Source organism: Dermacentor silvarum, chromosome 2 (genome assembly GCF_013339745.2).
Source record: "Dermacentor silvarum isolate Dsil-2018 chromosome 2, BIME_Dsil_1.4, whole genome shotgun sequence".
Classification (NCBI taxonomy): Eukaryota; Metazoa; Arthropoda; class Arachnida; order Ixodida; family Ixodidae; genus Dermacentor; species Dermacentor silvarum.
The window spans coordinates 178,190,747-178,315,949 of NC_051155.1; the positions used below are offsets into that span (position 1 = coordinate 178,190,747).

Consider the following 125,203-nt stretch of genomic DNA (forward strand, 5'->3'; position numbering starts at 1 on the left):
ATACCCTTCTTTAATTTTGGGTGCAGAATATTTGTTGCCGCTCTGAAGGCAGTTAAATTACACATTATCGTACTGATTTCTGCATTATTCCTCTATTATTCTACCCATATGGTGCTGTCGCGACTGCCGCATGGCCCAAGTGCATATCACGATTTCTGCGATCGTAGATTTGTTCTTGCCTGGATCGTCCGTCTTTCTATGCGTAAAGTTTACTATCTATGACTGCACAACAAGTTTAATTGTCTTTTTTGACGCATAATATACGTGACGTTTGCTTAAATACGTAGAATTATTGGAGACTTATACGTATATTTAAATATCTTGTTGCGAGGTTTTGGATATACATACAAGCAGTGCGCTTTGTTTCCAGCGGCACTTTTTTGCCCTTTATCAAGCTTTATCTTCGCATTTTTATACTCCATTCTATCTTCGCATTTCTAAATGTATTGCAGAACTCCTGCTTTTTATACGTACTCACTGTTGCGACTATAATCTCAGTGTAATTACAATACTACACGATCGGCAACCTCCTGCGCAATCCATTTCAACGAAGGGCAGGAGCAGCTGTTGCACGTGTACAAAAATACAAACAAGGTTCTTGAATGACAAAGATTCATCAAAATAATTGTCCTCAACTTGTTCTTTTCATGGCCTTTACGTTTTTCATATCAGCTGCATGCACTGCTTTGCTGGTTTCGAACTGATATAGTTCTGAAGTTCGTGTCATATTTTCTTTACTTATTAAATAGACCAAAAATACGCGGAAGCATGGACATCGGTTATTTCTGCCGCAGTTTTTGGGACATACGAATATATTCTTTTATAAAAAGATACATATTTTACTTGACAGTGCGTAGCGTTTAATAATTCCTTTGCAGCATCTAATATACAATGACATTGGCACTGATAATGCAGTTATTATTCCCGTATTGGATCCCTCTACAAAGTCTATAAGGAGGAGGCCGCGCTGCAAGGTGAGCCCCCCCCGAACAAAATTTCTGGCTATGCCACTGTGTTCTGGGGATGTTTCCGAACTACGGTCCATGATCGAGCCGTGCTGGGTTGATGGAGCTGACTGGCTGGTCAGTCGAGAGGACCCGGGCCTGTCCCTCAACCTGGGCTTCGCCGAGCATTGCTAAACGCTAATCTGCACCCGGCCTTACCGACGTCTCCCGGAGAACGCAGCCCCATCCCGTTCATCAACCGTGCTGGTCGCGACAACACAGATTGGCGTGGCAGACAGCATCGACAAGGGGCTCTGCGGTTCGTCCTCAGCCGCGTCCTCACCAACCGCCCCGTTGTCGGGCCAACGCAACTCCCTGGGTGAATCCGTGGGTACACAATTACGGTAACTTTATTGCTTACCGTGTCGTTGACAGACAGAACATTACAATACTTATAGTTACTCTATAACTTTGATCGCATCCTGCTGATTCGTTCACACATGCTACAACGATGTTGTCGCCCAAGTGCTCCTGTGTTGTAAATATTGATTATTCCCTTTCTTGAGAGTTTAGTGTGTAAAGATTGCATGTTGTGTTCAAACAGATTGCATTTTGTGCCTGTTATTTGCACCAAGGTTACCCTTGCGTGCGCGATATTCTAAGAAAAACCTGTTATTACAGCTTGATGCCACAACTGCGAGGCAGGCAATAAACGAAAGAGCTATCGGGCATTTCTGCAGAGAACGCGATGAGCTGCTTCAGTAGGGCGGTTATGTGATGTACTTACATACGCATGGCATCTACCCCTTCCTTTCTCATCGTGATTCACTTTCCTTCCTTTTTCCCCAGTGCAGAGTAGCAGGCCAAAGCCGCACCAGATCAGGCCAACCTGTTTTCCCATAAATAAACTCTCTATCATAATGCACCTTATATTGTGTAACCGAAGCAGTTAGGAGCATGAAGCCAGACATGTAAGTCATGTGCTACTGACAACTGCTTCACGTCACCTCATCCATCATCCATTTTCATGAATTTCTTGACTGCATTAAAACAAGAACCATGATTCATTATGTGATTACACCCTGGTACTACGTACGTTCTCACCTCCCATCAAAGGTTCTAAAAATTGAAAATTCTATTCAGGTGAAACATGACCATGAATATCTCCATATTATTTTCAGAGTTGCCTACAGAGAAACATACTTTCAGCTGCGGAAACACAGGTGTTCCCCCACCTCCATTTTCTTTGTCAATGCATTCTGTCTTGTAAATGAACAGCCAACAGTGAAACTACAACACTTAGTTCTAGTGAGCACTTGAGGGGCAGTGGTCATTGGTGTCAACAGCCAATATGCACATTGGCTCACCAAGATGCTCACTAGCACATTGAAACAACATATAACTCCTCGTCTCTACCCATAAAAATACTGGTGGGCAAACATTCAAATACGAATCGAATGCTATTTCACACTTAACTATTCATATTCAAAAATTAATTATTCCGTATTTTGTAGTATCAAAACTAAGCAAATATTTCACATCTGACTGTTAAAGTAAGGTTACTGTTCTATGTCTGCGAAATACAGTAACGCAAATCATCAGAAGTGAAATAACAACAAAAGTTCTTGAAGCAATGTAGAAACAATATGGAAAATGCAAGCTTTTTTTTTGTTTGGGTGGCAGAAGCCTATGAAAGCCTGTGATTTTTGCTTGTAGTATGTAATTTAGTATTTCTTGCACTCTAGTCTTGTGGTAGCAGTCTTAACTTCTCATTTTTCACAACTTCTGATCTTTTTTCACCAACCATTTACCTATATAGCGTTATTGGAGAGCTAGTTATACAGCAGATCCATTCGTTCTTGGAAAGCTTGTTTGCAATTCAGGCTATAAAGATGTTGAGAGGCTATTAATGCTACAATTTTCATCACAATTAGTGATTGTGTTTAAAACTGGTCCTCATTGTCAGTGACAGTTGTCTATTTCACTAGTCAGTACACAATCATTGTATGAAATTATACCAACATATATTCCTGCTGTAAATGTAAGCATCTATGTTTCACTATTTGATACGTACTATTCGTATTCGATTCAAGTTCGAAAAAGTTTATATTTGCTCACCTTAGAAAAAAAACCTTTAGCGGCCTGCTGCATTGCAGTAACAGCTTGCAATCTCTCAAGACATAATGTGTGTTCTGGTCATACTAATAGTTTTTGCATACAATGGATATCTTCGATTTGATGTCTCAGACTGTCCAGAATTGCGGGAGACGCTGCTTTCAGCCAATGTGTGTTGATGTACGTAGCTTCACGGGCAGTCCTAGGCCATCCAAGATGACAAATTGAAGAAGGCCAATATCATGGGAGTCGCAGGATGAAGGTACTGCAGAAAAGCTGCTTATGGTCATTGGTTCCGTTTATGCTTGCATACACTGACAACACTTACATGTGAATACACATCACACTACAGCAGACTCACATGTTGTCAGTTGTGTGAGGTGGCAAGCATATGACAGAGACCTGATGACTTGTTCCATCCCATAGGCCTGGGTGAGCTTCACTGTACCTTCCAAAGACCTGTGCCAAACCCTCTAGTTGCTCCTGGTGCACCATGTCCACCACAACCAGAGTACGTACCTCCACAAACAAAGACTACTCCACTGAATAAAGTTCTTCATCTTCGTGAGTGCATGCAACACGTGACACGCACTTCACGTTACTGGAGGGTACTCATTGTGGCATAGACACCTGCATAGAAGTTCGATGTTTTCTCTGCTTCTAAAAGCTTGTCCGAGCATGTGCACAGGTCGTGCTACTTTGAACTTAGAGAGAGAGAGGCACAAGCACAGCTAAGCTGGCTCGCAGTGTTGTACACGTTCCTCTAAAACAGGAATGAAAGCTCGTTCCTCGTTCCTTCCCAATATTGAAACGAGTTCCTGTTACACTTCAAACATTGGAACGTGTCGTTACATTACCATTAAATTCAATATTTTTAATTCAAATACAGTGTCGGATAATCCTAAGGCAAAATAAAGTGAGCAATTTAAAACTCACATCGAACTACGTATATTATATGAATTTAAACATCACCGGCAGCATATTATCTGGAGATAAAAAATTAGAATCGACCCTAATCCTTGACTTAGGTGTCTGCTAGTGGCACTCGCACCTCGGCGTTGGTGTACCCTGGTGTAGGGCGGGAAACCAAACTCGCAGGAGCGAGCAAACGGGACTGGCAGGAAACCGCCACGTACAGAGGAGCGGGCGAGGGAGTGAAGGAGGGCGCCGTCCCCCTAGCGGACGGCGCACGAAGCGCACCTTATGCGCCCTCCACCTCTGACTTGAGCGCATGTAACAAGCGAGCGACAGAGCAGGTGCGCGCCTGGAGAATAAAAACGAGAGAGGAGGGAGTGACACCACCCGTCCACTCTGTTGGGCAGGCATTCACTCTGTGTCAGGTGGTGTGTAGCTCTAATTGGCTCCTTTTTATTTTAATTAGTAACGAGTGGTTACCCGTGGTTTAAGTGGGACGTCATTTCTGGTCTTGGAGCTTCACGTGTACCTTTACTGATGCGGTGGGTATCTAAAGTGTGCGATTGTGTGCTTTGGTGTACGGAAATTATACTTTCCTCAATTGTTTCTAATTACTCCTGACACTTGATTAGCTATTTACTGTACTAAACCTGTGCTCTGATGTCAAATCTATCAACAACAACAAGCAGAACCAACGATATCTACCTGTCTTTATTTTTTATGATTTATTTTTAATTTCGTCCCACCTCTGTGACAAACCGGAAGTCGGTCCCCAACTGGAAAATGCTGCGCAATAAACAAGAGTGTCACTCAGTGCTCGTTCCATTAAAAAAATAAATCCAAAGAAACTCTCCTAGACGAATTTTTTCAGGGAGTGAGTGAGTGAAATAACTTTATTGAGGTCCAGAGAAGACGCAGGGGACACCCCGCGCCACCCGGCTAGTCCCACGTAGGGACCGGCAAGCCGAGCTTGACGGCCCGATCGCGGGCACTCTGGACGGCCAGGGTTTGGTCGTTGAGTTCGGAGCTGCCCAAAAGCGCAGCCCACCTATCCTCGCTGAAGGCGGAGCCGATGGCTTCACACTCCCACAACACATGGTTAAATGTTGCCGTTAGTCCACAGGCAGGGCAGTCCGCACTGGGATACCTTTCAGGGTATATAGCGTGAAGAACCGCAAGGTTAGGATACGCACGAGCTTGTAAAAGTCGAAGGGTCACCGCCCGCGCCCTGCATAAGGCAGGGTGCGGGAGGGGGAATACCCGTCTTGACAGATAATAATGCTTAGTGATTTCATTATACGTCATCAATGGTTCCCCGCGGGGTTGGGGGACTGCGGAGGCGGCGCGGTCAGTGAGTCCTCGCGCGGCCTCGTGCGCGCTCTCGTTAGGGTTAGAGGGAGAGCCTTCAATCGACCCCAAGTGAGCGGGAAACCAAATGAGAGAATGCGGAGAGATACTTTTCAAGCTTTGGAGAATGCGAAGGGCCTGAGGGGAGACCATCCCGGTTTGGTAGGCCTTAATGGCCGCCTTAGAATCGCTATATATTACCTCTCTGCGACCATCGAGCACAGCCAGCGCGATTGCAACCTGTTCGGCTACAAATGGCTTCGAAGTGCATACTGTAGCGCAGCAAGTGATCTTGGAATTAGAGTCGACGATGGAGACGGCGAACGCCTCTTGTTGGACATAGGCCGCGGCATCCACGAAGCTTGCCTCAATGTGGTTGTTACGTACATGTTCGAGTAGAGCTCTACCCCTGGCCCGACGTCTGCCGACGTTGTGTGCGGGGTGCATATTGCGGGGAATGGGCGCGATGTGTAGTTGAGATCTGATGTCGCTGGGCATGCGCACGGCGTCGGGGCAATGGTCGACAGGGTAGAGGTCCATCTCATCGAGTATCTTGCGGCCCGCCGGGGTGCCTGATAGCCTGAGCAGCTGTGAACGCTCTTGCGCCTCTATTATTTCTTCGAGCGTGTTGTGCACTCCGAGCTTTAAGAGGTATTCGGTGTGAGTGCTCACAGGTAAGCCGAGGGCAAGCTTGAAGACCTTTCTGATGAGGGAATTTAACTTGTTCCTCTCTGCAACATGCCAATTATGCATGGCTGCCGAGTATGAAAGGTGGCAGAGCACAAAAGCATGTATAATGCGGATGAGATTGTCCTCTTTGATTCCCCGGTGCCTGTTGGCGATCCTCCGGATGAGGCCGAGAGCACTCTCCGTCTTGGCGATGATCCTTCTGAGTGCGGCACCATTGGCACCGTTAGACTCGATATACATCCCCAATATTCGGAGCGAGTCCACTCTGGGCACCGGGGACCCGTCACCAGTGAAAAGCCGTATTTCGCTTTCGGACGCTGGTTTCCAATCACGATGGCCACCACCTCTGGGTCTTTTCTTGTAGAGAAGTAGCTCAGACTTGGATGGAGAACATCTGAGCCCAGTGGGGCGTAGGAAGCGCTCGGTTGCATCGAGGGAGCACCAGACATACTCCAGACATGTCTAACTGCAACTTTGGTGCTCGTCTATTACAAGTGCAACACATATGGCACTCTGCGACAGGCCGGCATGGAGGTAAGAAACTACAGGAGGGAGCGTCCGTGATAATCTTAAAGCCTAGTCATAAAAAAATATATAATGGAGAACTCACGAAAAAAATTGACCATAGTCACGTGACAGACAAGCGGTAGTTCTTTGCGCCTCAGCGGTTGCCCATCCACCCTGCATGATGTGCTGCGTACGTGCGTGCATCTGTTCAATGCCATGGAACGTTTACAGAAGGAACGCCATTCCCTCTGCCGTTCCTTCGTAAACCTAACGAGTTATCATTACAGTTCCACCGATCCTTAACAGAACGGTGGCGTTCCTCCCAAAAGGAACTAGTTCCAGGAACGCTGTTCTGTACAACACTGCTGGCTTGTCAGTGGACCCCTGAAGCATTATGCCAGTGCCGACAGAGGCGGGCTGAATACTTCATCGGTAGCATCATGTCACAGGGGCTCCCTGTAGTCTGGCCAGGCACCTGCCCGATCACTTGTATAACTGGGTGGCATGCTGGATTGAGGACTGAACCTGGCCACCTACTCAATAGCTATACATACAGAATATGATGCTCTACAAAGCTGCTGTTTTGTGTGTGTTGGAACAACAGACATCCCTGTAGACTGCATGAAGGCAGAGAACTTTATAGCTAGCGAGCAATATGAGGCAACGTTACAGTCAAGGAATACCTAAAAGTGTGAATAGAGAAAATCACAAGAAAAGAAAGAAACTGAGCAGAAAAATTTTGATAATGGCTCTAAAAGTGAAAGCTTCTCGGTAGATCTGCCAAGATATGCTGCTGGGACTCTTATTAGCTTGCTCTCCTGGTTAATGCTATGAGGCGTGTGGGTGCTGTGATATATGGACATGTCAGAGTGGACACAGCAGGTAGTCCTCAGCCTCACCATGCAACGAAACAAAAGGCACACTGATGTACTCGCTTTCCCTGCACCTATGTTTATACCACCAGATATGTGGCCAGTGTCTGATGAAGTATCGCCCATGCTGCAACGTGCTTTTTTTAAATCATAAGTTCATACGCCAGTGCTCCAGCACAGAAATTAAGAGAGTAAGGCTGTGTGTGGTGTACATAGAACGCCAGTTTTCCATTCTCTTCTACCACTCAAAGTGGGCCATATATAGCACATACTACAGTGCAGACCGGTTATAACGTAAGTCGCCGGAGTCGCGAATATCCGCACTATCAGCGGTACCGCACTATAACCAAAGCAACAATTTTCAAGGCCCGCACATATGCAAAACATGTGCACCGAGTCGCCACGCATATGCGACAGTCAAGAAATGCGGCTAGAACGTTTGCATTCAATTTACAGTCGAATCTCATTAATTCAAACCAAATCATGTGGCGGCGCCTCCGACCGGCATTGCTCCGGCACCACCATAGAGTAAAATCTTAGGAGAGACCCCTCAATGTCGCGTGTGAACAAAACAAAACAAAACAAAAACGCGGTGGCAATTTCACCCTCTCTCAAATGGCAAGGTCTCCGATTCTGCGTTGCGCCGGAACATGCGTGTATGTGCCGACGTTTCAGCCACGCTACCGTAGCCACGCGTAGAAAATGGCAGTGAACCCTTCTTTCTCCTTTGTGCTTCCTCTACATTCTAGTAACGTGTTGACCTTGCACGATGCGGCTACGGCGCAGAGGTAAGCAGCGGCGCTGTCCCAGGTCGGCCAACGAAACTTCCCACGCCGGCAAACGCCCGCTCCGCGATAACGGCAGAAAACGAAACTTCAGGGAGCTGGCGTCGAGCCGGCTGCGGCGGTGGCGGGCGCGCACGGTGACAGTCGAATGTGAAGGAGCTACGAGGGAGGGCGAGGGGAGCCACCGAAGCGGCGGATTTGCTGAGGCGAAATCCGCTTCCCTGCCGCCCTCCTTCCTCACATTCCACGGTCTCCGCGTGCGCCCTTCGCCATGATGTGCCGGCGCCGCCACTCCCTGAAGTTTCGTTTACTGCCGTTATCGTGAAGCGAGCGTCGGCCAGCGTTGGCAGTTTCGTGACCCTCGCTCGCTATGCGCGCCGTGATATTTCACAACTCGCACTCAAGATTCTGGTTTCAGCCTCACTGGTTATTTGTTTGCACCATGTGCCCTTCTCCTCCACTTTGTCTCTCTTTCTTCCTCGAGCACTCCTTGGGACGCCCGTTTGAGGGGAGCGTTCGCCGTCTCCGCTGACTTCCGTACTCCCAGGCAGCCGCATTATAACCGGCATTTTGTTTCCCGCAACTGCACTATAAGCGATACGTGTATACATGAAGTGCTATGGGAAAATTAACGGGAGTCTGAAAAGACCGCACTATATCCGGTCCTGCACTATAAGCGGTTACATAATAAGTGGTCTATACTGTATATACAACTGCGACACGATGGCACCACCATGGGTGCGCTCGGAATGTCCATATGATGGCTATTACAATAAAAAAAAGCTGGATGTTTGTCTCTGTCGTCAGTTCAGTTTGTGTAGATATTGATACATGCATATTGCGTGTTTCCACATACATGAACCAACTTGCCCAGCAACAAGACCTTGGCAACGCTTGGCAGCTTTGCAGCAGGACATTGCTTTGCTAGTGTGCACTGAATTGCGTGCCAAGGTCAGACTCAGATGCTTTCTGACAAATTCGTCTCGCAACTCTGATAACCCCCAAAACCTCGGTGGCTTCCCATGTCAGTGATGGATGAAGGGAGAAGGTTTCAATGTTTGACCGTCTGCGGACCTTGGGTGTGAATACCACACTTCCAAAACTTCATAAAATCAGATATTACAAAATTGACATTTAAAGATAAAAACAATAATTTATTACAAGCGCTCAATTTACGCAAACAGTCAGTGACACTTGCATAAGCAGAAACATCCAGAAGTTGCTCATTTGACCTTCATCTAAAAGCACGCAGGGAAGCCATTGATCAGCTGTTAAGTAAGACTTAGCAGGGCGGAGGCAGATGTCAATGACTGCGGCACATCACGTGCGGTTGGTCTGGGGCTTCTTTCGATGTTCCTTGACACAATTCATCGTGCAAAATTTGTTTGCACTGTATTCAAACGGAACTTTTCCAGTGATGTCAGTGCCACACATAAAGCAACGTCTGGAAAGAGAGAAAACAGGACGAGATGATGTAAAACAGATAAATCCAATAATGTAGCTGTTCATAACATTGCCGTATAATATAATGTTGCCCATACAGTTGCCCATATAATGTTGCCCATAAATCACGCCCGATAAAAATTTTTCAAAAGTCCCTTCCGAAGTCTGTTAGCCTACAATGTGCTAAATTTAGAATGTTGCAAATTGCTTCTCACGCCATGGTGAATGATCTGAACAATTTCAGCTGCTGCGTGAACCCTGGCGGAACCAGGGATCACGCCGGCAGAGTAGCCGCGCCGATGCTTTGGTTGCATTCCTGTTGCCAGGGCAACCTACATCATTTTGTCTTGACACCACCCCTTGACCTTGGCCATGGACTTGGTTGTTACAATCTCTCTCTTTCTCTTAAAAAAGTCTTCTTTTGCAAAAACAATTGCACAAAGCACCTGTTGCTTTGCCTTGCAGCAGGCAGCAAAAATTCACACCAGGGATTGCGTACGTGTGGCATCTGTGTGTTATACTGATATTTACAAGAATCTATCTTTCTGCAATTCTCTGGCAATGTCATTTGACTAAGGATCAAGCATAGGCATTTGGCTATTCCGAATTTGTGTTTCTCGCTTCATTTACATCAGGGGGTAATTTAACATACTTACAAACGACTGATTGTAGCAGCTGCCTGGATATATATATATATATATATATATACACACACACACTATATACTATATATATATATACACACACACATATATATATATACATATATGTTTTGTTTATGCCCATTTATACATGCCTACATTCGCTTTAACGTTTAACATAAACAGTCCATACCCGGCACTCAAAAAAATAAAATGCAGGTAAATAAGCTGCAGAACGTGTTATATTACTTATTATACTTGGGTGTGCTTTTATAAGACACATACACAAAGCCGGCGAGACACCTAAGGATGGCCCCTGCTCTCCCGTGCCATATATCCCAGAAAGTGCGCAACATTAGTAAGTCTTCTCTTATACTTGGAGGTCATTTCATATAGTACCTCTCATATTCTTCCACCGTTGCTGCAGCTATCTGAATCGCCAATTACGGCAATCCCAAGATGGCGGCGCTTGTGTCAATGAAAAGCTGTGCTCGCATGATCACCGGTGTGATAGCACCTTTCCTCGAAGCGCATTTTTCTTCCCAATTTCAAAGAGAACACACTAAAAAAAGTGCAAGTTTGTGCAATTCTGCTGTGTATTTCTTCCAAATATCTTGCCCTGCGATAAACGAAGGTCTTAGGACTGTGGAAAAAAAAAATGGGAAAATTGGGAAGTTTGAGCAAGGTGGCTATTTCGTTACCGTGTCCCTAATTATTTGCCTGATCTTAGTTTCTGGGTGGTACGAATTTTGGGTGATATACATTTTTCCGCCGTCCCAAGAGCTTCGTATCATCGAGATTCTACGGCTAGTAGGCCTTCAAGCCGAACTTTAATGTGCCTATAGGCAGATTTGGAACAATGGCGTCTGCCAAACGCGCGCACGCATAAGCACAAACACACACACATTGCATAGTGAAGAGGTAAAATGATGTTTTCAGGCTTAAAACATGAAGCAAATTGGTTGAAAAAGCTTTAGAAGGGTTTTTGATGGAGTGAAGTTTGAAAATAAGCTATCAAAAAAAAAAAAAGACAGAGCAAAGTAAACACCTTTTTGGGCAAAATAATAAAACACTTAAGACGTTAATAAAAACATTTTTATCATCATCACCATGTATGTAATGAAATGGTACTCTTTGAACATTGTGTTTACAATGCAAACTGACACACCTTACACATCATTTCATCTACATTATTTATGTCAACCTGAGCTACTGGAAAATATTCACTCCAACAATTTCATGTGCATAGCCATGTCACAGTTGAATTTTACAACTATCTTAAACTTTTTGGGGGTTTCGAGCGTGCTTGCGCAATGATGTATTTTGTTTCTGATCAGTGTCGACTATTATAGGCGTGGTTTTCTGCGAATAAACTTTAGTTTGAAGTTAGCGCTCGTCCTGTCTGGTCTTCCTTCCTTGTGTCCTCGTTTTTTTCGCGCTTTATGTCTAGCATGAATTCTCACAAACTCGCCCCAATTTCAGCTCTTACAGAAAAACAATGTAGACAATAGTTTAAGCACTTAGTTATACAAATCTCAATCATCTATTGCAAAAGTGAAGCTTGAGAGCAGTATAAAGAAACAATAAGTATTGTCAACAAGAAATTGAAAATTGCAAAAAAAATGGGAAGTATTCGCAATGAGCTCAGCTCATCCATGGAAATTTTTTTCACAAATGTTCAGCCGAACCCAGCTCGTTCATGGCACAGAAAGGGTTAATAATTCGACCACACATTATACATAAAGCAGCCAATATGCAACCCAAGTAGCTTGAAATGCAAAATACACTTAGTTGCTGTGGAAGGGTCCTTGAGTAACTCGTGAGCAAATCATGCAGTCTATGACAGTGAAGAGCTTGAGAACCATTGCCATAAGCAACATATACAGTTATGAACTGACTGTATTTATTGTATTTGCTGTGATACGTAGTTGCTACAAACCGGCATTGTAAGTTATTTATATGTAAATGTTTTTGGCATTTTCCCGTTCAAAACAAAAAACTTGCAAGCCTGACTGCAATGAATGTGTGCAGTATGTGAAGCATCAAAGCTCAGATGAGAAATCAGGAACCCCTGTAATTATATGGCATTCTTAAAAAATATGCTTACATGAGTACAACAGGGGCTCCATTAGTTTCCAGAATTTGCCTTGCAAACCTGCGCTCAGCAGCCAGTGCCCTCTGAAAAAACATGAGAGAGGGGTAATGCACAATAATTACACACTTCTACAAAACAAGCGAAAAAGATTGAGAATTAATACACATCACACAAAAAGCTGCTGGCTTATGTCTAAATTTGACGCAGTAAAGCTTCTTTGAAATTTGCCCCCAACTTTGAAAACTTACAAGCTGCCCCTAAGCACATTATATTGCTAGTTGGGATTTTCACATGTTGTATAGCTAGGAGGAAACTTGTGAGCAGGAATATCACTGCTTCTTCGAACGGAAAGCAGGCAGTTAAAACACTTAACACTTGACAAAAGCTCTTTCATACAGCATGCCAGGGAGATTATACTCGCGGACAACTGTATGTGGCAAAGAAGGGAAAGCTATTGAGACGGAGCTTCTGCACATGTGCTGCTACATCAGGTATCCTGGCAGCGTTTGACAGCACTTTCGGTTTCTTGGAACAGATACTGAACCAACGTAGCTTCCATGTATGATGGTTTCGTATTTGCTCAAACGCAGATGAGAAAAGCAGAAAAATAAGACAAATTTTATGTTCAGTGGTGTGTCTTGCCTTGTTTTGCTGTTGAATATAAGATAGTATTCATGTTTTCTCTTCTCCAGCTGCTCAAACTAACGCGGATGAGAATGTGGGACTATTTGCAGGAGCGCTCTCACTTTTGTAAGATAGTTTTCGCAGCTTTCCCTTCATTGCCATAAGAAGTTGCCTGCAACTATATGAACATCACATCTGTGCTGTAGGAGTTTGGTTAGGATTGGTCTCTCCACTTTCTTATAAGCAGTTGTTGGTACAAAGTTAAGTTGTTGCCACATTAACTATAAGAAAAGAAGACAAGTTTTTTTTATTCATGACAAGCCTTTGTGGTGACAAATGTGGTGACAAATGTGGCATCATAATCAGACATGTGAGCAATCAAACAAACAAAATAAAGAGCTACAGTTGAAAACTGGCTGCTTGTGCACTGAACAAACGATATGCAAAACCTGCAAGTGCGCTTCTCCACACACTTTCTTTGACGCTACCAAGAAGTATCACATGCGGGTCAGTGACATTATTCCCGCCACCAACCGTTCCCCGCCCCGCCTAAAGTTTCAGAACATGTTCCTCAGCTTTAACACTGTTACCAGTAGGAGCGCGGTCACCTTGGTTAAGGAAAGTTAGCTCTGTGGGGGCAGGCACCAATCGTCACTGCTGACTCTCAAGCTCTATCCATTCAGCACGTGCTGAAATGAACAGTCCACTTAGTAGACATTTACAGAACAACCCTCCCCCTGTATTGAGCATTATATGAACTAACAACATTGTGATGGTTAGGCGCCAGGACAAGAGATCATGGGTAACACTTCTATGACCAGCTTTTTCAATGCAGAAGCCCTGTACAGGAGGAGTAGTGGTGCTTCGCAAATAAGGTATGCTGTATGTTGCAAGATCACCTACCCAACCTCAACTATGCAGAGTAGAGGGTAAGCACGTGCTATGTGAGGAAGAGTACCGGTGGAGTGGACAGGGTGTTGGAGTGCCACTGGTTCTTTGGAGGAGGAGGAGAAATAATAAAAGTGAGCAGGGCATTGGAGTGCTGCTGATTGGTTCGAACGCCACATCCATCGCACCCCAAGAAAGCCTGGTCTGATGCGGATGCTGCAGCAGCGTTGGAAGTGATGCAATGTTATAGCCTTAACGGCTTGTCGTATTAAAATTCTGATGGACCAGCTGGCCAATGTTGCAGACCAATGCTGCCATGTGGTTTATGCACCAAGGACTCATCGTGCAATCGAGACTCTCGAGCTGCAGGCGGCACATTTGGCACATAAGTAAACATGTAGCCTCCAGATACCACTGCGAAATACAGTCAACGACCGATTTTCCGGACATGCCCGATAATGCGGATGCCTTGGTAGCACCGCCACGTACCCCATAGAGTCAATGTATAAGAATATCTGAAATTTTGGATGCGACAAATCTTTACCGTACAATTTTCCGGACTTTTTGCCATGACCGCAGGTCTGGAACAGCATTAATCGAAGCCACCGCCACCGCCATTTCGATTATCTCGCCGTCTCGAACCGGTGCTCTCACCCGCAGATCTGCTGGAAGCCGTTGCCACCCCCGCAGCAACGCTAGGCCTAGCTACTCCGACGTTCACTACCAAGCTTCTTGCTGCTTGGTGCAGTGTTTCTCATTGAAGCAATTTGCCGCTGTTAGCAATGCTGACTCTGCCTCTGTAATCCCCGCCAAATGCCTCGAAGCTCGGAAAGCACGGCGCGTTGCGTAAAGCTGGTTCCCGAAAGTCAGCTTCACCTCAATACAGTTGTGTTATGCGGTGAAGAATATGAGTGGGGAGGGGCAATTGTCACGGTACACGGTATGTATTCCTTAAGTATACATGCGTGCACCTGCCGTCTCCTATCACAGTACGAGCACCAATACGCCCAATAAATGTACTAGCAGGCCTTTAGAGCTGTTTCGGACATGCCTGTGGCAATTTGAGACCTCGGAGGTAGTAAAAGGCATGCATTCATTTTTTCGGACTGCCCGATTTTTTGGACGTTTTCGCGGCATCTAGAGAGTCCGAAAAATTGGACGTTGACTACTAACTGAGCGCCCGGGAATTCGGATGTCATAGGGGTGTGTTGCACACTGTGTCTGCATACGCCTCATTCAGTCTAACACTTCTCGGAAGTGTCAGACATTTTGTCGTAATGCTTTTAGTCATTTCTTTGACACCCTTCTATCAATACTGCAGTGTAAATATTTTTACATTAAGCAACAATGACGCCAACCACAGCAGAAAATGAAAGAAAGACATTCTGGCTCCCCTGACAGGAGCCTTGCTCGCAATCTATGGGAATAATATTTCGTTGTTTGCTAATGTGCCAACATTTTTTACATAAAATTAGAAAGTTAAACCTGGCCACTTGCTCTGAGCCAAAGCTTCATCACCAAAAGCGGAGAAAGATGGTTGGCAGTTTGGCAACTGTATTTAATGAATAGACTATTTTTACACTTATCAATCTAATTTGTTATTCATTACTGGCAGAGATAAGCAGTAAAATAAATAATTTTAAATAATAAAACAGGCTATTGCCATGGAAGAAACATTTTGAAGTAACAGTGGAATATCTACGATCATATGCCGCTTTCCTTTACGAACTGGTATACCAGACAGCCATGTAAACTGATAGCCTATACATATACCAGTAGAAATCCAGTTTCACTACAAACAAGTATTAAATTTGTTAGAAACAGTTAAAAACAACGCATCATTATATGTTTGCAGAACTATGTGCCTACACACTTGTGTCATATAGAGCCAACAGGCAATGAAGCCAAGGAAAGCATGGGGTAATTAGCTGTGGTTAAAATTGAAATGTAGAAAATAATGAAGAGAAATGAAAGTGGACGAAAAGATAACTTGTCGCTGGTGGGGACCAAAGGTAATCATGGCCCCATCAAGGTTGACCATAGTGCATTTGCTGATGTGCTTGATAATTTTGCTGATGTCCCAGTTCATGAGTGCATCTCACAAATCCTTGCCTCAAGTCGTATTCCTATGTCGGTCCATTATCGTACCTTTTCTCTGTCACTTAGGGACAGAAATCTTTTCTTCTCCAGCTCCTCCTGTTGTCTCTGAACTTCAGCAGCTTTTCGTTCCTGTGAAAAAAAACCAAAAAAAAACTGTGATGTTTTGTGGAATGCCCATGATCGTATCGCACACCAATATCTGAACACGTGCTTCTTGTGAACCACTTTTATGCACATGCTTAGCTACCACTGCTTTACACTTGGCATCTTTGCTTAGTGTGAACATGTTGTGAGGAGCCATGATGAAAGCTGTGCCCATGATAAAAGCTATAGTGCTGTGAAAAGTAAATTCTTTCACACATGATTATCACAGAGCATGGCACCAGATAAGTTTGTGGAACCATCAGTTGGGCGATTCTAGAGGCATTGGCATGCGACATAGGCAGTTTTTAGCATTGCCAGTAGGTAGGCCAAGTCAATAAAGTTCTATAAGTCATAGTCCAGTACTACAAAGACCCAGCTTTCACAAATATCTAAATTTAATTTGCAGAATAGTTGGCTTGTAAAGACTATGCTAACTAAAGAAACTCCATGTGCTCAATTCAAAAGCTCCAGTTTACACACTTAAACTATTCCGGCACATATATTCGTGGTACACGTTGTGCATGAACCTAAGAGAGACATTCGTCAAAAAAAAAAGAAAAATGTACAGCCCCTGACACCATGCAACAACCCAAACAACTCAGTAAAGCGAGACAGAACCTTCAGCTTTTCTCTGTGGAGCTTCCGCTTCTCCTTTTGCTTTTCAGAGCGTTCCTTTTCCATTTCCTCAGTTAAAGCATCTGGTATCTGCACAAAATACAAAAAATCAGTTTTGAAAAACTGAGGCACTGTCCTTAAGCATTAAAACACAAAGAAAATTGTACTTTCGCTCTCATGGGAGGTACAGTGAATGACTGAGGTAACCCACAGTCCATGAAGTGCAGCGTGTCCCTTGTACTGTTTTACAGCGTAAGCTGTTATGGGCTCATTCCAATAGCCGTTTCGGTTCGCGATGATGCTGCCGCCGGCATTTAGCCGCCTTAACCGCTGTCGCTGGAAATGCGAAAAAAAGTACGCGTTTCCCGCCAGGATCGAACCCCTGCCCGCTGCGTGGGAGCCAGATACTCTACCACTGAGCCATGCAAGTGCTTGCTATCGGCCAGCGGAAATGCCCTATAAAGCAAGCGCGCAGGGGCAGACTACCCGAGCCTCCGCCAGTATAGTGGCGCTATCTAGGTAAGGTGCTTGAAAACGCAGCGCACGCAGGCACAGACGACAATATGCGATTTAGACGAGGAGCGCAATTAATGCGCTCCCGAGCCTCCGCCAGTATGGTGGCGCCATCTTCTAGTTAAGGTGCCTGCAAACGCGGCGTGCCCGACATGTAAGCTGCAGCTGTAAGGCTTGATCGGGCTCAGCATATTGCTGTGCAGAGAGCACTACAAGCAGCAGCTCGCCGTCGACGCCGGGCGGACAGTTCAGATCGTTCTCGTCAAAACGAGGCAAACAGACTGCCGCGAAGACCCTGTTGTGTGTGGTGCCCAAATTGGAGCTACTCTTGAGCCGCTCCACCAGTTTATGTTGTGACTGTGCTGCGTGTGCCGCGCAGGCCTGTGATTTTTTTAGCACTTCGTTGCCGGTGGGCACTGTCCCCATGTTTGCAATGTGTCCTTTCTAACTGTAGTACTATGTTTCAATCAATCAACATATGAGTACTGTATACTGTCCTACCAGGTTTACAAGCAAGGCATGCTTTTTTTTTGTTCTTTTAAAAGCCCATTACCATTTTATGTCCAACCAGGTTGCCCAGAGAACTGTAATAGAATCTGATTGAAAAATGCACAATGTTCGTGTCTTAACAATTACTGCAGGATATGGCAGTTTTAACTAGTCCGTGCTATTAATAGATCGGTAACCAATGTCCTTACTGAAGGATGTTACACAGTCACCACAAAGCATACCACGCTCACAATAAGTATTACACTCGAAGACAATCCTACTGATTGCCAACTAGCCTACACACAACACTATAAGAAACCCTCATTATTACTTTTTACAATGGCCACCATCTATGTGTGATATGCAATGCCAATAAGAAGGAACAAAGAGAAAAGAACTCCACAAGGACCACGTGCGGAAGGAGTCCCTCAACATCAAATCAAATCAAACTGATATTACAGGGTTTAACGTCTCAAAACTACACACAGGATATGAGAGATGCCGTAGTGGATGGCTCCGGATTAATATCAGCTGCCTGAGGTTCCGTAAACTGCACCTAAATCTAGGCACACGGGTGTTTGTGTATTTTTCCCTTATCAAAATGCAGCCGGGAATTGAACCCATGACCTCATGCTCAGCAGCAGAAAGCCATATTCACTGAGCCACCACAGCGGGATCCTCTGAACGTTAGTATAAAAATACAAAGACAACCAACATTTAGAAAACCTACCTGAGCAGCAACGTAGTCATATTTCTCTGGGTGCAAACCTTTGAAGCGCCTGAATTCATTTCTTGTCTGCTTGTCTGAGCAAACTGCATAGGGTGTCAGGCCTTTAGCATTTCTGTAAGATGCAGAACAACAATGTATTTTACTGTATATTCGCATGTACTAGTATTTGTGTCTTTTCTGTGCCCATGATAGTTGCCATGACCACTCGCATGATAGTTGCTAGGTTGAATCTTTTTACTATTTTCTAATGGGATGCCATGCTTTTTATCAATGAACAACTAAGTATAATTCTGAGAAGACGCAGTCAAAAATCTATGATTTCACTGGGAGCTAGCATTGTAGCAATTCAAGCTGGCATTGCCACCCGTGTACCTCTGCTCACAACAAGACTATTGTGTACCTGTGACAGCAGAACAGTATTGGCAATCAATCTCAACTTGATTTGGCTTCCCTTTGGCTTCCTTCAAGTTTCCACCAAACCCAAATCTGAGGCTTGTTTTAAGCTGACAATGTCGAGCAGTCTGTAATTGTGCTAGGCCCTACAGCGTTAATGAGCAAGAACTGCAAAACAGAAAAGGACTTACTTAACAGCAGGATCAGCGCCTGCTTCCAAGAGGCAATGGATGAGCTTTACAGCTGAAAGCTTGGCGCAGTAGTGAAGAAGTGTCGAGTCTGAAAAATCGACAGGTCCATTGAGTAGACAGTGCTCCAATCCATGGTTACGCACAACCTTGCAACACGTTGCTAGCGACGGAGATTCGACCGAATTGCAGCGTTCGAGTCTGGCTGGCGCTTCCCATTCTACAGACTTCTCAACGACAGGGGTCGCATCTGGGTCAGAGCCAATTGGGCTCAGCAGACAGTACTGCCCCACAGCTGAAGGCACAATGGAGTCTTCTACAGCTGCAGATGACGCCTGCCCTGGCATCACAGTCTCCACACATTCCTGAGCAGCATTTTCACACTCCTTTGTGCCACTTCCAGAAATGGCTTCCAGGATGGAAATCAGAGCTTCCTTGTTGGCAGCCTTGCAGGCATTAAACAGAGCCGTCTTGAGTGCCCTGAACTCTCGAGGCACTGGATATCAAAAGAAAGATAGGATGCTAAATTTAAGAAATTTATCCCAAAAGAGAGCTTATGCAGCCTTAAAGAAACACTAAAAAGAACCACTAAAATTAGTTTAGACGGATAAAATACTACATTGAAAATCTATCTTCGTTAATTTCATGGTAAGAGGTTGATTACCAGAAAAGAAATTTAAAGTCAAGGTTCCATTTTCTGAATTACATGCCAAATCTGCAGTGCTAGCAGGTTAGTGTGATGTCACAAATTTCAAAGTTTCTTTTTTTTTCTTAATTGAGGCACTGTGGTTAAGCAAAAGTTCTCAAAACTTGATATCTTCAGTCTTTAGCTCCTTTAGAACACAGTGTAGTCCATCCTCACCGATTCAAATATTAACTGGCCTGAGCAGTTGGAGCACACAAGAAAAAGAACTTAAATATGCACATATCAGGCAGCAAAGAGGAGCCAACGAATATTCAGAGTTGGCGGGGTTTGCCCGAAATACTGAATAATCGGAATAATTGGTGAGGGCTATATGCGAATTTCACCTTGAGGTGTAACATCACGGCAACACAAATATCTCCTTATAATGTAACTTCCCGGCAGCGTCGCATGCACTGCCATAAAGCCACACCATAAGGCAAAATTTGCACTGCCGCGGAGTCATACGTCAAGGTGAAATTTACAAATAACCCACACCCCATTTTTAATATTAAATCATTTGAATTCTTGGAGTGGGTTATGCGCACAAAAATATAGTACTGCCTCATGTGGCAAGGTTAATTATTAGTTGCTACAATTTGCGCTGGCATCTAAAATCTGGATCGCCAGAAATATGGTACAACTGCTGCCATACTGAAACAGTACTAACTGAATTTATCAGCCTTGCAAATGAGGCGGGAAGTGACAGGCTAAGGATTCTAGAAAAATGCCTTACCATATATTCGAATAAATACAGTACTATGGCCTCCTTAGAAAATATTCAGAACGTTTCGCAACCTCTCCCAGATTGCTGTCAGTATAAAAGAATGAAATTGCAGCCATGAGCTCCTCACCTGGCTTCTCGGCATGTTCTGCATCTCTGTTGCCTTTTTTCTTTATGCGCTTTTTCTTGCGTGGCTTTCTAGTTCCGGCAAATTCTCTCAGGTCACTGAAGTCCACAACTTCTTCAGAAACTTCCCAATTCACAGTGGCATCAGAGTCAGAACCTGAGTCATCGTCTGTCTTATCTTCTGTAAACTGGAGGGTCCCTAACCAAGGGCAGGAATGTAAAAAACAAGTCAGTAAAATGACAGTCGGCACATATCTGCAACCTCACAAGATCACACAATGAATCAATGCTACAGATATAAATGTATTTTAACCCCTTCTGTGCCTTGAACAAGCCAGATTTGTCCACGCGTTTCTGGTAAAAAGGGTGAAGGACGAGTTCAGCCTTTTGACGGTACTTTTCATTTTCTATCAATGCTTTGGACGAGCCTGGTTTTGTCTCAGGCCTTTGTCATGCTTTTGATATATGGCAGCACATATTCCATGGGGGAGCACAAGCAAATGCGAATTTAATCTTTCTGAGAAAGCAAAATGTATTGGCAACTAGTGTCTTTAAAATTAGTTGGGCATTTTTGGTCAGAATTCAGGAGAATAGTGTGGCACTGAAGGGGTTAATACACCTCCGCCCCTAAAAAAAAAATAAAAAGAATAAGGAAAGAAAAGCATGCCAGTAGAAAGTGAGGCAAGAGCAGAATAAGCAAGCCATCAAAAAGAAAGCAAAGGCTCCTATAACAAGAAACAGAGAGAGATAGAGAAAGAGAGAGAATGAACTTAAATGACAAGTATGGCTCAGTAGGGGGGGATCATGAATGAAAGAAATAAAAAAGAACACGCTCACAACCCCCCGATCAAGCTGGCCTTGTGCAAGAACTCCCATATAGCGTTTACAGAGAAACACTTCTAGTGGTATTCAGTAGTTCTAAAGAAATTCATGTTTAAAGGGAGGCACTGAAGCAAAAACTGGATAGTATGTTCATGGCAACAGCAGAAGAAGCAACACTAGTATCATACAAAAAATTGATTACACTAAATAAAAAGTGGTTATAGTAAAACAAATATGCGAACACTTCCCTTACACATGAGACATCTTATGTTTATGTTCCAAGCATCATCACATAATAAAAACGGACTGTCAGGTGGTGCAAGGCTAAGGGTAGCAAACCATGAAACATTTTTTCACAATGAAGAGACCTGTAAAGTGCCCTTATGCTTAACTTCATGAATGACTGAAGGCATGACACTGTATTGTGAGACACAAAGACAAGATCAAATATAAGGGGGTCCTCCAAGCAGGAAACCTGATCCAGATACCCAAAGAATGCTATTTTCCAAAGCACGGCATTAAGTGAAAGAATTTTTATTTTTACAAATAAACAAAAGAAAAGGAACACAAGAAAGCAAAGGTAAAAGCCAAATGGACAGCTAGGTTCTTACCAACAAGCTTGCTTTTCAGTTTTGGTGAGTCACATGGCGCAACAGGCAGCAACGAATCACGAGGAGCCTCAGAAAGAGAAATGTTCTCAAGCTTGAAGCTGACATCATCGCCTGCAGAAGCAGTACTGGTTGGAGCCTTAGCATCTGGTCCCACTTCCACAGTTTTTCCAGGTTTCTTGGCGCCAACATTTATCTTTGGTGACACCGGAATGCGTCCCTTGAGCTGCTCTTCGCTGCCTGTGCAAAGAAACAATTTTGCAACGACATTGGGAACCCTCCTCCAACACATATTGAAGCGGGGCACTTGAACACTCAGAAAGGCATCAAGCTGTTTGAAAGGGGGCATTCTTCACTTCATGTGCAAGGGTGGTCTCCCCTGAGCTTACATAGTTCCATGTACTTAAACCGTTACGTGCTTATTAGACTACTAAGTATAGGTGTCACACACCTCAAGAAGTCTTTGCAAGCTAAATATTAAAAAAAAAGAAATTAAAACAAATCCAACAGACATTTTAGAATCAATGCTTAAGCGAAGCTTTCATGAAAAATTCATGAAATCCTATGTAATGAAAGAAATTGGTTCAATGTTGGTGTGCCTAAATGTCATATTAATATGCATTTCCATTCTTTTGTACCAACCACAAGCACAGACTGGAACCGCCTCCTCGCCGGCTTCGCCTCCATCACCAATGAAAAGTTTAAAGGGGCCCTGAACCACCTCTCGGGCTTGGTGAAATAACATAGTTCGCAGGTAGCATACGCTGCTGTGAAAATCTCAGCCAAGTTTTGCTGTTGTACGCGGTGCGTGGAGCTCGCAAGCAGAGCGCGAAGTCACCTTTCTCTCAAACGCCCTCGTTTCAACAGAGCCATGATCCTCACTCTCTTCTGTGTGCTTTATTGTGCAATAAAGCACATTCCAATATGCGGCTGCTATTCGTCGTGCGGTCGGTTACGCTGCAGCCGCCGTGGGGTGCTGCCACGAGTCCACTGGCTAAGCGCACTGCGGCTCTCTGGGGACAACTGCGTTTGGCTTACGTTTAGTGCGGCGTAGGCACCAAAATCGGAAGTTTTAACTGCGCGCCACGGTGACATTTTGAAGGCGGAGTGTTGTGGCCCCGCCCAACTTCGCCGTAGCCTTCGCAGTGCAAGGCATTGAAGAAGGAAGGGGGAGCACAGCTGAGGCTGTGTTTGATGGCCAATAACTCCACTTCTGCTGAACGCATTGAAGTACTTTTTGCGGCAAGGTATGTCTGAAATAGCCTATTTTCACCTTAAATGTCTTTCTCCACTTCCATAAAAAGTGGTTCAGGGCCCCTTTAAGCGTACCATTTCCACTCACATGATGCAATTACATCCTATTACCCCCTCCTCTCTGTAATATTATTAACTCTAAGAGTAAATAAATGAAATGCGGCAATTGTGGTTTTGTCAATGCATTCACGTGTTTATGCACCTGGTTATGCAGTCATTACACCACGGGAATATGTGTCATTACGGCATTATGTCACGGGTAAGATATGTACTATAAGTATGGAAATCATAATCATCATGAAGACATGGCGACCATCCTAAACAGCTAGTTTGCATTGGCTCAATATGTACTGCCCGCTTCTTGGCCAATCCCCCTATGTGGGTATTTGCCATAGTATCGAACTCACCATCATGATCAGCATGCTACCAGGAGCTGCATAAGCCTCCCAACTGCACCACCAGATGGTCTATCACCGGTTGTGGGTATTTGCCATAGTATGGAAATCATAATCATCATGACTATGCAGCGATCATTTGACAGAGCTAGTTGGTGTTGGCCGTTATGTACCGGCCGATTCTTGGTCACTCCCCCATTTTGGGTATGTGCCATAGCATAGAAATCATAATCCTCATCAATACGTGGCAATCATTCCAAAGAGCTAGTTCGGGTTGTCAAGATATGTACTGCCTGTTTCTTGGCCAATCACCTATTGTGGGTATGTGTGACAGTATAAGATTATCATCATGGTCAACACATGGCAACCATCAGAAAGAGGTTAGTTGGTGTTGGCATGATAGAAGTACACATGTGATTGTTGCCTAATTTATCCGGGCACCAGAAGCCCAACCAAGTTTTTCAGTGAATGATAGAACTTGGTCAATGTTCGGTTTGTTTGAGCAGAAAAAGGCAAGATCTGCAAAAGCCAGTACTGTGAGTTCGTTGCCCAAAATGTTAAAACCATGAGTGTCACTGCACTTTAGAATGCTTATAGACAATAGATCTAAATAAAGGGTAAATTGTTAAAAAAGCTCAGGTCTTTGGTTTGGTTTATGGGGATGTACACTGACTCGCTATACTGGTATAAAATGGACAAGCTTACCACCTAAATACCTTTGCGTTCCGTTTGATGCATACAAGCTTAGTGCACATTTCTGGCGAGAATGTGTATGAGCACTCCAACGCCATGTGGATACTTTTACTCTACACTGCCTTTCTATATTTGGTAAGACAGCAGCTTGTAACTTGTTCTCTAGCTACAAAAATATTTTATGCACTGCAGATACTTCCCTGTACGGGGAAAACATTCAACATTTTCACAGAATATTTGCTACTTTTGTGTGGTCTCCTACTTATGAGCCTATGAGGCAAGATATCTTTAGACCCCTATGCGCTGGCAAGACTTGGTCTGGTGCATCTATTTGTGCACCAGATTGTTTGTCATTCCCTCTTTTTTCGTAACATTTCACACCCAATACTACGATCATTCATACAAGTTAATAAATCAATGTTTCACCCAACCTGGTAGTTTCATCCCAATATTCTGAGTGTCCTTGTTTGTGGGGTTTTATGCATGAAGTATATTTCAATGTGCAATTACTCTTGGTTCGGTATTCAACTGAATATCTCTACAAAGTGTTGAAAAAACAACTTTATAAAAATTTAATATCAATAGATTTTAACACCTCCCCTTTACCATTCCACATTCTCTAGTCTGCCGGGCATGATGTACTTCAGTGAGTTCGCAAGATGCCTTTATCCTCATGCACAAAAACATTTTGCTTTAAATTACACAATGAAACACTACCTGTGAAAACTTGGTTGCACAAAAAAAAGGCCTTTTTGCATTGACTGTGAATTGTCGTCTTTGCGATGCAACCGAAACTATAGAGCATTGCTTCACAAGTTGTAAAGACACAATATTGTGTTGGGATGTGTTTCAAAGGACTCTTAAGAAAGACTTCATTTTGAATAAGCATACCATCTGATACTTGATAGCACCCCACGAAGAACAGATGCCATTTGATATGTTTCTCCTAATTGGATTACATAGCTTACGGAAGGCATGCATGTTGGAGCGAAGGACTGAACCCGTTGTTTCATCGAAATTTAACTATGACAATGACAGGAAACTTATCAAGAGGTGGTACCAATCCGGTTGAAACTGTTTGTTATCACTCGACTGGTACCACCTCTTGCCTTGACATGTATGACCTAACAGAGTTTCAACCGTATTGGTACCACCTCTTGATAAGTTACCTGTGGTTGGACATGTATGACCTAAAAGAGTTTTAACCGGATTGGTACCACCTCTTAATAAATTGCTTGTCATTTACACTTTAAGTTCAAAACAACTTGTTTTTCTGTGGTGCATGGCGCGCACACTGTGATTTATAGGTTTTTTCTAGGTCATCAATATGTGATGTGTTCGCTAGTGCTTGAACATTTCTCGCATATACAGTCGAACCCGTTTATAACGAACTCGATAGTCCCGCGAAAAGTGGTAATTATATAAGTAGATCGTTATATATGGACTCGCCCTTAAAAATGCTTGAAAATTAACAGCACTGAAGGTGGCGTCAGTAGTTACAATTCGGCGGCACTTCGATCCGAAAACCATATTTTCAGAGTCATTCTTGTTTCCGGTGCATTCCTGCGCATATAGCTGCAAACTTCTGTCATTAGAAACGTCCATCTAAAGAACAAAATGTGGCGTCATGTAGCTCTTTTAAAACGGCGCCCGGTTCCAACCACCTGTCGTTTCAAAACTACAAGCGCAGCCGGCATTTTTTTATTTGAGAGCTTGCGATATATTTTACTACCAGCGGAACATGACTGTATTCTGCACACGAGAGCAAAGCGTTCTTGTTGGCCGGAAGCGTGAACTTTGGAAACTACTGTGGCACGATTGTGCAAAGGTCTCGGACATCATGGTATTAGCATTACGACTGCGTATCAGCCCCACAAGAGCCATAAAATTACGTTATCTATGTTGCTTCGCACGAAAAAAAAAAAAAAAAAAGCGATGTTCGAAAGTTAAAACGTCACCGCAAATCGTTATCAGCAATCGGCAAATGTCGTTTTGCACGAGAAAGAATGCGATGTTCGAAAGGTAAAATGTCACCGCTAACCTTATCAGCAACAGCAACACGTAAATGAAGCGCTGCTGAACCATGACCTCGTGATAACCAGCGTAGTAACCGCCGACCCTTTGGAACATTGTGTGCCGGCAGCGAGTGGTGCAACGTTCTTGCCGACTCAGGCTGTATCGACAGGAACGCTTGAGAGGTCGTTGTTCCCATGGTGGAAAGACATCGATGATCATTCAAAATCGTTAAAACAGGCATAATGCACATCGTGCCACACGAAAAATTGCACAAAAACGAGAGTGACGCCTTCGTGGCATCTGATATCGCACTGCTGCACACCCCTTGCCATGCTGTTTATGCTGTACGTGGCATGCCTCCGCCCTGGAGGCGCACCTTCAAAACGCGTGACCTTCTTTGCGGCTTCTGAAATCCGTGCGAGGCGGTCGCTCGCTCATGTTGAAGGCCATATCATCGTCGCGGTTGGACTAGAGTGGGGCGCGCATTGCCGTGCGCCCAGTTTGGTCGCGCTTCGTGCCTTGGCGCTTCGCGTGTGCCCTCTTTTTACCGTGACCGGGTTTGAAGCATTCGTTCTATAAGTACGGTGATTTCAAAAAGGTTCGTTATATCTGGAAGCAGTTTCCATAGGGAGGGCCTGAACATTGTAAATGCACTGAAAGCGGTCGTTATAACCGATGGATCGTTATATCTGGGCTCGTTATAAGTGGGTTCGACTGTAGTATTATACATGATGCAATAAATACCATGTAAGAAAAAAAAAAGATTGTGGCCTAACAGTCAGAGCATTGGGTTGCGGTGCTGGGGAGCCAAGGTTTGAATCCCGCCGCCAGACACCCAGACAACCAACTTTTTTTACTTTTTTTAAAAATTTTTTTAATGGTTGTGAACACCCCTAGCCCACCGTCTCGCCGGCAACAGAGGGGTGGATGGGAGATACGAGAGAAGACGAAGGTGTGCCGTGTAGGGTGCGAGGCACAAAGGGAGGTGTGACGAAGCAGCTCGCTTCTTTCTTTTTTTTCCTGGATTTCGCGTTCCTTTTCTTCTCAGCGCAGACACCCAGTAGCCAGATATTATTGTTATAGCCAATAATGCAGCATCGGTACATAGTAAGCTGCTTATAATTACTGTAGAACACACACAAAAGTTCACAGTACAGCAGCTGCTCATTGTAACATCTGTGCATTGTTAAAACCAGTAATGCTATAAGTGGGTTCAACTGTACTTCTTTCTAATTAAAATGTTTTAATGTTTGTCCCCTTTGTTTTTTTCGTGCAGCCCGGTTATAACAATGGGATTTTCTTGGCACTTGAATATTGTTATAAGCGGATTCGAATGTAAATGAAACATTGTACTAATATTTCAGTGAGCCTTGCTCAAAGACCATGTATGACATTCAAACAACCACAAGGGAAACATAACATATCCGTTGGTGAAAAGGCCTGGGAAGCATATGAAAACTGTGACACACATGAAACATTTTATGCTAATCTACCTGCCCTATTGCACATTATGTTTCCTGCCAACAATAGACTTCTCTTCCATTAATTTGATACTAAACGAAGGTCCCAGCCGGCGCCCATGCATTTCTATGGGCCAAAATGGTCGTTATTTTGATCCTAAAGCTGGCCTTCGCTGAATAACTTGAACTTGACCATTCAGCACGCAAGCGCCTGACCCTTATGGTGACCTCAATAGTGGCAGGGTGTCTCAGCGGAGCTTAAAAGGACAGTGATGCGTTGAACTCATTTGAAAAATCATTTGTCAAAACCCCCTATTTTTGGCCTGCCCTAGGGAGATTTTCAAGCAATGACCGTAGCTCAATATTTCAGCACGCACCTTTTTTTCTTTCAACAAACGAAATCAAAACAGCATTTGCGGCGCTTGTAAGCTCTACTGAATGACATGGATATATTGCGGCAAAGCTGATTTTAAAATACCGTGCAGCGAAGCTGACTTAGGAAACCAACCGCCACTGTGCAACACATATTAGACCCTTGCCCATTTTTCTTGCTGAAAAATCAGGAACACATTAAATTTCTACTTCCTTCAGGAGTTTTTATCTCATTTCTATATTAGTTTTCTACTTTGGACACATAGATAGTGGGTGCTCGTTTTATGCTGGGGGCATGTTACAATAGGACAAATAATGCCAAATGAATCAACTTTAGAGTTTTTTTCTGCATCTTGTTTAATGCGACCTGTTGGATAATTAGATCAATTTCGTTGGTCCCGTTAGGGTCAAATTAACAGAAGTCGACAGTACTAAATGTAATTTCGGCTGTCAGTGTTTTTACTTCAAATGCAAGGAGATGGCTTAGTGGGTCTTCAATCACAAGGCACAGCAGGGTTATACCCCTGACACAAGGGCGAACTTAAGTCCTTTATAGTAAACTCCTTTACATTGCACTGAAAGACTGCTTACGAAAAGGTATTTCGCCGGTGACACACAGTATGGCATGGTCACCTTGATATATTTTCAGTCAGCACCGCAGCAAAAGAGAAGGAGTTGCCTATTTAAACTGAAATGGATAAAAGGAAATTACAGCTGGCCAATGCAAAACACAAAAGACGAGAAAATAAAGCATAAAAAAAAGAGAAAACATAAATCATAAAAGACCTGTGGCAGCAATATAAATTGCATATTCGTTACTGGCAGTGTTTTTTTTTTTTTGATAGTAGTGAAATTAAAATGGTCGTTCAACAACAATGCATGTGGGTGCGGTATACATTGTGGCACATCCATAAAAAAAAATTTTTTTTTTATGGATGTGCCACAAAAATCAATTTATTGTTAATTAGGTTGCGATTTTTAGAGTGAGTTGTATAAGTGTTAGTGTTTCCTCCTTGTGCTTAATTTGAGCGAGTCTGGGTTGAGTGTGATTAAACAATGTTTGCTGTGCTGCCCTGCATCTCCCAACTCCATCTCCCGTAACATCCACACGACTCAGAGATCGGTGACACATGACACTGTTGCATTATAAAGTTGATAAGAAATTATCCTAATGAGCACTGAATGTGCACCTTAGGCAGTCAGCTTAATGAGACAATTATTGACAAGGCTTGCATTACACATGCTATAAACAGAGGATCATTTCGGTCCCAATTCTCTGCCTCTACAGACTCAATGCAAAGCACACTGGAAGCTTAGTCTTGCTGCTTACCAAAGCACTCGACTGTGCACAACATCCGATGGACCCGTAGCACCTCCTTGTATGTAGCCCGATTGGTCGGGAATGGGATTGGCCGCAACCGTGGGTCTGACTTGCGGAAAGGTGGGTTCTTGCCAGAAAAGAGCACTGCCCGGTTTGCACCTGGGGCTCTGTAGAATACAGCTGAGCATTTCTGGAGCTCTTCAGACCAGGACTGCAGCAGATCTTGGATGTCCTGAAGTTTCCAAGTCCCACAGAGTCACAACATTAAAGTTTGGAAGCTTACAGGAGTGTGCAGCCTGGCTACATTGCATCATGGCATGCAAATTTATCAGAAAGGTGCAGATTTTGATGTTGAAGGTAGTGGCAGACCACTTCTTTAGACAGCTAAGTGGGCTGTGATGGCATGAGAGTGCCATTTCTGCCAACAAACCAATGGGGCATCATTTGCACTTAGAAGAAGAGAGAAAGTTTGTTTCAAAAGAATCTTCTGAGACTGGACTTTTTCAATGCACTCAATTGTACAGCACGAGCATTTTTTTTAGACAGACTGAAAACATGTTCCCTTCATTCGTTTCATTTTGAAAGAAGTACAGTTGAATCTACTTACGCCAAAAACAACCTGGGAATATCTTCCGACAATCGCTGTACAGAGCTCGTTTTCTTTAGCAAAAACAAACTTGCAGTATAAACACAGGTCTGGATCCACTTTCATGCCTCTTTCATGCATGCCTTCTTTAGTTTTGTCCAAATTTGATTTGATATCCTTATTCAGAGCCCGATTGTTGTTTCCGTGTTTCTTTTTCTGAAAAGCTTACAGTATTGCATTTGAATCTTCAAAGCAGCCAGTTTGTTTCCTTCCCTATTTTTGTAACAGTCAGCAAGTTTGTTTATAAACAACGCTACACAAATATTGCTCAGAGGATTATTTTCAAAATATTCTTTTCCACCAATCCAATTCATTTATTATAATGCATTGCACCAAGGCCCATACCAGTGACAATAAAGGCATAGTGTCACGCAAGCGAAAGAAGCAATGCAGAAAGAATCTAATATGAAAAGAACCACTGCAAGATATGGCCCCAAATCAAGGATATCAAAAGCTCACCTTCACCAATGCCATCTCGTTGTGCCTCCGTAGACTAGCACCAGCGGACTTGGGTTGGCTGCCTTTCTGTTTGCCATCCCTGGCTGACTGGGAGCCACCTTGCTTGGCACGGACGGTGTAAGTGTGGAATGTCTTATGCAGCAGGGATTCTGACCTGAACATGAGAGCAGTACGTACTTTTAGTACTGCAGTCAAATTAGTCTCAACAGATGCCTCCAGCCTGCTTCACAAACAAATATTAAAGTGATGGAGAAGGCAAATGAACATTTTGCAGTGGGTTTTACAAGAAGGCGCACATGACCTAAGGCATGTGCTATCATCAGCAAATGAAACCTAAACGGTAAATTCCAGACCAGAACAGCAAAATTTAAAGATGGTGCCAGTGGTAATGGAGTCATCGAGTGTTAAACTAGAATTTCGACTTGGAATGTGCCATTCTTTTGTAGATATAAATTAACTGCAGCTTTCTAAGCAATTTCATTAATGAAATTCTTGCATTTTCACGTTGACATTTGAATCGACCTGTATGCACTTTATTTCTATAAAACAGTTCACCTACTAAACTCCAGACAGTGTTTACATCTGAATTGTTTACTCTCCATAGCGGAACCTGCAAGTTTCTGGTCTGGTGGACTGCGAAATCGCCATGGCCATTGCATGCCCCACGGTGCCACTAAAGTTCTTTCTCTTTTTCTCTCTCCATAGCTGTCCTTTATCATTTTCTACTTCCTCTCCTTCACCTTGTTGCCGCAGCAGATAAAAAAACACAGACATCCCAATTTTGGTTGTATCTTCTTCTTTTAGATGGCGCTATGACACATTTTGAATTGCAGCCCTGAATTAACCAGATTGGCAATAACAACAATAACTAGTGAGCCATTGTGGCATGCAACAGTACTGCAACAAGAACCTGCTACAAAATAATGGCACAAAGTATTGCAGTACAGAGTTCCTCGAAAATCATGGTTATTATATTTTGAAAAAATACACTTCATAAAATCAAATTCAGTTTAAGGCCATCTACTGATTCCTCAGCATGCTGGGAATACGACCTAATAGGCATGGAGCTAATAGTTGTTGCAGGAATACATGTGATGCGAGTGATCAGAGTGGCTAGCATACAAGCTGTGAGTGTAGACTTCTATAGTAAAGAAGAAAAATGTTTCTGTGAGTTTTGCGTGGTCCTCTCTCTCGCTTGCACCTTGTGAGACTTGTTGCTTCTAAATTAGGAGATGCAAAGAATGTTGTAGGCAAAACGAATGCCACAAAAATCCTTCGACATAAGTTATTTCAGGGCCTGGAAACTTTACCACTGTAAACACTTTACGCTCTATATGTGAAGGCACAACCATGTGCGAGCTCACAAAATACTATTTACTGCTAGTGCACCCTAGTCAGCTTCTTTTCATAATAAATTAAAAATCAATCAATAAATTAATGTTGAAAGCAGTAGAAGGCCCTATTAGCTGCTTAAGAAATATGTTAGTAACATCAATGAATTACCACACAAAAGAAAACCATGGCCTATGTGCAGGTTGCACAATGAGATTTAGCTTACATATTTCAAGCAGATTGCACAGAAAATGCCAAAAGCAGCAAGCTATTAGTTTAATTAAAGCCAGCAGAAAACTAAGAAACACCTCTGCGCAAGCTGTTCTATGTTTGCTATCATGGTACTATTACTATCACTACCACAGAATGACGCTTCGGTCGGGTATGGCCAACACACTTTCAGCCACGATTACCTTCAGCCAGTAGTGGAGCGACTTTCAGTATGCACAACCTACGAACTGTTTCAGTAATGCGGCTGTAGCTAACTGTGCACGGTGAATGCTATGCCAAGTGTCCTCGTCACGTTTTCCCATACCAGTCATAAATGTTTTCAACTTTGGCTTCCGAACACTTTCAGAAGTTTTCATTGACAAAAAGGTTGAAATCAAGTTATGAGAACTACCAGCACAACAAAAGTCTCATTTCAATCTGAATACTGAAATTGAGCTCTCAATACTGCTGCAAAGAAACATCCGCACACAAACTGTCCTGTAAACTAAAGTTAGCAAAAGCAAATCGCTGAGATTTTTCCACGCCACATATGTATTTGCATGGCATGCCCTCCTTTTCAAGACTGCCCTGCCAGCTGGTGAGCTCTCTTATAACTAGCCACAGCTTAAATTGCCACAGCAAGGGAGTGCAGTACCCGTTAAAAACAGCTGCCGCAAAGTGTCCGCCGCCTACCATGAGGACGGCCCACTGCATCTTGTGTGGTACGTCTCCAATTGCTGATATCAGTTGTGCACAGTTGTCAGGTACTGCCTGCGAAGAATAACATCAAGGTGCAAGCATGTTGTTTCAATGCTACCACATTTCTGCACTCAAAGTGCTTTTCTCTAAGCACTAGGAACCTTGAAAAAGGTCAAAAGTCATAGCTTGCAAACAATGCCAATGGGCAAAGGACAAAAGAAAAAATGAGATGGCAGGATGAGCACAAGAAACAAAAACTTGCACTTTATGTAAATGCTGTTGGCTCTTGTTTAAAGGGGCCCTGAACCACCCCTCGGACTTGGTGAAGTAGCATAGTCCGTGGGTAGCATACGCTGCTGTAAATATCTCAGCCAAGTTTTGCTGTCGTACGCGGTGCATGCAGCTTGCAAGCGGAGCGCGAAGTCAGCTTTCTCTCTAATGCTTTCGTTTCAACAGAAGCCATGATCCTCAGTCTTTTCTCTGTGCTTTATTTCATAATAAAGCACATTCCTATACACGGCTGCTATTGGTCACTGCGGTCGGCTACACCGTGGCCGCCGTGAGTCCACTGGTTAAGCGCACTGCGGCTCGCTGAGAACAGCCACATTTGGCTTAGGCTTAGCGCTTCATAGGCACCAAAATCTGAAGTCGTGGCGTCTAAGTTAACGTCTAAAATGAAATTTGAACTGCCCGCCACTGGTCAAATTTCAGAGGCGGAGCGTTGTGGCCCGCCCCACTCCGCCCTAGCCTTCACAGTGCAAGGCATTGAAGAAGGGACAGGAGCACAGCGGAGGTCGTGTTTGATTGCCAATAACTCCGCTTCTGCTGAATGCATTGCAGTACATTTGGTGGCAAAGTATTTCTGAAATAGCCTATTTTCACTTTAAATGTATTTCTTCGCTTCGATAAACAATTGGTTCACGGCCTCTTTAAAACGAACAAGAACACGATTTGAACATCTATTCATTTCATCAAAAGGTTATAATGCAACAGAAATGCCACCTAAAGGGAACTAAAGAGATGCTTCTGAAACTAGTCCAACCTTTGAGGAAGCCTGCTGTACTTGCTACTATGATGCATTAAATTATGCTGTACCTTCATGTACACATAATGCAATCACAATATATTGCAGGTGTTACTCTGAAAATTTGTAAAGTTATTTCGTTCAAAGCAATCCCTTTATTCAATTTGTTGCCTCTGCTGAGCTCCTCCTGAGTAGCAAACAGTGATCATAGCAAATGATGACTGTAGCAGGAACATTATTTACAACTCGTTTCCTTCCATTTGGCTGCAGGATGATGGCGTGAGCTTGCTTCGTGCGCCTTGCGAGATTATCCTGCAGAAGGCTTCCCATTCAGCTTCGTTACTGTTTGGCATCGAGGTGATGCTTCTTTTCCACAGGGAGGCAGTACCACGTGCACTTCGTGCTGTGTGCCGCATGATTTCTGCTGCCGTTATATTTTGGTTCGTTGTGTAGTGATAACCCGCGACTGCTGGTGGCTACAGTAAAGAATGACGTGTATCACGGCTGTCGGTTGGAGGGCGATAACATGTATCATGCAATCTTCTAAAAGCTAGCTGCATGTAGCTGACGACAATCTTCTTGATGCGACCGTTGTCCGTAACAGCACACTTGCTGCCACGCAGCCGACTGTTTTCATAGCGGGGCACAAGTTCAGCCAGAATAAATGGTCTTTATTTTCTATGCAGTGTCTGCTGACTTCATGCGCACGTGCTGTACGTGACATATCTGGTTGAGGTGCTGGGTATGTTTGAGTCTGCTCCAGAAAGCCACAACCAGAGCCCGAATGATGACGAAGAAGAGCGGAGAAGAAACCGCTGAAATAACGAACTGGAGCCAGAGTACGGCCTGCTGCCAGAGAAGACCTGACGGACAGCCGACGCTGCCACTGCTACAATGAACCCAATGAATCAGCCTTCGATGCCAGCAGCCATCCTACTACAACCACCACGAGAGCTCACAACTTTTCATGGCAGGCTGTGCGATGACCCGGAGGACTAAACAGCTTGAACATGTGGCAGAGCACAATGAGTGAAACGATGAAGCAAAGATGCAGCGCGTATGCTTCATCCTAGAAGGGTCCACTGGCATGAAGTTTCAAAACCAAGGGACCACGCTTGTGTCGTGGAACGCCTTCAAGGGTAGCCTCCTTCACACGTTCGCTAGCGTCGTCACAAAAGAAACAGCCGAAATGCTACTGCAAATAAAGCTCAAACATCCAAACGAGAATGTGACCGTATTTGTAGAAGAGATGATGCATCTTTTTAGTCGGGAAGATTCTGCAATGCTGGAGGAGAAAAAGCTAGGCTACCTGCTCAAAGGTGTTAAAGAAGAAATTTTCGCTGAGCTGATGTGAAACCTGCCGAGAAACATTCAAGACTTCCTTACCGAGGCTGCTAACACCGAAAAGATGCTCGAGATGAGGAGGAGACAGTATGGACGCGCCACACAAGTCTGTTCGATTTCTGTCGCCAAATTCGGTGTATTAGACAGCAATAGTCAATTAATTTAATTGAATTCTGGGGTATTACGTTCCAAAACCACTGATATGAGTATGAGGCAAGCCATACTGGGGGACTCCGCGCTAACATTGACCACTTGGGGTTCTTTAACGTGCACCCAATGCACGGTACACAGGTGTTTTTGCATTTCGTCCCCATCGAAATGCAGCCACCGTGGCCGGGATTCGATCCCGGAACCTCGGTCTTAGCAGCGCAACACCAAAGCTGCTACGCCAACACAGCGGGTAGATACCAATAGTCTTTGGGACACCAACCGAGCTATGGTGCAAGAGCATGTCCAAAAATTTTGCGGACGTCGCACCCCCAAGTAGGAGCGCTTAACAATGTCATCAGGCAAGTTCAGTAAATACTTGGTGCAGCCACACTGATCTTGCCGAACCCTGAGCACAGTTGCATCTCACAAGCACCAGAAGTCTTCTCCTATGGCTCGATACTGTGTAATCAAGTGCAGTCGGCTAGGCCACCATATGTGGCCTATCCGGCTAAAGAAATAAAGTTTGCACTTTCTGTGGCACAGCCAGTCCCAATGTAACAGTTACAACACAGGCCACTTGCCAGTTTTCCATGTACAATACACCTGTACAGGGCAAGGACTTGACCATCGCCATTCTTGAGATACACCTTGGCATTCATGCGAGCACTACTGCTCTCAGCCTTGTCAGCATCCGTCTCTTCTCTGGTGAGAAAAGATAAAAAGAGAAGAGAGAGAGAGAAATGCAAGTGAGAAGCTGGTGCAGAATTTTACATGCGGGCTCAAGTATTGCCATTGCTGGAGGCTAACACAACTTGTGCAATCATCAAAATGGAAAGCCTACCGACATGAGAACTACTGTATTTTCATTATCTGTAACTTACAACCACATGCGACTCGCATCCCCATTATAAAAGGGCGATTTAGGCATATACAGTGGAATCTCGTTGATACAATCTTGACAGGAACCGGAAAATAAAATAATAAAATGTATCATCCAATAATCGTGTTATCCGAAATACATTGCTCTTATAATACACTGGCTGGCAAAAAGAGCAAATATGTATTATGCAGAATCGTATCAACGAGATTCCACTATAAACTGCTCAAACCACAGCACACAACTATGCTCAAGTCCTCACACAAGCTTAAGCAAAATTTGGCTTGAGGAACAGGTAACAAATGCAAAAGAATAGAGAGAACTCGATGCTTTTTTTTTTTTTTTTCAAGTGAAATGTGTGATAACGACAATAGTAGTGTGCACTCGATGCACATGGTTTAGTGCCAGCATAATAGCCAGCATAATAAGGCGAATAAAAACAGTAATTAATAGAAGTACTAGTTACCAGTATACAGCAGTACATATCAGTACCATAGCAGTACTATAACAGTATATAACTGTAGCAGTATAAAGTAGAACTTCCTATGTTCTGGAAATAAAAACGAAAAAACCACCAAAGAATGTACTAACCGGGAAACGTACGTTCCATAGTGACAAAAAAATCTGGCAGACTCAACTGTAGTTGATATTATGTAATGCAAAAGGCTGCACTAATCGTTGCAGCATGAGATGTGCGTTGTCATTTTTCCGTTTCGGCAAGCTTACATTTATGCCCCTCGAATTCGGCGTGGGTCAGCAGTTTCTTTGAGTGAGGCATTTTAGCGGGATGTTTTGATGTGCCTACTGGGCTAGAATCCTTGCAGCACGAGACTGCAATGCACGTCAAGCTGGTGGGGCTTGAGTTGTCCGTGTAGCAGTCGAAAACCGAAATGCAATTGAGCGGGTGGGTGATACCGGCCTGCGATGCCACCAGAGCGAAACATGACACTCACTTCGCCTGCAGCATGGAACAGCGGCGACTTTTAGGTTATCACTTATTAATTAAAAACATGCAGTACACAGCGGTACACTTCAAACGGCACTAAGCCCCACGCGCTGTGAAACAGATAGATAAAGATGCTTATCGCAATAGGGTTGGCAGCAATAGCTGTGAATGTGGCATGCGACGACCCGGGAGGAGATTTGCTGGTACCAGAATAAGAATGGTGCGCGCCGGCATTCTCACGTGAGAAAAGCGGGCGAGTATATCAGGGAAGCTGCTGAGGAAGGCAGCTACTTTTGTTGATCGCACGTGCCTCGTGCCTTTTTTTGTTTATATGGGACCCAGCAGCTAGAAAAGTTACCATACGATCGCAGTTTGGCGATGCACTGAACATCGAGGCCTGAATGATAGTGCTTTCCGGGAATATATGGACCGGAAAAAAGAAGCATAACTGTATTGGATTATTTTTTGTGTTCTCGATCGCGAACGATGGCACAGGAAAATTGCACGCAACAGTTGTATCAACTAGGTTCTACTGTATAGCAGCCCTAGCACAACAAAACTAAGAAACATCAATTGAACTGCGTTACCACTAGGGATGCAAAATTTCTGAAATTCTGAGTGGGGAATTTTTTTTTTTAATTTCGGGAAAAAATTTGTTTTTGTTTTTTATAATTTTGGAAATGTTAAGAAAAATTGGAACTCCAGTAAGGATAGCTTATATCATTATTCCAGTAATAAAAAATGATTATATTTTTAAATAATTATAAATACATGTGATAATGACGCAGAAAGCATGAAGACACTGGAATGAACACCTTGTTTTCTTTGAAAGATTGCTAATCTAATACCTGAGGAAAAGGCAAAGTGTGCGAATCAATCTAACTGGACTGTACTCGCATTAAAATCAGTTGCGGCTGCTTTCACATTAAAATTTCATTGTACATATAAGAGTTTTCAAATACATTTATGTAAGCCTATTGCAAAACTTGCGGGAAAAAAAAGTCAATTTCATTCACAACTGGCAGATGGCAAAGGTATCTGCAGCAGCCTAGGAGCTACGTGTAGGTGTCAGTGGCTGATTAGTGCAAAGGCGTTACGTAACCACTAGGGATGCAAAATTTCAGGAAATTCTGAGTATCCCATATTCTGCTATGTTTGAAAGATATGCTACGTTTTCAAAACTAGACTGAAAGCATATAATAAAGAGATTTGAAAAGTGTGCTTCGGTTTTCTTGTCGTTGTTTCTATAATTAAATGCTGCACAACAGAGAATGGCAAGTATAACTATGTGGAAATTTTAATGGTCGTTTTCCACTTTCTTTCTGCTGAAAAAATGGGGAGGGACAGCTTTTTCCCCAACCTTTCCGATTTTTTACCGGGCCTTACATCTCTAGTCACCACCTAACACTGAGCACCTCCTTCCTTTTATAACAACGACCAGCGGACTTAATTGCTTGTGAGACGTGCAAGGCTGGCTCACCCTTCAGTATCAGTTGAGGCAACACTGTTAGTCCTTTGTCTTGGCATACGGTTGGCTTTTGTTGGGCTTCTACCTGGAGCGTCTCCACTTTTTACCCTCCGGCGAGGACTGGACTCTCCCCCGCTCGCAGACTCCGGTGTTTCGTTCGCCTGACGTCGTGTCAGTCCCCGATTCGGAACCAGAAATACTAGAGACTTCCTCTAAAATTGTAAGAACAAACGTTTTTTTTTTCTTTTTTTCTTTTTGATAGGCCAAAGTCAAGTCACTAAAGAGTGAATGCGTACAATCAGCACAAGGCACCACTCCACAGGACTTACTAGAGCTAAAATAATGCTGTCTACAGCTGTGATATATTCCTGAATCAAAGGACATACCTAAGTCAAGATGGGGCCTTAGAAATCCACGTAACTCAAGTGTCTTCTTTTTAATATCTAAGTATTTTATAACCTTTTATTGACAGGCTTCAAATCATTAGTGCCAAACTTATGGGCCTTTGTGCTGCCTGTCTAGAAATTAGTGGTTAGAGAAGACATTCCTCCATCACAAAGAATAACCTTACACAATTACACAATAATTGATTTTGAAACATGATTTTCAGAAGCACAAGAACAAATTACCAATCATGTTCATGAACTCTTGTTCACTGAGAACTCTTGCCCCACATATCTTCTGCTTCAAGTTATATCTGTGCCAGTCTGCCTTGTAGTGTTGTACCTGCAGATAGCAAAAAAAGTTTTATATTAATTTTCATGAATGAGTGTTGGCTACACACCAGAAAAATACTTTTTTTTCTTGCCGAGTTTAGGTTTTGAGTATACAGTAGAACGCCTATTGATAAGTTCTCAAAAGACCACAGAAAAAAAGATGTAACAGCCGAGAAAACGTAACCGTGAGGAAGGCTGCAAATCACCATAGCAACTTAAGAAACTTCCCTGAATGGCTGCCAGTACATTTATTACATCTCTCGGAGCTTTTACTGTGGCTGAGGATGGTGGGTGCCTGTACAATTAAGGGAAACATACAATGTTGCGTAACAGTAGCCCTTTCAACTCTTGATATGCTACACCGTAATATTTTGCATATGCTTCAACACATAACATGGCTTTATTGTGGTGAAGCTCACTAAAAGGAACAGGCGATTATGCAATGCATGTAAGACCTTTACCAGCAGCCAAAATAAATGTATCCCTGCACTCAGTGGATCTGGCCCACTGTGCGTGGCTCCCAGTAGGCTTTAACCGATGCACACTTCTTCGGGTGCTTTGCCAACTGCTCTGTGCATGTTTTCTCCCTATATGCTTATGCAGCACCTGGCCCCTCCTCCCTTGTGCAACTTTCGTCACTTATTGCGAACTTTGGTCACTTGTTGCAAGTTGTGCTTGTTGCAATGTGTTGCTTGTTGTTGCAACCTGTAGGTCGCTTGTTGCAACATACCGGCAGGCTGCACTGCTAGACTTACGTGACCGCTACATGCAAACACAATGCAAGATGTGACATTACATAATGGGTGCATATCAAAAGTAAACATACTACATGGGAGTTAATGGGATTTAGGTTAGGACTGTGAAAACGCAACAGAGTAGTTTAGAAATTGCAATAGCAAGGAACATATCAACGGGGTTGAAAAACGCAACAGAGCAATTTGGGAAAATGCAACAGCAAGGACCGTATCAACGGGGTTGCACTGTATAGAGCTTTTGGCTAAATGTCTTCAGCCAATGCTGAATGATAGACAGCAAGTATCATTTGCTGGATTAGAGCAGGACAGAGAACGAGAAATAAGAAGTTTAGTGCACAACCCACTTTCTTTTGAAAGCACAGCCAGAGGAGAAAGACATATGCAAAATCCCTGGTCGAAGTTGTATCAGACAGGTAATATAGAGAAGATGCAATGTACACATCTGTTTCACATCCGACGAGAACTCTCTGTACAAGTTCCATGCGAAGCCGTAGGTGGCTTGGGGTGAAGCTTGCTTCCTGATGTTGCCCACAGGCAACAAACTTATTGGTGAAAATGTTCTAGCGAAATATTTTCGTTCTTTACATTGAATATGCTTATTCTCTGCATATTTTGCACATTTAGATTAGATTAAAAAATAAACATTTCCTTCTGGCATTTTTGTCTCGTCCTTAAAGGGTTAACCCTTTGTGGTCATGCGCCGGTCCTTCTCTCAAAACATGAAAATATCGGTTTCGTATCGGCCAGATGTCATGAAGCATCCAATGCATGTGCACATGCATCCACACATTTTTTCTTCGTGTTTGTTGTGGTACTTTTCAGGAACTTTATCGACCATTGATAATTGCAGTTCACGACATCTACATACAAGAGCAGCCTTTTTTCTTTCAGCACACTTGAATGAGTTCACATGCCCTTTCCGTGGCAAGAAGCACCGACAATTTTTGTCACGAAGAAAAATATATTCTGCCTTCTGATGACCAGCAAACATTCTTGGATGAACACACTAAAGAAGAAAGTGACGATGATGACTCTACAGAAAACGGTTCTTGCAGTGATAACCATCAACATGATGGTGGCTGGAGGCTGTACACTGTACAAGAGCATCAGGAAAACGGAAAAAATTTCTGAAATAGATCATTTGCTACACTTATGCCCACATAAGTGCTCTTTCTGTACAGTGTCCAAAATGCATGGAAGAGTTCCTGACCAGAATTATCGCAAAGTGGGTAAATGCTCCCAACTGCAAAGAGTTAGGAAAACATGCATTCTTGTTCACAAAAAGAAATGTTAATATCTGTATTGAGCTGTTGTTAATGGTTGCAAATTTTACATAAAAAGAGTGGTATCCACTTTCCAAAAGGCCAAACATATTGTTTCATGTTTGACACTTGCGCAATAGCTTCAAGACTTGGAATACAAAAAGCTGATGCAGCTTCTTTTCTGACTGCTAAGGTTGTACTCTTAGAAGCTACCAGTCCACAATTCATGTTACTTGTCTTATATTCTTTATTCCAAGCTCCACCTGAGCAAATCCAAGAGCAAGGATCAATTCCTGCAATTTGCACAATAAGTATGATGTTTTCTGCTTCAATTCCTTCCTTCTTCATTTTTCTTCCCCTCATTGAATCTGGAAATGCATTGGTAATTCTCCTCAAAATGTGGAATGAGCCATATACAGTAGAACCTCAGTCATACGTTTTGGAAAAAAAAAAAAAAAAAACGCGAGAAAAAACATACTAACTGGGAAAACGTACAATCCAAAGAAACCAAAAAATGTGACAGACTCAATTGTAGTTGATATCTACGTAATGCAAAGCGTTGTGTGAATCGTTGAGGCATGACGCACGAGAAGCCAGTGCGCTTCGAGCTGGTACAGCTCCCGCAGCCCACAATGTGTTTTGTTGTTTTCCTATTGCGCAGTGTTTTACAACCAGCGACGGGAAAACGAAATAAAACCGAGCTGGTGGACAATGCCGCATGCTGCCAGAGCGAAATTTGACACTCACATTGCACCGCCTGCTGCAGGGAACGGAGACGCGTTTGGGTTATTGCCTACTAATGGAACTACACCCCGCGCACTATAAGACAGATAGGTGAAGAAGCTTATTGCAATAGGGTTGGCAGCGATAGCTGCGAATGCGGCATGCAACGAGTATATTTGCTGGTACCAAAATAAGAAATAGTGTGCGTGCTGGCCATAGAGCTTCCCACAATATTGTATGAAACACTATGGTGCCAGCGTTTTCATGCAAGCCGGACGGGCGAGTATTGCGGGAAACCTGATGCGGCTACTGTTCTCCATAGCAAACACCTCATGCCTTTTCTTGTTTACATGGGATCTAGTGGCCAGAAAACATATCGTGCAATCACAGTCTTCAGCAGGGAATGGCGGCGGGTTTTGTTATCGCCTATCAAATACATGCAGTACGCTTCCAACAGCACCATGTGCTGTGACACAGATAAGTGAAGATGCTTATCGCAATAGGGTTGGCAGTGATAGCTGTGACTGTGGCATGCAACAACCCGGGAGGAGATTAGCTGGTACCGAAATAAGAAACTGAGTGTGCTTCAGTGTTTTTCTGTGAGAGGGGCTGGCGAGTATTGCAGTGGAGCTGCCACAGTGGGCAGGCTACTGTTCTCAATTGTGCATTTTCTTGTTCAGATGGGATCTAACAGCCGGAAAACGTATCATACCATGACAGTTCTACGATACACTGAACATTGGTGCCAAAATATTGTTTTACGGCAACATATGAACCAGTAAAAAAATAAGCGTAACTCAATTGGGTTATTTTTTGTGTTCTGAATTGTGAATGTTGGCTCTGGGAATTGTACGCAAGAGGATCGTATCAACGAGGTTCTACTGTAAATTGTCAAGCGATAAAGAAGCATTACTAATAGGAATTAAAAGAAATTCCACTTTTGTGCGCAGCAACAGCACAGTGTTAAACATCAAATTAGTTGTGCACTGCGTTACACTGCACTGAGGTATACCTTTACACAGCATTCCATTGTCTCAAAATACACCAGCAACAAAAAAGTTCCCTTACCTGATCTTCCCGTGACTCAAACTCAGCTCCACAGAGCGAGCAGCACATGACTGTAGACACTTTGAGGTCCTCGCTTTCTGGAACAGCCACATTATCTGCAGAACAGAGGATTGCAAAAGCTTTACAAAAGCTCAATTGGCTACAGTAAGGAAACATTGTTCAAGTTGCCAGAAACCGGTGGGATTTGTAAGTGCAATTCCAAATGCGGCTACTTAACCACAACAAGATATTGCAACCATGAAAACAAAGCATGATTCAAATGAACATCACAACACACAAACTGGATAGAGAGAGAGAAGTTTAATGATACGAAATGCAGAGAGGGTGCAAAGTGCAAAGTCATGTAATGTGGTGTAAAATTTTGGTGGTGAGGTTGCAGAAGCTACGATTGAGAACTATTGGGGGTGCATTCAAAAAGCTATTTATAGATAAGACTTGTCTGTCAGTGACCAACAGTTTAGTAATAGTTTTGCTAGCCAGAGCAATTCACCAGTTTTCATTCTTATGAAGCCCTTTAGCACTGCTCTGTGTTGGGCATGCTGGCAGGTTAACTTGGATAACATTTTAGCATCAGCAGACAAAGACAAAAGGGAGATGTAGATACCACGATGCACTAACTTCAACAGTTTATTCTTCGTAAAATACATTTGTATACCATGCAAAACCGTACCGCTTAGGATCAAAATGTCATACCACTCCTTCCGAAAGAACCGTCTCTTTATCAAGCAGGTTGACAGATGCACTGCTAACACATCTTTCACCATACAGCCTGATAGCTTGTGCCTCTCTAAGTTTATGCATGTAATATACTCTTATGAATTTTCTCATGAATAAACTGTTCAAGTTCGCACATCGTAGTGCCTGCTGGTGCTAAAATGTTATTGAAGTTCACTTTAACCCACAAGTTTTCTAACCCTTTACTGATGAGTGTTGCCTACAGGCAACATACTAGAAAAATTTTTTGTTGTTGTTCAGCTTCAGAGTACGAAGTTTCTGACTAAATATCTTCGGCCAACACTGAATGACAGGCAGCAAGCGTCATTAGTTGGCTTGAAGCAGGAAAAAGAAGTTTGGCTGAGGAAAAAGAAGTTTGGCATGCGACTCGCTTTCTTTTGAAAGCAACGTCAGAGGAGACAGACCGATGCAAGTTATCCGGCTGCAATAGTGTCCCATATGTGATGCAAAGCAAATGAAATATACACCTCTGGTTCACATATGACGAGAGCTGTCTGTACAAATTTCAAACAGTCTTAGGTGGCTTGGGTTGAAGCCCATTTACAGTTTTCTGCCTATGGTTACCCCATATTGGTGAAAATTTTCCCACAAAATATTTTTTTTATTAACTCAATATGCTTATTAAATCCTTAATTATTATTATAAAATCATTATTATGAACTATTATCATAAAATTATCAAATTATAATTAAAGGGTTAATAATTGCATATAATTACACCTTGTTGTTACAAGATTTAACTGTGAGCCTGCCCCTAAAATGACAGCCTACACAAAGTTAGTCTCTTCTTTTGATGACATGTGAATGATGTACACTGAAATTCAGAGCACAAACATTGCAAGACAGTAAAACTTAACCATCATGACACAGAAGCACACAAATGCTTCAAGGCATCCTCATTCACAACTGAGTATCTAGTGAAAGGTGAATTTATACACACATACATCCGCAACACAAAAACATTACTGCTATACGCACCAAATTGCCAAAAAAAGACCTTGTACAGAACAAAACCAGCACAACAAGGCGTGCTTATAGAACTGGCTTCTCTATTCGTCCCTACATTTTGTGTTTGCCACAATTTAAAAAATCAGCTATTACGAACTTGCCCAACTATGTTCTACTTCACTCTGCTGAATTTTATGCATGCACTCTACCTGCAGAGCTCTGTGTTGATAATTACCATGTCTAGAGTCGAGCGATGAATAGAACTCCTGCTCCAGCTGTGGTGTGCAGTTGGCAAGCGAGAGACCAATCAGGTATCGTTCAACCTTGAATGGGTCAGTCAGCTGCCACGTAAAAAAATTTGGATAAGACGTGGCCTCGGCAGTATTTTGGCCAGATGAAGCCGGTTCCATTGATGCTTCAGACATACTGAAAAATAAACAAATGGACAAACAGGAAATTAAATTTGTCAATCAGGTTCTGCAACTGATATTTGTGTATATATTACTGAACTGCAACATCGACAAATGTAATTATATGCTCAACATAATAAAAGTAACAATACATACCACACACAGAATCTCTCTCTCATAGTACATTCAAAAGTACAAAAGCTTGTTAAATGGAAGTGCATAGTAGTACGTAGTATAATGCCAGAATGAAGCAACAACGGGAGGAAAATAACGAGGGTCTCTCACAGTTGATTACTTCAAAGTGAGATGTGCTACTGGGGTGTAGCTGGTTACTAGGTGCAATCTGCCCTCAAAACTAAGCCTCTATGAACGAATCACCTCGGTGACATACATAGCAGCGAATACGGAAAAAGAAGTTTGCCGTCTAGCTCATTTTCTCATGTTCGTGTTTCATTCCAGCATGACTGTACATGTTGTTAGAATGTTTGCTTTTCCTTTAGAGACTGTACAAGACATTTCCAGGTATTTCCAGCTCTTCAAAGAAACAATAAGAAGGGAACAGGACAGGAGGAACTCTGGGTTTCAACAAAATATTTTACTTGTAAAGATCACAGATCATGTGGCAACAGAAAAAGGTAAATGCCTCGGAGTGCATGCCTATTACGAATCACCATGTACCCATATCATGTAGCTGCTGACACAGATAGCTGAATTCTTTATTTGAGTGCGTGATAGATGCGGTGTTGAAACAGCTGACAGCTTCATCATTGTTGTAATGTGTTTTATGCATTAATCTACACTTTCCACTTTTGTACTTTACCCACACTGCCACATGGTCTGTAACTTTCCCTTGTAAAATAATTTTAAGGCCAGCATTTCTCCGGTCCTGTTTCCTTTTTCTTCCAAGCAATGGAAATATTAAAAATGTCATGTCGTAACTTAACCCAACTTTTTGAATTAGGCTACAAGTGTTTCACTTGTATTTACATCTCAGTAAAGAGAAGACAGCACTGTACAATCTGCCCTCGAATGTGATAAAGATTATGCGACTGCTAACAGCAATAACCGACTCCACAACTCCCCCTTAGACCAGCCATGGAAGCCTATACATGCAAACAGTTTTTGGAGTTGACTGCTTTTGTGACTGCTATATTACGAGTTGAAATTTTACTGCCACTGTATTTGAACGAGTAATTACAAGAAATTCATGAGTATTTAGAGAAAATAATTTCAACTGACTTCATTTTGTCTGTACGGGCAAAGCACTGAATTGGGTGCTACTCAATTTCTCCAGGTCTTGCATTGGACATGACATTTTGCTTATTTCATTCAACTGATTAGCTGAGTAAGGTCCTTTGCACCGCTCAATACAGACCTTAAAACGATCTAACAGAATCTACAACACAGACACCGAACGCAGACGGCACGAAATGTCCGAGGGATGTCCGCCTAAGATCCCAACGTCCGAAGCCGAGAGCGGACATACGCTGGACTTACGGTGGTCGTCCCAGTGCGTACTTTGAAAATAACATTCTACATCAGACTTACACTCTATATGTGTACCACCAGCAGTACACAACAAAATCATTATAACAGTTATGATTGAATTTTACGCATACTTAAATACGCAAATACTGTAAACCTAAGGAGCCTTGTTTATGCACAGCTTTGTAGTATTGTCCCTACAGATGCCACAGTGCTCCAAGAACCCAGACAAATGTCAAAACTAACGGCTATTACTTAGCAACACATTGTATTGCACCACATACTGGTGTGCCTACTTCTACTACAATATAGTACAGAGCAAGCAAAATGTCAAAATTACTGTCACCTTACTGTACCCCTCCATGTACACTGATACATGAATAAATGATTGATTGAAAAAGAAAGAAAGCTTTTCCATCCCGCTGCATGTGGGCTGCAACTGTTAGCTGCATGCAATCTCAGCATGTTACCTATGAACATATCTACAGTACTTCATTGACACTCTTGCTCTGGCCAAAGAATTGTGCTCACTATAATTGCCTCTGCTCATAGAAAGGCTGACTTGAAGCCTCTGCAGATGCCTATTTTTCTTAATTCATCGTACTTTCTTCGTTTGTGTTCATGCGCACGTGCGTGGCAAACAGCCTAGCTATAGCTATATTTAATCAAGCTCATTTACCATTTTTCTGCATTTTGGGGCCAAGCACACAAGTACGTACGTGGTACCGGCAAAGTTGGTCTTTATTCTATGGTACCGGCATGAACTACACACAAGACCATTCATTTATTTACAGAACAGTTCATCTTTGTTGATCAGTGCATTCAGCAGGAGACGGTTCGTGTTTTGGCTCCTCTTACCACAAAGGCGTGAAATGAAAAACGGATAGCAACATATTTTCTCTGCCACGAAACAAAATCATGTATGCTTCCAGCTAGGAACGTGACGCGGTTTAGATGGTCCTTCAAAGTTTAGACATACTCAAAAACCAGCACTAAAGTGAAAAAGTACGTGGTATATATGTATGATGAGTATGGAAATATTGGATGCGTTAGTAAAGAATGGCAGCTTCAGAAAGACTAGATCACCGGCTGCCTCTTTGCTTTATTTTAATTCGCTGTTACGCAATGTCTGTAATACTTTTCCTTTTCTTCACTATTCCCCAGGAACGTGCGGTTGCTTATATATGTGGATACCCATTGCGAAAGTCAAGTTACAAAAAGAGGCGTCGTAAACAAATCATCTTCCTTCCGTTCGCAGCTGACAGTCTGAATGAATGAATAACAACTCACATTTTGGCAAACCACGCGCACCCTGCCGAAACGACTCACTCAGAGGCTTCGCTGGCTTTAACCTTGGCTTCGTGGTCTGCTTGCTCTGCAGAATGACAGATGGAGCCAGTTGTGGCTGCTCTCCTGTTCGTGCCAGTTTTGTAGTTCGCGATTTGTGTTTTACTTTCTTTTGGTTCACTTCGAGGTCAGAGATGAAAACAGCTGATAAGCCTCTATCAGCAGAGCGACGTTGTTACGCTGACTAGTGTGATGTGTGTGAGGACGCATCGCCTGTAGGCCAGCCATCAAAGCAGCCACAGCGTTTTGCCGGTTTCTTTAAGCATTCTGCGCTGATTTAACTTTCGTGTTTTACAGATTGTTCAAAGTTAGGCAACATATAAAATAGTTTGCAGTTCACATATTCGGGAACTATATTAACCGAATAATCCTTTCGTGGACGTCCTGATCGTGCAGTAAACCGGCCAGTTAAGACAACAATAACGAAAGAATAATGAGTCTTGTTTGGCTGGCTGTTCTGCGCACGGCTGAAAACACTGCACGCATTGCTCGGCCTAGCCTGTCGGCAGCAGCCGCTTGGAAGCAGTCTGCTGCGATCGCGCGCACAAGCTCCTGGGAGCACGCAGCTCCAGGACTTTGCCGCGCATCGCACATTCATACATTTACTGCCGACATGAATTGGTCGGCGAAACTGCAACGCTTACTGGAGAATTTCGACATCACGCGAATCAGTAAGTCCTGCGTCGATTAATTTCGTCTCATCATGTACGATGGGACGCTTTAGTTACCGTCGTACTATTGTACACTGTAATGTTTATATGCGACCTATGGATGTTCTCTCTTGTTCTTTGATGACTATCTGGGACACGAAATTGAATTAATAACGGTGCCTACACATTTAGAGGTTGCGAGCGTGGCAATAAACGTACGGAAAACGACTGCACGCGATGATCGGTGCGCGAATTCAGTAATGTACGAGGGAAAGCGCGGTGGCGATTTACTGCGCGCTGCGTGGCATCGGACTGGCCTCGAAAGTGTCTGAATTTCTCTACGCCTATTTTCTTCACTGCAGGTTTCTATCATGAGAAGTGCAAGCTGTTTTTTGTCGGCGACCAGCACATGGGTTTCATTCGGCCGAACGATTGGATACATCTTGCCCCTTACAAGGACGCCTTTCAGTACGACATCAAAACGAACCGGGTTTTCTTGAATCCGAGCTGGAAGACGTACGAGGAGCGCAGCACGAAGGCTGCCGAAGTTTTACAAGATTTACGAAAGAAGAAAATCTTCAAAACACTGAACGGGTGGAGGAATGAGGTATGTGTGTTCGCTTGTTTACGTGTAGAATCGCGCTCACCGTCCGCTAATTATAGCTGCGGCGTCCGTTCAGCTGGCACATTACACAATCTCAGTTGGAGCGAAATGCGCGAATATCGCTGCATTGTGTCATCTAACGCAACGACCGATTGTATATATACATATTCTTTTTTAAATTTCTTGTCCTCCCCCATTAGTGCTACGAAGTCAGTGCCAGGTTCGGAGACAAATCTGGAATGAAGATGGAAAGATCCGCAACATGTGAGTGAACAAAATCGTTTGCGTATGTAACAGTAATCTCTATTGCGGATTTTTTTCGTAACGGGACCTATACGTGCTCTCTTGTTTCGTTTTCTCGAAGGCCTATTCGGTCTGAAGCGATATGGAGTACACATAAATGGATACGTGAAGCGACCTGACGGATCTATGAGCGTCTGGTTTCAGCGGAGATCGGCAACGAAGGAAACCTTTCCTAACAAGATCGACAACATGGTAATAATTAATGCATACGTGCGCTCAGTAGTAGTGCATCGATCGCCGACATTTTATTGACTGCTTTTAGGAAATAGTTGTAGAGATGTATATATTTTATATATATTTCGGGATTTTTTCATGTTTCTCTACAATTTTCTCATTGACACTTTTCATGTAATTATAGTATTAGAGAAGTTGATTAATTAATTAAGATAAATTAGGTAATTAGGTGGAATGCAAAAAGTAATCTGAGGATCTCCAAGCGATGGTAAACGTAACCTTGGTTCTGTCCAGCTACGTGACATTTGCATATTTTAAAATCTTGGTGCATGATAGTTGGGACACCCTGTATATGCGCAATATATGTGCCAAGAAATGCTAGTTTCTTGCTCGTAGATCATGCCATAGATAATCCAGCTCTTTTTATGAATTGACCCTATCGGCCCTATTTAATTCTCAGGTGATCCATTTCTGCCACCTCAATAATTTACCTGATCACTTAATTGGGATGCCTGCTGACCACCATGCAATCTTTGAAAACTGGCTTGTAACTGCAATCCCGGCAATGCAGGGAGCAGGTTGTCTACTCGATCCCACCTTCATGTGGCAATAAGTACATAGTAGGCCCTGAGTGACGCTTGCCAACACACCCAAAGTTTGATCTAGTACACACAAATACCCAAAATAGTGGACGGATTGATGGCCATCACCTCAGCGCAATTGGTAGTAGCACAGTTGGAGGAATTTATCATCCCACCTGCTTTATAATCACGCATACAATCCACTGCACACTTGATAAACAATGTGAGGCTTTCTAAATGAAATATATTCTTTTATGGAAACTGATTACCTCTTTATTTGTGTATATGATGAGGGCTGCCTTGCATTTCGTAGTTTTTTTTTTTTTTAAAGAAACTTGTGCCACAATAAGAAAACATCTATGTATGCTTTTCTTTTTATCCTTCTTGGGGGTCGAGTATATGTTTGACTTTACTAAGACCATTCCTCATCAGACAAATTTTGTGCGAACTTGAATAAATTTGATAATTGTATAAGTCTAGGTGTTTGTAGGACTATAAAAACCCACGTGCAATGTTGTGTCTTTCAGGTAACAGGTGGCTTTTGTGTCGGCTATACCCTAACTGAGTGCGTCCGAAAAGAAGCCCAAGAGGAGGCATCGTTGCCAGACCATCTGCTCAGTGCTATCCGGCCAGCGGGGAATGTGTCGTGAGTTTTCTTTCTGTGACCGTGCCTACGTTCATTGAATATAAAAATTGCACCATAGAAAATGTGAGGAGTGGGTGTTTCCATGTTTTTGCTTCAGTTACATAACAGGATATAAGAAAGAAAAACTTAAAGGATAACAACAATATCAATTGCGGTGTTTTGTTTGTTTGTTTCTTTTCTTTTTTTCCTTTCTTCAACCTTGCATAGGAAACATAATTACTTGGGCATGTGCCCTTAATTAAAGCAGTATGCTCCATTGTGCAAAAGTAACAAACCCATTCATGACTATTTGAGCTATGTTTATAGTTAGTGTTGGTCTGCTAAATAACAATTTAAAAAATAAGGAAAAGAAACCTTGCTCATTTGGAGAAAAAAATCTACTACACTTATTAATTTCAAGAGCAAGTAAGATGTAGTGGCAGTAGTCGAGAGGAACCCATGTTTCTGCTTATAAATAAGTTTACACAAGCCACAAGCTTCTCACTGCACAACCTTGATCTCTAGGCACTGCATTTTCGATGCCTCTACAACACCAAGTTGACCTTCTCCGTATTCCTGTGTCTCTTTCTGATTGTGACATTTCTGAGCCTCCCAACATATTGTGAAATCTTGCTCCTCATTATTCCTGTGTTTTGGCGTTGTAAGCGAAGTCTTGCAGCTTGCAGATGAGTGTCGCATTGAGAGCAGATTTTAAGCAATGTGATGTCTGCACACGACGTTTTCTTTCCGCAGCAGCTTATGCAACCTTGACCTCATTCACAAGTGCTTGGAGCGGCATATCCTGGTGTTTGACATACTACCATAGCACACCGCTATTTATAAACTGCGATGTTGAATGTTACACAGTGACACTACCTAGCAGTAATGCTTGTGTTAGAGGTGCTGAAAGTCACACTACAAACACACGGCAGAGTGCAAGAACATCAACCTCCATGCTATGTTTTTACTTTCTTCTATTAGAAAATACCAACGAATACTCTTGTTCATGTAAAAACACTTAAAGCTTTCACAACTCTTAATGCACAGTATGTGGATGTTTTAAATCACATTTGCAACTCTAAATGCTTGTGAATGAGTTTCTTTTATTTTTTTATGTGCCCACAAACTCCATACCTCAGATCAGCTGCTTGTTAATGTCATAAATAGCTATTGCCATTGAAATTAAGTCCAAACTGTGTAGGGTGGGTAAGTGTGTGTTACACACAGGCACATGAAGCCACTTAGACCATGAAGTTTTTTTTAATGAGATTTCCATGTTTGTCAGTTTCTGTTAGCCCTTGGCATTGCTGGACAGAGAAAGATCAGAACTGAGGGATTTGCCTCTTCCTGCCGTTTTATAGTGAAGCTGTGAAGGGAAGTTTCACAGCCACTTTTGTGCAACGAAAGCTGACATGCAACAGCCTGCTTGGTGTCATCCAGCAATGCAACTACCTGCATCAGCTCACTAAATTTTTTGCTTTGAACCTAATCATCCATGATTATAAAACAAATGTTACCATGTGTACACCTCTCTCGAATAGACAACAACTTCTTTGTGCGTAATTTTAGCCACTAGTTCGTGTTATTTGTTTCTCGCGTTGTATTTTCCCGACTCCACATTGGAGGTCCGCTAGGAGCTTGTATGACTGTGGTGGTGGAAACTGACCACATGATCAAGATCAAATGTCAATCGGACGTCAGCAACACAGCCTGCATGAGAGCCCCAAGTGTGTGACCGTATTACCAGGGCATCGGTGAGGATGTGCAGGCAATGTCAGTGGTGAATCATCACGAAAAAGAGCCAGCTAACAGACCCCTAGTAGTATGCTACCGAAGGGCATGAGAACTCGCTTATACATTTTTGCTGTCTTTGGTGTATCAGTTGATCAGAGCGACGTACATCTGCGAGGATTAAAAAAAATGAAATTTCATAACAACATGCTTTTCTCTCAGCAGGAAGTTGCTATTTTGATCCGTTGTTTTGGGTATGCCCAAGACCAGGATAGTAAATGAGGTATAGTGCAAAAGGAGCAAGGAAAAGAAAACTGACACTGCCACTAAGCAAACAATGTTCTCACAGATAAAAAATATGAATGCTAAAAGGCTGCAGATGTGTATTAATTGTAATGCACATGTGCAACTGCTTTAGGTTGCTCTTGTAGCAATTATCTGGTTAGATACGCAATCTAAAACAAATGAATGTGCACTTGGGAGCAATAAGAGAAAGAATGCCGAACTGTATTTTGAGAAACATCTTACTTGTGATGCATGCATTTGAAGCTGATGTGTGATAAGGTGGCAGCAAGCATTTATGTGGTGTTGCACGAGTCTATTGTAAGTGCTGCAAGGGCTTCTGGTGGAATTAGAATACACAGTCAAACCTCGTTATAACAAGCATGGATATAACGAATTATCAGATATAACAAAGGGAATTCTAAAATGTTTCACGCTGACAGCAGCATGTAACGAACATATGCTTATAACAAATATCGTATATTACTAAATTATTTTTGTTAAAGCAGACACTTTCCCATAACTGAATATGATTAACACAGATATCTTTAACTGCACTTACTGCACTTCCCTCTTACAGTTTTGCAGTACAGGCTACCTGATTGAGTTTTAAGGGACTTTCTTGATGACATGGTTGATTATTTGTGCTAGGTTCGTGTACGAGGACGATCGGGGCATATTTCCGGAAACAATCTTTGTCTTCGACCTGGAGCTTCCTGCAGACTTCGAGCCTCACTGCTCGGACAACGAAGTGGACAACTTCTACCTAATGACAATTCCAGAGGTACTTACTAGATCTCTGTTTTGGACAGACATGCACAAAGTGTACAGAAACCAAATTGACCAATCTCACCATGCTCGGAGTGCATGTGCGGCTGCCATACTGGTGCCATCATGCTGATAGTCCTCGCAGGTTTCATACTGTGTTCAGGCTCAATTCTACCTCGTGTTGAGTGTTGATACCAACTACATTGTGGATTTTGCCTATGGTTATTTGAGGGAGAGGGAACTTTGTGCAAGTGTGCCTCCCCAATCTTGTCCTTTCTGTAGAATCTTCATAGCCTCTTGTACTTGCTTTATCCTCACCATCCAAGTCTCCTGGATTACCTGGGAGACTCCCGGATTTAGACCGTTTCTTCCAGTTGACAGGAAAATCTCCGGAAATTGCAGTTGTGTCCCGTTTCTATTCGCGTCCAATGCTTCTCAGGCCGCATTGGCAAAACGAATCTACCCCAATCCAATCCAATTAGAAGTTCATGTAGTTCATCGCGAAAAAAATTGCTAAGAAAGCTATAGGGAAGCCCTATACATGTGCTATTTCTTTAACCGCAGAGCCGCTCCTAACGCTGACAGGGTTGTTGGGTGCCCTAGTGGCCCCAGCCTCATTAAGCTAGCGAGCGAATGCCACGTTCCGCCACTAGCAACACTAGACTCTCCATCGTTCTCCTCAGCATCAGCTGCTCTGGCATTGCGTAGGCTCACAGTCAGTCATGGTTTTAAAAGCAAAGAGCGCTTGCGCAAAAAGTGTCTTCAAGTATTTTAATGTAGTGCTCAGCCAAAGTGACGTTGGTTATTTTGTTGATATACCACAGAGCAATGCAGAGTGCGAGCGGCAATTTAACATCGGGAAAAATACGAGGGCACAGTGCCACTCAGCCATGTGTCGCTCGTCTAAGACGCTGTGAAACGTCATCCTCGCAAAATGTGAAAGAAATTAAAACATTATCTGAAGAATTTTTGAACACCCGCCGTGGTTGCTTAGTGGCTTTGGCATTGCGCTGCTAAGCACGAGTTCGCGGGATCAAATCTCGGCCGCGGTGGCTGCATTTAGTTGGGGGCGAAATGCCCCGTGTGCTGTCCATTGGGTTAAAGAACCCCAGGTGGCTGAAATTAATCCGGAGTTCCCCGCTACGGCCTGCCTCATAATCAGATGGTGGTTGTGGGACGTAAGACCTGAGAATTTAATTAAATTTTAAAGAATTCTTGAAGACAGAATTAGCAACAACGAAATGCTTGCAAAAGCTTGCAAACGTTCATGTGTTCATTTGTATGTCCGTAAATAAAATTGTAAGGAAGTTCTCCTGTCGGTGCTTGACAATATAGACGTCAGGGGATCTCCCGGATTTAGTTTCTTCGAACTTGGCCGGTATGCCAACTGCCCCTGTGTATTAAGGATTACGACATTCTGTCATGATAAGAAAGTTACTTAAAGACAAAAACAACTTTATGTACTGGTCATTATAGCTGTATTTCAAACCACTAATATTGTAACTACCAGTAGTGAAATATTTTGCGCTGGTTAATTAGTAGTGAAATTTGCCGTGGGATCAGTGTGTTGTATATATTTTGGATCATTTAAGTAATCATGTTACTCGAACTAGTACCAAGTGCACTCTGATGGCACATAATGTTAGCTATTGCATAGTCCGCGAGTCTATTGATGTGAATAGCATTTTTCATGTTGTGGTGGCTGTTTCACTGCACAGGTAAAAAACCTTGTTTTGTCTGAAGAGTTCAAGATTACAAGTTGCCCCATCTTGCTGGACTTTTTGGTGAGGCACCACTTCTTGTCACCAGATGACGGTGAGTGAGCCATGCTCTCCATTTTGAGGTGTTAGATGTTCTGGGCTCTTTCAGTGGTGCATTTCTTCATTTGGTAACCATCCACAAAAAAATCCATGCATCTCCACGAAGTGAATCATGACAAGTGGGCGAAGCACTGGGGATCGTTTTTACCGTAAATCACCCGTGACATTGCCCACTCGCGCATGTAGATGAGTGACGACGTGTGTGTACAGTATATACAATGTTTTATTTGTCATAACTCGTATGTTGTGTTGAGTTCTGGATTCCATTTTCCCTTCATTATCACTGCATTGTGGTCCGTGAAATGTAGAGCCAATGGTTCTTCGATTGGATCTAGCCTGAAGTTATGCACGTTCCCCTGGTGGTTGTTGGTTGTTTCCAGTCATACGAAATGCATCGTAGAGCGTATCGAGACGTCACATATTGCACAAGCCAGTCGCTGTCTGTGATGTCTACTTTGAAGTCTCCGACAAGCACGAAGGGGTTGTTCTTCTACTTTGTTTCGTATTCGCGCATGGCTAGATCGGTGTACTTTTCTACGTTGCCTCAGGAGAGATTCGGGGCCAAGTACACTGTCATGACGACGGTTCCGTCGGATAGTTTTATTGCAGCATGTTTGCTGTTGTGAGATTAGCTCAGTATTGGTAGGTCGAGATCTTATTTTTGGAAGTTGGCGGAGTGCTTGAAGTCTGTTTCACCTCCGCCGTGGGTCAGCCTGGTATTGCACTATCTACGGGATCGGCCCACGCAAGAGTACAGACAACGTGGACGGACGGACAAGCCTTGACCCTAAGGTGCTTCGCCCCTAAAATACCTAGTATGCGCCTCGTGCCAGGTTATACCAGAGTAGGCCAGAGTAGGATGTGCCATGACAGAAAAGGAGCACTGGTATGATGAGTGAGCCAAAGCAAGAAGACGTGTTTGGGAAAGCTAATGCTGTTCTAATGCAAAAGTGGGGAAAAAGCAGGCTGGCGAGCAAGCAATTGGCAGCTACGGAATCAATTCTAGGAACACCAGAGGAGAGATGTTGGTAGAATTTGTGGAAAGGAATACGCTCTGAATAATGAATACCTTCTTCAGGAAGCGCCGGAACAGGAAGTGGACCTGGAAAATGCCCTAATGGAAAAAACAAAGAATGAAATATATTTCATACTCTCTGCCGATCCGAGCATAGTGCAGGATGTAGAAGTTTTAGGTAGGGTAAAGTGCAGTGACCATAGGTTAGTGAGGTCTAGGATTTCTCTCAATTTGAAGAGAGAAAGAATAAAGTTAATGAAGAAACAGGCCAACCTAGATGCAGTAAGGGTAAAAGCAGACCAATTCAGGCTGGTGCTCGCAAACAAATATGCAGCTTTAGAACAGGAAGATAAAGACAACATAGAGGTAGTGAATGAAACCATAACTAGGTTGATCTCAGAAGCTGCAATTGAAGTGGGAGGTAAGGCACCAAGACAACCAGTAGGTAAGCTCTCCCAATTAACAAAGGACCTAATAAAAAAATGGCCAAACATAAAAGTGTCAAACTCGAGAGGTCAGATAGGATTAGCTGAAATGTCGAAACTGATCAACAAGAAGAAAGTAAGGGATATCCGAAATTATAACGTGGAAAAGATTGAGGAAGTAGTAAAATATGGACGCAGCATGAAATCAGTGAGAAGAAAACTACGCATAGGACAAGTCAAAATGTATGCACTGAAAGATAAGCAGGGTAATATCATCAGCAATTTCGATGACATACTAAAAGCAGCGGAAGAATTATATACAAACCTGTACAGTGCCCAGAGCAGCCAAGCTAATTTCATTCGAAGTAGTGATTACCAGGATACAGAGGCCCCTTCTATAACTAGCGATGAAGTTAGAAGGGCCTTGAAAGACATGACCAGGGGGAAAGCTGATGGAGAAGATGGAATAACAGTCTATTTAATCAAGGATAGAGGAGATATCATACTTGAAAAGCTTGCGGCCCTTTATACTCAATGCCTCACGACTTCAAGTGTACCAGAAACCTGGAAGAACGCCAACATTATACTCATCCATAAGAAGGGAGGCGTTAAAGAATTAAAGAATAATTGACTCATTAGCTTGCTCTCAGTATTGTATAAAATATTCACCAAGGTAATTTCAAATAGAATCGGGGCAACACTTGACTTGAGCCAACCAAGAGAACAGGCTGGCTTCAGGAAGGGATATTCTACGATGGATCATATACATGTCATCAACCAGGTAATAGAGAAATCTGCGGAGTACAATCAACCTCTCTATATGGCTTTCATAGATTATGAAAAAGCATTTGATTCAGTAGGGATACCAGCTGTCAGAGGCATTCCGTAACCAAGGAGTACAGGATGCGTACGTGAATATATTGGCAAATACCTACAAGGATTGCACAGCAACCTTGGTTCTCCACAAGAAAAGTAGAAAGTTACCTATCAAGAGAGGGGTCAGGCAAGGAGACACAATCTCTCCAATGCTATTCACTGCATGCTTAGAAGTATTCAAGCTCTTAGACTGGGAAGGCTTCGGAGTGAGAATCAATGGCGAATATCTCTGCAACCTTCGGTTTGCAGATGACATTGTCCTATTCAGCAACAATAGGGACGAATTACAGCAAATGATTGAGGACCTTAACCGAGAAAGTGCAAGAGTGGGGTTGAAGATTAATATGCAGAAGACAAAGAATAGCCTGGCAAGGGAACAAGAATTCAGGATCGCCATTCAGCCTCTAGAGTCTGTAAAGGAGTATGTTTATCTAGATGAATTACTCACAGGGGACCCTGATCATGAGAAAGAAATTTGTGGAAGAATAAGATTGGGCTGGGAGTGCAGACGGCACGCATTACCAAATCCTGACTGGGAGATTACCACTGTCGTTGAAAAGAAAAGTGTACAATCATGCATTCTACCAGTGCTATCATATGGGGTAGAAACTTGGAGGTTAACAAAGAAGCTCGAGAACAAGTTAAGGACTGCACAAAGAGCAATAGAACGAAAAATGTTAGGCTTAACGTTAAGAGACAGGAAGAGAGCGGTGTGGATCAGAGAAGAAACGCGGATAGCCGATATTCTAGTTGACATTAAGCGGAAAAAGTGGAGCTGGGCAGGCCATGTAATGCGTAGGATGGATAACCGGTGGACCATTAGAGTTACAGAATGGATAGCAAGAGAAGGGAAGCGCAGTCGAGGACGGCAGAAAACTAGGTGGGGTGATGAAGTTAGGAAATTTGCAGGCGCAAGTTGGAATCAGCTAGCGCAAGACAGGGGTAATTGGAGATCGCAGGGAGAGGCCTTCGTCCTGCAGTGGACGTAAATATAGGCTGATGATGATGATGATGATGATGATGATGCTGTTCTGGGTAGCACTTGAGGCTTTCTTTTCAGTGGCCCTTTCTAGTTTTTTTGTTTTTTTTTTTGTAATTGACAAAATGTCAAGATTTTGTAGGTTTGCTACCCTGCAAGGGTTCAGCGTAACCAAGAATGCCATTGCACAGACTACATTATTACCCATAGATCAGAGTGTTCAAATTAAGGTCAAGGGAAGGGTGAAATTACTGGTCAGTGTCACCTAGCTGAATATCATGCTTACTTGCATTTTCTTTTTTCAGAGTGTTAACCTGAAAGTTGAGATTTTGTCTAGGACGTAACTCTGCCATGCTTGGCCTTTCAAAGTGAAGTAGCTCCTCTATCTTTAAGAGGAAACTTTAGCTTGGGAGCTCCGATCTAGATACATAGCAACAAATAAATTGTTTTTCTCGGCAACCACTGCACTGAATTTGATAAAGTTTGTTGCATTTAGAAGAAAAAGTTAAAATCTAGTGACTGTAACAAGTGGATTTTTGATTTAGGCTGTCAGTTATTTTTGCACAAGTTCTTGCAATATTGCAAAATTTCAAAGAACTCAAGTATCAAGTTTACCGCTGAGTAATTAAAAAAAAAGCTACATCCCAATTTTGTTAAGTGTACCTAATAATGCATCGAAAGCGCAAAAAATTCTATTATGCACTGCTCTGAAACATGCCACTTATTTGTGAGTACATAGTAGTTGTGCAAAATCATCATAAACATCGTAACAATTTCACGAAAGCTGTAAATTTATTATACATCAAATTTGTCCACTTTAGGTGCACATAACAGATGTAGTACTGTAGTAATAATAATAATGATATCCTTTATTTCATGAAAATATTACAAATTAATAAGGTACTGTACTGTACTGTACTGAGTACTGTAATGTACTGTAGTACAAAGTACTGAACTACGACATCTGTTATTTTTGTGTGACATTATAAATTTATAGGCTATATGCTTCTATTTTATTTAAACCTGCCAATTTTCTGCAATTTCTGTAAAAAAATGTAGGTCTAAAATCAAAACTATGGTCTGTAGAGTCACTAGAATTTAACCTTTTTGGGGTCTGGTATCTCACAGGCATACCGACCACCGCGGGTTCGGGCTTAGTGAGCCACAGGGCCGCGCTGTCACCTCATGTAACCTAGCGCGCCGCTGTGCGCATGCTCGGTCCGCAAAAGGGGACACTGAGCGCTGCGTAGGCAAGAAAACAGTATTGGTCTAGCTTAACGGAAATAATTTATTTGCCTCCGGAGACGCCCAGCATTGCACAAATGCCTGGTCCCGGGGTGGCATGGGAATCAAAGTGGCTCCCGTGTCAAGGGCGAAGAATACAGGAAAGGGTGCCACTAGTTCATTGTTGTGGTAAGATGGCTCCCCACAACACGCCGCCTGAGAAAAGTATTCCCATGGCTATGCCGCATACTCTCATGATGACCGATGAGCCAACTCACGAGAGCTAGGGCAATCTTAGGCGGCTTTGTGGAGATGCAGTACAGTGCGACAATCACGGCACTTACGGGCAAAGGTTCACCACAAGACCATCTGATTGTACATGTTCGCTGCACTAGGACTAACCGGGTAGCTGCCTACCAAGCGTGAAAACAAAGTCGATGAAGCCAAGGTCCCACGTTACCAACTTGTTACGGGCCTGTGAACATCTGCGGCGGCGATGAAGCACTCGACGGAAGAGAGCTCGAGTGGAGAGGCTGCCCAGGGGCCACCACTCAGGAGGCCGATGGGCGCATCCCGGTGACGTATGCTCGTGTGGTGGCTCTGCACCAGGAGGGAGAAGCATGGTTTGTGCAGGAAACTAGCTCCAGCTTGTTAGCTGTGTCCGCCACGCTGCCACTGGGGTGGCAGATCCTGGCCCAATACATGAGCTGGGAATTGAGGCTCATGAAGGCACCTCGATCCCCACGGCTTGGACCTCCAATAAGTGCAGCTTGGCATATTATGACTGCGCGCGAGCACTAGCAACACAAGGCTCGCTGTAGGTGCCAGGCACCGCAGGCTAGCTCAAGTCCGAGCAATGCCCAAACAAAGGGTTCTGTTGACAAGACAAAAAACATGTACGTACCCAGTGATGTCCCTGAGAGGTCTCCCTTGCGGGCGCTCTGCCAGTCATGCTACCGCCACAAAACAGTCCTTGGAAGAGGCCACCCCCGACAACCGTTGCGAGTGGAAAGGGAGAGGTGTGATGACAGGATAAGCGAATGCTCACGCAAAGGCACCAGGGTGCACCTGAATCCCTGCAACCTTTTCTGTCAGATGCAACAAATTTTATTCAGATTGGTCCAGCAGTTGCCTCGTAAAAGCATTTCTGTGTTTTACATGTATTTGAATAGGCGGCATCAGAGTTGACCTTGAGCTAAAGGTTCCTCTTAAGAAAGCCCTCCGTTTTCTTCACAGCAGTCAGGAAAAGCAGTGACTATCAGGTCTCAAAGGAGTGAGAAACGGAATCTGCATATCGAGGCCAGGTAGCATTCGTCTTTCATTTTGAAAAGAAATTCAGAAGCAAATCTACGATATAATTGTGTAGGGGCTACTGACCTTTGCAATTGTCTAGTCAGGTGTTTCCTTATGTGACACCTGTCAGCAAGAAAGGTTCAGTGACGTTTCTTGAAAGTGTGTTTGATATGCAAGAGTCATGCATTGTTTCCAATTGAGTATTGAAAGTGTCATTGCTTAGAAAAATGGTACTGAGAGGAGCATCATGATTAGGTGCGACTTGCAGAGAGGGATAGAAGTAAAAACATTCTCATACAGTGTTGAGAAAATGAGGTTGTGACTATTAACATAGTGTTCTGTCAGTTTCCATATGGAGCTCTGTACAAGCAGGCCAACTTCTACAGGCTTGATTTGGATGTTATTTGGACCTTAGCAATAAATTTTTTCCAGTGTGCCTAGAAAAGCAAGGCACTTCATGCAATTCTCATCACAAAACTGTGCCTAGGCTGAATTCTTGACCTTGGATGCTTTGCACTTTATAGAATTTGTCATATGCTCTTGAAGACGCAACGATCCCAGATACAATGAATTATCGGTCATAAAGACCACATTTTTTTGCACTTATGATTTTCCGACTCTACCCTTGAAACTGCATCCAGATATAATGAACATTTTCAGAAGCGCTGTACTGTTACAACAAGCACTTCAAAGCCGGTCGCGGTAGAAGGAGGGCACATTTAGAGTTCCAAAGCACAGAACCACGACTTAACTGGGCACACAGCAGTGCGCCCCCTCGCTCCAGACCAACCGCAACAAAGATATGACCAGCAAGATGAGCGAGCGCCGCGTGCAGATTTCAGAAACCGCGACGACAGTCATGTGCTTTCAAACATACTAGGGTAACCATGCTTTCATGTTTCCAGCGTGCCTCAAGGCGAGGAAGTACAGCGGTGTGGGCTTCTGAGATAGCTGGCGCACGCGTCAGTGCAATCTTGGAGGCCACGACGACGGCACTCTCGTTTCTGCACAGTTCTGCGCATGCACTACTCCTATTTAGACCATTTGGATCAACGACCGCTCACGTCTTGCTATCTTATCTTAGCTGTCAATATTCATGCTGTCTGAGTCGGCGTGAATGCAACTTGATGCGCCACTGCCATGCAAATTTGCAAAGGGGCACCAGTTACTGTGCCGTTATCTCGCGAGAGGCTATGGGAGACTCGATTCGTGATGGTGCTCTACTTTTCAAACTTCCTACTTTTTCTGTCGAAGCGACACAGAAAATGTAACTTCGCGGCTGTTGGTGCACACGTGGCTGATGCTGCAGCTGTAAAAGCCAGACTTTTGCAAAATACCTGCATGCCCTAGTAGCTTGCACTTCCAGCCAACGAGAAGGCTTCATTATTGTATGCAGAAACCACTCATGCCCCTCTGATAGGTAATAAAATATATCACAAGCTCTCGAAGAAAAAATGGTGGCTGCTGCGCTCATAGTTATGAAATGGCGGGTGATTAGAACCTGCCGGGCACCATTTTGAAAGAGCTATGACACCGCATTTCACTCTTGAGATGATGTTTTTGACGGAAACTTGAAAGCTAGATGCGAAAGAAATCCAGGAACAAAAATAATGAAGATACTAAAAATCCGATTTTCGGACCAAAGTGGTGACACGAATTGTAACTGCTGACGCCAGCTTTCAGTGTCGTTAATTTTTTCGCATTTTGAAGGGCGAGCTCACACATAAGAAACTACTGATACAACAACCACTTTTCGCGGAACTATTAAGTTTGTTATAAATGGGTTCAACTGTATAACATACTCCAGTATGACAGGGAATATGTAATCAGCTCCTAAGCATTGATCACTGCTGAATTGTGAACTAATACCTCACCCACTAATATTTGCTTATGTCCTAAAAAACTTTCTGCATTGTACGTACTTTCATAGTTTCACTGCAAGAATACTGAGCAGTGTACTGTTTTTAATCCAAATAGGATGTTCCCTTTTGTATTATTCATCCTCACTGTACTCTGCAGAAGTTGCTGTAAAATGTTCCTAAGGCAATGTGTTGAGCATTGTAAAGCCTGCATGAAAACTGTCATTTGTGTCTATCGGAATAGGTGATGTGCAGTCAAACTTGGTGGATGTTTTCATATCCATAACTTTAATAATATTCTTGAGTATGTCAACCGAAGTTCATAATCTATGGTGTATGATAGTGCATCATGGTGCACTTTTATTTAAGAACATACTGATGTGCTTTAGACGAGCCTTATCTCTAGAACGCATGGATTCCCCTTGCTTTGAGCACATGTATTATATAAATCCAGACTGAAGGAGCATATTAACCTTGTGATTGCCATTTTTCAGAGCCCAACTACTGTCAGCTCATGGACACAGTGCACATGCCACTGCACAACTTCTATCCATCTGCAATGGTGCCTACCGGCGAGTCCAAGCATCGCTTCCATAACAACTCATCTGCAATATAACTTATGCGTAAAACGGTTCCTAAGTTAAAGGGAGAGTCCTATGTACATATATTTATGCATACATGCGCATACACACATATTTATGTATACATTACATCCATACACACAGCTTGTGGTGATGGAAAGAGGTTTTTAAGGGCAAGCTGGCCAACTGCAGGTTTCAGAGATAGACTTACACTCCTGTTGCCTATGTAATATCCACCTTAGGTGAAGTGAGTTTTCTGAAAGGCTCAACTCTAAGGATAGTGTAAAAACTGTGAAGCTGCAAGTCTGACGTACTCCAGTTGATTGCACCCGAAGGGAGCTATGACTCATAAAAATTTTCTTTAGCTGTTGTCATTTGACATGGACACCAGAGGCAGGCACAATTTTAAAATAAAGCTTCTCTAGCCTGTTAGTACTACTCGCCAATGTGATGTGAGGAATGAAAGCACCTGAAAGTTTCAGCAGCGTCTTTGGCATTCCAGTTGCTCAATAATTTGTTGGCGTCTAATCCAAGTGCATTGCATGCTTGTTAAAGTGTGCTTTGCTTTGCAGACACATGCTGAGACTGTAGGACAAAAGGAGGGGGCACATGTGAGTAGCACAAGAACAATGTAGCAGTGGCTTATATTCGTATTATGGTTACTGTCAATGCTTTTAAGGACAGATGTGTAGATGTATGACAAGAAAAAACGAGTGACATAGATACAAGGGGGGGAAAATATGAAGGAAGGTTGAGGACTACATGAACAGTGCAAATGCCAATAACTGTTCAACATCAGTAGCAATATATACATGGTGTTCCATGTAGTTTTGTTCCAAAATGTCTTAATGAGTCTTTGTGGTCTTGTGGCTGATGTAGTTAACTACAAATTTGGAGATTGATATCTCAAAACTGGTGCTAGTCTCAAGATACCTAACAACAGGACAAGCCTTGACCACTCACTGACGTCAATTCTGCAAGTGCTACATGTGTGCCCACTAACTAAAAAGTTAATTAATATCTTACTGGCAATTACTGCACAATTTTTGTGCCTCCCACTGTTATCAATTTTGGCCAACAAATATGAGTAGTTTTTTTTTTTTTTCCCCAATCATTTAAAAAAAAAAATAATTGAAGACCAATGTCACTGAAACACAAGGCAGTGTTTCAGTGACATAGTGCAGGTGTAGCTTTGTTACTTTGATGACACCTTTAGAAGTCTTTGAGGCAACGGCAGTGCATGGAACTCAAAATAAATTGGCCTTATTATTTTACAAGAATGCATGCAAGCGGTAGGAAGGAACATTAACATGAAATTACCAGTACTATGTTACAATAAGCAATCGGGCTGCTGAGCTCGAGGTCGCGGGTTCGATGCTGGCCACGGTGGCTGTATTTCGATGGGGGCGAAATTCAATAACAGCTGTGTACTTAGAATTAAGTGCATGTTAAAGGGTCCCAGGTGTTCAAAATTAATCCAGAGTCTCACATTGTGGCATGCCTCATAATCGGATCATGGTTTTGGCATGTTAAACCCTAGAATTTAATTTTCTTTTTTAAACAAGCAGCAATGCTTTTACAAGTCAGCTGGAGTGTCCAGAGATGGCGCTGCTTCAAGAGATGGTGCTGCTGATTGGGACTAATGGAAAGCTTTGCTTACAAAGGAGCATTGTCATCGCATGTATGCAGCTAGCACTATCGCAGGTGGCCTGCCGGCACTGGGCACCACCTGGCTGCTGTCTAGCCTCTTCTTTCTGGTGTCCTATTGGGAAACTAATGCAGTTCTTGCCAGCTCCACAAGCTGTAGAGTGTTTCAATGTGGAAGTGCCACTTCTGTACCAGGGCTGTTGATATTGGTAATCGGCATAGTCACTTATTTATTGTGATAAATGATCTACTTCTTTATTTTTTAGGGTGGCAAAACTGTTCTCCTTTTAGACAAAGTGTTTTATTGCCTGTGAAAACTGGTTTATCATTCTATTTCATTGTAACGGAAGTAAAACACATTCTGTGAGGGTGGTGATGTACAGACAGCACTAGATCTACAACTTGTAGAGGCCACCATTAATTGAACACAGTTGCTACTAGTACATTGTAAAATGCCTAGATGCTTCGCACCATGTTGGAAACAGGTGATGTGAGCTGAGCGTTCAAAAGATTACAACATCCACCTTCTTGTGTAGGCTATTTTGTGCAGCACCAACCACTGTGGCTCAGCCGCTGTGCCATTCTGCTGTTGTGCACGAAGTTGTGGGTTTGACTCCCAATCGCAGTGACTGCATTCTGGTTGGGGAAGAATGTAAATGTGTTTGTGCGCTTACACTTAGGGTGCACATTAAAAAACCCCAGCTGGTCAGAAACATGAACTACATTCCCCTCTAATTGCACCCCTCATAGCCCAGGTGTTGGTTTAGGGAACTAAACTCGATCAATTGTTACTGTGTTGACAAGTGATCTAGTGACAAGTGTCAGCAACGAATAAATTGTTGCTATGTAAAAAAAGAAATGGGGGGCTCGTCATTAAGGGCACAGCATGGCAAATGTCGCATAGGTGACACTTGTAGTATGACATTTGTGAGAAGTAAAGCAACACTTAAGGTTCGAAATGGGCATGAGGGCAGTTTATTTAACATAATGTTTCCAAAATGTAGGATCAGGATTCCAGTGTTGCACAGTGCCAGATTATAATGTTTTGTGGGCTTTCTTCTGGAGATCTCAGTAATCCAGCATTTTACAATGCTACAGGATGATATTTAACATGCTTTTGTCTAAAAATCTCACAGATCTCACACTGAAGCATTAGGTGATGACAGGTTTCAGTTACTTGAATCCTGTGGTCTGTCATTTCGTGCTGTGTGCAGCAGAATGAAAGATTAGCTTCTGTTTCGTAGCCTACTCGCTCTTTTCAAGTGCTGCCTTATCTTTACATGCCGTAGCGGAGGCATTTTTTTTCTCATGTCATTATCATTTAAGATCATTTTCATGAATTGTTTGACTACGGTGTGAAAGATTGCATCTTTTTCATGGATAAAGCATAGTCTAGTGAATTGCCTAAGGCAATAAGGTATTATTTTTTGTTTGACATCGTTCGTGACTGCAGCTTAAAAATCACGTGGCCTTTTTCTATACATTTTTATGGTAGATAAGTATTCTAAGGTTGTGTATAGGCTTAATTTGTTGCACAGCGTCACATGGCTTCTTTTTCATTTTCTTTAGACATTTATATGGTAGGTAGAAAATTGAAGAATTTCGCAATGTGTTTCATTGTCAGTGATGGGTGAACAGTATTAGGGGAGTGTAGTTAGATTTTCCAGAGCTTTATGAGCACTGCTGGCAAGCTTAGTGTTCTATGCTGTTTGAACTCGACATTTCCGCTCATAGCCACCATGGTGGACTCTCTGCTTAGCACTGAAAAAAAAAAACGTAGTGCCACCTCGGCAATTTGGAAGTTTAAGAAAGCTGTGTGAAATGGGAAGGGCATGTCTGTTTCTCTCATTTTCTTGATCATGATGTGATCAGGGGCCGTGTTTTTGCACAGTCACCTTTTACGATGCTTTGGTCTTGCCTTAAGTGCCCTAAGAAAGCAAAACATTCTGTGGCTAAGCTGACGGTAAACACGCCTGAAAAGCTTTTCATGTTTGCTCCACACCAAAGGACGGCTCATTCTCAGACTAAGTTGTGATTGAAGACAGCAAGTCTTTTCCTCAGATAAAATTGCTCACTAGCGTAGAAGCATGCATGTAAATGATTTTTCAGAAATTGTGAGCACTTTGCAGTAAATACACTGTGCATCAACATAGGAGAATTCATGGGCACTGGAAAGACAGACATTTCGCTGTCTTATAACAACATTGCGCAAGACCGTTCTACGAGTTCTATGATTCAATTCTTGCCAGTGCATTAGATTTAAAAATCATTACAAATGGACATTGGAATGACGCATGATCACCTGCAAATTATTTTGCCATGTAACTTTTTTTTTTTCTTCCTTTTCTTTCCTGTTTCTGCTGATATGTGAGTGCTGAATATGGTACGTCTGAAAATTATATATCCAAAGATATGGCCCCTGGTTTTATTGTCCGTCACACTGTAAATCATAAAAGTGTCCTTGATCATTCACTTATTTTACCGAATTTGATTAGAGAACTTGCGTTTACTTCAGTGTGAAACCCTACTGCATCACTTTTGTGCAAGTGTCTGAACTATAGCACTGGCATGCATTTTAAGTCTACTTGGAGTATCAGAAGACATGAATCTGCTGTCAGCCAGTGGCACACTGATAATCAATAACGTTGGCTGGCATTTGCCAGAAAACTTGCTAGAGAGTAGTGAATTTTTACTACTATCACTTGCACGCTCTATAGTAGCACTTTGTCTTAGCGGTTGGGGCACAATGACTTGTAATGATAGCTGTAACCACAGCCTTATTGTCCCTTTTATATACAGATTTCTGGCTTGTGATGCGGTCAGCTGGTTAGTAGCAGTGTAGGAGCACCATTACTTGCAAAAATGTCTTTTACAGTTCAGCCTAGGACTTAATGGCTATTGACATATGGTGTGAGCATGAGAAAGATGCCAAGAGAGATGACTTGTGCTTAGCTACGTGAAGGTTTAGAAAACGCTAAGACCACAGAGGACAGAGCACAGTAATGTTTCGCCACTTTTTATTAAGGAGGTTTTGAGTGTGGCAGCACTTCCGCATTTACATGTATAATGGGCCTCTCTTTTTTTTTTTTTTTTGGAATTGCCATTCTTAAAAAAATATTTTTATATTTGGGGCATGGTTTCAGGTACACCTCCCTTTTTCCCTTTTTAGTGCTCGATACGGCGAAATTCTACAGGAATGTCGTTCTTTAGCTAGCAAGGCTAGGTTTGCAATTAGTGAGAGCATGATTCAATGAAATGCAGGGGATCCAGATGAGCGCTGTTGTGAGAAAGCTGTCCTGTACCTCAAGGTCTAATAGCTTGATACACTTCAGCGATCAGTGCTGTGTCTCTGAGCAAGCACAACTGCCTTGGCGCATGCACATTTGGCCCCTCTGTGCTGCACATCACACTCCTGTTACAGTACACCATGGTGGGTGATTAGTTGCCGCAATGCGCACCTGTGCAATTTCCAGCATACGTGCAGGTGGCCGTGCGCAGGTATGCTCCAAGGTAACAGGTCATCCATTGTGGTATTCTGAAAGGCCTTATTTCAAGCCCATAGATGTGACTGCATTGCCCATCATTAGGCATTGTCCCTTTCATACAACTATACTAGTATACATTCATATATCTTTTTTTATTTATTTTTTTTAGTGTCAAAAGTTCCTCCTAGCGTTATATATAATTGTGTGTGCATTATTTTCATGCAAATATACAGTACGTATTTGAACTTCAAAAGCGATACATGGGGTTTGTTCTTTCAAAGTGGGGTTTGAGCTTAGCTTATTTTAATGTTTCACTACCATACTGACAGGGTGTTGAAACAGGAGTATCAAAAACTACATGCTTAGTACATCTGACCACTCCAACATTAGGTTTTGTCATATCATTGTCAGTTTCATATGCAAAACTTTTGTTTGGCCAGGCCTCTTGTTTTCAAATAAGCATGTAGCCTCCGTCCTTTGAGAATCTCTGCTGTTTCTGTCCCAAACTTTTTCTGCCGACAGTGTAACTGTTTGTAGTGATAGCTTTCAAGCTGCCCTGAACTTTCTGCGAGTCTTTTTTCAGTTTAACATTGAACAGGCTGTCAGTCAGGAAGAAAGGAAAATATTTCCCTGTCAGAGTTTTGTGTGAGTTGCTGTATTGCATGTGCTATGATCTCTGCACAGGCATTTTGTGAAAGAAATCAAGGAATTCTGCTTTAAAGTTCATTGTACCTGTTGCAGTGGCTCTGTGGCTACAATGTCGTTCAGCACAGGCCATAGGCTTCTTTCCTGGCTGTAGTATCGAGTTGCATTTCAGTGAGGGCAGAATGTAAGAAACATGCTCTTATATAGGCGCTAATTCTGGAACTTAGTTGCTCAAGACAAACCTGGAGTCCTTCATTAAGGCATCGTGCACTCATACTACACATTCTTGGGACATGCAAACTTGCCAGTTATCAATTACTAAAACTCGGTATGTTTTGCTAGGCAAGCACTTTAGAAAAGCATGTGCAAATCGCACGAGGAGCCAAGTGTACTTGCCGAGTCGGGTGCCAACGTTTGGCTACTGATAAAAATGGTGCTGGAGAAGTCGGTGAAAATTATCCGTTCGTATGCCATTACTGCTGGTTCTGTAAATGGCAGTGTGGTGCATATCATTCTATACACCTAAGGCAGACCTTGCATACCTTGCAGTTTCATCTTGAAAGTGGCAAGAATTTATTCAGCATGGAGTCTATAACTTCTTTGTGGGGCATCCATGCAGAATATCTGTGCACAAGTAACTGCAAAGTGGCTGTTCTTGCCGTGGAAAATATGTGTACACTGCTTCTTGGCCCCTTGGCAAGAGGTTTAGTGCATTGTCCCTGTCACGCATGTACCAAAGCAGGTCACTTTAAATGAAAAACCGCATGAAATTGAGGAACAGGTTAACTGCTTACGCCTAACACAGTTGTGTATACGGTAAAATCATTGCAGCGAGTTTTGTCATCATCTAATACCGGTGAATTTCGTGTATATAGCTTTTTGGGAAATTTTTTGTAAATTTAACTGCATTGCATTTGTACAGCTAAGTAAGGTTGTGCAGTAGTGAATTTCGGGAACTTCAGCTTGCTACCATAGTAATGTTTTTTTTTTTTTTTTTTTTATTTTTTTTGCGGCAACATGATTGGTGTGATACCTGCTGAGCAGAATTTTAGCCTTGCAGGTGCCTTGCCATGCATGACATATATGAAATTTGTAAGGGTGAAAGCGAATACAAATTTGTGTTTTGCATGATCATACCCATTTCCTGCTTGTGATTTTATTGTTTCTTAGATACGGGAGCAGAATAGAAACGTGGCACTGTAACAAAATGCTGCCGTTAAGAAGTCTTGTTTGTTCTTGTCACTCTGTGACAACTGATTAGACTGCAATTACACTAAACTTTCAGTGATTGGCCCTACGATATGCCTAACATCCTCATTACATAAGGCACATTTCTCAGGTGCATTTTATGTGTATGCGTCGATTCACGATATAGCCCTTTGTGATTTTATGTTTACTACCACAGCAAACACTAAAGACAAGATTGCTGACCACAAAATTAGTATTAGGGTGGCCAGATGAATCTAAGCCAACGAGCATGTTACCATTTCTCAGAAACCGCCTAAGTCAGCAACGTGGTATGTTCATGTATTGTCCAAAAAGTGCAGAAAGCTTCATCCAAGCAACACTATATGTTAATATAATGGCAGTAGCCTAAAACATTGATGCATGTCTCAGCTCTGCTCATCAAAAACATTGAAGAAAGGTAGTGTTCTTATTGATTAGGGTAAAGGCAGTATTATTTATTGATTAGATAAGAAATTATGAGAATGAGTGTTTTTAGGGTGCTGCAAGCATATTTAATAAGGGGTGCACTAAAATGCTTGTCATTCTGGGTTACCCAAGAAAGTAATAAGTGGAAAGATACAGAGAGATGAGAATATATGTTAAATCCCCATTTTTTAGAAACAAAGGACTGCAAACATGCTAAAAAAGCTGGAACAAATGACTGGATACATCCACAAGGACAAAAACAAATCCACCTATAGCAAGCATAACTGTAACATCCTAATTAGTGTATTAATTTTTCAGCTTTCATGCAGGAGACGTAACATTAATATGGCTACCTTTAATGAAGTGGTAATCTGGAAGCGCATGAAAACACGGACACGAGAAGAAACGAAGACGAAGACAAGCGCTAACTTTCAACAACGAAATTTATTTGCGGGAGCGGTCGTACCTATACACAAAAGCCACGTGCGCAGCGATATCAACACTGAAGATAGGTACATGACAGCAAAAAGACAATCTAAGGCTGTTGCATCAAGAACACTAAGAACCTGAATCATGCACTGCAATTGCAGTCAGCTTTTATGGCATATGCAAATAATCTACCTCTCTCGCCGACAATGAAAGTGACGGTTTGCTGATACATTGGTCAGCGGCCGAGAGGACTTGTTAAGTTTCTATTATCAATCTTACATTCTCACGTTTATCCCTGTATATGATGGCGGTGTCATTTGTTGAAAGTTAGCGCTTGTCTTCGTCTTCGTTTCTTCTCGTGTCAGTGTTTTCATGCGCTTCCAGATTACCATTCCATGATGACAGACCAACAAGCCCACATTGCCACCCTCGTCGAGTACCTTTAATGACCCTCAGAATGTCGCAGCTTAGTTGACATACTACGTTAATTTTGCAGTGCTGGAGGTGTGATCTATTGAAGGGCTAGTACACAAGGAAAACATTTTCATGTGGTCACTTTCACTGCCAATTTTGGAGTGCTGGAGGTGTGATCTAATGAAGGGCTAGTACACAAGGAAAACATTTTCATGTGGTCACTTTCATTTAATTTATTTATTTATATATATATCTCACTTTTTTGAGTGCTGGTTATTTAAGGTTTATGATGAACTGGGCAGAATTCCTGTAACATCACGTCTCATCTGGAAGTCTAACCCTAATGTTTGACTCCATTCAAGTACTCTTAAAGTGTTGAAGCAGGGGCTCCGGAAGTGTATCCTGAGTGGGGTGGAAGGGGGAAGGAGCTGGAGCTCATTTCAGCTATGCAATTTTATTTTGTTGTTATTGTAAAACCGAGGCTTAATCTACTATAATAGTCAGTCTCAGGGCTGTGGGGGTGGGGGGGCAGTTCCACCCTATAACGTAACCTGTGGGGGCGAACGGGAGGGGTGCTCGCGTCCACTGTTTTCCCCTTTCCCCAACCCTTGTTCCGGAGCCATGTTCAAGTACTTGTTTTGGATGGTCATGCTAAGTTGTACCTGACGTTATTGACATCATCATTATAGCAATTTCCTGTGCAGCTTCATTTTGAAATTATTTGTTTTTTGGTGTATTTTATTCAGTGGAGCATGTGGAGAGAAATGCTTAACTTGACTCTAAAATTTGACAGGATTGTCTGGTGGTTTTGAACACGGAATAAAGCAACTTCATCTGATAGTTTGCTTTTGGTCGACCCAGTCTGACCGAATTATTGTATGAATACATCTGACATACAGTCAGTGGAAATGCACTTTCTTGAAATGCCTGTAATGGAAGGGGTGTGTGGCGGTTGTAATGACCCTAACCCCTCAGTGTTTCTGGCCTTATGCCAGGTTTACCACTCAAATTTTAACGTTGATTGAGCTGATTAGGCTTCTTTGACACATTTTGTAGCATTTTACTTTTCTGGTAGCTGTCTAAAAGCACAAGCCGATCATTGAGCCATGTATGATCTCATTTTGTATCTGCCAAGCTGTATGGCATCAAGTTTCATATACAAAAAAAAAAGGAAATTTTGATGGTATGTTGATGTTCGAAAAAAATGTCTGTTGTTTTAGGCTCTGAGAAAGCTTTAAATGTCGGTATGTTTATCTTACTGTCAGATTATCTTTTAAAGCAATGCTGATGACAAAAATAGTGACTTAATCCAGGTTGCGTGAATACCCTTTTAGAAATATCTCTAGGTTAATTTGACGTCAAGAGATGACTTTGTTGCAAAGGAAATTGGGATAGAGGCTACACAAATCCCCGGTGATTCAATCTGCCTGCTACAGCCAGAGCCATTAATGTTGGTGTCTTGCACTGCACTGGTAGTCTCGTTATTAAAATTACCGCCTGTTCCTTTTTGGTGTTGTTGCTATATCTGTAGGCTGCCCACCCATCTTGTGAAATTTTACTTTCTTCGATATTCGTTTACTGTCCCATTGATGCAATTGTCATGAGGGCTTGCTGTGATTATGTACAATTGCATTTTAGTAACTGGCATTCAAAGTGAGTGTTAAAGTTTGCATGGTGCAAAGTTATTCAATAAAGTCTTGCACATTTTGTAAAGAGATCTGGAGAGAAAAACCAATAGCTTTTTCTCTTTTTCGGTTACTTTGTCATAAACTTTACACCATATGAATTATTACTGAATACTTGTAGTGTGCGCGAGAGATAAAGAGGTAAGAGATTGGTGACTGGTATTGATTCTAGTGTAATATTCTGGGGTATTCACTTGATTGTAAGACATTTTCTTTTATCTGTACTTATGTATGTAGTTCACGTACCTGAGAAATTTGAGCGTGGCCTTAGGAAGTACACTAAGTTTTCATTGTCCGGTGAGATTGGCTCAATGCTTGCCTTGATTGTTTTGTGGATTCTCCTTTTCTTTTTTCTTTCACATGACATGAGAATTAGCAACCATGACGTAACAAATTATGCAGCTTATGAGCTAGTCTTCAGTTTTACTTCCATACAGACAGACATTTTAAAATTATTTAGGGTGGCTCTGTTCTATTGCATTGTTATACAGTGAGATCCTGCAACATTACTGGCAAAAGTGGAACTAACATGCTCAGTACTTTGGTTGCTTGGAGGACATGGCCAGTCCATTCCATCTTGTAAATGCTGTGGATGTGGTCATTTGTGCTGCACTACTTTTCGTTGTGTATTTTTCAGCTCATGCTGACTGTTTGCAGAGATTACCAGATAAGTCTCCTTCCTTTTACAGATCCATTTTTTCATGATATAATACAAAAAAGCAGGCCAATACTAATAGGTTGATTGTGCCATTGACAATGATGGTGCTCCAGCTATGTGGTTATGAAACTGTGATTTTTTCCCCTATGTGTTTAGTTTACTTACAGGGTTTGTCTCGAGAAGGCTTGGTTACTTAGTGTGAAATTTGCTGATGGTATGTTGATGCAGTTAGTGATGAACTATGCTTGAGGGTTCCAGTTGCTTGCAGTGAATCGTATACGCAGTGAATACTATGCCTGAATGTTAGAATTTGAATTGAGTTGGAGCACTGGCACAAAGCAGAATCTGGTTGGTTAAAAGTGAAAATTGGTTAGTTTGCACCTTGTCGTGGTTACTGTATTGAACATTTCTGAGAGCAACAGTGCTATTTCTGAGATTGTTCTTTTTGTGAACTGCTGAAGCTTGTGTGGTGCCTGCACTTTTTCTTTTCTCGAGGAGTTGAGAGAGACAGATGTATATGACACATGTATGCAGCATGTGATGTGACATATGTGTGAGAAGAATGTTTTGAACAGCAAATAAAGCAGTCTGCACAGCATGTGTTGCACTACTACACCATGATCTGTTTTTACACATGCAGTTCTCATTGAACCATAGATGGCAGTGATCGAAGCATTTGTACCACAACACTTTCTAACTTGGAAATGGCCCCCAAATCGCATACAAGTGTTACTTCGGTCCTTGTTCAGCCAGTAAAGGGAAATGTTAAGCTAGATCTGTACGGTTCGCTGTTAGAGTACCTGATAGGTTGGTTTATCGTGAGCATACTGGCATATGTTTGGCAAACCAGAAAGGACTAAAAAAATGAGACGAGTTCTGCTGCCAACTTGAAATTCCCATGCCAGTTGCCCGTGATGGCACATATTTTGAGGGTGCCTGCTTAGTACTTAGAGGGTGCCTGCATATATATGTATATACATATACATATCACAGAAAAAAAAGGACTTATATGCAATCGCAATAAGCTCAGGTGCACGAATATTTTCATCAATGAGGACTTTTCGCATGATGTAAGAAGGAAAAGACAATGCCTGTGGAACTGCGCATTGGAAAACAGAGAAAGGAAAGAGAAGGTCGTGCTTCTGTATGATATAATGAAGATAAACGGAGTGATGTATGCATGGGGTGAAGCCACAAACCAATGCTATCGGGTGACTGACAGCCCATCTAATACAGGTGCAAGAACCACTGCTTCCTTAGATTACTGACATGCGCATCCGGGCAAGCTTCGGCTACTGAACGTCAATGCTGTAGCCTTGTTAATAAGGCTGTAGACCTGGAGCACGTTTTATTTGAGCATCACCCAGATATTGTATTTGTAACAGAAACGTGGCTACATGAGGGTGTCCGTGATTGTGAAATATGCCCTCCGGGATATAACGTTATCAGAAATGACTGCAGTAGCAGGGGTAGGGGCGTTACCATCTTTCTGGAATGCAGCCTTAAATACACAGTCCTTTACAAACCGTCCGACATTGAAGCAATATGTTGCAAAATTCTTGGACGCCTCGACTTGATTGTGGGATGCATATATCGCACTCCGGAAAGTACTGCCACCAGTATTGATGCACTGAATAAGAAATTGCATGATTTACGCGTTCAGAACAAAAACGTTATCAATAGCGGGTGATTTCAATGTTCCAGACGTTGAATGGGACGAAATGGAAACAGGTACGTGAGACCGTGATGCAGGCTCAGCAATTATAGATATGTGCTTTTCACATGAACTTGCATAAGGTAGTACGTGACTTTACTAGGGTCTGTGGTAATAGCAAATCTGTTCTTGACCTCTTCTTCTTTAAGTCTTAGCATTGTATCAAGATACTATAGAGTTGACATTCTGCCTGGGATCTCGGATCATTGATTGTAGGATTGTCTTTAAATATAAGTTCCTTTTCATGAGTCCCTAGACTTGTTTCATATTACAGACAGTTTATTGTAGGGAGCCTCCCTAGTTTATTGAAGCTGATGATACTTCAATAATAGATGAACTAGCCTTTTGTTTTGAGAAGATCGAAAAATTAAGTCAAGATGAATCTGTACATATTGATGAGTTGTGGTTAAACTTTAAGAGAACAGTTCACAAATGCATAAGCCGCTATATTCCTCTCTAATGTAAAACAAAACGAATGCACAGCCCATGGATTGCGAGAGAGATTAAACAATTGAAAAGAAAAGTGGCAAGGTGTAGGGCACTTTATAAGCGTACACATGATTCTGCTCTTCATGATGACATGTCAAACCTATAAACAGCTAAAATTAATGATGAAGGAATCCAGGGACAAGTACCGTAAAAGCTCGATGATACGATCACGGCTAATACGAATTTCCGGATGATACGAATTGTTCTGTGGTCCCGGCCGAGCCCCATTACTTTGCAACGTGCTAGAGAACGGTTGTTACGAATCGATTTTCAGCCTGCGTCGGTTGATACGAATAAACGCCGCCCCACCGACGGCCGCGAAAGAGAACAGCGCGCAGTCACGCGCTTTCTCTCCTTCTCTTTTGGTGCGGAGGCGCGGCGCCGGACTCCGCGACTGGCCGCGAAGAGTTAGAAGCGGTGGCGCTTCAAGAAATAAATGCTATTTACGTACATGTGCCTCATGTTCACCTCTGACTCTTTAATTTAGCTACAGTCGAATCTCGTTAATTCGAACACGCTTACTTCGAACATAACCGACAATGCTCTTAGCAGCGCGCCAAATAACGCGGCGGCGCCTCCGACCGGCATTGCTCCGACACCGCCATAGAGCAAAAGCTCAGGAGAGACCCCTCAATGCCGCGCGCGAAGGAACGGGGAAAAAAAAAAAGAACCCACGGCGGAAATTTCCCCCTTTCTCAAATTGCAAGGTCGCCGTTTCTGCATCGCGCCGGAACAAGCGTGTACGTGCCGACTAGAGTGTTCTAGACAACCGTATTCTAGCACACACTAGTGCCGACGTCTCAGCCACGCGGATAAAATGGGAGTGAACCCTTCTCTATTTTCTAGTCACATGTTGACCTTGCACGCTGCGGCAGCAGCGCAGAGGGAAGCAGCGGCGGAGGCACAGTCGGGCCAACGAAACTGCCACGCCCGCAAACGCTCGCTTCCCGACGACGGCAGAAAGCGAAACTTCAGGGGGCGGCTAAAATAAGCTGGCGCCAGCACGGCGGCGGGCGCGCACGGAGATTTGCGCACGGAGTCGAAGGTGAGAGAGCTACGAGGGAGTTGAGAGGGAGGGCGAGGGGAGCCACCGAAGCGGCGGAGTTGACGCGGCCAAATCCGCTTCTCTGCCGCCCTCCTCCCTCACCTTCGACGGTCTCCGCGCGCACCCGTGTGCCGGCGCCGCCCGCTCGCTCCCTGAAGCTTTGTTTTCTGTCGTAAGTATTATGGTGTCACTATGGATACTTTTCTACGCGAATCACCCCAAAAGTTTTGGAGGCAGCTGGCTCCAACTAAGAAGGCAATCATTAAAATAAGCACAGAACAGGGACTTATTGAAGATAAAGGTCATATAGTGGACACTTTCAATAACTTTTTTTCTAGTGTCTTCACCAGTGATTATGGAAAGCAGTCAAAATTTGAGGTACGCCAACAGCTTCCAGTTGCAGAGGAACTGCGGGTAACGTATGAAAGAGTATTAAACTTGCTGCTGAACCTAAATACAAAGAATTCGACTGGTCCTGATGAGATACCAAATTTGTTTTTAAAGAGGTATGCTGAATGGACTGCGAAGTACCTCTTCATTAGCTTCATGAAGCCACTGCGGTCAAGTACACTTCCTGAAGAATGTAAAATGAGTAAAGGTATGCCCGTGTTTAAAAACGGTGACACCATGTCTACTGCCAATTACAGGCCCATTGTGCTAACGTCAGGCTGTTGTAAAGCGTTGGAACATATTGTTTCTAAGCACATTCGGCTGTATTTGTCAGAGAACAAAAGTCTTAGTAATTATCAACATGGGTTTCGCGAGGGCTTGTCAACCTCAACTCAATTACTAGAAAGTGTGCACGATTTCAGTAAAGTTATCGATGGCAAGGAATAAATAGATCTGATCTTTCTCGACTTCAAAAAGGCCTTTGATAAGGTTAATCATAGAAAACTGTTAAATAAGTTAAAGACTATTTTAGGAGATACAGTTGTCAAATAGGTGGAGGACTTTCTTACTGATCACCGACAGTTCGTCAGTATTGATGAAAATAGGTCCAGAGTCTGTGACATAAAATCAGGGGTGCCTCAAGGTTCACTTCTTGGGCCTGTGTTGTTCCTGGTATACATTAACGACCTAATCGAAGAATTGGCCACAGCTACAGCGAGGTTATTAATTTGCAGATGACTGTGTCATATATACAGAAGTGAAATCTATTAGTGACCAGATACTCTAAATAACTTCTTAGGAAAAGTGCACCAATGGTGCGACACGTGGCAGATGTCTCTTAACCCAGCAAAGACAGTATATGTATGACCATTACACACAAACATGAACCTCTGTTGTTCACATACACTCTACAAGGTGAACCACTTCATCGCGTAACAGAGTACAAATACCTCGAAATTTTAATGAGATCTGACTTTTTAATGAGATCTGCTGAAAGTATTGGCTTTGCGTGCGGTGTCCAGCAGCAACATTACTAGACTTCCAGCAGTGCGTGCAGAGGTCGTGCTAAATTGCAAAATAAATGCGGTCATAACTGAAATTCTGGGCTTTAAAAATACAGTTGCATCTTTTCAGAATGAACAGATGCATATTTCGAAATTCAGGTACACATTTTCCCTCTCGTAGGATCTGGAACATGTACAGTGATGATGATGTCAAAAAACAAAGTAAATGCCCCGCTGTTACAGGCAATAGCGCGACTTTTGCTCTCCTAGCTTCCCATTGTTAGGCATTAGAGACAACTTGCTTGTATTTCTGTGGCATAGTGCGTGCATCTACTCACAATGCTCAGTGTACGATCAATTTGCGAAAGCTTTGAATGTGCAAGAGATGTCCAAATCACAAATACATTCGATGTCTTTTGGATGAACCTTGACTGCCACGTACTAGTCGAACATACTATAGATGTAAACTAGACGTCGTTAAATTTCTTGGATATTTGGTCTTTTGTGGTACGTCCAATGGATATTTGTGTTTTGCTGGGGCGCATTTGATAATCGAAAAACGGCCCTCGCTCGTTTCGCTCTTTCCTTCGCTACTCTCCTCATCGGCTGGTCTCCCCTCCTCGCCGAGTGCTTCTCGAAAGGTCATGTGACATACGTCATCGCCAACGCGCTTTTCACAACACTGCCTACTTCCGGTTAAAGCACGACAGCGAACCGGCCGCCAGTGCCGTAGAACGTCTGCCGCACGAGAGGTGTCCAAAGTAGACGGCAGTTCGGCCGGCGTCCCGCCCGCTGCACGATCAATGGGCCAATCGACGACCGCGAAGCTGCGCGCCTCCGCCACCGGCAACGAAAACATCGGCTGCAGCTCAGCTGCAGTGCACGGCTACCGCCGGGAGACGACGGGCTCGGCTGTGCTCGCATCGCAGCCGACGGCGCCGCTAATATCAGCGTAAAAAGGAGCCATCCTGGCGACTCAAACAGTAGTGATCACGAGCGGCTCACGGTAGGGCTTAAGGCGATCGACGTGAACAATGTCACGTCCACGACAACGGAGGTCAGAGGGGGGTGTCAGTGGTTCGATTAGGTAATTCACCGCAGACGTGCGCTGGACAATGCGATAAGGTCCATCGAAGCGGGGAAGAAGTTTTGAAGAGAGCCCAGGAGCATGCGCAGGTATACTGACAGCCAGACGAGGTCGCTGGGAGAGAAGACAGGTTGCTCACAGTGAGCGTCATGGAGCCTTTTCTGGCGCTGTTGCTCAGCGGTGGTGAAGTGGCGCGCTAACTTGCGACACTCCTCGGCATGACGTGCTGCAGTCGAAACGGGCACACACTCAGAAGCACCGGGCTGGTAGGGTAGCAGGGTGTCCATGGTGTGGGATGGGTGACGGCCATAAAGCAAAAAGTAGGGAGAAAATCCAGTGGTAGTCTGGGTTGCAGTGTTGTAGGCGAACGTAACAAATGGTAGGATAAGGTCCCAATCTGTGTGGTCAGATGCGACGTACATGGCCAGCATGTCACCCAAGGTCCGGTTGAAACGTTCCGTGAGTCCATTCGTCTGGGGGTGGTAGGCGGTGGTTGTCCTATGAATAACGTGGCACTGAGCCAGAAGAGCTTCGACAACCTCAGACAAAAAGACGCGCCCTCTGTCGCTGAGAAGTTCACGAAGTGGGCCGTGACGGAGGATGAAACAGCGGAGCAGGAAGGAGGCGACGTCGCGCGCAGTGGCGGAAGGTAGTGCCGCAGTTTCAGCATATCGCGTAAGATGGTCGACAGCGACGATGATCCAGCGGTTACCGGCGGGTGTCATGGGAAGCGGACCATAGAGATCAATGCCCACTCTATCAAATGGTCGGGCGGGACAGGGAAGGGGCTGCAAAGCTCCAGCTGAACGGTAAGACGCAGATTTCCGACGTTGGCAGTCCGTACATGAACGAACGAATTTGCGGACGTATGTAAACATTCCTCGCCAGTAATAGCGCTGACGAAGTCGTTCATATGTTTTGAAGACTCCAGCGTGGGCGCACTGAGGGTCAACGTGAAAGGATGCGCAGATAGTGGAGCGCAGGCTGCGCGGTATGACGAGTAGCCATTTACGGCCGTCAGATGCGTAGTTGCGTCGGTGCAGAAGGTCGTCGCGAATGGTGAAGTGAACAGCTTGGCGGCGGAGTGCGCGAGAGGCTGGCAGCGTGGGCGTCTCAGGAAGTAGGTCGCGGAGGGCCGCTATCCAGGGGTCGTGGCGCTGCTCTGAAGCAATTCTGTCGATGGTGAGAGGCAGCACGATGGGTGTTAGTGTTGACAGGCAACTAAGGTCGGTAGGCAGAGGAGACCGTGACAGAGCATCAGCATCCGAGTGCTTGCGGCCAGAGCGGTAGACGACGTTGATGTCGAACTCTTGAAGTCGAAGAGCCCATCGGGCAAGGCGGCCACATGGGTCTTTCAAATTTGATAGCCAACAAAGGGCGTGATGATCTGTGATGACGTCAAACGGGCGGCCGTACAAGTAAGGGCGGAACTTGCTAAGGGCCCATACGATGGCTAAGCATTCTTTTTCAGTCACAGTATAGTTGGTCTCCGCTTTGGTGAGGGTACGGCTGGCATAAGCAAGAACGTATTCAGGGTGCCCGGGTTTTCGTTGGGCTAGCACGGCGCCGAGACCTATTCCGCTGGCGTCTGTGTGTACCTCCGTCGAAGCTTCAGGATCGAAGTGACGCAGAATAGGAGGTGAAGCGAGAAGACGCCGTAAAGTAGTGAACGCCTCGTCGCAGGCTGGAGACCATGATGACAGGTCGCCGGAGCTACCCAGAAGCTGTGTCAGAGGGCGTATTATAGACGCGAAGTTGCGAATGAAACGTCGAAAGTATGAACATAAGCCGACGAAACTGCGAAGTTCTTTGAGATTTGTCGGCCTAGGAAAGTCAGTAACGGCACGCAATTTCGCGGGATCAGGTTGGACGCCGTGCTTAGACACGACGTGGCCAAGAATGGTTAGCTTTCGAGCGGCAAAGTGGCATTTTTTGAGATTAAGTTGGAGCCCAGCGTTGGTAAGACACGCCAGACACGTATATTTGTTTATTTACACATACTGCAGCCCCGCTGGGGCTATTGCAGGAGTGAAGAAAACATCACATATGAAATGCAGACAAAAATCTGTCAGTGACAATGAAGAACATATTCAGCGTTCAATAGCTTAAGGGAAAAAATTGTGCATATCGGTTCTAGGTTGAAACGTTAAAAGGTTTTAGGCTGTGAGAGCTGCAGGTACGGGAAAGTTCCGCCAACTTTATGTATTTATCTAAGCGGATACAGGACGGCGAGTTCATTAGAATGTGCAGAAACGTTTATCTTAGTTGAACCCGTGACCTCGAGCTCAGCAGCTTAACGGCATAGCCAATGAGTTATCGCGGCGGGTCTTTGGTCTAATTCTTCCGGACCCTGATGCCCTGCAATCGTGCAAGCAGCATCTTATATACAGGATGATCATTCTGAAGTTTTACGTAATTTTCAAAAATCGCCTGTGGCAGGCAGCATAATTCTTGTCCTTGAGCTCGATTATATTCTAAGAGGCGGACATTACTAGAAACCGAAACACTAATTTAACAAATAACATAAATTTAATAATTAACTTCTTAATTACTTTGGGGCACATAATGCAATTTACCCATTGTAGCCGGTGAGCTTGCAAGACGTAGCCACTTGAAATGAATTTCCAGGAGGACAGCAGTTTAGAGATAATTCCTTATGTGTGAGACGAAATACGTACGTGGGCGTTCCAATTACTTTTGTGCTTCTATGCATCAAAGAGCGTTTTGTTAGAAAAGTAAGTGGACCAACAGTGCATTTTTACGTCAAGTTTGAGGGCGCATATATCCAAACTGGCGTCATTCTGTTAATTCATTGTTGCTGAACCAACTGGTTCAGCAACAAGTAATAGTGAGAAATAAAATATTTCTTTGGCATTCTGTGGTTCGGAGTTTAAATTTTCGTATGCCACTAAAGATATTCTTTTTTCTTTTTAAAAACTGCTCGCAAGACACTTTTGAATTCTCGCGACTGTCGGTGGCGGACATCAGAACGACAAGGTCAGTAAGCCCATAACAGCTTTTGCTGGAAAAAAAAAAAAAAAAAAAAAAAAAAAAAAAAAAAAAAAAAAAAAAACAGCAGCGTGAAACTTGCTTCCTCGTACCACTTGATTCGTGGCCTATCTCCCGCAATGGTTACGTGCCATAGCTGAGGGTCATCACGGCTCCTGAATTCCACGGTCCATAGCCACTAGAATTTTTGCTTTGTACTCCAATGTCCCTCTTTAATGTTGAGTGACGCACTTTTGTTGACGGTAGCATAAGTGCGAGAATAGATATAAGCTTTGAGCATTAATTTCCTGTGTGAGTCGCGTCCTAAGTATGCCAATAAAATTTGGATGAGAATGCTTGAGAAGCAGTGCTGTTTAGTTCGTTTTCAGTCGCGAGCGCTATGACTGTAAGCGAAGCGAAATAGTAATGAAGTAGCTTTCACAACTACTTCATGACAAGTACCACGGCGTCATTGAAAACGACACAGACATTTCATTTGATATATATCTCCTCTCTGACGTAAATAATTTTGGGTGCCATTTTCTTCGGAAGATACGAGTAGCTCGTCGTGTCGAACGTGAAGAATTTCAGATCCAGTGTTTCAGTTCACTTCTTTCCGAGGCTTACTCAACAGGATTCCGGTCTTCTTGCAATTCACTCACTAGTTTTCTCTTCCTACTGAATAATATTAGTGTTAGTAGCAGCAGTAACGACAGCAGCAGTAGGTCCCGCACCTTCCGCAGCAGCAGCAGCTTCCGCAGCTTCCGCAGCTGCGGCAGCTTCGATTTTCTGCTTGATCTGCTCTTTTAAACCTTGCATCCTGGTCAGCAGCCCCTCGTACTGGAACTGACCCGTCGCATCGAGAGAGAAAACGTCTTTCATTTGCACGCCTGTCAGATGTAGCTTTCCCTTGACGATTTCCTCGTACCTGCTGTAGGACTCAGAGAAGGACTTGAGGATCTGTTCCCTGAAGGCTGCCGGACAGTCGGGGCTCTCCTTGAGAGCAGCTTCAACCTGGTCGCACACCGCGACCCTGATGGTCTCGTGCCGGATGTAGTCACTGTAGCGGTCGGCTTCACCCGGTACCCGTTCAATGACAAAGCCGGGCTCGTTGTAGTAAGGCTTCTCGGTCATCAGAGACTGCACAGATATCAACACACTCTCGATGCTTTGAGCCGGGCTCCACGGTGGTCCGGTCCAGGTACCAAGGATGCTGAGACAGACCTTGCCGCACGCGTACAGGTTCGGGTTGAAGCGCACTCGGCCAGCATCCGTGGTCATGATTCGAACGCGCGGTGGGCTGATCGGATAGTCAGGTGGGCACTTCATATAGAACTGGAAGAAGCCTCCCTCGTATGGCGTTCCACTGGGACCGACTATCAGGGCGTGAATCCTGGTGACGTCGTCGCCCTCGGGTGCGATGAATAGTCCCGCAGGAGGCTGAGCGTTGAAGTCCGCGATGTCCCTCTTGACCCGCATCAGGCACTGCGGGGATGGCACCTCGTTCTGGTAATTGAGGGGGTTCCAAGATTGCGCCATAATTTAGCGCAGCAGGGCTTATCCAATTTTGAAACGATTTGCGAGCCCAATCGTAAGCGAGCCGAATGAACCACCGCTGTTGTCGTCGTTGTTGCCTCAAACAACAACCTCCGCTCCGGTGAAATATCGGTATGGTATGGTATGCCTTATCTGATGGCGCATACCCACTGCGGGGGATTGGCCAAGATTTGGATGGGATTAGGCAATCTTTTTTAATACTAAAATCGGTAAAGCTAACTGGAGAAAATGAACAAAAATAAAATATTTAAGAATTCAAGAAAATCTATTTGAAGCATTTATAAATTCCTCCACGGCTGAGCAAATATCCCTGTGGCACTTTCCAAGAGAGGAGGCTCCTAAAGAAAGGATGTTTAGAATAGAAAAGCTTAAACCAAGCTGTGTAAATTTTGATTCTAGAATATTTTTCCTTAAAGAAGAAAAACGTCGGCAGAATATGAAAAAAATGATCTATTGTTTCATCTTCTCCACAGAATGGGCACAGAGGGGAGGGCACCAGACCAGCCCTGTGACGATAGAAGTTTAATATTGGTACCCGACAACGTAATCGGGTAAAGATGACTTCAGTTTTTCTGGTGTGAAAGGAATTTTTGGGCCAAGGGAATAGGGGTGAAATATCCGGCTGCTTGCTTCTTTCTTTTTTTTCTTCCGCTCGACTTAGTAGGGTAATTCGTTTTCGAGTAGCACTCAGGAATTGCCGACATTTGCATCGTGAACAAAATGTGTGAAACTATAGGGTTAAACCCGATTTCTCCCCGAAGTTTGCCCTTTCGTAAACAACAATAATAATTTAATAAATGCAGCTATTAAAAACAAAAAGCTGCCCACCTTTTGTGGGCAAGTGGTTAAGCATATCATCTATAAATATTATTAACACATGAATATTGCATATTCTTCGTTTAACACTGGAGCGAAAACCAGCATACAAAAAAAAAAAAAACATAGCAATTAAGTTCAACACCTGCCCGCCTTGAATACATAAACGCTTGTATGGTATCGTGCCACGGGTCAAGGGATGTGACATGTGCGCCGCGTAGTCTCGATACCTGTGTTTACTCTTCATGGCGCCTCCTCGCAAGGTACGAACCGCTGCTGAAGAAGAGGATCGTAGAGCTACGCACGCGGTTACAACCAGGCAACGTCGGGCTCAGTAGCAGGGCCCACGGACGCTGACCGCCTTTTCTCTGGTTCCTGGATCAGTGAACGTGACCATGTTCTAAGTCGGTGTGGTCAAGTATCGGGCGGCGGTATTATACTGTTCGTTTGGAGTTTTCGTTTTTATTTTGAGTTTTACATCGTTTCTTTTTTCACCTTCTAGTTTAGTATGTTGCGAGCCAGTCAGACTAACCTGATGTCTCTCTCTTCTCCCGGTCAAGGGCATTCCCCTTGGCTAGCTTCTCTCCCGGCTCGAGAGTGGCCGATAGACAAATTTTTAAGCAGTGGCAACAGGATTGTCCCTGTGGCTCTAGTACCTACCAATGGGGGATCAATTCAAATGAAAAACCCGAAAGCCATTCAAGTGGAGCTTCGAAAGGCCACCACCCACTTCCAGAAGATCACCGAGGTCCGTCAATTTGGTCGCGGTGGTATTCTGTGCTGCTCATCAGACCAGGAATGTGTTCAAGAACTTCTCAACTGTTCCGAATTTGCATCAATTCCGGTGAGCCCACTTATTCCAGCACACCTTGCATGCTCGAAAGGCTTAGTTCGCGGTGTCGACGCGAGCCTGGACCCATCAGAGGTATTAGACTTATTTTCAGTTGCTGGTGCTGTTTCTGTATACCGATGCAGCCGAATTATCGAGAACAAGAAGTCGCCTACGGAATCGGTCATTGTTACGTTCGCGGGAACAGCCCGTCCATCTGAAATTAAGGCATGGCCCCTAATATACAAAGTAGAGCCACTAACTCCACGACCACTACAGTGCTCGAAATGTTGGCGTTACGGGCACAGCATAAAAGGCTGCAGGTCTGTCACTCGATGCCGACTATGTGGAGAAAATCACGACAGCACAGACTGTAAATCTCAGGAGGAAAAATGTTGTCTGTGTCACGAAGCTCACGCGGCAGACTATTCGAACTGCACGGCGAAGGAGCAAGAATTGAGAATTCTTGAAGTGGTGGAACGCAGGCGATGCTCACGTAGAGAAGCGTTTATTGAGGTTCAAGGAAGAACCCAGTGCTATGCAGGTGTAACAGCTCGTCAACCCGCTGGCTTAGATATTTCTGTATCCAAGGCCATAGCAGAGGCAGTAGAGAAGGCTACAGAAAAGGCCATGGAACGTCTTGCGACAACTATTTTTGAGTCCTTGGCACAAATGCTGTCTAGTCAGCTGGCGCAGCTCATTAACACCACCTCTACCCAGGTTCAAGCATGCCAAGTTTCAAATATTCTAAATCTAGGTCCAAACCAAACATCGTCACCCAACACAGTAACTAACTCTCCTTGCGCAGGACCTTCTACTCGTGTAGAGACGGAACCAGCACCCCTAACAGATGATTATGAAGAATTTCAGGATGTAGACATGGAACTTAAGAGTATGAAACGCACCAGATCTCCTCCCCCCAAAATTTCCCCTAAGTCAAAACGTAAAAAATTTGTAAAAGAGAATCTTTCCAAGAAAGACTTCTTGAAAGAGAGCATTTTAGAGCAGGCGGTCTCCGCCACCGTTCTATCTTCACCATAGGCTCTCTAAACATATTACAGTGGAATTGCCGTTCGATTGCTTCTGCTGCTACAGATTTATCATATATTTCTTCTGAATTTTCCCCAGACATAATTGTATTACAAGAAACCTGGCTCTCAAATGATCAAAAGTTTTTCCTAAAAAATTATCGATTATTTCGTTTGGATCGCCCTTCTAGAGGTGGTGGCATTGCTTTCTTGATTTCAACAAAATTTAGTCACAAGGCCACGATATCGTATCAATGTATGTCTGCTGAATGTGAAATTTTAGCATTAGACATAACACTTCCAGACTGCTCCCCTTTTTCCCTAGTTAATTTATATTTCCCGGCAGGAGTGCAGGATACCCGATGCCTAGACATCGCATTAGCTTCGTGCAAAAAAGACATAATACTCGCTGGTGACTTCAATTCTCATCACGTGTCTTGGGGGTTTAAAACTGACTTGGGTGGAAAACGCCTGTGAGAATGGACTCTTGACAATAACCTTTCTTGTCTAAATTCAAAAGTTGTTACGTTTGTTCGCGGCCATTCTCAATCAGCTCTAGATCTCACTTTTTCCAGCTCATCTTTAACTATATCCTCGTGGAAAACTATAGACTGTGCAACCAACAGCGACCACCTTCCTATTATATTTGAGATTGATTTCCCTGTGATTCCCCTCAGCAGAAAACATATCACATTTGTAAATTATGACAAACTTCAAAAGGAGTTGAAGTCTACGATGCTCTCCCGTATGAATATGCAAAAGGATATTAGGGCTATGAGTCTCTGTGCAGTTTTAAAACGTTCCTTAAAAAGTTCAGCTTTTAATTTAAACTCCGCCACAGGTAAATCTTTTAGCCCTTGGTGGAATTCAGAATGCACGCGGGCTCACCGAAAACGGAAAGCTGCTTGGAAGAAACTTCTCTGTAATCAATGTCCGAAAAATTGGAGTGATTACCAATTCGTTGCTGCATCTTTCAAGCGTACGATAGCTAAAGCCAAACATGAGTATGACGAGAATAAATCAACTTATCTCTCTAATTCTAAAAACAAGAAAGCCCTTTAGATTTTTACGCTCACGAAAGATGATTCCGGTTCCAGCAAATATTGACTCTTTCGTCCTCTCGCCACGCGAATTGTCCGAATTATCGGAAAATATTGGAAAGGGCCTAGAAGATAGGTTTTCTTCAATAGTTCCACCATACCAATTGAAATCACTACCGCTAGAAGAATTTAAGGAAGTTACGTTTCAAGAATTGGCGGCTGTTGTTCGCTCTCTGCCTTCTTCAGCACCAGGACCAGATGGAGTTACCACAGCTGTGATAAAAATTCTGTATGAATTGTCTCCGCACGAAATTTTGAATATGGTAAATTATTCTTTAAAAAATGCCTGGATACCCTCAGAATGGAAAATTGCTAAGGTAATTCCGATACTCAAAAAACATGGAGGTGGATATTATTTAGATAATATTAGACCAATTTCTCTCACATCCAACTTGGTTAAACTAATAGAAAGAATTTTGAATAGCCGAATGACGACATACATAGCTGAAAACTCAATACTTAGCCCCAGTCAAATTGGCTTTATATCAGGGTGCTCGATATGGTGTGCGCACATAGATCTAGAGAGTCGAGTACTACTTGCACGTCGTAGGCGAGAATATTCAGCATTGGTGACTTTAGATCTAGCTAAAGCTTATGATTCAGTGGAACATGGACTTCTGATAAAGCAGCTAGAGATGTACAGGTTTCCGAAATACATCACGGCGTGGATTGCAGAATTTTTAAGGGAAAGAGAATTTTATTGTTTTCAAAGTGGATGTTCATCGTCAAGGTATAGACAAAAGTCCACAAAGATCAGTGTTATCTCCTGTTTTATTTAATATATTTTAAAGCTCCATCCCTTCGCTCCATGACATTCATGTATACGTTTATGCCGATGACATCGCTTTTTTCGCGTCCAATGATGATCTAAATGCACTGTATCAATCGTTACAAAATTACTTATGCATGCTTGAAACCTGGATTGCTAATATACATATGTCTCTGAACGTTAGAAAAGTGCACTCCTTGTCTTTCCTTTAGATGTTCCCATTAATATTTCATTGGTGTATCGTCAAGAGTTCATTCCCCAAGTGAATTGCCTTAAATACCTGGGAATCACGTATGATGGGTCACTAAACTGGAGAAGCCACATTGAAAGAGTTGCGTCTAAGGCAACTCGTGCCGTGGGATGGCTACGTAAGATAAGTCATCAACGATATGGGCTGCGAAGGCATACATTGATTATGATATATAAAATGTATGTCCGACCGATCATGGAATTTGGAAGTGTCTTGTTTTCTGGTAGCCCAGCTTATAAAATTCAACCTCTGATAATATTAGAAAGGGAAGCTCGGCGATTGTGCCTTGGACTCCCTAAGTTTGTTGCCAACACCGTGCTGTATATGGAAGCACGAATGCCAAGCTTAAAAAGCAGATTGAGGATTCTTACAGTCCAAACGTATTTAAGAATTTACGAATCTCCTCAAAGAAGACCAATGTATATTTTTATTAACGAACCAAGTTTATTCTTTAATAGTCATTGGTCGCGATTACACACCCCTCAGATCGTATTCGTACAGGCACTGCTATCACCATTGAATGTACAAATTCAACGCATTCAACCAACAAGTCAATCAAAAATAAGCCTCCAGATAGAATTTGACGATATTTTCCCCTCAAATGCTAAACTAATGCAATACCAATATTTAAATGATCAGTTACAAGATTACCTCTCTCACCTGGAAACAAACAATATCATAGCCACTGATGCTTCACAGTCCGAAGAGAAGGCTGGCGTAGGCATTTTCTCTCCTTCTCTTAATTGGTCCTTCTCTATTCGCCTTCCAGATTACACACCTATTTTCATAGCAGAATTATTGGCCATTGTCCTAGCGCTACGTAAACTTCCTGCAAATCAATCAACAGCTGTCGTAGTTACAGATTCTCTATCGGTATGTGTGTCGCTTTCCACGGAAACGAATGCAGCTCTCCTTAGCTTGTTTCACAATTTAGTCCCTAAAAGTTTACAAAAAATTAACTTGCTGTGGGTTCCTGGACACCGCGGTTTATATCTAAACGAAATGGCAGATTTATTAGCAAGAACGTCTCTAAGTGGGCCTTTGATCCCTGTTTTACCGGACACTTCTTACGTCACTGCATCGAGATACAGAAAATTTTGTTTGCAAAATGATTTAAGCAACTTACCGCTGAAACCATCTACAGACTTTCAGCATCTAGGTTTTTGCTGGAATAAACAGTGGTGCTCTTCTCGGCAGTTGGAAGTTACTTACACCAGACTACGCTGTCGCATCCCGCAATTGAATTTTTATTTACATAGAGCTGGTCTCACGATGTCCCCTCTATGTCAAAACTGTAAGGAAATTGAATCAATAGAACATTACTTTTTATCATGCAGACGATATTCACGCCACAGAAAGTTATTACTGGAAGCTCCACTTTCCAAAATTGGATTAGGTTTAAACATACCAGTATTGTTATCATTGGGGGCTTCAGCACTAGGCTATAGTCACAGAGACGTGTGTTGCGCAGTATTTAATTTCTTAACTGAAACAAAACGATTACCCTGCTAATTATTGTATTTGGATTCTACACATCAGATGCATTCATATCACCTAAATTGATTTCTCCAAATTGTTTTGTTAATATTACTTCCCTCTGATTGTAACAACTCTTCACTTTCACCTTTTTCAGTCAGTCTGACTGCTCGCTCGCGTGCTAATCTGGTTAGTGCGACATCTGTCTTTTTTGTCTTTTACTTGGCATTTCTTGTTTTCTTGTTTTAAAATATGAATTTTCTTTAGCATTCCCACTGCCGCCCGATTCTTGGCCTATCCCCCTTAGTGGGTGCGAGCCATAACGGAGGTGCATCATCATCATCATCATCATCATCATCGTCGTCGGGCTCAGCAGACCACTGTGCAGAGAGCAGCACAAGCCGTAGCTCGCCGTCGACGCCGTGTAGACAGTTCAGATCGTTCTGGTGAAAACGACGCAAAGAGATTTCACCGCGAAGACCCTCTTGTGCGTGCTGCCGAAAATGGAGCCCCTATATGGAGCCGCTCTTCCAGCTTACGCTGTGACTGTGCTGGGTGTGCCTCGCAGGCCTGTGCAGTCTCCTCTCATGGACAATGATTATGAATATTTGCTCAACTGTTGAGACATTTGCACCTGTTACAACGAATTTTGCTGCTAGATTTATAGTACAATATGTTATTTTTCGTAGCTTTATTTCTTCCCAAATGTTTCTGTTATTTTCTAGTCAGCACTAAACGTTTTTCTAATTTCAACTGCCACTTCGCGATACCCCCATAGGGGGCATGAACTAGCTCCGCCATCAGTAAAAGACGATCAAACGCTTCTCGTGACTGTCGCGTAATGAGGACATTTCATTCATTGGTGCCTGGTTACTTGAGAAGTATGCGTTTAATTTGGGTACTTTGCCATAAAGGACTATAATTATAAATGAAATTGCAGAATCTCTAGCCAAAGCACCGCTAAGTGGCCCGATTTTTCCGAATTGTCCTTTGACTGCTCATGTCACTGCTGCTAGATTTCGAAGGAGTATCAATATGAAGGCATTGTCAGGCTCAGCTATAACTAACTCTATGGATTACAGACACCTTCTATACCCTCGGCACAGGGATTTTTGCCGAACACGAAAAACTGAAGTGGCCATCACGAGGCTGCGCTGCTGTATACTTACGTTAAACTTCTACTTACACAGGTCTGGTCTGGTCCCCTCACCATTATGCTCATTCTGTGGCGAAGCGGATACAATAGATCATCTTTTTTTTTTGTGTCTTGTAGGCGTTTTTCTGTAATAAAAAATAATAATGGAAATCCCGCTTCGGAATATTGGCTTAGGTTTATCGGAGCCTGGAATCCTATCTTTTGGAGCCTGTATTATTGGGTTCAGCCACATAAATGCTTGCTTGGCACTCCAAAGTTATCTGATTGAATCTAATCAATTACCATGCTAGGCTGATCGTCCCACTCCCCGCCATAGTTTTCTTTTATTTATTTATTTATTTTTACCTATTATTATTTTCTTTCTTCTTCCCCCCTCTCACAAAATCTTACTTTCTAAGCTCCAGCGCTCAAATAGTTAATTCCCTTCTTTTTATTCACCGAAGACAACCACCTGATTCATGGCCAATCCGCCACTGTGGGTACGTATGCGCCACAACCACTCAGGTCCGCAACAACAAGAACGACAGAAGTCATAAGGGAAATGTTGAGAGGTTAACCACGCTGAGCGCGGTATAGGCTACTCGGCACTGGAAAAGGGGGAAATGGGATTGATTGATACGAAGGAATAGAGAAGTTCACACGCAATCAAGCGTTTATTGATTTTCTTTCTTTTCCCCTCCTCTCACAAAATCTTACTTTCTAAGCTCCAGCGCACAAATCTTTAATTCCCCTTGTTTTTATGCACCGAAGATAACCACCTGATTCAGGGCCAATCCGCCACTGTGGGTATGCGCCACAACCACTCAGGTCAACAACAACAACAACAACAACAACAACAACAACAACAACAACAACAACAACAACAACAACAACAACAACAACAACAACAACAACAACAACAACAACAACAACAACAACAACAACAACAACAACAACAACAACAACAACAACAACAACAACAACAATAGAAGTCAAAAGGGAAAGGCTGAGAGGTTAACTACGCTGAGCTACTCGGCACTGGAAAAGGGGGAAAGGGGATTGAAAGATGAGAAGGAATAGAGAAGTTCACACACAAATAAGTGTTCATCGCTGAGTCAATCACAAGCGGTCATATAGGCTGGTGCATTTCAGTAAACGCAGCAGCGCTTTTTGTTGTTGTTGTTGCTTTAAAACATGGCCCGTACCCACGAGGGTGATTGACCACAATGGATGGATTGAAACGCCCAGCGTACAAGGGGTAAAATCGAACATTCAGAACAAAGTATGTCGCAAATAATTGATAACACAGATTTTGCGAGGGCCCATATATAAACTGAATAAATAGAAATAAAAATAGACTAGAAAACTAAATAAAAAATAAAAAAAGTGTCCCATGGTCGGTACCATAGCAGCGTAATCTTCCGGATGCTTCAGTGAACTTGTGCACAGCAGTAATCATTGAACCACGGCGTGTGCCTAATTGACAGGCCCCAAAATACAAAATGTTTGGTGTTGTTAGTGCTAAACCCAGAATCATGTTTGGAAATATGAGGAAACAGCTTTGGAGGGAAGAAAAGTGGCGGCAAGAAAGAAAGAAATAGTCAATAGTTTCCGGTTCATTACAAAAGGAGCAGAGGTCAGTTATGGATAAACTACATCAATGAAGGTAAACATTTAGGTGGTGAACTCTACGGCGAAAGTTTGATAACGTCACCTCACATTGGCGTGAAAGGCATTTGCTCGTGTTCCACCGAAATTTTAGGGGTCGAAAATCATCTGTTTCAAGTATTCATTACAATTCAGCAATAAAAGGCGTTTAAATCTAGCTCCTGTTTAAAAAGAGAAGTCAGGAAGAACCTGTGAGACCCGATCATTGAGTGATGGCGATGCAAGAAAGTCAGCTGATTCATTTAAAAAGATTCCACTATGTCTGGGGACCCAGACAAAGCGGACTTCAGACAAATTGTCCGGGGCAAGAGTAGAAAATATACTCAACAGGTGTGACAGATTATTAGAAGTTAAATGTGTACAGACTATCTCTAACTACTATAACTTTAGATTTCTGTGGACCCAATTTTCGGATGGCCAGAATAATGGCTAGGAATTCTGCAAAGAATATTGGAGTGTAATCTGCTAGACGGAGAACAAATTACCAGTTAAGCTGATCTGAAAAGATGCCAGCACTGGCCTTCTCTAAATTTTGTGATGCGTCCGTAGAAATAACCAAGTGAGACGGAAATTGACTAAGATGATCTTGAAGAAGAGCTTCAAGTATGCGCGCAGGAAGAATTTTCCGTGTTTTAGAAAAATGTCATCAAAAATCAGTTTTACCTTGAAATAATTATATTTTGGAGAAATCAGGCTCAGTAGACGAACTTTTAGTTTTCATAACAGTGCCTGAACAAAAACAACTTGTGGCTGTCGGTAACGCCGCCAAACCAGTTCTGAAAAATGATTCCGGAGAATTGATAAAAACGGGTTGCAAATGGGAGAAGGATGCATCATAAAGCTTCAGGAAAGTCAGGACAGTAAGTTGCTTAAATCTGGATTCAAGCGGATTAATTCCAGCCTCCAGATAAAGCACATTGTTAGCCACAAAACTTTGCAGCCCAAGGCAGAGACGCAGCGCTTGCCTTTCCAGTAGTATTAAAGGTCTTAGTTTGTATGCTGCACATCCGGAAAAACATTCGGGGTAGCTTGCACTAGTGGCGCAAGGGTAAAGACAGTGGAGCTGATCGGTTCCTAGCTGGTCCTGGCTCTACGAAGTGATGCTAAGTTATATGAAGTAATGCCAAGTGATGCTAAGTTATACGAAGTGTATAAGCATTTCCTCGTGGTCCGTGGCATCGGGGAACGCCTCGCGAAGCACTTGCAGTCCGAGCACACGTAGGGGAAGTGGGGCGAAAGCTATGCACAGTGTGCGGCGTCATCCCGGCGTGTCGCAGCAGACGACACGCTGGGATGACGTCACGGCGCATGCGTAGTAGCACGCAGCTGGTGGGAGCTCGGCCGAGCCGCCGCCAGAGGCGCCTGCTGCAGTCACGGACGCCGCGAGCGTTCGGCGCTAATGCGGGTAAACGGAGAAGCGCGGATGGCGTCGGCAGCACCTCTGCGCGTTGCCTCGTTGATGCTGCTACAATTTCTTTCTCTCTCCCTCTCTCACTCACTCTCTCTCTTTCTCTCTCTCTCTCATTTTCTCTTTCTCTCTCTCGGGCATAGCGCGCGACGCGCGCTCTCTCTCTCTCTCGCTCTCATTTTCTGTTTCTCTCTCCCGAGCATATATAGTGCGCGATGCGCGCACTCTCTTTCGCTCTCATTTTCTCTTTCTCCCGAGCATAGCGCACAACGCTCCGCGAGGTGGTTGCTGGGCAACGCAGTGGCAGGCGGCACACATTACGGCCGGCTTCAACAGCCGAATTCGAGAATTGGGCGGACGTAAAGTTTATAAATCATCAGCAACGTAGCTCTACGCATCCCTGTGTTTTTATTACTGAACCGGTGCAACAATGCCATTGCACGTTCTCCTTTGCTAGAATTTGCTTCGATTTGCTGCTGCCAGTTTAGCTTACCATCATAAGTTATTCCTAAGTACTTCAAAGCTGCAACTTGCGGTATTGGCTCATTTTGATAATGAAGAGAAATAAAAACAGGACTTAATTGACAATGTAAACACAAGCAATGAGTATTTCTTGACATTAAGCGAAAAAGACAGTCCATTCAGCCAGGACTTTAGTTCAGACAAATATGATTGCAAAATGTGGCATAACGTATTGATATCCCGTGATGAGGAGAAAAATGCAATGCCATCAGCATAGAGATAGAGTTGCACGTCTTGATGAACTGGGACAGAAGATAACAAACTATTAAACAAAAAGTGGTGAAAGAACTCATTCCTGTGGTACGCCCCTCGTCTGTTTATTGACCCTTTTCGCGGAGCAGTTTGCTCTAGAAGAACGAGATGGCGCCTTCAGCGGCGCGCCATACGTTGCCTCAGCGAATGCGCACGAATACGAAACCCCTACTGCTTCTGCCCTGCTATTGTGTGATCAGCTGCCGAAAATGCAACTGGGTGTGCGCTAATGCACTGTGCCCAATTCATACTGCAAAATGTGTAACGATAAAGGGAAGACGTGTGCGGTAGTTAACTGCAAAAATAGTGATTTGCATATTAAAGAATGGAATCAACCTGTGTCGCCACTGCTACATAAGGACTGCCTGTGTTGCCGGCCCTTCGCGATGCACGGCTTTCCTCGAGGATAAAATAAAATAATTCATCCGCCAGTGCTGTATAGCCAACCTCCAAAGAAAGGACTTACACTCCGCAACGTCGGCAATTAAAAAGAGTGAGTACCGCTCGTTACAGAAGGAAGTAACGCCACTTACTGGCATATTAAGTTTCTCGTACGTCATTTACACACATCTACCCCTACTCGCACACAAAATTACACCCACACCCTATCGCCAACGTATCAATAATAAGTGAATGGGCGCACACTTGAACCAATGTGCCGAATCATGAGTGACTGCGACCACACCGACAAGACACGAATGTTGGAAGCTGAACCTTTCGTGACGGTCCACAAAGTAAGCGAGGGACTAGCGATAATGCATCTTTGCTACAAGCTACCACAAAGTACAGAACATTTACATTCCAAGCTTTGTGCGCAGCAAGAACAAATCCATCGCAGCACAGCACACCCGCTAGCGATTAGGCTGAAAATAAACAATCACATAGTGGCCGCACCGAGGAACTTTACTGAGTCAGAAACATGACAAGCCGCTGCTGTAAAATGTTTGCCGAATAAAGAACGAGCACAGTGATCCCGATTTAATTCATAAGCGGAAAGTTTGGACAGGTTGGAATACATTTCTAGCCCCGCTTTTAGTACAAGCACCGTATACGCTGCTCGCGCCGTTTGGACAAAGCGTTATGAGCTCTGAAAGCACTTACATGACCTCTAAAGCTGTGGCCAAAGATTCGTGTCGTCCACACAGTCACCGTCTATGATATGCGTCGAAACGGAGTTTTGCTACGCCGCAGAGGCGCCACGCGCTTGCATTGTAAACACGGAGGCATCTGAGGCAAGCAATGGACGCGTCACCACGTGATCAAACATGGCAGCGCCCACGGGAGCGCCGGGAAAAGGGTCAATATGTACCCGATGTCACCCCATCCTTGAAACAAAAGAATTCTCTACCGGAAAGGAACTCTTGTATCCAGGCCACTAAATAGTCAGGAACAGCACAGCTTGCCAATCTAGAAATTAAAATTCCATGTTCGACACTATCATAAGCTTTTGCAATATCTAAAGTTACCAATGCTGACACATTTCCTGATAGTCCTTCGAGTAGAATGCGGCTTTCTAAATTAACGTGAGCTGACCGTATGGAACATTGAGGTCTGAATCCTATTTGTCTCGAGCACAGAGTTCCCTGAGAAGAAGTAAAATTATTGAGCCGGGCATGTATTACTTTTTCTACAATTTTGACTAGATTCGATGTAAGGGCAATTGGACGAATGTTGTTCAGGGCATAACCGAGGTTTTGATTTTTGAGTAAAAGAACAATTTTTGCAATTTTCCAAGAGGTCGGAATCCATGTATACTGTAGTGAACAGTTAACTATATTCAAGAGCTCATTTGGGAAAGAGTTAAACAATAATTTAATCATAGCAATTGTGATACGGTCTGGTCCAGGAGCCGATTGATGTGCAGTTAAGATGACATCGGATAATTCTCTCATGGTAACTTCTACATACTCAGATGTCGAACTTTTAAGCTGCCTAGGTCTGGGACACTGCGAAGAAAAGCGTGCTTCAAGCGCTTTTGCGATATCATTTAGTGACTCCGCCACTTCTTTCGAGGTTAGAACAGCAGAATGTGACCATACGGATAGTTGAACAGCTTTTTTGCTCGGTAAAAATCTAAAAAGTGCGGATCTTCTTTCTGGTTTTGACAAAGATGAATGCAGTTGATCTTTTTCTTCATCTTTAGCTATCGCCACAGTTCTTTTAAACACAGCTCTTTTCCAATTTTTCCGTGAATGATTATGTTTGAGACTTTTCCACGCTTCATTTCTTCGCCTATAATCCCGTGTGCATGCTTCATTCCACCAAGATGAGTCCGACGGAGAGATGCCAGACATAATCGTAAGCTCAGTGGGCTGAATAGCAGAATTTAAAAGTGATACCACTGAAATCAGGCCTCCGTTGTTCATCACAAGCGGTCAACGCTGATAAACCGGAATTTATAGCTGATTTATAAGTTTTATAATTAATGAGCCGTCTTTGCCGTACAGTAGGAGCCTGACGTGAAAGCATAATTTCAAACGCAATGGTTAAGTGATCACTACTTGTTCTATTGTCAAAGGTGTCCCAAGATGAAATAGGCATGTGAGCAGAGGAGAAAGTCAGATCTAATGCAGAAGAGAATCGCCTACGTAGAAAAGTAATTTGTCCGGAATTGTGAATTGAAATATTTGTCATGCACCCAATTCCACAACCTCTTTCCACAACCATCTGTTTTAATTCCCAAAGAAGTATGATGCGAATTAAAATATCTTGTCAGGAGCATTGCATTTGAACAGTTTCGGCATAGCGAGTCCAGGTGACCAGTGCACTTGACTCCTTTCGGGAAGTGCGCATTAACCACTTTAAACACAGCGCAACCAGGCAGTAAAAAAATCTAATCCTAAAATTTCGCAGTCTGAACACACATGTTCAAAAGTGACGGTTACTCTAGGATACATTTTTGATGAAATTAACTAGTACTATAGTCCGACACAAGTCAAGAGAAATGCTGCGGCTTTTCCCCGTCAAAGGACTCCCTTCCAGCCAATGGTGTCGCTGTGTCGACGTGACGTCGCGGCCGACGTCACGTTTCTGTCACGCCGCGGTCGCGTAAAAAAAAAAAAGAAAAAAAAAGAAAAAAAAAAAGGGGGGGGGGGGGCATCGCGGCTGACGACACGTTTCTTTCGCGCCGCGGTTGCAAGAAAAAAAAAAAAAGCGCGAAACGGACTTTTATCAAAATGGCCGCCTCTGCTGCTCGCGTCTACCCATTGGCGTAGTCAGTGAGATCGTGCTCTCTCAAGCTGACATTAGTGTCGCTCAGTCATATCCCAAGGTGAATTCCGTAAAAAGCCTCGTTTGTGTGTTGCGAGCAGTGTTTTTAACGCACTCGGTAACGACGATCGCTCTGGCGTTTCGTCTTCTGCGTCACCGCTCGACGCTGTCGGGAAGCAGCCACCACTGCAGTTTACTGGAATTCAACTCACTGCTCCAATTGACAAATAAGCCCTTTCACCTGATGTGTAGTAACGGGCAAATAAAGAATTTGAGCTAAGATTTTATTTTCGCTCAAAAGAAATGCGTCCTTCGGAACTACTCATGCGAGCGGTTGCACTCAGAGAGACCTGACTCTAATAGCGGTACTCCTATGTGTAAGGCGGTCGGCCGTGACGTCACGTTCACGCAGCGACATCATTGGCTGGACGGGGGTCTATTGACGGAGAAAAGCCGCATTTCTCTTGACTTGTATCGGACTATAGCAGCCCACCGCCCCTAGCTGGGCGATCTAAACAAAATGTTCGAAAAATAATAATAGTAAATCTTTGATGTGACGAAAGCCATGATTCTTGAAGTAAAATAACATCTGGATTAGTTTGTGTGCTAGATAAAGAAGGTCAACTTAACTGGAGGATATAGAGCGGCAATTCGATTGAAGAACTTTTACTGATGCTATGGCGAACCTAGAATGGATGATTCCACAGCAGAACGCAACACATCCTGCTTGAGGTCTTCACTGTTTTTACCTTTTTTCGGCCTAGATTTATAAGAATCAGTGGGAGAAAGTAGGGAACTCTTACGGCCTATTGCTAATGGTCCCAAGCGTCATGTGACCAAATGAGTGGCTAGGTCCCGCAGTTGCTGATAGCGAAGAACACACTGAGGTATCAGCATCAACCTCTGCCTGACTGTTAAAGTTTGATTCGTTTGAATGTTGCGTGGGAATACTAAAGTTGAAGTGGGTCCAGCAGCAGCAGAGTGCGATTGGAGGAGGCTGTTGAATTTGGCAGTTAGCATCTCGGTTATACCGTCGGCAAAGGTGCTAAAAATTCGCTCCAGAACTATTGAGATTGCCTTATCAATAGCTGCGGCTACTGCGGCCGAAACTGTGGCTTCTAGAGATGTGGACTGACGGGACGCAGCGGTTGCGTAACCGACTTCACACTCTTTAATTGCTGATACTGCTTCCGCACGGGAACAATGACGTTTCTCCGCTATCTCAAGCACCTGCATCGCATGGCCTCGCGCGGGGCAGTTAGTATCCGTAGCAATATGAGATCCATCGCGCAAGCAACACCTTGGTGCGTCTTCATCGCAGACTGATGTGGAGTGAGAGCCGCCACAATTACAACATCGCACTGAGGTTCTGAAGGCATAAGCACTGTGCCCAAATCTCCAGCAGTTTCGGCACTGCAATGGTCTAGATGTCAAGGTCTCCATGCGGAACAAATACGGCCATGCCTTCCTTTCAGACGGGCGCATTAAACCGGCGAAAGATACGATAACGCTCTCAGTAGGAACTCGGTTATCACCCACCGACCTATTGCGTCTGTAAACAGATACAACACCAGCCGGAGAGAGCATCTTCAAGAAGGCCTCAGGAGTGATATGGGTGGGTATACTCCCACGAACAATGCCCTTCACGCATGCGAGATGAAGAGGCACGAAAGCACGAACCGCGATGCTAGCGAATCTCGTGCAGTTAAGCAAAGCATTGAGGCACTGAACATTAGGTGACTTACACTGAAGGCCAGTCTTGCCAAAACGCCTCATCTCCGAGATATCAATGAAGTGTTCGGCTATACCGCGCAGCTCCTCCTGGAAAACTTCTGATTCGGTCAACCGAATGGAATCACCATCTGTGGGAACGAGCGCCACGGGCAAGGTTGGCGATCCATTCCCAAGATAACACTTCAGGGGCAACGACTCAGTGGGACGGCTAGCCGACCAGGGCGAGCCCTGGCCGGGACCGGAGACCGGCATTCACGGTCCCTGGAAAAAAAGAAAAACGCACACGCACGTCTATAGAACAAACAAAGCACTACGAGCAGTTAAAATGTAGCCAATTCCTCTTTCGGATACGAGACAAGAGGATCACTTGAAAACGTGGCCCGCACGCCGTGCTGGCTCCTGGCGGGAAACCGTTGCTCCTTCTTCTAGCGTGCAACGTGGCTGTGTGCATAGCAGACGCACGAGGCCACGGTCCCAAGATCTTCTCTTCTATGAAAGTCCTGTCATCTAAGTGCCCTAAAGCTGTCCGAAGGGCAATCTGCTCATCACCGTGTTGGGCAGTCACACAGATGTTTGATTGTTTCTTCTACACCACATATGTACTGCAATTGGCACTGCCCGCTATTCCAATTAGCAATGAGTAGGCGTTCATGAAAGAAACTACTAGTCGCAGGCAGCACAGTAACGTTTCTTTCCGTTATTTTATCTCCTGTTGGCTGCTAGGATCCATCTTACCGCTGCCATCCAGTTATTAGATCTTGCAGCCGTTGGTTGCGGGAGTTGGGCGACGTTGACGTGGACTTAGGAAAATGGAGGTTTATTTACATTATTTACAGTATTAGCACAAAGTAAAGAACTGTAATAATGTCATCGATGGCCGGCTGCAAATCGGACGCTGCGGCCCGTGGCAAGAAGAAGCTCTCTCTCTTCGATCTATCTCGCTTTTAACCCCTTCAGTCTGCCGGGATCACGTCACTTTCAGCCAATCGTCGAGTCAGCTCAGGTTTCGTCATTTTTCTTCAATGGTAGGGGCCCGTGCAAGTGCCGTCATATTCGGCCAATGGGGACGCTCCAAGGGCTCCATTGTCCGATGGTTGACTTGCCTGCGGCGTTGCCTCCTCGCCTGGAAGCGCTCATCTGGAGGAGACTGGTTGTTCTCGAACGACCTTCCAGAGCTGCAAAACAGCTTTGCTCGGGACCAGGGTCAACTTCCTGGAACCGTGGTAGCCTGCCGTTGCACTTTCGGGAAGAGTCAAGTGGGGAGGGGGGGGGGGGGGGAGACAAAAGCTCGACGTGCGGCGCACGAGGTAGGGATACTCAACCGTTTTGACGAGACCGATATCACGGTCGACGCGCCGCTGCGCACCAGGATTGACAGGTGACGGCGAGTGGGTGAGCTCGGAGAACTTGATGGATGTCCGTATCTAACACCGTCGAGTAAAACCATATAAAAGTTGTAATTTCCTGTATTGGTCCATGCCATTGGCTCCGTTGTGATTGTGCAGTCCAGGAAAAAAGTATACTGCATATCTGCCCATGTCCTTGCATGAGGGATCAGAATGAAGCACGTGTAATGTTTGTTAATCGTGTATATGTTTTATTGATTTGTGATGCTTGAGAGCTCAAGAGATGTGTCAGCTTAAGTGCCACACTCCTCGTCTGTCAGCCATTCTTGACGTTTTCCGCCGCGCTGGCCTGCAGCTCAACTCTTCTAAGTGTAGTTTCGGGCATCGTCAGATTAAGCTACTTGGCCGTAATGTCGATGCTACCGGTGTCCAACCCGACCCTGACAAAGTTCGTGCTGTCAATCGAAGCTGCGATCGAAGTCCGCAGCTTTCTTGGGCTCTGCTCATATTTTCGGCTGTTATATCAACTTCGCGGAAATTGCACAGTCACTCCAGACCTGACCTTTTTATTGCGATAGCAATTATATGGACACTCAAAAGCAGATTTCTGCCGTCGGCGTCGCCGTCGCCGTAGCCGTCGCCGTGAGGTTCCGTATGACGTCAATGGAGATGAAATCGTCGCCGCGCGCCGAACGCTGTAGGTGCGAGTGAAAGGGCGCGAGGGACGCGCGCTTTCACGGGGAGTGAACGCACGGCGAACAAACGCGCGTTCTGCGCCGTGCTCGCTTAAGGGCTGCAGAAGTAAGCGTCTCTTTCCTCCTATACTATCACCATATATGTAGAGCAAACGCGCCTTCTTCCGACGCGCGAGAGGCCGTGGGGGAGGGGGGGAGGGGGAGGGAAGGGAGGCGACGTTTAGCTGCGGCACCAAGTGCCTATTTATATCAGAGGCTCCGGCAACAGTCACCAACGCCGCACGTATTTTGAGCGAACGCGGGCAAAACGCCGACGGCGTCGACAATAGTTCTGCGTGTTGCCGGTGCTGCTGCATGTCCAAGTTTATACAGCTGATAAAGCTAATATCATTACTCCGTATAGCTCTCTACAAATTTGCTATCGCAATTGATGCTTCGCCTTTCAGGTGAAACTGCGACAACTTTCTTGAGCTCCGGAACAAGTGGATGCCTATTTAGCCCTGATTTCTGCCCTTCTGGCGTGGCCTTTATCGCTAGCCGCTGTGTTGCAACTTGCGACCTTTGCCAGCGCTGGAAGAAACCTACGACCTTCCCTGCTGGCCGCCTTCAACCAATTGAAATCCCTACCAAACCGTTTTATCGCGCGGGGCTGGACTTGATAGACCCCTTCCCAGTATCGACCACGGGAAACAAATGGCTTGCGGTCACTACGGAATATACCACGCAATATCAAGCGAGCGCTCCCGACTAGATGCGCGACTGACGTTGCTGATTTCCTGCTCTACGACTTCATCATCCTCTAGCAAAGTTCTCTCATCCTCGTCAGCTATTCCCAGACTGTGGTCGCTGCTTTCTGTCTCGCGTGGTTGACGACCTTCTCCGTTCGTTTGCTACTCACCGCAAGTTTACCGCTCCCTATCACCCCCAGACTAACGGTCTTAACGAACGTCTCAACCGTACACTGACCGACATGCTATCTATATATGTACGTTTTTGACGATCACAGCGATTGAGACACTGCTCTGCGTTTGTCACATTCGCATTTAACTCATCTCGCCCTTTTATCTTCTCTTTGGTCATGACCCACTTCTACCCTCCGACATCCTGCTTCCGTCTAATCTCATAGTCTAGTAAAGTTGTCTGATGCAGCATCCGCCACTTGTTACGCTGATGATGCCATCAACTGTGCGGCCATCACACGGCCATTATCACGCGCTCCGTAGACCGCGCTCGGTTCTCTTTATCGCAGGCAGCAGAAAAGTCCCTCTCTGGTCGTCGACACAGGGTAGCCTGTTTTTATCTGGGCCCCCTCGTTCTTCTCTGGCTCCCATCTCATCGCGCTGGCCTTTGCGAGAGGCTTTTGTCGCACTATGTCGGGCCTTATCGAGTCCTACTACGCCAAGTACCATCTATCACGTATGAGATAGTCTGCACTGACATCCAAGTCATCGGGTACTACACCACGAAGTGAAATCGTGCATGTCTTCCGCCTAAAACCTTACTACTGCGACGCACCGTCTCAACCATAGCAAGACCGGAACGGGGCTTTACCTACCGGGGCTGGTGTCACGGCTATTTAAGACCAGCACGATGCTCCTGCTTCTCAAGGAGCGATGAAGATGACAGCGATGCGGCCACGAGTATATTTTTTCATCTTGTGTGCCGTTGACTCAAGTTACTATGCATTCAAATACATTCACAAATGTATTACACATGGCTTTGTCTAATCAGCAATGGGATAATGAAGAAAAAGGCTATACGTTTATTTTCTGTTTTAAAAGATTCCGTAAAGAAGTCTCCATTCACTGTGCACTCCACTAAAGTGGTTCATAAAACCCTTGGTGGAATGCAGAGTGCTCACGCCATTACAGGATACGAAGAGCAGCGTTGCAACAACTCATTCATAATCATTGTCCTAGCAAATGGAGAGACTCTAAGTTCGGGGCAGCAACATTTAAAAGAACGGTTTCAAATGCGAAAGACAGCTTTGACTGTAAGCAGTTTGACTTTCTTTCAAAGACCACCAACAGAAAAGCACTCTTTCGATTTTTTAGAATTAAAAAGGTTATTCCGGCCCAAATAAATGTCGATTCTATTCTATTAAAAATTCGTGGATTCCTCCGGAATGTAGACTTGCAAAAGTAATCCCAGTATTAGAAAAGCAAGGTGCTGGTTACATCTTAGATAACATGAGGCCAATATCTTTTACATCTAACCTAGTAAAACTCATCGAAAGAATCTTACACGATAGAATAATTATGGGGTTTTACGTGCCAAAACCACGATCTGATTATGAGCCACGCCGTAGTGGTGTACTCCAGAAATTTGGACCACCTGGGTTTTTTTTTTAACGTGCACCTAAATCTAAGTACACGGGTGTTTTCGCATTTTGTCCCCATCGAAATGCGGCCGCCGTGGCCGGGATTCGATCCCGCGACCTCGTGCTCAGCAGCCCAACACCATAGCCACTGAGCAACCACGGCGGGTTCTTACACGATAGGAAACATGATTTAAAGTCTATGCCAAATTGGCTTCAAACGTGGGTGCTCAATATGGTATGCCCGTGTCGACTTAAAAAGTCGTATTCAACTAGCTCAATGTCCGAAAAAACATGCTGCCTTAGTCACTTTAGACATCAGGAAAGCCTATGACAGTGTAGAGCATGTGAGTTTAATAAACGCGCTTCAGTATGCAGTTTTACCAAATTATTTTGTCGAGTGGGTTTATGAATTTTTAAACAGTAGGGAATTCTACTGCTCTCAACGCGGTTTGTCTTCATTAACGTATGCACATTAAAGAGGTCTAGCCCAAAGATCAGTCCCCTCACCATTGCTGTTTAATGTTTTACTAAGTACTGTTCCTCTGCGACAGGACGTGCACGTGTACGCATACGCCGACAACATCGCATTTTTTGCTGCATCGGTAGAATTACATGACTTGTACCAAATTTTACAGTCGTATATGAGTAGCCTAGAATTGTGGCTTGATGACATTAACCTCTCTCTTAATATCAGAAAAAGCGTCATCTTAATTTTACCTCAAGGCGTTCCTGTGCAAATTTCGATTCTTTATCGACAAGAGAGAATTGCGCATGTAAATTCACTTAAATATTTGGGTGTAATGTACACTGAAAAGCTTAATTGGAGTCCGCATATAGAGCACATTACCTCAAAAGGAGCACGTGCAGCAGGAATGCTGCGTAGACTTAGCAGCAATCGATCAGGATTGCGTCGGCATGCCCTCATTATGATCTATTGCATGCATGTTCGCCCGATAATAAAGTTCGGCTGGGTTTTGTTTTCTGGCGGACCTGCATAAAAAATTCGGCCTCTGGTTTTATTAGAACGAGATGCATTACGTTTATGTCTTGGGCGTTCTAAATTTGTCGCTAAAGATTTCTTATATCAGGAAGCACGTCTGTCTTCTATTCTCATGCGATTTCACATCCTAACAGTACAAATCTTCCTAAAGACATGTGCATCTCCACAGAGGAGACCACAATACGTTTTCATTACTGAAGGCCTCATTTTTTAACCACCAATGGTCTCGGTAACGTTGCCCTGAAGTTGTTTTCGTACAAAAGCTATAGGATCCATTAAATGTACGCTTATGCGAGGTGGTCTCACTAAATTCCTCTTTTACAGTCGCTAAAATTGAATTTGATGATATTTTTTCAAACACTGCTGAAACTTTTCCTATCAATATCTGCATAATATTTTGGAAGACCACCTTGCTCTCCTGGATACAAAGATCGCGATAACTGATGCTTCCATCTGTGAAGAGAAGGCAATTGTGGGCATTTTATCACCATATCCAAATTCTTCTTTTTCCATTCCATTTTTCCTACAGGGTCCCCAACTTCGTTTTCTACGGCTCGGCGCTAGTCAAGTGCTCCTTGTACCTCAGGCAGCACGACTGCTGCTATGCCTGCGGTAGACTAGGCCACAGAGCCGACGTCTGCCCAACGCCGGAGAACAAACTATGCAGGAAATGTGGGGCCAACAACCCCGACGAAAACCACACCTGCTCGCCTACTTGCGGCCTCTGCGGGGGCCCTCACGCCACAGCGGACAAGATTTGCAAGCAAAGATTCCAACTCCCGTACATCGTTCGACGGAGGAGAAGGGAAAGAAATGCGGAATCCAGGAATCGAGACCCGTCAACAGCACAAACAAGCGCCGGCAGCGAACCGGCTAGACCTTCGAGCAGGCGCTCCCGCTCGAGAAGCCGCTCGAGGTCCAGGAGCCGTTCCAGGTCCAGGTCCAGGAGCCATTCCAGGTCCAGATCCCGGGGCCGCTCCAGATCGGGCGGCCGCTCCCGCGGCCCACAGAACAGGGTCCGGTTCGAGGAGCCAGCCGGTCCTGGGAAACAAGGCGCCACCTGGGCGGACAGAGTGCGGAGCGGAGGGAGCCCTGCCGGAAAGGTAACGGGGGGCGCGGCACCAGAGCATGGTTCGTCTGAAATAGCTCAGCTTAGGAAAGAAAATGCCGAGATGCGCAGCATAATCGAGTCAATGCGAGCCGAAATAGCAGAGCTCAGAAAGGCTAATCAACCTCACTCCGTTCCAGTCCCTATTTCAACCCCATCGGGGACCCCCTCGGGGACCCCCTCTCCCCAACCCGCGGAAGTTCCCATGGCCTATCAACCTCACTACGTTCCAGACCCTAGTTCAACCCACTCGGGGTCCCCGTCTCCCCAACTTGCAGACGTTCCCATGGTCGTGGAGGCGAGCCACCCGGGAAACCCAGCCAAAAGAAAGGCCGTTCCCAGCATGCCCGAAAATGTACAGGCTAAAGCCAAGTCGGAAATCAGAGAAATGTTGAATTCCATCTGCTTCGAGATCCAGAAGATTAACGAACGACTCTCTGCAGTGGATCAGCGACTTTTGGTAGTGGATAAGAAGATAGACGCGCAAAATGTCAAAATTCGATGCTTGGAAAACAGAATGCCAGAAATAGTGCCCAAGGTGCAGGAAATGGACATCAGGTCGTCGACCCGCGTACGTCCCGTTTTCATGCCGGATGGCGCGTCGGTACCTACGCCGCCACCACTGCACGTCCCCGGACCTCCCTCCTTCGAGACCCTAGTAGCAACGCCGGAAGGCGCTCTATACAGCAAGGATGGGGCCACACACTCAATTTAGTATTTGGCAGTGGAACTGCAGGGGACTCCACCATAAAAGATGCACCCTGCAGCAGTTTGTTCGCACTCACAAAGAAAAGCCACATGTTATATTATTGCAAGAAACGATGACTGATCAAGTTTCACTACAGGGATACAAAGCTCTTGCTCTCCGTGGGGACGGCAGAGGAATCTGTACATTAGTCAGCAGCAAATTCACTTTCGTCGCACACGATCTAGGGGTCCGGCCTAGCAAGACGGAGACATCCCTAGTCGAAGTCATCCCAAGTCAATCCAACATCTCCAGCATTTTTATACTTAACGTATACAGCAGCCCGAGCGATCACAGACAACGTTTCAAAACCATCATCACTAGGGCAACGAAACTCGCCGGAAACTCTCCACTGGTTGTGGCCGGCGATTTCAACGCACCCTTTCACGCTTGGAACTACCCGCACGATACGGTCAAGGGCAGAAGCCTGTGGCAGGAGACGGGAGATGCGGGACTTTTTCTAATGACGGACCCAGCCTTTCCCACCAGACGCGGCACCTCCTCGACCAGGGACTCTGTCCCGGATCTCGCCTTTGTTAAAAACGCTGGCTCAGCCGTGTGGTCGAATCTGCTGATAGACCTCGGTAGCGATCATTACATCACGGCCACCAGCCTACAAGTGGAGCAGAAAAGAAAGAAGGCCTTCTCGGTCCCTGACTGGGACAAATTCCGTGAGGTTCGCAAGGCCCGCGCCGCCCGTGGAGAAAAGCCCGAGAGCCTCGCCCAGTGGTCCGAACTAATTCTGCAAGACGTCTGCTCCACCACCAAAATCATAGAAACGGATCTGCAGACAGACAAAATGGATAGCAGGCTAGCACACCTACTCGAGGCCAAGCAATCAATCCTCGAGAGGTGGAAAAGCCAACGCTTGAATCGCAAGCTCAGGAAAAAGATAGCCGAGATCAACAAACAGATAGAGGAGCACTGCCAAGCCTTGTCTAGGCAGCAATGGGACGAAATTTGCAATTCAATCGACGGGCAGATGCGCACGGGAGGGAAGTGGAATCTTCTGAAACATTTGCTCGACGACTCGGGCACCAAATCAAACCAGAGAAGTGTCCTCGCTAAAGCGCTACACGAAGCCAAGAAGTCGTCTTCGGAAGCAGAAGTGCTGGAGACGCTAGCTAAGAAGTACCTGCCACTCAAAACTGTGGCCGATGAGGCGCCATACCCAGTATACAAAGGGAAGCCGAACTCCGTGCTGGACGAGCCTTTCCAAGTCAGTGAAATCCGCCGCGCCCTACATGACCTCAATGGTAGGTCGGCACCCGGCCCTGATCACATTAACAACAAGGCTCTCAGAAACCTAGAGGACGAATCAGTCGAGTTTCTCACAAATGAGATAAATCGCATTTGGGAGGAGGGAATTGTACCGGAACAATGGAAAGTGGCGAAGGTCATACTCATCCCAAAGCCCGGTAAACCGCCGAGCTTGGACAACCTCCGCCCCATCTCACTGACATCATGTGTAGGGAAGGTGGCCGAACACGCCATCCATAACAGAATTGCCGAGTATATCGAGACCAACGACCTTTTCCCTCACAACATGATAGGTTTCAGGCCAGGCCTCTCCACCCAGGACGCCATGAAGCTTATCAAGGTCCAAATCCTGGAACGCTGCACTCGGGACACGAGAGCCATCCTTGGTTTGGACCTGGAGAAGGCCTTTGATAACATCCGTCACGAGTTCCTTTTCGACGCCATCTCCAAACTCGACCTGGGCTCTTCCTTCCATGCCTTCGTCAAGTCTTTCTTGAGCAAACGATGCGCCATCCTCAAGGCTGGAGATTTGGAATCAGAGAAAATGGAGCTGAGTGGAAGAGGCACCCCCCAGGGGTCAGTCATCTCACCGCTCCTCTTCAACATCGCATGGTCGACCTCTCGAGATACTTAGGCAAGATCCAGGGCATCGGTCACACGATCTACGCGGACGACATCACTGTCTGGTGCGCGGGAGGCAGTGACGGACAAGTCGAAGCCGCTCTCCAGGAAGCTGTCGACACTACAGAGCGCTTTCTAACAGACACGGGACTCCGGTGCTCCCCAAAGAAATCGGAACTCCTTCTCTACAGCCCCACTAGAAAGGGCCGCAAGCCACAGAACTGGAAACCCCCCACCGAAATTGACATTAAAATCTACATCAAGTGCGGAGATCCGATTCCCAAAGTCGCGTCCATTAGAATCTTGGGAATGACACTTGAAGGGGCGGGCACAAATAGCATCACCATTCACAAACTAGCAAAGAAGACGGATAGCGTCATCGGTCTAATCAAGCGGGTAGCTAACAGAAGGAGAGGCCTGAGTGAAGAGAATCTGATAAGGCTAGTCCACGCTTTCTTGTTATGCCATTTCACGTACGTAGCGGCCATGCACGTCTGGAAGAGGGCCGAGCGAGACAAACTAAATGCCATGATAAGGAGGGGGATCAAGAGCGCGCTCGGACTACCAAACTACACACGCACCGACCGACTTCTGCAGTTGGGTATTCATAATACACTAGAAGAAATTGCAGAAGCACAAGAAAGGGCACAGATTCTCAGACTCTCCGGCACCACGGCGGGCAGACGACTCCTAACAGAGATGGGCGTCCCCCCGGCTAAAGTCAAAGACTCCTACCAGGGCCTTCCGAAAGAGCAGAAAGACCACATCATCATATCCCCCGCCCCACGCAATATGCATCCCCAGCGCAACGTGGAAAGAAGGAAGGCCAGGGCCGTGGCGCTCCTACGCCGGGCGACAGAACTCCCTGGCGGCAGCTGCTTCGTTGACGCGGCCCAATATGGCAACAGCAAAAATTTCGCAGTAGTGTCCATCAACCACAAGGGTTCGACCGTTAACGCAGCTTCGGTACGAAGCACGTCGTCATGTGCGGCCGAGCAAGTGGCCATTGCCTTGGCCCTCCTGGACGAGAAACATGCCAACATCTTCAGCGACTCCAGGGCAGCCATCCGCGCCTTCAGCGTTGGCGCCGTGTGTAAAGAAGCCTGTCGCATCCTCGACGGTAAAAGCATTGCCACCCACACTCTCACGTGGTTCCCCGCTCACATGGGATCCATCATGGGAGGCCCCACAAACCTCAACGAGCTGGCCCACTCCAAGGCGCGAGGTCTCGCTTTCCGCGACCATGGAGAACTCCCCGGCCAGCCAGGAGTGGTGGAGAACAGAGATCAACCGACAACATACAATGAAATTACGCAGTACTTTTATCTCGGCAGGAGAGACTTTCCCCTTCCTCACAAGAAGTTAAATAGAGCGCAGGCATTGACCCTCAGATTATTGCAAACAGGCTCGTATCCCAGCCCGGCTTTATTACACAAGCTTTATCCCGACACTTATACCAGTAGTTCTTGCAGGCACTGCAATGACTTCGCTAGCTTAGACCATATGCTCTGGCGTTGCCCCTCGTTACGAGGCACGGAGCAAATAAATGAGGACAAGTGGCTCTCCGCTATCAAGAGCCCCGATGCCGGGGCGCAACTATGGGCTGTCCAGAGGGCCCACGATGCGGCGGTCGGGCATGGCCTGACTGTCCCAACGTGGGAGCGGCCCGCTGCGCGCTGAGTCGCGTACCTCAGGACGTTCATTAAAGTTTTCCATCCATCCATCCATTCGACTATACCTGGCTTCATGATTATCTTTCAGGCGGAATTGCTGGTAATTGTCTTAGTTTCACGCAAATTACCATCATCTCTGTCATCAACCGTAATTTAAACTGATTGTCTGTCTGTTCTTCACTAACTACGACCAAATTGTCAGATTCATTAGAAACTGTCTATTCTCTCCTCCTAAGAGATTTACGTCTCGTTCGTTTAGTGCGAGTGCCAGGCCACAAAGGTCTAGCCTTAAATGAATATGCAGATGCTCTCGCAGTAGCATCCCACAATGGTCCTATAATCCCCATTTTACCTAAGTCAGTTTGCATCACTGCGGCGCGATTTAGGAAATATACTACTGCAAATAATTTCGCGAAATCATCGTTGTCAACATCTGATTTCCCGCATCTCAATTTTCCTTGTAACAACAAAAGGTGTTCCAGTAGAAAAATTGAAGTAACGATTACGAGAATGCGGTGCCGAGTCCTCCCACTAAACTTCTGGTCTGGTCTGGCTATATCTCCTTTGTGTCTATTATGCAATGAGAGTGAATCGCTCCAACACTTCTTTCTGACATGCCGCCGATACATTATTCAAAGGAAAATATTTTTAGAAGAACCAAGCTTCCATTGATTTTGACTCTTCCAATAATTATTTCCTTTGGACCTATCGTACTAGGCTACATCCACAGGACCGTTTTTGAAGCCCTCTGCATCTTTCTGCGTGAGACAAAAACAATTGCATGTTAAAATTCTTCTTAATTCTTATTACGATCACATAATTTTTTCTATCATAATTATATATTTGTTCATTCATATCTGTAATAGGAACACGTTAAGTCCCATTTACAAGATACTTATTTCAATTAAACTTACTTTCCTCGAGTTATAACACTTTTTTCAGCGCCCGATTCATGGCTGATCCCCCGGAGTGGGTTGCGTCATTTCATTGGGGAACAAGAACAAGAACAAGGGCTGTACTATCGAGCTCACTGAAGCCTGTGCTTCTGTGCTGTAGCCTCACGGCTTCCTGCCACCTGCTGCTGTGTAAATACTCTCCGTAACGACAGCAATAAGAAGTATAGCCCGTTGGTTGTTCTAAACCCCTCCTTCTAGTCAGGGCGTTGAAATCGTAAGAAATAGAGGGAAATACCGCTCCGAAATGCGACCTCCTATTCTCAGTCTCATTCCATCCACGACATTGCCACTAAATGTAATCCAGCGATGAAGCTTTGTCTTTGAGGCTTGGCCGCAAATATTTCCTGGAAACACGGATCTGAGCCTTTCACTGTGCTCGCGCGTCCTTACATATGAATCCGGGGACGTGTGCCACAAAACAGGCCGAAAGGTCCGCGCGGATGATATGCGCGCATGCATTCTCGCGACACAGATCCCAAACAGACGAAACCCTTGCGAGCCAGCCCAGTCAGCACAAAACGCATACGTGCCTTGGCGCACAGCGCATACCTTCTCTTCTTCTTGCGTTATGCGCGCACATTTCTTGTGCCTCCGGCGAGCGAAAGTCTAACCGCGCGCGAGAGACACGGATTCCCTCGTCGAGCTTCGGCTAATCCTCGTGAAACCAACCTTTGCCGCTTCCAACATGTTTTATTATTGTTTTGTTTCCTTCCGTTACCGATCTCTTTGCCTCCGTTTTGTTGCCTTTGCACTCTGGCTTACGCGGTGCGACAGCCTAAGGAAGCCCCTGAGGTTTCTCTCATCCCGGCGTCCTCGACGAACGCGACCGTGCACTGCACTGGTGGCGCTCTCTGTAAAACAGAAGTCTATATAGAGCTCGAGAGGAGTCAATCGTGCCGGTGTGGTGGACAGTTATACAGAGGTCTGCCGAAGACAGCTCTCTTCGGCAGGCGAGAAGAGCAGGCCCATCTTGGTTTCCTACAAAGAGAAGGACACGACGTACGTACGTGCCAAGGCAGCAGACAGCTATATGCTACCGGAGACTTAAGGAGAATACTGCGGTTCTCGGCAGACTGGCCAACATCTTATTCGGGCGGAGGCAAGGACGCGAGACCAACCGGCCATTGTGTTTTCGACGGGGGCCATTACAAAGCTGGTATGAAACGACGTCTGCACCGGCGGTATATATTGTGATATTCTCTAGCAAAGCTTGACGATCGCGGCATATTTGCCACGTTAGGTGACGTAAAGTCGAGCTATACTGGAAGCCGAAATCCTCATCGAGATTTAAACAGCAAGCTTTTCACCCAAAATGAGTTGCAGCAATGAAACTGACAACAGCTGATGAACCACCTTCGTGAGAGAGTATGTGTAATAAGTGGCGTCGTCGAAAATCCCTGTTATAAGTCTCCTTTTCTGACTTTTTAAGAATACTACGCATTCTTCAATTTTTAACGGTGCTCTGAGTTTTGACCGGCCTGACGGTGTTGCGCATCGACGAGATCGTATTCGGCGCCGGCTGAACGTACCCCTGTTGATCAGTCTTGGGCACGCAATCTCAAAGGCCTGTCACAAACAAGCGCATTGGATGTGCGAGTGAAAGCTAAAATAGACTTCACCAGGGAGCAGAAGCAAGCGCAGCAAGTGACTGGTTTGTAATACAAAATGAACGACGAACTCTCAGCTGCTGTGGGCTACAGCCTTGTCGGAGAACCAGCGACGGAAGGCGTGTACTGTGACCTGATGGACGATTTCAACCCGTTGTGCATACAGGACTCCGTGTTTGACGACAATTTCGACGCCGAGGCGACCAGGACGTTTTCAGGTAACAATGATTGATTTTATTTTTTTTTTCTATATTTGCGCTAGCATATAGCAAACTGCGCTCTACGTGGGCAGAGTGGGAGGAATTCGATTTAAGCAGTACAGAATAGCACAGATTGTTGTGTGTAAATGCTGTACGTTAGAATGAAAATAAGGACGTGAGACGAAAGTATTGCAGTGACAACACTCACTCATAGTGACAGGTGAAATATAAAACAATTGTGTATGCCCAAAAGTTCAACACATTTTAGCATCTTGTGGATTTGACCAGCTGAAGAACCGGGGAAGAAATTTCAAGAAATTGGTTTATGAAGAAAATGAGCTGCGTCACAGTGTGTGGTAACAACATTCGGCACGTACTCAGCAGTTTTAAAAAGTGCATGTTAGTACTCTTTACGCTATATGCAGACAGGCAGCGTAAGGGATGAGTGCCAATTAAAATGATATGAAAGATATGCAAACTTGCATGTTTCTGAAGCGTCCCTCTGACTACTGTAAGCGCGTCACTAAATATTGGCTCAGTGACAGTTAAGAAGGTTGCATTGTGACCGTGTGCTCTTAATCGACGAAGCAGCAGATCCCTTGGACGCCAGGGACTGTGTCGCCGTAACACCTGTCGAAGATGGGACCGAGATGGACTTTAGTGACCCATTGTGTACGGAGAACCACGACGGAAGCCTGTACGAAGTGACCGCAGATGAAACCTGCCAAGCGACCGGGTGAGTCAAAGACGTCTGACACACTTTAGCGATGCATACCACGGTACTCGCGAAAGGGTGATAGCGATATGAAAGGCGCATGCTAATTGGAGGAAGTTGGCACGCGTTATGCTTCGCTACTAGAATATTTTTAAAAGTCGAATCGTCTAAGCAAAAGCGGCAAAGCCCAAAGCAGGGCCATGCCAAGGAATTATTTTCGGGAGGGCTTTTGTGGAGACAACGGTGGTCATTATGAAATATTTCTATTACCTTATTTTCGCGTATGAATCAAGCGCATTACTGACATATGATAGTATATATAAGCACATAATGCATTTATTGGCAAATATGTAAAGTCTGCTGAGCAGTATATCACCGCAGCGTTAATTGCAGGAGTTTTTAGGACCCCCTAAAGTTCCCTCTGGTTACGGGCCTGGCCCATAGTGCTTGGGTAACTGTCAGTGTCGGTGGCGTGCTGTCAGGTCACCCCCTGCAGTGTCGAAGGCTAGAAGCGGCGTAAAGTGGTGAACTTGATATTTAATTGTTTGGCTAAAAAAGGTGAAGTACTGTACCTGGCAATGGGCATCTATATAGTAAGGAAACCGACTGCAGAAACAGTCAAGCAACAAATGACTGGGATAGACGCAAGCGCTGTCTGTCCTGCAGCTATATATAACTCTCAGACCTGGGTAGTGCGGCGTGCGATGTTCCTTTGTAGATATTCTGTTTGTTTTACCTTTGCCTGATCCCCATCATTGTTCCTTCGCTGCCCACGCGTCGTGCGATTGGCGGTCATGTATTCACAAATTTGTGTATAGGTATCAACTCAATGTTTCTTTCTTTCTGTCACTGTTATATAAGTCCCTTGTCTGTTTCTGCGCTGTAGTCGCTTTTATTGTGGATTACCAACTAGCCCATTCTTATGCTCTGCACCTACCATGTGTCTCGCGTAACTTGTGCCAAAATTTGAAAATATGCAAGTGCTACGTAGCTGGACAGAACCAAGGTAATGGTGTTTGCCGTCGCTCGGACCAAGTCGGACTATATTCTTTGTGTTTCGCCTAATTACGTTATTCGTTATTATTAACAAATCAATTTCGATAAATGTCACGTAGAGCAAAAGTGTCATTGAGAAAATTGTAGACCATCCTGAAAAATTTCCGATCCGGCTTTCTGTTGTTCAATAAGTTCGACATAAAAGTTTTTTTTCCCCAAGCCTGAAACAAAGCCCGCGAAAAAAAAAAAAAAAGTGCCGTGCGACTAGCCAGACACATGGTTTATATTTTCGTGTCATTCGTGCACTTGTTTTGGTTTTGTCGTCACTGCCGTAGGTTCACCTTATTATTATGTTGTCCCCGTTCAAGTCGCGCTCTCTGTTCGAACGCCCTCTTTTTGTGACTACCGTAAAGCTGCTGACGATTGCTGTTATGGGTTCTGCCAGCTCTAAGAACCACCCAGGTCGCTCCACAAAACTAGATATACTTTACATAGATACCGGAGTTAGCTCGTCTGTCTGCATGTTATGTTGCCAAATGTTCAACACTCGTAATAGACGTCGATCGCTAATAGTGGCGATAGAGAATTCGAGTAAGAGCGTATGTTTATTTAAATTGCCTATCGCTGTTACCGCGAAGATAGGTTCTACTCATGATATTGAAGGCATTATTGTACCAGTAAGGGGATCTCAAAGGGCCACCGACAAGCTACTCCCAAGTTAACGGGACCGGTTCTGTGGACGACTAGAAGTGGCATGACACGACAAGGCTCGAAGTGCAGTCAGCTTGTGCCGACCCAGATGCGGCGCTGTACATTAAACCGCATGCCAAACCAGAATAAGTCGAAAAAGGTGCAAATACTTGGTTGGTTTTCTATGGACTGTACGCAAAAAAAAAACGAAAAAAAAAAAACGATTGCTTAACTCGAACCATCCAGATCTTCCGCGGCCCTCACCAAAGGTTGCTTGGCTGAAGGAGGGTCCCAGAGTGACTGGTTGCTCCGGCACAAGCAGATATTTTACTTAGATATACCGGTATGACGTGAAAACATGCAGGGCTCACACCATGTAACTGGGGAGGAGATTTTTTTGGGGGGGTCTATTTACAGGCTGATAACACTGATGAGGACACAAGGAAAATCTCACCCGTGATGCAGCTAATATGCCGCTCATGGCACGTCGTTGAAATGCCAGTTTCGAGATTGCACACAGATTTACAAAGCGCCAGTAAGCAGAATTACTGAATGGCCCAAATAATACAACATGAACGATGAATGATTTAAATCATGCAAGTGGCAATGAATGTCCCTTTTGTAACATGCGCCTTTTAATTTTAATATTTTGGTGCACCTAGAATTGTGATTTTCTTTTCGTTGACAACTTTTGTTAAGACAAACAGATTTTCCTAATCCCTTCGAGTTCGTCTTAACGGCAGCACACTCATTCAGTGCAGTTAGGGTGCTTGGGGCTGGGATGCGATATTAGAAGCCTTCCAGTGTCTTTACACACGAGTTTCTTCTCCACACAGCGGCGTGTCCGTGAACGGCAGTGGCGGTGGCCGGCGGGAGCGGCGCAAGCAGCGTCGCTACCGCACGACGTTCAGCAGTTTCCAGCTCGAGGAGCTCGAGAAAGCGTTCCAACAGAGCCGCTATCCGGACGTGTTCGCCAGGGAGGACCTGGCTGCCAAGATACAGCTGACCGAAGCGAGAGTGCAGGTGAGGACAGCTCTCTCTGGACAGTTGTCTGCGCACTGTGTCGGAGGCTCCTCCGTATATACATATATAGGGTGTAGCGAGTCATTCAACACTCGTTAGTTTAGCAGGGCTGGTAAGGATCTTCCACCGACTGCGATCAATGCAAGCTCTTGTCATTTGCACCTTTTAGGGAACGTACATGAAGTGAATTTTTGAGCACGGTTCATCATTCTTCGCATACAGATGGCCTGTTTTACGTCCGGCTGTTAGTAGAGTTAGTAGGGTTAGTCGGTTAGTGAGTTAGAGATTAGTAGAAGGCGACTGGAGGTTTGGTGGCAGAAAAGTAGGGAGACTGCAAAGAAAGGAAGCGTACAACACCAACGTTCCCAAAGTTTGATGCTGGGGATGTTTTGTCTGTAAAAAAAAAAAAAAAAAGAATGAGATAGGTAGAGCATTAGGCAAAATAAGAAAAGTACCTTGGTGGCGCAACCCACTGCTCCGTTTACAAGGAGACGCTTAAAGGAGACGCTCATAGCATGTTGTAAGAGACGCTCGGGTTGCACAATTGCCGGTCTTGATCGCCAGGCTAAGCCCGCCTGCTACAACCATGGCCCCTGGATAAAAAAAAAAGAAAAGAAAAAAAAAAGTGCGGCCCGTTGCGTGGCGCCGAATCGGCGTCTCCACGGCCGCCTGGATCGGCGCGCGCGGCGGTCCAGGCGGCCGTGGCGTCTCGGGCCTAGTTCTCCTCACGCCCGCTCTGGCGCCACTGCTCGGGCACAGCCGTTCACGGAGAAGCATTCCCACAGCCGCGTTTGTACGCGCGACAGTGACTCTACTCAGGTCGTAAAAAACGCGTTTTATAGTTGCACATTACAGGTTGAATATTAAAGTCGTTATTAGAAGTGCCGATTATCCCACATATGTGAAAAGTCTGCCCTAAGGAGTGCCAATCTTTTGTAGAGTGAGCCTCAATGCTCTCCATGAAGGCTGCCCGCTCGACTCACCTGAAATGAAAAGAAGTGCTCTATTACGAATAATCGGGAGTGGATTTACGTGTTTCTTCAAGACGACTTCAAGACGATGGATCGCGTTTATTTACAAGATGATGAATGCTAAGGTATCGCTCAGCGAAAACAATCCATGGCGCCGCACCCGATCCAGCCCAGCTTCGTTCTTCTCTTCAACCGAACTCCCCTCGCACGTTTCAATATTCTCTGCGCTGGCAGTAGCACGGCCGCTAGGTAGGTAGGTAGTAAAATTTATTGAGGTCTGGAAGAATCTTCACCCCGTTTTCATAGGGACAAGACTGCGGGCCGCTCCTGCGTTGGGACGGGAAGGCCAAGCCTCACCGCCGCATCGTGGGCCTTCTGGACAGCCCGGAGTTGATCAATCTATTCGTGGCTCTTTTTACATAAAAAAAGGTGCGGCCTGCTGCGTCGCGTCGCCGCCAGTGGGCGAGCGCGTCTCGGCTGAGTTGACACTTGCGGCTGCTGTTTTTCCTGGGCTTGAAAAAAAAAAAAAGTTTCCTGGGCTGGGCGAGTTCTTTTTTCTTTTTTTTTTTGTATGTACGACGGATAACCAGGAAACACACTCGGGACCGCAGTCGGAAGCAAGATACTAATCTTCGTGTTCTTTTTATAGTCATTCTCAGTAAAATGTAATAAACATACCAGTGACCTGTCGCTTGGCTCCCACTTGCTTCCTTTCCCTGACGGCCCTTGTCGAGAAATATTCTTCAGCCACGCTTCCCGGCGCTGTAGATCCCAGGGGAATTCGTGGTGCTTCACAGTTGTGCCTCTTCTCGCGTTCGAGTTGCACAGCGGCCACAACAGCTTCGCGGCATCACACCGCTAGAAAAAACCGTCTGCCACACACGCGCACACCAGAGAACCGTACTCAAGCACAAGAAACATGGCAAGCTGCTCACACACACGATCACACAAAAAAAGCACACGAGAATGCGCACGAAAAAGCACACCAACACGCATAAATTCTGAAGCAACCACATTGTAGTACGAACCGGCGTCTGCCTTGCGTACCGTAGCAGTGGCGTCCTCACCGAAAACAGCGGCCGCAACTGTCAACTTAGCCGACACGCGCTCGCCCATTGACGGCGACGCGACGCAGCAGGCCGCACTTTTTTTTTTTATCCAGCGGCCGTGCTACAACCCACCACCACCACCCCCACCACGCTCATAGCATCCATCCATCCATGCTGGTTTCCCTATGACTCAGCTGTTACACTTCAGGCCCTGTTATAATCCCACGCACGAAAAATTTGCACTTCTATCTGGCGGCTATGATACCCCCATATGTTCTGAAAAATGGACCACAGGTTCAAGTGTGTGAGCGGTAACATACGGCGGCACGTGAATGCAGGTGTGGTTCCAGAACCGGCGGGCCAAGTTCCGCAAGCAGGAGCGCCACGACGCCAAGCGGCTGTCTTCCTTGCTTGCCGAAGCCAGCATCCTGGCCAGCGAAGGCAATATCGACTCGGCGGTCGCCGTCGACGGGCTGGCCGGCATAAGCGTAGACGTCCTCAAAGGTCTCCTCAGTGGGTATATACTCGCCTCGTGCCGCTTCTAACTCGCATATTACTCGCCTTTTATTGTACGCGTGTGCACATAATGGAAGTGCGCGCGCGTAGTGCTGCATGTGGGTGGAGGGTGCTGTCAAGCAGGAAGGAAACGAAAAAAAAAAAAAAAAACAGCATGTTACGTACACGCCTGCTCCACACTTGGTTATGCATAAAGTTATACTACCTGAAGGGACAGAGTTCTTTACGTTGCATCCTCTCAGTTGTGGCTATTTGGGCATTTTGGTAAGACACGAAAGAACTTTTTGCGCACAAAACGAGGACAGGGAAGAGACGAAGACACACGAGCTCGTGTGTCTTAGCCTCTTCTCTGTCCTCGTCTTGTACGCAAAAAGTTATTTCAAGTGGAAAGCAACACTCGCGGTGGAACGCCTTGCCCCCCCCCCCCCCCCCCCCCACCACCACCACCACCATTTTAAAGGAGGTTTTTGACGATTTGCGCCATGCTCACCACGATTGTCTCGTAAGGATGTCGCCAGAATTTTGCGTTAACATGTTGCAGTTCGCCGAAGCGTGGATTGCGATAGCAAATTAGTATACATCTATACGAAGTAGGGATAGTAATTTTATCGGCCGTGTAAACTTGTAAAAATTCATTTCATAACTAAATAACTAAATTAACAAGCATGGTGTCAGCACGCGAACGAAGTGAACTTCGTGCTGTCTGCGTAAACGCAAACGGAGCGGCGAGAACACAGCACGCACAAAGGTATGAGCCGCCGGCGCTCTGCCCCCCACGCAGATCGCTTTCAAGATAGAGAGCGCGCGACCGCGAAATACGCAATTTCTGCCGGAGTACAACCACGCCCCCCTCTCTCCCCTCCCCCCAGTTCCTTGCGCGCGACGGAAGGCTGCGCGCGCGAGACTGAGCTGCGATCGCCGGCTCCCCTCGCACGCTTTCACACGCACATGCAGCAAGCGGCGCGCGGCGACGGTGTTATCGCCCTTGGACTTTATACGGAGCATCACGGCGACGCCAACGCCGGCGGCAGAAATACATCTGGAGTGTCTATATAATTGCTATTGCATTAAGAGAAGGCTGAAGTAACAGGTTGCCTAACCAAACTACAAAATAACCGGATGCATTGCTGAAAGTCCGGCTCACCTCACCGTTTTCGAAGTAGTGCTCGAAGGTCGAAGGACCGGATGCTTCGCAAGTGCCACAGGAGTACCCATCATGATACAATTGCCACCAGCGTAGCTACGCAGCACGGTCAGTGCGAAGTCACGGCGTCGCGATGAAAGCAACAGCGCCGACGCTCAATCCAGGCAGCAGGCGGATTACAGAGAAACAAGATAAGAGGTCGACGGAACGCTGAGCAGAAGCGGTAACGGAACCAACCAAACTGGGCACTCGATAAGGCGTCGATCTCACTCGCTTCTCGCGAAGCTGCAGAAGCTGGCGAGTTCGAAACCGTATAGGGTCTTGCCATGTCTAACCATCGTCACAAGGGTGAGAGTGAAAGCTTACGGGCCATCGCGATGTCACAACATGGCGGTGAACGCACACCATGGAGTTAGCACTGTGCTGCAGGAACTGCAGGAATTTACGGTTGTAGTAACTTTGTTTCCAGAAGCATATTCACGCTATTTATATTTCCTGGTGTGAACAAGCTTCTGGTGAAGATTTCGTGCCGAAAAATGTGCAATGTACATCAGAAGGTGCGTGCATGGGTGTGCGTGCGTGTTTCAGCGCGTTTTGCGTGCGTGTCTATACTAATTGTTCATGTGTGTGCGTGTATTGTGCATGCTTGTGTGCGTGTGGGCGTGTTTCTCTCTCTCTCTCTCTCTCTCTCTCTCTGTGTGTGTGTGTGCGTGTGTGTATGCTTGCGTGTGCGTGTTCTTGTGTGTGCATGTATGTGTGCGCGCGTGTTTCGTGTACCTGCGCGCGCGCGCGCGCGCGCGTGTGTGTGTGTGTGTGTGTGTGTGTGTGTGTGTGTGTGTGTGTGTGTGTGTGTGTGTGTGTGTGTGTGTGTGTGTGTGTGTGTGTGTGTGGTGCGTGTGGGCGTGTGTTTTCGTCCGAAAGGTATCAAGGCTAGGTATCAAGGCACCCTATACATTGGACCACAGCGACTGTCCGCAGCGTTTGACCGCGCCGGAACGCGATCACATGTGCTCGCGTATCAGCGCGGTCGTGAACGTCATGGCGTTCTTTCGGTCACCTCCAGCCACGCCTCCGGCTGTTGACATAGCGTCGCACACTCCAGGGGGTGCTGCATCTTTAAACTTGTGCTAGGGGGTGTTGATGGTACTCAATGCTGTGAGCTCCCCAGTGAGGTCTCCCTCACTTTCCTTCAAAACCCCCTCCATCCTGCCGTAGCTTTAGGAGGAAAACGAAGCCCAGGAGAAACAGGGAGGGGCGGGGGGGGGGGGGGGGGGGGGGGGGGCGTGTCGCGCTGTAGCGCCGCAAATTCTAGACTGAGCGGCGGCTACTTGTGCTACCTGCGCTGAGATGGCTTCGAACTGACGCCGCGGACGTAACAGGAGCGCACGGGAAGCTGGCATGTGTGCGTGTGCGGAGGATTTGAAGGGGGTTGAATTGACCTTGGCCGGTATTTTGTAGCGGTTCCTTTCCTATGCTAATGCCTTTTCGTGCTTTTCGCGCTTGGTCAGTGGTCAGAGCGAAGGTCTGCTTGCGTTATTAACGGGACCAGCCGGTCGTGAGCGGTGGATGATAAGACAAGCATAGAATAAAGCATAACGCATCGCAAACGTAAACGGCCGTTAATGGCACATGATTTCGTGTGCCGTTTACAGCTGCGGTTGCCGCTCACTGATTCATTACTTACCGCTCACTGATTCATTATTTACCGCTCACTGGCATTCATTCGCGACCACAGTGTTATGGTTACAATAAGCCGTGCAGCTGAACTCGTTGGTTTACCCTCCTCGAAGACTTCATCTTTTGCGATCTCCGTGTTTATCTAGTTTGTCTGCAATTAGTAACGAGTTAAGCTAACGGCCAAATTGGGCGCGTCAACAGAAATGGGGATTCCGCGGAGCCGCTGAAATAATTTCTCGGCCGCGGAACACAACTGGCATGACCGGCTTCAGAAGTGCAAGTGTCTCTACCGAGGTTGCGGCAATTACCAGCACATGCCCATCGTCTAATCCCCTTCTCGCATACATCATAGAGTGAGTCGTAACAATATGCTAGTGACGTGCGCTGATGGAGGTAGTAATTATTAGAAAAATCGCGCAATCTATTGAGCACTAGTGGTCGCCCTATATGTGCTTGAACCGTTCCGCGCCGAACCGGTAACCGGTATTATTTTTTTCGGATCAAGGTCCGTTCGGGTTCAGCCATGTTCCAGGAATGTCGGTTAGGGTTCGGGTTCAGTTCCGTACAAAATTCCGGTTCGGGTACAGTTTTCTGTTCGGTTTCGGGTTCGATTCGACAGCCTGCACAGGATATGTCCTCTACTGAAGGGCGCATAATACATATAGACAATGCAGAACGTGGACACGTTGTTTTAAAATGCTGTCTTGATGCATCAGCAGCTTTTACCGGGCTGAAAGCGATATGCTTGTGTTCTTCTGCATATGTGCCAAGAACTCTTGCGTCTGTATGGGCACATCCGTGTCGGCAAAAGTGGTTCCCTACTATAGGTCATAAAGCAAACACAACAAAAAACACCCGTGTACTTAGATTTAGGTGCACGTTAAAGAACCCCAGGTGGTCCAAATTTCCGGAGTCCCCCACTACGGTGTGCCTCATAATCAGATCGTGGTTTTGGCACGTAAAACCCCATAATTAAATTATTTAACAATCGGAATGCACATCCAGCCACTGTTGAAATTGTTAGTGAATCAACTTTTCTTTGTATGTTTCAGGTGGTATCTCCGGCGACTCCTTCGCGGATCCAACACAAATAGGCGTCGTTGAGCCACTCATGGAAGGCTTCGGTAACGGATGTGTCACCGGCAGCTGCGACATCAGCACCGCCGGGTTAGCGACAGACGGCGCCGCCGCTGTCACCGCAGGATTCAGTGCCCCCGACTTTGAGTTGCACCCACAACCGGCGCACTCGACACAAGCCACAGAAACGCAAAACCAACCAGGCAACACGTCTGGCGCCGTGGCGCCGGACGGCGACTTGCTGCAGATCGCGTTCGGCTCAGCCGTGGAAGACTTGACGCCGCCCTCTTCGCTGGTCGACTGCGGTGACAGCACGCTCAGCGATTCCGTACAGAGCATGTTCGTCGAGATGTGCTTTCCCAGTGACATGCACGAGGGTGAACTGTGAACGTGAAGCACCGACAGCGGTCTTAAGCACTGTTTTGACGGTCTCTAGGAAAACGTGTTGCGCCTAAGGCACCGAACTGTATCACTGTTGAACGCTGTGCTCAGGACACTATTCGTGTTTCGTTTCTAGTATTAAGATCATACCTTTCAGTCTTGCCTATGGTTCGAACAGCCACGCATAGCAGGCGGAAGGCACCCGATGCCATAGACACGCTGCACTCTTTATTAAGCTGATACTGATGGAGCAAACTTTGTACTACCATGCCTGTGCATCGAAAGCGTTTGGTCCACGGAGGTGGATGCAAGGGTGCGGCCTACGGTTACTTGCGCGCTGCATCAGGGCCCGGCCACAATGTCTGCAGAGCCACTTACTCTGCAGAATGAAAGGGGTCACCTCTTTATCCCGGCCATACATCCAATGCCACTGATGCTGTGG

At 44.6% G+C, this 125,203-nt stretch overlaps 4 protein-coding genes and 1 long non-coding RNA gene across 7 annotated transcripts in view; 2 read left to right on the plus strand and 3 right to left on the minus strand.

Annotated features, from left to right (window-relative positions):
• Positions 1-9,308: 9,308 nt before the first annotated feature.
• Positions 9,309-48,218, minus strand: LOC119442198 (ankyrin repeat and zinc finger domain-containing protein 1-like). Its single transcript, XM_049661955.1, is given in 18 exon segments — positions 9,309-9,619; positions 12,367-12,437; positions 16,015-16,095; positions 16,729-16,815; positions 18,458-18,569; positions 19,042-19,534; positions 20,575-20,769; positions 22,004-22,240; positions 29,521-29,743; positions 30,617-30,770; positions 32,814-32,925; positions 35,953-36,077; positions 38,679-38,827; positions 38,829-38,878; positions 39,296-39,392; positions 43,191-43,285; positions 45,108-45,298; positions 48,097-48,218. Coding segments are annotated over 17 exon segments (2,595 nt in total). The 5' UTR covers position 45,298; positions 48,097-48,218; the 3' UTR covers positions 9,309-9,495.
• Positions 48,219-48,313: 95 nt separating this feature from the next.
• On the plus strand, positions 48,314-75,133 carry LOC119442199 (uncharacterized). Of its 2 annotated transcripts, XR_007465675.1 has the most exons (9): positions 48,314-48,785; positions 49,127-49,371; positions 49,569-49,632; positions 49,733-49,863; positions 50,954-51,072; positions 53,716-53,848; positions 55,551-55,647; positions 63,818-72,267; positions 72,348-75,133. XR_007465675.1 is itself a non-coding variant. In XM_037706978.2 (8 exons), the coding sequence occupies exons 1-8, from the start codon at positions 48,548-48,550 to the stop codon at positions 63,937-63,939; spliced, it is 1,149 nt and encodes a 382-aa protein (XP_037562906.1). In that variant the 5' UTR covers positions 48,314-48,547; the 3' UTR covers positions 63,940-75,133. The 2 variants fall into 2 exon arrangements, 1 of the variants encoding a protein (XP_037562906.1); XM_037706978.2 differs by having other exon boundaries at positions 63,818-75,133.
• An 8,592-nt stretch (positions 75,134-83,725) lies between these two features.
• Positions 83,726-84,776, minus strand: LOC119440586 (ubiquitin-conjugating enzyme E2 Z). The gene has a single exon (XM_037705484.2). It carries the CDS (start codon positions 84,774-84,776, stop codon positions 83,913-83,915), a length of 864 nt encoding a protein of 287 aa, XP_037561412.1. The 3' UTR covers positions 83,726-83,912.
• A 30,362-nt stretch (positions 84,777-115,138) lies between these two features.
• Positions 115,139-125,203, plus strand: part of LOC119442200 (uncharacterized) — a 53,622-nt gene continuing 43,557 nt past the window's right edge. For both annotated transcript variants that reach the window (XM_049661961.1, XM_037706979.2), the window contains exons 1-3: positions 115,139-115,258; positions 117,760-117,946; positions 120,305-120,479. In XM_049661961.1, coding sequence (XP_049517918.1) covers positions 115,173-115,258; positions 117,760-117,946; positions 120,305-120,479 — 448 coding nt within the window. In that variant the 5' untranslated portion in view covers positions 115,139-115,172. The remainder of the gene's footprint in view (positions 115,259-117,759; positions 117,947-120,304; positions 120,480-125,203) is intronic.
• The window catches only part of LOC125943229 (uncharacterized), a 40,580-nt gene continuing 40,145 nt past the window's right edge, over positions 124,769-125,203 (minus strand). The window contains exon 3 of the long non-coding RNA XR_007465676.1: positions 124,769-124,911. This is a non-coding gene — a long non-coding RNA (uncharacterized LOC125943229). The remainder of the gene's footprint in view (positions 124,912-125,203) is intronic.

Excerpts from the sequence above, each read along its gene's own strand:
- LOC119440586 (XM_037705484.2), bottom strand. The coding sequence starts at position 84,776 with ATGGCGCAATCTTGGAACCCCCTCAATTACCAGAACGAGGTGCCATCC.
- LOC119442199 (XM_037706978.2), top strand. The coding sequence starts at position 48,548 with ATGAGTCTTGTTTGGCTGGCTGTTCTGCGCACGGCTGAAAACACTGCA. Across the intron at positions 49,372-49,568 it reads TGAACGGGTGGAGGAATGAG|TGCTACGAAGTCAGTGCCAG; the intron begins GTATGTGTGTTC and ends CTCCCCCATTAG. Across the intron at positions 53,849-55,550 it reads ACCTAATGACAATTCCAGAG|GTAAAAAACCTTGTTTTGTC; the intron begins GTACTTACTAGA and ends TTCACTGCACAG.